Below are 121,896 nucleotides of genomic sequence, written 5' to 3'. Positions count from 1 at the left end.
CTCTAAAAACTGACAGATGAGAGAAACTGACTGTAGGGTCATGTAGAGTGAGATGTTGACGTAGTGGTAATGCCATTGGACTAGTAATCCAGAGGCCCAAGTCCTATCTAGTTCATTACTGTCTTAATGGCCACATTAGCAAGCCACTCAGTTCAAAGGCAATTAGGGATGAGCAAGAAATGCTGGCCTTGTCAATGACACTTGCATCTCATGAAACAAAGTCCACAAGAAAGGATTTGTACATTTGAAAAACAAATAGAAAAACACTGCAATCCAGTTTAATTGGCAAATTAAGTACTGTGCATTGCTACAGAGGTGTGAATTAATGCACAGTAACTGAGGAAGTACAAATGGAATAACAAGAAAAAACCTTTCACAATAAAGCAAAAAAAAAACCCAAATTAGTCATTGTAATGGTTGAAAACCAGCTCAGAAGAATCTTCCCAATTCGTTATTGGCAACTGATAATCAAAGCAATTAGTCTTAAAAGTATCTTCATTATACACTGCTTTAAAACTAGCTACCCAAGGTTTTTTAAGCTTTTAACTGGAGGTGAAGTAAAATATCACATGATGAAACATGAGATTTGCTTTCAAATTGGTTTTATTTTCAATTAATGATTATGCGGTGCACTTGAAAGCCAGCTTGTAAAATGGAAAATAGTCCGCAAAGTCTGTAAATGCTCAAAAAGCCCTCAGACCCTTTTGTTAAATGGTTGAACAATATAAAAACCGTAGAAAAATCATACAATATCAATACATGCAGAAGTGGCTAATGCTGCCTAGAAAACAGCAATACAGTTATTTAGTCTACAAGATATTGTACAAGTAAAATGAAATACACAAAGCTGTTTATTATTTGTGGCAAAAAGCTAATAAAAATGTGAAACAGTAAAAAAATGTGAAACAGTCAAGTAGGAACATATTAAAAGATCACACCAGCTCAAGTTAAAAAACAGTGTATCTCAAATGTTATTATAGGTACAGAAAAGTGCAACTTTTCAGCTTCCAAGTGCTTACCTGTAATTTACATAAAGAAACCAGACTGTAAAAAAAGGTGCACAATTTGTATTTCAGAATTCTGGGAGTAGGCTGTTTAGCATTGAAAGTTGTTTGGCAGTGCACTTAGGAGAGGACATTCAAGGATCAAACTTTCGGTTTTATGGTTTTATTTGAAGTCATGCTAATGACAAACACTTAGTGCAAGCAATTAATTTATAATTTTAAATTAAAAGCTACAATTCCACTGAGAAATTTTTATAAAAACAAGCTGTGTTCAACATATCACAATGAAAACAAGTTGGTATTTTTAAAAAATCATTTATATTTGGTCCAAAAGTACATCATTAAAAACAGAAATAATTCCAGTTAAGTCAGACACATCCCTGAAATTTATGAAAACTAGTGTGATCTTATGGAATTTGTTAACCATTTTTTTTTAAAACAATCACATTGCTGGGAAGACAACAGGAGAAAAAGAAACATCAGCACTCATGTGCTCCTATCTCTAGGCATTCTCAGCAACATTCTCAACACCAGACATAAGAATTGTGTCATCTGCAAGGCCATACAAATAAAATACTGAACAGATTTCCCTAATCCTCAGCCATTTAAAATACAGAAAGTGAAAATCTCAGAGAGAAAAATACCTTTGCATAATTTTAGGATTCATTGATGAACTATAACTGATAACATGTTATGAATAATGTTACTGCAATACTGTCACTTGAACGGATGCTGGTTCTCATCATTACGTGGCAAAAAGGTACTTTGTGACCAATTATACCTGGGACGACTGGTTGCTATTAATCTAAAATGCACATTCCAGTGCACCTTACGAAATGAATAGAAGGTCAAAATTAATATTATTTATACGGAGGTAGCCATCACAATACCAATACTATTCTGTGTCAATGTTGTCCAATCGGATTCCAATGCTTGCAAAACTTCCGGTAATCAGGGCAACATATCTACCACATGACGCAAAACACAATTAATAAAACAAAAGCACAATCTTTTGAAAATAGACTCAAGATTTCAAACAATCAGAAAGCAACGCTGACACTCACTGACAGGATCAGGAGGACAAGTAACTTCAATCTTTCACAAAGTTGAACATTGTCCAAAATGGTGACAACAATCTGCTAAATAAAAAACTGCCCCATCTTTGACTGCTCCAGCTTATTTAAAAAAAACTTCAAGAGTAAACTTTCTCTATTTCATCAGAAAACTTAGGAAAGATCTCCACGCATTGGTCTCTATGTAGACTTGTCTTGCTTAGGTTCTGTTACCTGCCATTTCTAACACTGTTTGGCCATTTAATAGAACCCTGGCCTTTTGTAATCTCTCCTGTTACCTCAATAACTCCCCATGTCTTTCAAAAGTTTTACTGAAATGAACCAAGACAAGACAGAGCACTTTGGATCTTGACAGTCTCAGCTTGCCTAATCTGACCATTTCAAACGTTATTGGCGCTGTACGTTGCTCATGCGCCTCAACTGGTTTTATTTAGTAGTTTGGCTTTTGGGAAAAAAAGTTTTCCAATCATCCCCCATGTCACCAGATTCAATAAAGAGTCTTTCTGAAGGCAAGCACTGCTTTTACAGCACTTCAGAGTAGTTCCACAGATTCACCATTCAGACTGAACAGGGACAGAGAAGGTAACAAAAGGCAGGCTATTTTTGTTGTTTCATTAAGTGGCTTCTCAGTTTCCACATAGCTACAAATCCAACTGAATCATATTCTGATAAACGTAAGTGACCCCTGTCTAACAATATGGTTGATTCTTCCTTGCTCAATTAGAGACAGATGACAGAGTAGTCTAGTGAGTCACACACATTCCTACCCACTGCAGCAACTTTTAATGTCATTCAGTTTTGAACAATTCTATAAATGAACAGCTTCAACTTACTCCACATGTTGAGTGGCAAACATATTGGACAAGTGCTCTAAATGAATGGTGGTGCAGGAGCTGTTAACACAGCTTTCATAATGTTGACCAACTTTCTATGCAGAGCTCATTGAATTTTGGGTTGCCCTAATCCTTTAAATTTAAGAGCCTGAAATGATAAATCAATATTTAAATATTACAGTTTGTGTTCACTGAAAATCTGGACATTTATTGTAGACCAAAATTCAACAAAGCACACAGCTTTTTACACCTTCACATGTTTGAGCAAGTACATTTTTATAGCTTGAATTCAACAAAGTATTCCAATTACAAGCTGTTATTTTCATAAAAGGTTTTCATAGGTAATTTCACAAGTTTGTGATTATATTTGCTATAGATCACTCCAAATTGATCAGGCTTCCAAATCCAGTAACTGGTGTCATTCTACTGATGAGCTGCACACACTGCCAGATTTTAGCATCCAAAAAAGTGGCTATAAACTGCTCTGTCCATACAATATTCATAATCTAAACCTTTTGTCTTTCCTTCCTATTAGCCAGAGTTATAGAATGGTCTGGAAATGGGGAATGGAGAAAAAGGATAAAGATTCTTCCAAATTTAAAATTTGTTTTTCAAGTGGCTGACATCCCATGAGATGCAAATCCTATATATTTGTCCACCAGTTGCACATAACATTCACATTCTAAAATTTATTGCAAGTTGAATTTGGAATTATACATAACCCAATTAACAGTAATAGAACTGGGGATCTGGGATGCAACATTGATACTGAACAGTACTAAGGAACTACAATGGTGTTCACCTTGCTTCTTTTCCGATGGAGGAAAAGCATATCTCCTTGGTAAAACAGTTAAAGATCAATTCTTCTAAACATTATACGTTCCTTGAATTACCACTTTTATGGAAAATTTACATTTTATAAATGGTCCACAATCTGTTCATAGTACTACAATGGTCACCAGCCACTAATAGTTTTATCTGTTCAATTATCTATTGGTATGGCCATGCAGTAAACAGCAAGAGCCAAGGAGAATTTTAATTAAGGCATTCAGCATCACAGCTCAATAGCTCGTTTACATTAAAGCAGCTATTCAGCATTCTTGTCATTTAAGAGGTATACCAACACACCACCCTTTAATTCTTCTGTACACACACCAAACTACATTATACATGTCATTGAGTTTAAAATTTTGAGTTTTCACTCCTCAGTTCTGCTAGATTGAACTGGAATAGGGCTTACTACTGATCTAAATGCAGACTTTTCTGGGTGAAGCTCAACAAAGTGCTTCAAGTCAACCGAAAAACTGGTAATGCATATAATAAAGGAAGTCAGTCTCATTCCTGCAAGATGGCCAGTTGAGAGTCATACTGAAAAAAGTCATCTCTAAAATTGACCTTAGCCAAATTTAAGCACTTTTAGAACTGTATCCCGATTAAGACAGCAGGGAGAGAGAGAGAGAGAGACGTGAACAAGCCCTGTAGACAATTTTGGAATGTTTGAACTTGATCCTGTGTACTTGAAATGTGAGGAACATCTCAATGACAGTGTTTTAAAAAAACACCCTTGATATATATTTATACATACACATGCCATAATAGATTGAAACACAGGTATGCTAGCTTTTACATAAAACGCCCATCATGGAAATCAATCACTGAAGGATTAACTTTTCAGTGTCTGCCTCATAACCACTGTCATTATTACGAATCAGATCATGCAATTATTTTCAATGTATGCAATGCATGTTCACAGTAGTAATTAAGATATACATCTTTCATCTTCCAAGCAATTTCATATTTAATGATGCTAGTAAGAGTCTGCATGCATTCTACTACATTGAGTACCAATGTACAACTGCCAGGATACAATATACATCCAGACCATTGACAATCATTAAAAAAAAGCAAATCTATAGCTTACACACTGATTTCCTATTATATATTAGTATCCCTGTATTTTCATATACATGATCCAAAAATGTCAAATCTTTTCATTCTCTTAAGACAACAAAACTATATACTGACTACTTACAATTTTCCCTCAGATGATGTACTGGTACCCTATCCTTTATGGGGCAGGTGGTGGTCAGTTTCCAGTACTTGCATGAGGTATTTTATTTCACTATGAGCCTTTTAACACAAGGCTTTGCTGAAAAATGCTATACTTTTAGTACATCAGTGGCTAAAAAAATTGACTACAGTTACAAATAAATATGGAGTGAAAGATGTTAAATTGCAGATATAACAGTTTAAGTTTTTTTTGTGGTGCAGCTGTAGAAATGCTGGTGGAAGTGTTTTGCATTTTGTTGTATTACCCCTCCTCCATTATATGGTTGCTAAATAAAAGGCCAAGAGCTGGTTAACTCACTTTGCTTTCAGATGTTTGTGCAAGCAAGAACACAAGCACTTGTACAATGCAAAATATTTAACAGACACAGTTGAAGAGGTCTGTTTTACTGGGACACCCTGAGCAGCAGTGGAAGCCTCTTAGCAGACCTGTTTTAACAAAAGCGACAATGTAAAGCCAAAGCTTTGCTGAGATTAATGCAACTTCACCACAGATGCAGCCCAAGTTGTGTTAGAAAGTACATTTTTGACTAGGTGTTTGGAAATAAAATGCAATTTTAACATAAATGCTACATTCGGTTTCTAAAGAACATAACATATTGGGCATTTTCATTAGATCGAAAAAATGGCACAACTGGCATTATTTTGTAATCATGAATTAGATTTGCTAGGGTTACAAGGTATGTATTTTCCTGAATGTGATTAATTTCTCAATATTAAAAAGAATGCAATGTACAACACCCTCCCTCTCCTGGCACACGCACTCATACACACACACACACAAAAAAAAAGCTATTTGGCATTTTTACTGCTTTCTCCTGAATATTCAAGGCCCTGAGATTTGAATGTTATGCTCTTGGGACCATGGAACTACAACAAACCATAGTGCATTATCATTTCCTTAAAATCATACCAAAGCTCCAGCCTCAGAAACTAGGTTTGCTTCTTAAGACATGGACCCTCCAGCTTTTCAAAACATCAAATATTTTGTTTCACTATACTCTATAATACATATTTATTCTCTAGATATTTGTCAATGGAAGCATGCCTTGTAACAGAGGTAAGCCCCAGCTGCAAAAGCAGTGACCACACATACATTAAACACAAATGGTTTCCAATGCAACCATGAATTTTTCTCCTCCACCACCTCTTCAACCTCTTCACTTCTTGCTGAATTAATCTGTTCACTTGTCTGCGTGGGCACAGATCCACTCTCTCCAATATGCCTTTTCCGAAGTTCTGATTCTGAACTAAAAAGGACAGAAAAAAGGACAAAAGGACAAAGCAGAAAAATATTGAGAAGTATGCATGTTTTGTAATACTGGCTGATGGTTACTTCATCTGATATATTGTATATTTCAGATTTGGATAAAAATGGCACAATTAACACTGATACAACAGGATATGCAGATATCCGAAGGTTCTTAATTAGTTGTCAACACAACATCTAATTGCCATTTTACGGCTTCTTCTTGAATATTTAATGCCTTGAAATCTGATTATATTTTTGGGACTGCAGCACAATAAACCCCCAGTAAAAATCATCATTGTCTGTGTGGAGTTTGCAACTTCTCCGTGTCTGCGTGGGTTTCCTCAGAGTGCTCCGGTTTCCTCCCACAGTCCAAAGATGTGTGGGTTAGGTTGATTGGCCATGCTAAATTGCCCCTTAGTGTCCCGAGATGCATAGCTTAGAGGGATTAGCAGGTAAATGTGTAGGGATATGGGAAGGGGGGCCTGGGTGGTATTATGTTTGGTGCAGACTTGATGGGCCAAATGGCCTGTTTCTGCACTGTGTAGGGTTTCTATGATTCTATGACATCCCTACAATCCCACTGGAAACTACATCACCTGATCATAGAATCAGCACTGCAGAAGGACGCCACTTGGCCTATCGAGCCTGCACCGACAATAATCCCATCCAGGTCCTGTCCTATCCCTGTAACTCCACAAATTTACCTTCCTAATTTCCCTGACATTAAGGGGCCCGTTTATCCTGGCCAAAATCAACCTAACCTACACATTTTTGGATTGTAACCCTACAATCCAGCTTCAGAAACTACAGACATAGGACCTGCAGCTTTGCAGTTATCAAATAGCTGATATGAATTATTGTATTGTACAATAATGCATCCTATAAATTAATGTTCCCAAGATGTTAATTATAGAAGTGATATACATGTTTTGCCAGTCAACACATTACAATGTGATCTACCATTGAGCTTTACTGGCCAGGGAGACATTTTACCAGGTTTTTCAGTTATGGTTCCAAACTAGATCACCATAGTTAAAAATTGGTTCATCTTCTCCAAAAACTCAGCTTGCAATATCAGCTATGAATTTGAATAGAATGCAAATATTTGGCTACTAAACAATAGAATGCCATGTTAACAAATACATTTTGTACATATCCACTGATCATTCCACCAAAATCAGCTGACAGAAGATTGAACCTGGGCCTGCCTTAGTCAGCCTGACTCATGTATTCACAACATCAAACCGTTGGACAAGCATGTTGAAATATTCTGAATAACACTAAGTAAACTTTCACTTGGGAAAAAGAGAGAGATCGTGACTGAAGAGATTCTTAGATAAGCAAAAATTTTGTTTTTTTTAAAAACTTTGTTTCAAATTGCTGCTAAATCATCAACCCAATAGGATTTCCTACAATTTATCTATGAAACAACATTGCAAAAGGAAGTGATTATTTGGTACAATCATACCTATCTCAGCTTAAGGCAACTGTAGCCCAAGTAAATTCCCCAGACAATTAAGATTCCACTGTTAATCATATAAAAAAGGTGGATTATTTTCTCAGGTGGAAAATTAAGTATGATGTTTGATTTACAAGAGAACAGTAAATAAGTCAAACTATTTCCCATTAAATGACTACTATTGAATGCATCAACGTTATTTTGGACTTTAATACCATAGTTTGACTGACTCAGTCTAATTGCCCACACCTTAACCCAGGAGCAGAGGCTTTCAACAATGCTGTTGCAATGCAGAGCTATTGACTCACAGCTAAATTCAGAAAAGGTCAGTTAGCATCCTCAAAGCAGCTTTTAGGTTTGTTTCTTTATTTAGCGTAAAATTATGCACAAGTTTAGACTTCTTTCCCCTGTGAACACCCGCTTTCAAATTTGAATGCAATGTCAAAATGTCCTTAGAACATATACTGACTCGTTTAAAGGGAAAAACACATCTAATTGCACAATTGCTTTGTACAGGCTAGGGTAGCTTGGTCTTTATAAATACCTTTCTACTCTTGGCCTGGTAAGTTGGTTCTTCATGCCATCGTGGATTTCTTCCATGCTTTCTTTACACGTTCTCTCATCTGGGTCTGTAAAGCATATTCTATGATCTGGCGTTTTTCCATTGGGTGTCTCAGTTGCTCTTTTTGGAGGCCGCGGTGGTGGAGGGCTATGCTCTGGGGGTGGATCAAGGTCTTCATTGGATAGCTCTTTCCACTGTTCCTTAAATTAAGGAGACATGTGTTTTAAAAGGTAGTAAAAGTTGGTTGACCAATTATTTTCTCCCTCTACCTTCCTCTTTAGTAAGATTCCATTATAAAAGACAGCTATCCATCAAGCTTGAACATAAGCACATGGCATCAAGAGAATGGGGACAGTAATGTTCAGCCTAATCCAGTTCTACCCAGATGTCCACAGACATGGATTTTGCAGCTGAACAAGATGATTTACATTGTTTCTGTACCCGATTCCAGTTGATATTTCTCTTCAACACAGCTCAAAACAAAACTAATTTTAGTGTTCCATTAATAGCTCAGATGAGAACAGCTAACTGCACATTCACCCAAACCTTCCTGGTCTGCAAGCACCAGTTAATGAACCCATCCAGCCATCTAGTTTTCAGTCACTCACTTGTTTTGTAGTTTTGAAATAGAATACTGACAGTGCCATATCAGTGCAGCCCCAGGCACAGATCTGTATCCTCTACAAAACCAAAATGAATTTTCCATTTCCTACGCCAACCGCTGCTGTGCCTGAAGCGAGACTGTTAAATTAGATCCATTTCATGTTAATATTTGGACAGCTTTATGCTTTGCAAAGCTATTTAAGAAAACGGTTGAGACTGTTCAAATTCATTTCTCTTAATAACTGAAGATAGGGAGAGCGAATGAGATAAGAGAAAAACATAGGACTTTAGGCCCTTTGTGCTTGCTCTACCATTTAACAAGATCATGGCAGAGTTGATGCGATCTCAACTACACTTTCCTGTCGATCCTCAATTTCTTTATCAAAAATCTATTCAACTGAACCTTGAATAAATTTAATGACCTACCCGCCACTATTTTGAGGAAGAGAACTCCAGAGACTACTGACCTTTGAAGAAATTTCTTCTCATCTCGAAAGGGAGATATCTTATTTTTAAAACTGTGTTCCTTAGTTCTAGTCTCTTCCACAAGAGAGGGAGGGTGATGACAGAGGGCTGCTTTAGTGACTGGAAGCCAGGGTCCAGTGGTGTATCACAAGGATCTGTGTTAGGCCCTGATTATGTCATTTATATAAATGACATTGATGACTATGTGAGGGTAGGATTAATAAGTTTGTGATTATGTAAAAATTGACTGGGTGGTTAACAGGGAGGTGGAGTGTCTTGGGCTACAAGATGATACAGACAGAATGGTCAAATGGGTAGATAGAATTTAACCCTGAAAAGTGTGAGGTGGTACACTTTGGAAGGAGTAATTTGAAAGGAAATACTCAATGAATGGTAGGACGCTAGGAAGTTCTGCGGAATAAAGGGAACTTAGTATGTTTGCCCATTGATTTCTGAAGGTGGAGGGGCATGTTAGGAGGGTTGTGAAAAAGGCATAGGAGACACTTGCTTTTACTAAACGAGGCACAGATCACAAAAGCAGGGAAATCATGATGGAGTTGTATAGAACTTTGGTGAGGCCACAGCTGGAGAACTGTGTGCAGTTCTACTCATCACATTATACGAAGGATGTGATTGCACTGGAGAGGGTGCAGAAGAGATTCACCAGGATGCCGCCTGGGATGGAACATTAAAGTTATGAAGAGACATTGCGTAGGCTTAGGTTGTTTTCATTGTAAGAACTCTCACAACACCAGGTTAAAGTCCATCAGGTTTATTTGGTAGCAAAAGCCACTAGCTTTCAGAGTGCTGCCCCTTTGTCAGCTAAGTGGGAGTTCCGTTCACAAAACAGGGCATATAAAGACAAACTCAATTTACAAAATAATGGTTGGAATGCGAGTCTTTACAGGTAATCAAGTCTTAAAGGTACAGACAATATGAATGGAGAAAGGGTTAAGCAACAGGTTAAAGAAATGTGTATTGTCTCCAGATAGGACAGTTAGTGAGATCTTACAAGCCTAGGCAAGTCGTGGGGATTACAGATGGTGTGACATGAACTCTAGATCCTGGATGAGGTCGTCCTCATGTGTGTGGAACTTGGCTATCAGTCTCTGCTCAGCGACTCTGCATTGTCATGTGTTGTGAAGGCCACCTTAAGAGGGGTGGAAATGTAGGGAATTGTATGTACGCCAGATTAAGGGAGATCCAATTAAGGGACAATTTACTGATGCCAATCAGCCTAAAAAGCACGTTTTTGGGATGTGGGAGGAAACCTGAGTACCCGGAGAAAACCCACGCAAGCACGGGGAGAACGCGCAAACTCCCACAGACATTGATCCAAGCCGGACATCCGACCCAGGTCCCTGTACTGTACAGCATAAGAACATAAGAAATAGGAGCAGGAGTAGGCCATCTAGCCCTTCGAGCCTGCCCCGCCATTCAATAAGATCATGGCTGATCTGTTGTGGCTCAGTTCCACTTTCCCGCCCTCTCCCCATAACCCTTAATCCCCTCTCTTATCAAGAACCCATCAACCCGCTTCTTAAAAATATTTAGCGAGGCAGCCTCCACCACTTCAATGGGCAGAGAATTCCAGAGATTCACCACCCTTTGAGTGAAGAAGTTCCTCCTCAACTCCGTTCTAAACCGCCTCCCCTTTATCTTGAGGCTGTGCCCCCTAGTCCTACTGTCTTTTTTGAGCGGGAAGAGTCTCTCCACCTCTATCCTATCCATCCCATTCATCATCTTATACGTCTCAATGAGATCTCCCCTCATTCTTCTAAACTCTAACGAGTACAAGCCCAGTTTATTCAGCCTCTCCTCATAGCTCAATCCCCTCAACTCCGGTATCAGCCTAGTAAACCTCCTCTGCACTCCCTCCAGGGCCAAAATATCCTTGCGCAGGTGCGGCGCCCAAAACTGCACACAGTACTCCAGCTGCGGCCTCACCAATGCCCTATACAGCTGCAGCAAGACCTCCCTACTTTTATATTCAATCCCCCTCGCTATGAAGGCCAGCATCCCATTCGCCTTCCTGACCACCTGCTGCACCTGCAAGCTGGGTTTTTGCAACTCATGCACAAGGACCCCGAGGTCCCTCTGCACTGTCGCCTGCTGCAGTTTTTCGCCACGTAAGTAATAGTCCTTCCTACCATTCTTCCTACCAAAGTGGACCACCTCACACTTGCCAACATTAAATTCCATTTGCCATTTCCTGGCCCATTCGCCCAGCCTATCTAGATCCTTCTGCAGACTCTCCACACCCTCCGCACAATTTGCCTTTCCCCCAATCTTGGGTGTCATCAGCAAATTTCGACACCCTGCACTCGGTTCCCTCCTCCAGATCATCTATATAAATGGTAAATAGCTGAGGCCCCAGCACCGACCCCTGGGGCACCCCACTAGTCACCAACCGCCAATCCGAATAGCACCCATTGACCCCCACTCTCTGCCTCCTATTTGACAACCAATCCTCTATCCACGCTAACACCCTACCCCCAACTCCATGTCCCCTGACCTTCTGCAATAACCTCTTGAGGTACCTTGTCAAACGCCTTCTGAAAATCCAGAAAGACCACATCCACCGGCTCTCCTCTATCCACTGCCCTAGACACATCCTCATAGAACTCCAGTAAATTTGTCAGACACGACTTCCCTTTAATGAAGCAGACAGTGATAGTCACTGAGCTGACATGTTGCCCGTCAATTGGTCCAGAGTAAGCGTACACTAACGGACATGAAACACTAGGCAACTCTCGAAGCAACATCCAAGAGCAACCCTCGCACGACCCACCGCGTGTATGCAACTTGATGGACTGAATTGCCTGTGCACGTAAAAGGAGACATCAATAAACATAAACAGACATACAGACAATGGAGTCCTCCATACAAGTTCATATGGCCTCCTGGCGGGCTGTGAACCCTACAGTCTGACAAGTGACAAGCTTGTCTTGCGGTGTAGGTAATCTATCATCTGTCGCTGAAGATCCCCAATAGCTCCAACGTAAGTGACAAGGTGAGCCTTGAAATTTGTTGGACGGCTGATAGGAATCTATTAATTCCCAGGAACACATGAGGCTCTTGATCTTCAACTAGAACAGTCGTTTGTATCCCTCCATTTCCAGTCTGTTCATGTGACTATCCAGGTAACTCTTAAACAATGCTAGCGTGTCTGCCTCCAGCACCCTACTTGGCAGTGCATTCCAGGCCCCCACCACCCTGTGTAAAAAACGTCCCTCCGACATCCGAGTTATACCTCGCCCCCTCACCTTGAGCCCGTGACCTCTCGTGATCGTTCCTCCCACCTGGGAATAAGCTTCCCACTGTTCACCCTATCTATACCCTTCATAATTTTGTACACCTCTATCAGGTCTCCCCTCATTCTCTGTCTTTCCAGGAGAAACAACCCCCGTTTACCTAATCTCTCCTCATAGCTAACAGACAATACGCATCTCTTTAACCTGTGCTTAACGCTCTCTCCACACCTTTAAGACTTGATTACCAGTAAAGACTCGCATTCCAACCATTATTTTGTAACCTGAGTTTGTGTCTTTATATGCCCTGTTTGTGAGCAGAACTCCCTCTTATCTGACAAAGGGGCAGTGCTCCGAAAGCTAGTGGCTTTTGCTACCAAATAAACCTGTTGGGCTTTAACCTGGTGTTGTGAAACTTCTTACTGTGTTTACCTCAGTCTAACGCCGGCATCTCCACATCATGTTTTCGCTGAGCAGAGAAAACTAAGGGGCAACCGGATTACGATGTACAAGATTATGAGGGGCACGGACAGAGTGGATAAGGAGCAGCTGGTCTCCTTGGTTGAATGATCAATCACAAGGGGACACTGATTCAAGCTGAGGTGCAGGAGATTGTGTTTTGGAGGGGGTGGTGGGTTGATGGTCTGGAATGTGCTACCTGGATGGGTATTAGAGGCAGGTTGCCTCACATCCTTTAAAAAGTACCTGGATGAGCACATGGCACAACATTCAGGGCTATGGGCTAAATGCTGGCAGAAGGCGTTAGGAGAGAGTTCAGGTGTTTCTAATGTGTCAATACAGACTTAATAGGCTGAACGGCTACTTCTGCACTGTATGATTCTGAACTGCCTGTTCAGGTGCATGTAAAACATCCCAAACGGCACCACATAAAGACCTCTCTCAACCAACACCAGTAAAGACCATAAGACATAGAAGCAGAATTAGGCCACTTGGCCCATCAAGTCTGCTCTGCCATTCAATCACGGCTAATATTTTTCTCATCCCCATTCTCTTGCCTTTTCCCTATAACCCCTGATCCCCTTGTTGATCAAGAACCTATGTCTTAAAGACACTCAATGACTTGGCTTTCATAGCCTTCTGCTGCAAGAGTTCCATAGATTCAGCATGCTGGCAGAAGAAATTCCTCCTCATCTGTTTTAAGGATCATCCCTTTAGTTTGAGGTTGTGCCCTCTGGTTCTATTTTTTCCTACTAGTGGAACCATCCTCTCCACATCCACTCTATCCAGGCCTCGAAGTATAAGTCTCAGTAAGATTCCCCCCTCATCCTCCTAAACTCCAACAAGTGAAAACCCAACAGTCCTCAAATGACAAGCTCTTCATTCCAGGGATCATTCTTGTGACCCTCCTCTGGACCCTTCCCAAGGTCAATACATCCTCTCTTAGGTACAGAGCAATACTGAGAGTATTGCTCAGAATACTCCAAATACGGTCTGACCAGAGATTTATATAGCCTCAGAAGTACGTTCTTGTTCTTATGTTCTAGTCCCCTCGACATGAATGCTAACGTTGCATTTGCCTTCCTAACTGCCAAATGAACCTGCATGTTAAGATTCTCGTGTTTGAGAATCTTGAACAAGGACTCAAGTCCCTTTGTGTTTCTGTTTTCCTAAGCATTTCTCCATTTACGTAGACTATGCCCCCAATCCTCCTTCCAAAGTGCATAACCTCACACTTACCCACACTGTATTCCATCTGCCACTTCTTTGCCCATTCTAACTTGTCTAAGTCCTTCTGCAGTCCCCCTGCTTCCTCAAAACCACCTGTCCCTCTACGTATCTTTGTATCATCTGCAAACTTAGCAACAGTTCCTTTCTCCAAATCGTTAACACATTGTGAAAAGTTGTGGTCCCAGCACCGACTCTTGAAACACATTACTAATCACCAGCTGCCATCCTGAAAAAGACCCCTTCATCCCCATTTTGCCAGTCAGCCAGTCCTCTATCCCTGCCAGGATTTTGCCCTTAACACCATGGGCTCTTAATTTATTTAAGTTTCCTTATGCGGCACCGCATCAAAGGTTTTTTGAAAATCTAAATAAATCACGTCCACCGGTTCTCCTTTATCTAACTTCCTTGTTATCTTCTCAAAGAACTCTATTTGATTTGTCAGACATGACTTCCCTTTGACAAAACCATGCCGAGTCAGTCCTATTTTATCACACGCTTCCAAGTACTCTGCGATCTCATCTTTATAATAGTAAAATAAAAGCAAAATAATCAATGATCTTATTTGCTTTTTGTGGCGTCTTAACGTGTATTAACTGGCTTTAGTATTGCGTTGGGTGTGAAGTGTTTTGACCTATCCTGTGTAAAATGCTATATAAAACAGCAGTTTCATTATTTGCTGTTAACAGTCAAATTAATAAACAAAATTGAAATACTTACTTGTACAGAAGAGTCTCCCATAATGAATTTTGCCCCTTCGATAATAGCCATATAAGAGAAACGCATTTGATCAGCTGTTTGAATGAGGCCCATACGATATTTCCTCATTTCTAATAAAACTTGTTTAATGTTCACGGACAAAGGATCTTTCCGCTTGTCCATCTGCGGACGAGTGAAAAATTGGCATTAGATCAAGAAAATCACAGCCGAGTCACAATTCCAGTCATTCTTGCTGGACTCTTGGGACACCAAAATATCTTTACTGCTTGTTAAGTTTCTTTGCATAATAAGTGCATATGCACATGTTTTAGTGTACATGAGAGCATGTGTGTGGGGCAGTGAGTAAGTGAAGAGAATTAACTAGTTGAATGCAAAATGTTATATAATCAATCGGTCAATGCTCTAGAAAAAGAGTATTTGAAAATTTGCATTCAGTATTTCTCTGGGTGTCAGGGTTCTAAATTAGTCACTATACCTATATATTTAGATTAAATGTGGCACTCCAGGTAGTAACTGGATGAAGAGCAAGTCATGGCTATTTGTCTGGAATCTGCAGCATAGCTGCAATGCACAGCTGTAAAGGAGCTGTTGCTTTAAGATTGCAAGGATATCCTGTGGGAATCAAGTCATTTTAGTTCTGAATTCCTGAGGCAAATTAGAGGGCATTAAAACGTTTGTAAATTTGACTGTTCATCAACTACTAGTAACAAAAACTGATAGCTGGATTGACCATCTATTTGCAGGAATAAATATTTGGTCGTCAAAATATTGCGCTTGCAGCAATATTTTCTGCAGAAATAATTGAGAAAGCAAAACAAATGTATTTCCTTAGTAAAGATGGATTCTCAAACAGAAGTGATTCTTTTAAGCAGCTGTTGCTCAGTTGTTTATCGCCTTATTTTCTCTTGGGTTTCTTGAGACCTTTTCCTGGCTGATAATTATATCCAGTACTTTTTCTGAGAATTAAGTACAACGTGCTGCTAGGAAGTTTGCAGTTTGTGCCAATTACATCCAGAAAAAGAACTAGATACATTTCCTTGTGTGTGGCAGTCATAATCATGACATTTTTAAGATCATGCCCAGAAATCAGTTAAAAAAAATCAAGTACAGAATCCACTTACCAGAAGGAGACAAGTATCAACCAGAGAAAAAGTACCAGATCGTCCGATCCCCGCACTGCAATGAACCATAATAGGTCCATGCTCTGGATTCAGTGAGCCAGATTCCCTCACTTTGAAAAGGAAGTTAAGGAAAGAAGCAGGAGATTCTGGAACTCCAAAATCAGGCCATGTGGTATAATGAAAATGCAAAATTTCCCTGGTTTCTTTGGTCTAAATAGACAAGATAATAATGGAGGAATAAGTGTTAATTATACCCTTGCACTTGAAATGCTTTCTATTTAAAGCTTTTAAGCCTTCAACATGTACATCTTCCAAAATACAAACTTCTGGAAATATCCAAACTATGTCCACTGAAGGAACTAGGGAGGCTGCAAGTTAACTAAACATTAACAGATCATAGTACCTAATAAAAACTATGTACACCTCTCTTAAGCAATGCTCAATATATAAACAATGTGCATCAAGAACATTTGCTTTAATATTTCAATTATATTGATCACTCACATTGGACATAAGAAAAATCACTCAACTGCAACTCAACTAAACAGACCAGATATTCAGACTCACCAGCAACAACATCCGATTCAAAATGTGTTTTAATTTTATTTCAATACTAAAAGCAGAAATATTAGTTTAACAAAATTAATCATTAATATTTGCTAAATTACAGTGCTCAGGGATCCATGATTCCATTCATGCTCTACAAGGATGTATGGGCTTGAAACATTAACTGTTTCTCAGATGTTGCCACAGCTGCTCCGTTAACCAGCATTTTGTTTTTATTTCAGATTTCCAGCACCTGGAGTAATTTTTTTTAAATTTTACATTAGTTGGGACAATGCAACTTGTTTTAGCCAGCTAGTTAAAGGAGAAAAAAAGTCAGGAATAACTAATATCTTGTATTGGAAAATGAATGCGTATGGAGGCCAACTGAGGGTGAGGTTAGACTCGGCCATGGTTTCTTTCATAGTTAAATAGTTTCCCAACAGTCATCGTGTCAGTTTTGTCTCAGTTAGTAGCTGCCTGGAATCTGAGAGAAGGTCGTGGGTTCAATTTTTACACTGGAGACTTGAGCACAAAAATCTAAATTGATACTCTTATTGAGTGGGTGCTGCACTCTGAGTTGTCACTTTTTTCAGAAGTTAAACAGAGCTGAACGCAAAATATCTAAATGGCACAATTTCAAGTACAGACATGTTCCTAGTATCACAGTGACTATTTATCCCTCAAATCAATATCACAAAAAAATTAAACTGTCATCATCATAGTGGTTTGCGGGACCTTGCTGTCCACAAACTGGCTGCTATATTTGTTACATTAAAACAATTCAAAGTACTTCATTGGTTTGTGCAAGTAGTATGCCACTCATGGACATATACCACGTGACAATTGGCATCTTCTGGAGAGATTCCATTCCTTACGGTAGTCAGAGCTGATTCTGACAATCAGATCATAAACATCCAGGAAGAATGCCTCTTACTCTACACTTGATCATTCCAAAGCATTCCTAGTGACTGTCCATACTGTATTCACTAGAGGTCACCCAAAACTCTGCTGCCTGTGCCTTAATTCAGAACAAACCCATTAGCCCCATCAACCTTGAACTTAAACTGGCTTCAGGAAAGCAGATAGATTTTAGAAATCTCATTCTTGTTTTCAAATCCTCCAGTGAAATTTCCCTTCCTAAACTCTAGTTTCACTCCATCTTAAAACCTTTCAAGACATGTGTTCATCTAATTCTGGCTTCAAGTCTCCCAGTATTAAATACTTCACAACAGGAGGCTGTGTTTTCAGCTTCCTCAGCCACAAGCTTTAGAATTCCCTTCTTAAAGCTCTGTCTTTCCTCCTCAGGAAAGTTCAACTGGCACTACACAAGTGCCAGACAATGACCATCTCCTGCAAGAGAGAATCCAACCCTCTCCCCTCTGACATTTAACAGCACAACCGTCACTGATAACATATCTTAATTGGACCAGCCAAATAAATACTGTAACAACGAGAGCATGTTCTGAGGCTGACAATTAGTTGGGGAATAACAAATCATCTGACTCCTCAAATGATGTCAATTCACCATCTACAGAGCAGAAGTCAGGAACATGATGGAAAACACTCCACTTGCTTGGATGAGTGCAGCTCCAACAACACGAAGCTTGACACCATCCAAAGCAAAGTCATCCTCATGATTCTAACCCCATCAACATCGTTAAGCATTCATTCCGTCCATTGCGGGTGTACATAGACAGCAGTGTATAACATCTACAACGTGCACTGCAGTAACTGGCCAAGGGTCCTTCGACAGCACTTCCCAAACCCACAATCACTGATCTAGAAGGACAAAGGGCAGCAAGTGCATGGGAATGCCATCTGCGTGTTCTCTTGCGAGTTACACTTCATCCTGATTTGGAGACCAAATTGTTGCTGGGTCAAAATTCTGGAACTCCCTCCCTAACAGCATTGTGGACTGCAGTGGTTGTTCAAGATGGCAGTTCATCACCACCTTCTCAAGCATGTTTAGGAATGGGAGAATAAATGTTGGCCATTGTCAGTTAAGCTTACATCCAAGGAAGGATTACTTTAAAAAAATCATTTGTTTTGAAGTGCAATCACTTCTGTAGGCAACTAGTTCGTGGACAAACAAGTACCATAAATAATTAGATGAGATGACTAGCTGCCCAGGGTAAATACTGGCTAAAATAAAGAACCTCCAGTTTGCCGTGGGATATTTTGTATCACATGAAGTTACAGACAGGACTTCCGTTTAATACTTCATTCATTATACAGCAAAAATGTGACAATGGAACATTTGTCGGCGCTGCACTGAATTGCCAACTATGTGATGTGCTCGACTTCGTCATGGGGATTGCACCTATATCCTTGAATCAGGAGAGTGCTACCAGCTAAGCCATTATTTCAGCATGAGCTAACAAATTGAAAAAGATTCCAATTTAATTTCTGCTGTTCTGCAAAACCATTTTCTTCTAGCTTGGATCAATGGAAAAAACATGATATTAACCCATAGCAATTTCAATTTCTTCATACAAAGAACTTGCCTTTGCACAGATGGCATGAAAAATGATAAAAGAGTTACAGTGCAGAGACAGCAGTATGGATTGTTGCTTCCTTTCAAGTTTGCCATTCTTGCATAGAGTGCAAATCAAAAAATTGCAACAGCATCTCTTTTTCAGCAATTCAGGTTCTGTGCTACTATTTAAAATAAGGGATCTTCTGCGTCATTACCAAATAACCTAAATTTCAGAATTAATTTAGATACTCAGAATAATGTTTTTTTACAGAGTAAAGTTTTTATAGGGCCTTTGCGTGAATGCATTTCTAAAGTAACTGGATGTATGTAAAGTGATTTAAGAATGCTTTAAGGTTATGAAAGACTCAATATAAATTCAACTTATTTACAGATTAGTTCTGATTGAAGAAATTAGGTGATTGATTGTATAAAAAAAATTGCGCACACTTCCTTTCGTGGTTCTTTCACATCTCTTCCTCCATCCACATACATGAGAAATTCTCTTAATTTTGTAGTTTTGAGAGCAAAACTATAATGAAAATTTGTGTACCCTAAAGTACCATACAAGTGTGTCTAATATAAATACTTCACTAATATTTCATCTAATTTTGGTCATAGAAATTTTGCAGTGGAAATTAACTATTACCCATGGGGAGTTGTACACAATGGAAAGAGCTATATTTCAAAAGCTAAAATTTCCAAATTTAACATCTGCAGATTCACTTACTGCAAGGTTTTCCACTTCCAATTGCCGTACTGTATAGTATGATTTTACATCTTCAGAAATCAACGTTAGTTTGAATTTTGTGTCTGCAAATATCATGTCCACTTCTTCTTTACTTGGCCAATACCGTGCACATTTGACCTAGAATTGAAAGAAAATTTTGTGAAAGTTGGCTTTATCTTAATACTTTCTGCAATTACAAGTGATTGTTATTCTCATTATTTTAATATTCTGCCAAAGGTTTGTTAAACTAGCTAATATTTAATGAACAGTTTTCTGGCTTGATAATACGTTTGAGGATTAATGGAAATAAATAACTATGTAGAAAACATGGAACTATTTTAAGTACGTAAAAATCTTAGCACCACCAAAAAACGCAGCCTCATGAATTTGGAATGTAATATTTTGCTTTCTAATAATTTGAAAAATATTTCATTTTATTCAAATTAAGTTTTTGAGATGGAGTAAATTCAGAAAGGATAGATTGAAGAAAAACTATGGCTGATTACAGATTAGGGAAACAGAGCACTTGTGTTAGCTTTCTCAGAAGAATAAGATACTGGACACGCAAGTTGGCAAGAATGGCAGATGACCAACTGTACTGGACAACTAAAAGTAACAGAAAATGAGGGGCAAATCCTGTTGGAATTCAAGTAGAAAAGACATTGGGCCCTGATGGTACACTTCCTAGATTGTCGAGAGAAATCGAAGGGGAAGACAGACACTCTGACCATAATCATTCAAATATGTTGATTACAAAGTAACTTCACATGATTGAATGTTGCCAATATAGCACAACTATTCATGAAGGGGAAAATAATACACTAGGTAGCTATCGGCAGGTCAGCCTAATATCAGTTAATGAGTAAGCTTTAAGCTTCTACAGACCCATAACATGGGTTGAAAGTAATACTCAGTTTGGGAGGAATAATTTAATTAAATACATCAAACACTGACATGCAAATAACTTCAGCATTTGTAAATCTGGCCAGACGTATCAGTGTTACCTCAACAAGCAATTTTATTATGAGGAGGCAGAAAGTAGGAAACCAAAGACTAGTTAGTTTAACACCTGTTGGGAAATTGTTAGACTCTATTAATAGAGAAGTAATAACAGGAATTTGGAATGTCAAATCACAATCAGTATGGCTTTATGAAGGATAAATCATGTTTGAGTAATTTGCTCCAATAATCCAAATGGATAATGGGGATCCTGCAGATGTCGTATACTTAAGCTTCAGGAAGGGACTTGATAAGGTATCGCACAGAAGGTTACTCCAAAGGTTAGGATCACATAGGATTAAGGGTAATCGATTAGTTTGGAGAGAAGACTGGGTAACTGGCAAAAGGCAGAGTCTGGATAAATGGGACCTTTTCTGGTTAGCAAGATGCAACTTTTGGGGTGCCACAGGGCCCTATTTTATCATTTTGATTTTAAGTGCTTGGCGGATTTGAAACGGAGTGTTTGAGATCTGACTTTTAGACTTGTTCTCAGGCATACATACAGCCTGCAAAAATATCAATGATTTTGAATCAGGCTGTACGTGGGGCTTAATGCGTCCGAAATCCTGCAGCTCCGATCGGCCTCCAACTGCACATGCGCAGAATGAAGTTAGAATGCTGCTCCCTTGCCACATCCTCCTGGGCTGAATAGTGCCTCCCCCTGGTCTCCACAGACATGATCTACCCCTAGAACATTACTGACCCCTCATCTCCCAAACTCCCAGATCGCAGGTCTCCCCCACCCCCTCCCCAAATCACAGAGTGGCAGCGGACTTCCCTCCCCCATTGATCTTGAGCAAAGAGTCACTGAACACTAGGCACCTACCTCCTCACTAATTCAAGCACCCAAATCTCACTTATATGAAGCATGTCTGTTTTGTGCCGATTCTGGCTGGGCGAATGCGTTGGTAAGGGAGAAGTGCTAATAAAGTTGGGCATGCAGATCATTAAATGAATTTGCATACATTCAAATTGATCTAAAGGGCTGTCGTGCCCGTTTCGGGTGCAGTCCTGATCGTGGCCATTTTCGGACCTTCGTAGAGGAGGAACTGGCAGAGGTGGGTGCGGAACATGCTACTTGCCTCATGCCCAACTTTACCCAGGTTTTTACACCTAAAAACAGGCACAATGCAATGGCAAAATTGGGCCCAGAGGGTTTGATCCTCAGGTCCCAACTATTTATACTAATGACTTGGGAACAGGGACAGAAAGTACGATAGCCAATTTTGCAAATGACACTACAATCAGTGGAACAGCACATTGTGAGCAAATCATAAATTTACAATGGATAGTGATAGGTTAGGTAAGTTGACCAAACGTGGCAGATGGAGTTTAATGTGAATAAATGCGGGCTTACCCATTTTGGTTGGAAAAGGGGAAGTTTAAATGGAGAGAGATTTCATGGTGCTCCAACGCAGAGATCTAGGAGATTTCATTAATTAGTTATAGAAAATTGGTATACTGGTAATAAGGAAAGCAAATGGAATTTGGTTACAGCTAAAGGAATAGAGTATAAAAGTAAAGAAATGTTGCTGCAACAAACAAGGCATTGGCTAGATTGCAACTGGAGTACTGTGTACAGTTTTGGTCCCCTTACCAGAGGAAAGATGTTGTGGCATTAGAAGCAGTTCAGAGGAGGTTCACTAACTGATTCTAAAGATGAGAGATTTGTCTTATGAAGAGACATTGAATAGTTTAGGCCTTTACGTTCCAGAGCTTAGAAGAATGAAAAGGGATCTAACTGAGGCATATAGATGCTAAGTGTACTGGCGAAGTAAATGTAAAGCGGATGTTCCCTCTTGTGGGACAATGTAGATCAAAAGGTCATAGATTTAGGATAAAGGGTAGCGGGTTTAAAACAGACGAGGAGAAACTACTTCTCTCAAGAGTCATGAATTTGTGGAATTCACTATCCCAGAGTGTGTTGAATGCTGGGACACAAGATAAACAGATTTTTAATTAGCAATGGTTAAAGGGCTATGGAGAACGGACAAGAAAGGAATCCATGGCCTAGATGAGATCAGCCATGATTGTATTGAATAGTGGAGCAGGCTCGAGGGGCTGAATTGCCTACTTCTGCCGAGTCCAAAATGAATCTTAACAACCCAAGAAAGAAAAAACGTATTTCTTACTGCTTGGGCTGCTGGCAACGAAAGGCCGTCAGTTCTGTAAGTACAACAGGTGAACAAGGTGATTAAGGGGAGAACTGAGAGGGTTGAGGAATATGACGGATTTGGTTAAGGCAAGCTATTGTAAAGCTGATGTTAAAATATTAGGAGACACAGATTCTGGACCCCATAAAGTTTCATGCCATCAGATCAAACATGGGCAAAGAAACCTATGGTCTCTCTCAACTATGAATTAGTACTCCATGCTGAAAACCACTGAGAAAGAACTGAGGGTGGCAAGGGCATAGAATGTACTCTGGGTGGGGGTCTTTATTGTCCAACACCAAGTGATTATACCACAACAGACCAAGGTGGAAGTCCTAAAGGACACAGTAGTCTGTGGTAGGTGGTGAGGGAACTGATAAGAGGGTAAAACCTATTTTATCTTGATTCGCCAATCTACCTGTTGTAGATTTGTCTGAATGACAGCATTGGTAGGTGGGACCACCACAGTCTTGTGGAGACAGTCTCACCTTCACATTTCATTGTGTTGTGTGGCACAATCACCATGCTAATTGGAAGAGATTTAGCAATTTAGGACTGGGCAATCATGAGGCATGGTGAGCCGTTGGAAGCAACACAATTGTATAAAACCACAAACTGATAATCTAATGCACCAGCACACCCCCCTCCTTCACTTCTCCAGTTTCTTCCTACCTCTATCAATGCAGACACTGGGAGAACGTGCAAACTCCAGAGTCACCCCAAGGCTAGAATTGAACTTGAGACCATGCAGCAGTCCTAACCACTGCCCCTCACTGCCACCCAGTTCTGTCTGACTGCACACCTTCATACATTTAAGAATGTTTTACTTCATTCATTTCATTCTAAGAAAAAGTATTGTTATGAACTGATATGGGTTCCAGGTACACCTACCTTTTCATAGGAGAGGTGGAATATTCTGTCCGATTCCTGTTTGGATCTACTGCCTCTTTAAATGCAAGGATGATTATTTGCCATTTCCCACTCTTACCCCAAATAGCAAAATTTCATCAACTCACTTGACCTCATCCTCACAAGCTAACTGTTGCAGATACACTGACAAGGGGTTAGTGATTTTAACCTCTGGCAATCAGACATTATGAGTGGCACTGTTTAAAAACACTGGTTAAAAACATGGAGGGTTTGCTTTTAAATGATGTGCTGAGACTATTCGTAAGGAGGAGGGGAGGAGGCGGAAGCAGACGAGAAATAAACTATATAGCTTTAATTTAAAAATGCATTTCCTGAAGCAACATTGCTGTACCCAAAATCATCTTGTGTTGAGAGAGAGCCAAGATAGATGCACGCATCATGGCCCATTAAATCTACTACATGCTTGAGTAAAATAGTCCATTTCTTTACGCACAATGTCATTCTAAGCTCAAACACTGGTGGAGCCAGTAACTCTTACTGATTGAAAAGTAATTAGGATTGTGGATTAATTTAATTAAGTTATTGGTTCCATATGATTCTTGACAACTTTTGTGCATGGGCTTACTCAATGAACAGGATTAAATTCAGCTACTTACTGATCCCTTTTCAATTAATCTGTTGAGCATGACAACGCCCCTAGACTTCTGCTCCCAAACCATTTCCCAGAAATGACCGCAAGTATTTGGAAGAGGACCCTGTAAAAGCAATACAAAAATTAATTGATACATGCTGCCATTCTGGGAGATTAAGAACTGTAGAACAATTTTGTTACCAAAATCAGTTAACAACTCCTTTTGGAACTTAGTAGGATCTGAGATTTGAAAGCTTCAGCTGACAATGAAAATTAAATAGGAAACGTATTCATTTAAGCAATTAAGATTAAAAACCTACAGACAACCCCCATTAAAATGGCAGACATTCTGCAGCAAATCACTAAAAACAAACTTAGGCAGCAAATGAGTTCCATAGCTTAAATTTCTAGTTATTTTCATTAGTACAATGTTGCCATAGAGTATCATAAAATTTCCATTACAGGCAGTTTGAAGGATGAGGTAGGGCTTAATTGATATCAACAGGCAAGTCCCTTTAGTGATTCTTTCCACATCTCTAATTGATAGCAAGCATTTTTAAAACAAGGATCAATAAATTCTAGTTGTCAATCTTAGACCAGTGTAAGCCCCGTCACCTTTCAGGATGTTTGTGGGTCAAAGCCTGGTCCAGTGCTCAAGAGTGATTTACTGCAGGACATGTCATTGTTCAGATAAGCCATTTAACTAAGATTTTGCTTTCTTTAAAGTGACACAAAAGGTCTCCTGGTACTATCTGAATACGAAGGGGGGAACTCTTCCAGTGTCCTGACCAATATTTATCCTCAAGTTAATATCACTATCAATTTACTTGCGTGCAACTGACTTGTTACCCCATGTTACAGTGGCTACTCTTAAAGAAGTACTTAATTAGTTGCAAAGTGCTTCAGGATGTTGAGGTTGCAAAAGGCACCACATAAATTCAAGTCCTTTCTCTTAAAAGATGCTTAGAATAATGTCAGATCATTCTGAAATACTATGATTAGTCATGCAGCAAAGTACATCTGTAAATGTAGTTCTTTTCCTAGTGGGAAGCTAATAGAATATCATTGACCACATCCTTAATTAGGAATTAAATGCTTAACCAGAACACTTTCCTACTTTGGTGACTATATTTCAGAAGTATTCACTTGGCTGTAAAAAGCTGTGAAAGGTGCTATGTAAATAAGTATTTTTAAAACTATAAAATGTAATCAAACGTCACAGACCCATTGAAGGGTTTTGCTGGTTATTATAAAATGAATAAACCCAACAGCTTCAGAATATCCAATGTAATAGATATACATTAATCCAGCTGACTAGCAGATGTATAAGCACTTTTTTTAATGGTTGGGTTCTGGGACAGTGGAGAGGATTATTGCTTGGAACTGAACTTATGGTGAGGCTCAACAATATTATTAAGTAAGCTAGTGGAATGCTGGCCTTTATAGCTAGAAGACTGGAGTACAAAGATGCAAAAGTTATGCTGCAGCTATCCAAAACCCTGGTTAGACCCCTTCGAATTCTGTGAGCACTACGCTTTAGAAAGGATATACTGATCTTGGAGGGAGTGCAGCATTGGCTTACAAGAATGATATCTGCAATTCAGGGGTTAAACTATGAGGAGGAGATTACACAAATTAGCTCTGTTTTCTTGAGAAAAGAGGTTATGGAGTGGTTGGGTTGAAGTTTAAGATATTAACAGGAAAATACAGAGCAGATAAAAACATAAGCTTTTCCACTGGTTGCACATCCTAGAACTTGGGTGCATTGCCTAAAAAAATAAGGCCAGATGTTCAGGAGAGATGTTAGGAAGCACTTCACACAAAAGGTGGCAGGGGGTGGAACGCTTCCACGAATGGCAGTCGATGCTAGATCTACGCTAATTCTAAATCCAAGATAGATACCTTAAGGGATTTGGGCCAAAGGCAGATATATGGAGTTAGGCCATAAATCAGCCACGATCTCACTGACTGGCAAAACATGCTCGACAGGCTGAATGGCCTACTCCTGTTCCTGTGCTCCTGAGTGTTGATGGCCAACACTAGGTCTCTTGTTAATTTGGCAATGGATGCACATGTAAATCATGAATAAAGTTTGTACTTCTTGGCAGCTGCGCTGCTTTCCTTCCAAATAGATTACATGGAAATTTTGTAGTGTAGACGAGGAGTTTGAAACATAAGTTGAAGCATTTAAAAAAAATCAAATTTCCAATTTGTGCCTTCACAATGCGAAAATCAGTGCCGCTTAATGCAATATGAATTTCAAATTTGAATATCAGACACAGGATAAATGCATATGTTAAATGCAAGGCATGTTAAAATTTTAGATTTGACAGTAAGAAATACAGAACAGTTCCCCGTGCATAATGTCACGTCTAATAAAAATACACCATGGGCAGAATGCTACAGTTACCGGCTGGGCAGGATTGTAGCCAGAAAGGGGGGAAGGGGTTTCAAAATTCCAGATGGCTTTTCCACCTACACCAACCTGTTCACAATTTTATGTAGACGGGCAAGGCCTAGGCCAGCCTGCTGTCTCTGCTCTGATCAAGGATCTTGAGAGAGAAATTCTGGTATGGAGGGGAGGTCCTATGAGGAGAGACTGAGGGATTTGGGGTTGTTTTCGCTAGAAAGAAGGCAGCTAAGAGGGGATCTTATTGAAACATATAAGATGATTAGAGGTTTAGATAGGGTGGATAGTGATAGCCTTTTTCCTCGGATGGAGAAAGCTAGCACGAGGGGGCGTGGCTTTAAATTAAGGGGGGGTAGTTATAGGACGGATGTCAGGGGTAGGTTCTTTACCCAGAGGGTGGTGAGGGATTGGAATGCCCTGCCTGCTGCAGTTGTAAATGCGCCTAGTTTGGGGGCGTTTAAGAGATCCGTGGATAGGTTTATGGACAAAAAGGGATTGGTTTAGGTTAGTGGGTCATTGTTTTTTAACTGGTCGGCGCAACATCGTGGGCCGAAGGGCCTGTTCTGCGCTGTAGTGTTCTATGTTCTAAATTAATGGCACTCAAGGCATTGATTCCTGATGAGAAGTCCAACAAATGATCCATTTCAAGCCTTGGTTAGAATGGGGTTAGTGCCTGCCTCCCTTCTACATCGAGAATCTCTCTCCCACAAGGTCTGCCAACCATTCCCCTATTGCATGCTCCCTCACCCATCTAGCTTCTCCATCCAGACCCTATCCTCGTCACAGGACTACCTGCACTTATCTGATCCTGGACTCTGGGACACTGAAGCTAGGGGCTGCTTGTAATCCCAAATCCTGGTCATGCTGTTACTGTAATCAGATTAGCCAACATCTCTCCAAGGCAGAACTTCCTGCCGAATAAGAGGCATTAAATAGCTGTGGGATAGCCAGAAGGGTGGGAAATCCTGTTCCATGAGTTTAGCCACTGCTACATTTGACAAATGAATTTGCATACTTTGCCAGATTTAGATGCATTCAGAAAAGGAAACAATTCTAATTACATGGAGGCAAAAGACCAGAACATCTTTCTTCTAAATCCTACCTGCTGGAGAAAGGTGTCAAATTAAATTAATTTGGATAACGTTGGAGCTGAAGTCATCATATTGTGTATAAAAACATAGTATTTGACGTTTTCACTTGTGCCAAATGCTCAACATGATACTTCAGAAATTAATTGATGTCTTAACGCAAAGTGATTTGTCAAGGTATTTTGCTCTATGTGTAACTTTTAAAATTGCTCACCTGAGTCAGAATGTAGCTCCTTTGAGCCTCTTCCATCTTAATCAAGCTTGCATTGACATAGTCGTTATCACCTTGCTGCAACTTAATTCGACTGTGGTCAACTTTATGTTTAAGAAGAAAAGTCAGTGATGAGCATTATATTTCAGCTATATTTTTGACAATGCACTTATGCACCTAGGAGGTGCCAATTAAGCTACCAGTAACATACAGGAACATTAAATATTTGAATGATTTTTTAAAAACTTATCTATGGCAAGTGCAAGCTGCATTCTTCAGAGCCAAACATTTTGCCCAGAATAAACAAAAAATACTTTTAAGACTGCGGCAGTCAAGCTTAAAAATTGTCTGAATATGAAATTGGCTTGATCCAATGTCATAAAATGAAACTAAGAACAGCTTTAACCAACGGAACAGAGAAAGCCAAATCCTTCTGACATTTCTAAATCTTGGCAGTTTCATTATGTATACAAGTAGCAAAAGGAGGGAATTCAAGAAACACGCCTGTTTGGGTCACTGCATTAAAAATTAATTCCGCGTAAAATAATGAAACGTGTACACTTCTCTTTTAAAGCCTGTGGGAATGGGTCTTCTGGAAATTGAAGTTCAATAAATTATGAATAAAGATAAATAAGGGAAGGGATATTCAGTATCACATTAGAGCTTCCTTTACAAAGTATAACCCAAATTTTGAAATTTGGTCCGTTACAATTGAGGGGTTCTCACCTCCATCTCAAACCTTCAAACTACTCTAATCAAAAAAAAGGTGAAAATCTGGATCTTGTCAATTGTCACTACCATTGAGAGAGAGAAAAAAAAAATCACATACGGTTTAAATTTCTCTAGGAGGTGAAATTTCATTTTAAGTGGACCTCTCTGTTTCATCATGTAAGGTCTTTTGTTATAAAGAAATTCAAAACGCTAAGGATAAAATTAAGGGGGGAATCATGTGACCTGTTCTGAAGTCTGTTTTAAAGCAAGCCTGGTGGTTAAGGAGGCCCAGATTATTTTACTTGGAGAAAGGTGTTTACACTTGGCGAAAAAGCAGCAAATTCCCAGAAAGTGTGGAGTTGTAAACAGTCGTGCTTTAAACTGTCCATTTACTTTCAAGATTTAGTTGGGGTTTCAAGTTTTTGCTGGCTAGCATTTCAATCTAGATACAAAGTCCACGTGATTCATGCTACCATGGAGATGGAAATGTCTTAAGATATCCCTGAAACACTCAGACAAGGTCAGTTCAGGATCCAGTGAGGGAGAGCGGCTAAAGGTAGCATGAAGCAAGAATTTGGGTGGGAAGCTTGCACACTGAGAAGACCAAATTGAGTTAAAATGAGGCTGGAAGATTCATGTAACTTGCAGTATAGGAAGAATTTCTAGGGAAATAAAATTTTACTGTGAAAGACAGTTTGGAAATTAAACATGTCCAGGCTGAAAAAAGAAAAGAACAAATGTAAACCCTTGGAATCACCTTGGATTGATTCCAGGAATATTAAATGGTTACTTAAGGATGGTGTAAAGCAGCTTGTCCAAAGTGAGACCCACAAACAGGATGTGATCCATAAGGCATTTTTTAGTGGCCCATAAGTTTTCTGTGCGTAGGTTTGGTTCAACTTCAGAATTTCTTGGAAAGAATTTCAAGAAATGCTCAGTGCCTGCTCAGTTAATCACAGGTTGGTTTCTCCATGCAGTGCATCCATCTGCAGCCATTATAGAGTGAAGCCAGCCTGTGACTGGATGAGCCAGTCATCAGTTGCTGGATAGGTTTTTAATATTCTTGATTCTGGCTGGGACCATGTGGAAAGATGGACATAGAGTTGGGGGTGGGGGTGGGGGAACAGATGGCCTTTTTTTGAGTTCAGAGCTGAGGGATGCTCAGATCTCTCATGGTCTTAATTTTTTTCAAGAAGATGAGAGAGTGAGATCACCTCTGGATCAAGGTGGTGTGTGTGGAGTGCAGAGAAAGTGAGTATGTGGCAATGAGTGTGCGCCTGATGCCAGTCAAGTTTTCTCACACTTGCCACCACACACCAGCTTATAAGCAGATTCACACACCCATATACAATGGCTGTCTCAGTGGATTTTTATTGCATTAAAAACTTCATCTACTGTTATGCTCTTGCTGAGCAACTGCTTTTCTTAACCCTTTAGCTTTTTTTTTTAAATTTTGAAATTCCATTCATTGTACCAAACAATATCATTCTGAAATTTGTTCATCAGCCCTTGAGAATTAGAATTTCTTTTAATTAATTGTACAGGTCGTAACACTAAAACTTTATTCCATTTGACCCTGCACTTTACGTGCCATCATCTTCGGTGACCTGGACTTAAAACTAGAAGGCAATCAGTTAGGTCTGTGGGCTGCCTGAAAAGAAAAGCATGTCTAAATAAACTGGAGAAAATGGTTGGATTGCCTTAGATTTTTCTTATATAAATCTAATTGTTGTTATTACTTTCCTATTATTCTTTACATCACCCCAGTGAATCTTACCAGGAGATGCAGAATCTCTTAAAAACTGTTCAATTTTCACTTAGTACCACAAGTAAATATGAAATATTAGATAATGTTCATGACATAGGCCCTCAAACGTTCTGCATGCTGGTCAGAGAGGTTGGTTTTTAATTATATACTTTTTAATGACTACTTCCTCTTCTATTCAGACCATCTATCCAACTGGCATTCCTTCCTCAATCTCTCATTTATATATTAGTCTTAATGCTATAAATTTAGGTCCATCATTTAAAATAGAGATTTATATTACAGTACAGTTTCAACATATTGCACATTTGCCCTTCAGACTAGTCTAAAACCCATAAACTATCAGGAGATTTTTTTAAAACTTCCCAGGCTCTAATGTATATGGAAAAGTGCTATTTTTTGTATTAATTGGAGAGTACTTTCCTCCCTAATTTTATTTCTCCATGACAGAAAATGAATTAGCTAAATTGCAGATTACTCTTCATTATATATTCTACTAGAGTATCTTAATTTTTAATGTTTTTGATATTTAACTCTTAGCATTTAAATTGAAAAGAAATGGACCCACATGCATTACTTCACAACTCAAATTAGAAAAACTTAAAACTTTGGAACTACGACAGACTCATCCTATTGTCTTTTGCACACTGGTAGAACCATTTTTAATCTCGCATGTAATGTGCAATACTTCTATGACGAGAACATCCATTAACTGCCTCTAGGAAAGTAGTTTTTAAACTGCTTATTATCCTCTTTCAGGTGCATTGCAATCTGTCTAATAAATGAGTTCCTGCTCACTCAATTCCCTCCAAATTTTTTTCTGCCTCCATGATAGCTGACATTAATGGTTCCCTACACTCAAACTATTTCAAAACTATTATCCTAAAAAAAAATCAAGCTCTCCAACACTGCCTCCAACTGTCACATTTTCACCTTTCTTGCTCAAATGTCCTTATACATATTGTTGCTAGTGGTCATTCCAATCTCTCCCAATATTCCATCAATTCTCTCCAGTCTGGTTGCTGTATGTTTAAATGGTTTAACCAAAATCACAAAAGTCATTCTCTTTGTTGCCATGACTTTGATGCATTGTCCTTTTGTGTTCTTAACCACTTATAATCGAGCAACTCACTACATCATCCTTCCCCACTTCTCTCCTATTACAGAGCATAGTACCCACATTCACTCCGTTACTCCTGCAGTCTTTGAAGGATCTATTCCGATCCCAAAGTTCTACCCCTCTGGGGTATCGGTGAGCTTCCATATCTGGTTTAATGGTTCTTTTGGCCCATCACCACCAATGACAGAAATTAAACACAAATAAATCATTTGGTCTAATCAGTATGTAGGTGCTTAGCCTCCAAGTGAGTAGTATTCCCAATGACAGATGCCTCCTCTATCCCATACTTCTTTTGTTACCTTTCCTTCTATCTATCCTATTTTTAAATTACATAATCTCTAGAACATAACACAGGGCTTAGGAGAAAGAATAGGCCATTCAGTCCATCAGGCAAAAAATCTAACTCAGCCTTAAATAAATCCAATTGCCCAGTCTCCACTGCTTTCTGGGAAAGAGAAAAAAAAAATTGATGGAAGAAATCCACACATCAATGACCCTCAGAAAAGGTTTCTCCTCTTATTCTTAAATTGCGTACCCTAGTTCTAGTCCATCCCACAAGGGGAAACATTCTCCTGGTATCCAGCCTATCAAAGTCTCCTCAATATGTTGTGTTTTGAAAAACTTTCACATTCTTCTAAACTCTATTGGGTATAGGCCCAACTTTTCTTAAGAGCCTCATCTCCAGAACAAGTGAAGTGAACCTCCTCTGAACTTCTACCAGCTATTAATATGACTTGGGTAATACCTGTGCAAAAATAGTCTTTGCCCTAAATCTCAACTGTTACAGCTGTCTCCTCCAGATATGGCAGTCTGTTTCTATCTACTATACTACATATTTTTAAAATCTCCATCAAATTAATTTTGCCTGTTCTAACAAAAGTAGCCAACACTCTCCAAGTCTATTTTGTATTTTATATTCCCACGCTAGCAGATACTAGTGAATCTGTGTCTTACCATCTACAATTAATGTCCATCCCGCTCAAAAAAGACAAAAGGGTGGTGAATCTCTGGAATTCTCTGCCCGTTGAAGTGGTGGAGGCTGCCTTGCTAAATATTTTTAAGACGCGGGTTGATGGGTTTTTGATAGGAGAGGGGATTAAGGGTTATGGGGAGAGGGCAGGAAAGTGGAACTGAGCAGCGACAGATCAGCCATGATCTTATTGAATGGCGGGGCAGGCTCGAAGGGCTGGATGGCCTACTCCTGCTCCTATTTCTTATGTTCTTATTATGTTTTAGCACCCACAACTGCATAGTCTACTTTGTTATAATTATCCAGATATGTCTTAACATGTAGATTACTGCTTGCCACATAATAGGGCTTTGGTGCGTCAGCCCTGTTTGTCTATGCATGTGAAAGTTGGTGTGTATTTTATTATTTTACCTAAATTGGTACAAGTACAATGAAACAGCTCATTCCTTTGTTAAGCTCAAGAAAAACTTATCGGTTTGGCCCTTTTATGATCAGTGTGTAAACAGTTAAGCACTCAAATAATTGGCATGCATATCCTTTCAAATGAAATACCCTGTTACGATCAGAGTGGAAAGAAGGGAATCATTTCATCCCTCGTCAGCTGGTTGTAACACGTAAACTCAGTTGTTGCTGCAATATTTGTTGAGATTTTCTTGTATTTGCTTTCCTTAGATTGTTCTCAGTTTTAAAAACCATAGCTTTAGGCTTGCCTGACAACCAGCATCAGATCAAAGTCACCATTATAAACCACATTACCACACCTATCTTGAGCAGCCAGACTAACTCCATTGAACTTTAAATCCCACACCTAAAATTCCTCCCAAGCCACTTTCCTTCATTGCTGTTACACTGCCTGCTTCCATCACAACTCAGACCATCCCTGAAGAGTACATGTAGCTTTCTTTTAACCTCTTTAGCTTAATTACATCAATATTTTCTCTACAGACATCCTATTTTCTACCCTCCAAAAATTTACAACTTGTCCAAAACTTGACTGCATCCATCTGGTTTTGTCAGCTCATCACTTCATCCTAGGTTAGCTCCTATTTGCCAATTTCCTAAACTGAATGTCATTCTAAATCTCTCCACCTCTTTTTAAAAAACTTTCTCCAAACCCATCTTTTTGGTCAAACTTTTGTTCATTCCTCCAAATCCATCCCTGTTTATGCATCTGTTCACCATATGCCCATTTACAAGTGGCTTGGGACATTTCCTGTTTAAAAATTTAGAACAATGTAACATGGTGCAAGCAATTTGTGCCAAATGTATTAGAGTCTGAGCCCTCTGATTTGAAGAAGCAAAGCTGGTGACTGTCTTCACTTCCACATAAGGGTAGTGGAGAAGTCAAAATTATGGACATAACTTCAAGTAACTTTTCACAAAATCATAGACTACATTCAAAACACTTAAACATCACAATATTTATAAAAAGATTTTGATCAAATTAACTAACTGTAAACTAGTGCCCCTGATTATCACTTGGGTTCTGGGTATTAAGACTGTTAAACAGTTGCAGTATATTCAGTGATTCAGTGCAGACTATTTTGCTCCCAAAATATATACTGGTTAAAAAAAACTGAAGTTCAAAGGCGACCCGTTTACTTCACATCCATCAGTTACAGGGCAACTGGCAGTTTAAAGGAAGTGCAACGGATAAAATAATTTTCTCCTCAACATACTTTTGAATAGTAACAAACGTCAACCATCTAGCCTCAAAACATAAATGCAGCCAATAAATGCACAGCTTTAAGTGCTGCACTTACTGGTATTTATTAGTATGCACCACAGTTCTAGCGCTACTTTTCAATTAAAATTAAAATTGTTGGAATGGTTCACATTGAGTAAATTCCAAACCAGCAGGAAATCATAATATATCACATGTACACCTTTTGCAGCAATTAAGAGCTTTTCCCTTGTACTTACATGGGCTGACATCTCTATATCTGTTCCGATTTCTGTTTTCTGGAAGCTTGGCTACTTTACAAGGGAAGTCACTGGCTTGATGTCGGATATCCTGGAATTGCAAAATGGGAATTATTGTAAAAAAAAGAGGCATGAACACTTCAAGGCAACTGCATTCTAACAGTATAACCAGATTGCACAATTATATTAAGAAAACAGAAGAAAACTGAAAAACCACTCACTATCCAAGGCAATGACTTAATTAAAACAGTAATGTAAACAGTTCAGATCATCCCTGAAAGAATAATAGTCAACAACTTTCCTTCAAAAATCCAAATTCTTTCATCACAATGGTAATGGCACTTCAAATAAATTGCAGCAGACAAAGATACTCTTCCTTTAATTTGAAGTACTTTGGCCAAAGCTGATATGACTTTGGAACCTAGGATTTTCAAATATAAAAATGAAAATGAAGCTGCACTTGGGTATCAACAACAATGCATTTCAAATATTAGGCAAAGATAAGCAATACTGCTGTTAAAAGAGCAAGTAGTTTTGTTTAATTGCTAGTTAATTTTGAACTAATGGAAAATAACTTGTATGGCACGAATGCCCTTCCCCAGCAGTCCTTTTTAACTCCTGAGCCCAGAGGTATTTATCTTCCATTCTCCTCACCCTGGTCAGAGGCACACCTTGCTGTTTGACTTTTCTGCCACTTTCCTTGAAATCCAACTGCTCATGTTTTGTGGAGACAAGATCCTGATATTTCAAAACACTCCCTCGGGAGGAATTTTCATTCACAGCATGCAGAGTTGGATTTCCAAGTAAAGCAGCAGCTGCATAAAAAAGCAATTTTCCTGGGAGAGGGGGGAAATGACTGCAGGGAACTTGGAATTGTCTTATAAATGAGAGTTTGTGCAATGTATAATGAATGATTTTATGTAAAATTGAAATTACCAAGTTGACCTGTCCTGTTAATAAGTTAAGACTTTTATGGTGCTGTTATTTCTAAAACTTGATTTCAGTTTGATAACACCTTTCTCACCAAGTTATGTAGACATATTTACAAGAGAATCCCAAAATGATGAATAAAAAGGCCAACTTAAATTGTCCTCTCCAAGAAAGACTGTATATAGCCTTCTATGGAAATCAGACTTACTTTCAGTTTCACAAGATCTGTGATTTGCAGCATGGTGAGAAGCTTAAAGTAACAGATCTAAAAATATGCATGTGCTAGCAGCTGGTGTTAAATTTCAATTCTGCCTTTCTCCAGAATTAATCGCTGGAATAGACTCACCTTCACTTTTGCTCACAAATGTGTTCAGTTCATTGCAGGACTTTCAAAAGACTATTGGCTACAATGTTCATTGAAGCAGCACTCTGTACTAGGGAAAGGAAGAAAAATGCCAGCACCCCAATCTCTCTCATGATTACTGGGTTTGACTGAAACTCTTCACTGTTGGATATCATGCCAAAGGTCACATGAATAGTAGCAGTCAATGGAACAAAAATGAAGCAATTTTAGGGGAAGTCAGGATTTTTAAGTCATACGCCATCCTTCAAAATCATTGATTCCACTGAAATTTTGATCCAGAATATAAAGCATGAAATTAGCAAGATTAAACACTATTACTACATTACGTAACTATTGTTGCACCCAGCAACTTGGAGTTACAGCACCTGATAGCTGAGTAAAGTCTCCTAATATACCTAGTCCCAGTGGGACGCATTGAAGGCTGCAAAGAGAAACAACAGTAGAAATTGAAGGTTCTGACCTCAATCAACCCCAGTCCAAAGATGTGCAGATTAGGTGGATTGGCCAAAGTATGTAAGGTTACAGTGTTAGAGTAGAAGAGGGGGGTCTGGATAAGATACTCTGTCAGAGCTGGTGCAACCTTGATGGGCTGAACGACCTCTTCTGTACTGCACGGAATCTACGAGCTCCCAAACTTTTAGATACAGATGGTGTTGAGACTTCTTCCTGTGCTTAGTCCAGTCCAAATTAGAGGGGAGGTCCCAGAGGATTGGAGAACAGCCAGTGCTGTTCCATTATTCAAGTTAGCAAGAATAATCCAGATATTTACAGGCCAGTGAGCCTGATGTCAGTGGTAAGAAAATTACTGGAGAGGATTCTTCAAGGCAGAATTTACTCCCACTTGGAAATAAGTGGAAGTATTAGCGAGAGGCAACATGGGTTTTGTGAAGCGAAGGTCACGTCTCACTAACTTGATCAAGTTTTGAGGAAATGAAGAAGATGATTGATGAGGTTAGGGCAACGAATGTTGTCTACATGGATTTCAATAAGGCTGACAAGATCCTTCATGGCAGACTGGTGCAGAAAATGAAGTCACATGGGATCAGAGGTGAGCTGACAAGGCGGATACAGAACTGTCTGTGCTTTATATGCTCTGTCTGAGGCCAGAACTCTCCATTCACCTGACGAAGAGGGAAACCTCGAAAGCTTGTGAGTCTATTATCAAATAAATCGGTTGGATTAAAACCTGGCGTTGTCAGACTTTTTACTCGGTCATAGAAGGCAGTGGAAGGGTGCGTTTCTGAATGGAAGACAGTGACAAGTCAGAGGTTATAGATCGGCTGGAGACTTGGGTGGAGAGATGGCAGATGGAGTTTAATCCAGACAAATGTGAGGTAACGCATTTTGAAAGATCTAATACAATAGGAAATATACAATAAATGGTAGAACCCTTAAGAAGATTGATAGGTAGAGGGATCTGAGTGTACAGGTATGCGGATAGAGTAGATAGTTAAGAAGGCATATGTCTTGCTTGCCTTCATCGGCTGGGCATTGAGTTAAAAATTGGCAAGTCATGTCGCAGTTTTATAGAAACTTAGTTCGGCCACTCTTGCAATATAGTGTTCAATTCTGGTCGCCACACTACCAGAATGGAGGCGGCTTTGGAGAGGGTACAGAAAATATTTACCAGGATGTTGCCTGGTGTGGAGGGCGTTAGCTATGGAGAAGAGTTTGGGGAAACTTGATTTGTTCTCGCTGAAACAATGGAAGTTGAGGGGCAACCCGATAGAGATTATGAGGGGCATGGACAGAGTGGACTATCAGAAGCTTTTTCCCCAGGGTGGAAGAGTCAATTACTAGGGGGCATTGGTTTAAAGTGAGAGGGTCAAGATTTAAAGAGACGTACGAGGCAAGCTTTTCTTTTTAAAAAAAAGAGAATGGTGGGTGCTTGGAACTTGCTGCCGAGAGAGGAAGTGGAAGCAGATATGATAGTGATTTTTAAAAGGGTGTCTTGACAAATATGTAAATAGGATGAGAATAAAGGGATGTGGTCCCTGGAAGGGTAAGGGGCTTTAATTTAGTTGGGCAGTGTGGTCATTGTAGGCTTGGCAGTCCAAAGGGCCTGATCTTGTGATATAATTTTCTTTGTTCTTTATGGGGAGGCAATGGCCTAGTAATATTGTTGCTAGACTCTTAATCCAGGAACTCAGCTAATATTCTGGCGACACACATTCTGACATCATGGAAGATACTGGATAAATGCAAGCATGGGGCTCTGGAGTAGACTGCCATTCAAAAACATAAAGGATTTGGTCAAGTAAATAGAGGAAAAAGTGTTTCCTGTGGAGGAAGGACAAAGATCTAGGTTGAAATATAAAGAATTAAAAATCAAAGCATGTTTCTGACCTAGAGTTTGCTACCTGAAAGCGTGTTGGAAGCCAATTCAATGACATTCAAGAGAGATTTAGATAAACATTTGAACACAGAAAAAAATCCCTACAGGGAAAGAGGAGAGTGAGACTAATTAGATATCAATTAAACAAAGCAAAGAATGAGCCTTCATTTCACATTGTATTTGAGTATCGTTATCATTCACAGTTTTCCTGGCATATCAATAAGCAGCAGTACCATATTCTGAGAATATTTTACGAAAGATTTACTGAACACTTGATTGGTAGAACAGAATTAGAGTGTGTATGGGACATAAAAAAAATGTATATAAAACTAGGTTTTCAGCTCATTAGAGTTGTACAAAATAAATGGGATAAATCTGTATCAGCAGGATTGATAACCTGAGCAACTGGTAGTAGCACTCCATTTTCCCTTGACAAATGCAGATTACTCATTGCACTTCTTAAACATTTTCTGCGTTTAACTTTCAGTGCTTGCATTTATTTATTCTGCTCACTTTGATAATCTAAAGTTGCTGCTTTGGTTGAACACTGCTCCAATTCACTACTGTATTTCTGGTCAAAGATACAAGATATTGTTTCCAGATCTACATAGTTGAGTTTTAAAACTCTTTGGTAACTGGGATTTAAATGGTTCATTTAATGTCCATTTAAAGAACCACTGCACTCAAAAGTCAATATTCTAAAACTGGCTGAACAACGAGTAAGACTGCCACAATGACTTTGCAATTCTGTTATAGTAATATTAAGAGAATTTTTAGTTCTGCAGACATGAAAGTTAACTGCAGAAAATGGGATGAATGCAACTAAAGCAGTTTGAAGACTACACACAAAGCTGTAGCCATGTTGACTTAAATGGGTTAACAGCTATAAAAGCAAAACCATAAAACAACAGGTGGAATTATTTAACTAGAGAATTGAAGACCAGGTTTCTACATTGCTTGCAAAGAAATGCAGCCCACAGTTGTTCTGGGAGTTATAGCAACAATTAATTTAAAGCAGTGATCTCTGGCAGGCTATACTGTAATAGGGGTGATGGGGCTTAAGAAATTTCTAGGGTTTCAATTTATCTGTGTGTTTGCAGCAGAAAAAAAAAGGAGCTGTCGTTAACAGGCTCCAGGAAACAAAATGAATTGCTGTGTAGTTGGAGCTCAGAAGTCCCAAGTCTCAGTTGATAGTTTTGTAATGTTAGAATTCCTGGGGAGCAGAGAATATGACAGATGGTCACTGGCTCCATGTTGGAAAGGTTTAGAACCAGGAGTTCCATTTGTAGTTTGGAGAAATTGGAGCTTGGTGAAATCCAGGGAAGTGTTAGCGCAGCGAAACTAGCTGGCCATCGAAGGGCAGAAATTGGGCAGTGGAGGCAGGAGTGCAGACACACAAATGTAGGGAAAGTGTGTCCTGGGAAAGGAGACTGAAATCCTGGAGGTGTGCAGTCATTGAGGCAGTGCAGGTCGGAGTGGCTCGATCTTTGAAAGTGAAAGTTGGTCCCGAGCAAGAATCAATGACATTGTTTGAGTGCTTACTGATGTCTGGGTGGGTTGCTGAGAAATCCACGGGACGTGTCTTGGTCACATTTGCTATTATTGTACAGTAGCAAAAATTGCTCATTAATATGCAACTCATTAGTCCTGAATGCTAGAGTACAAGATAATTGTATTTTTTTTGTCTGCTTAAAACGTGCAGAATCTTGTGGCTTCATTCTAAGAATCTTGAATTTCAATTTTTACATTTTAAACTAAATGCTACGGCCCCTAAATTATTGTATCAAACATTTGGGGGTCTGCTCCTGGATAATAACATTATATGCACGGTCACAATTCCTTAAAGTAAAGTTACAAAAATGGTGACATGGTCCTGCAGCAGCTGGAATGAACATTATTTCTGCCAACTCCTTGCACACTACATCACTTACCTGTTGGCTTGTGTTGGAAAAGTCTAAGCAGAGGAAAGCACTCTTTCTGAAGTGAGTCAAAACTAAAATGGAGGAATGTCACCCAGTTATTACCACAAATTCACTTGCAACAGTTTGAACAGAACTTCTGCCCTCACATGAGATCATGCAGGACTTGGGAGACCCACAAGAGAAGGATGTTAATTGTAAAGCAATGCCTTTGTGATCTTTAGATGAGAAAATTAGTTTTTCAGGTCAACAGAGAAGACTCTGCTTTACCCAAGTAATTAATTTGGTAGCTGCAACAAGGAGATTTAGTAATTCTTTGATACGCATAAAGCCCTGATCAAGTTAGATACTCTGGGCTGAAAGTTGTGTTAAAGTCTTCAAGTTCACAATTAACCACCAGAACAAGAAAATACAAGTTCCAAGGCATTGCTGTGTCACATCCTGTAGATTGCTGCCAGGATAGCCTTTGTTTTAATCTCTCGTAGAATCCTTTCTGAGAAAACACATGACAGCTCCTACCAGAAATGTGGTTAACAAGAGCTACCAAACATCACTGCTACAGTTAACAGATCAAGTTGCAATTGCACAAAGCTGATAAAGTCCAAGACAACTTGCAGTATAAAAACATCAGAACCCCAATAGCTGATCTAGGGAACAGATGTTTGACTGCAGGCCTATGGGTATTTAGTTTCCTTATTTGCATTGTTTCATGTAAACCGTTAACTTCAAGTTTTAGTATCCTACACTGAATGTATATATGCAAGCTTCTAATACCACAAGGTATGTCAGCTTTTGCAAGATTTCAAGAAAGCTTTGAAGGCAACAGCAATTTGCAAATTTTGTACATCTTAGATTGAGAATATACAATCAAGTACAATTTTTGCCAAGAAGCATCAGTTCTCAAGTAGCTATATGTTTCTAGCACTAAAGTTTTCATCTTCTGTTCTAAGTGCAAGTGGCAGACAGTAAGATTTCTGCAATGCATCATATGCAATACATTTACTTGAAATAACTTTGATTTAACATCCTTAATCTTTTGGATTTTAATCGTACTGTCTCACTATTGTGCAGAACAAAATCAAATGTTCACCCCCAAACGTTTCGACGAGAAGGTATTATCTGCTGCAGAGTTTTTGTTTACAAACCTGTACTTGGTAAACTACTCTGACCAAAATGATACAAGTTTGTAAAACTGAACACATTCCAGTGGATGGCAGAGTGGTTAGCACTGTTGCCTCACAGCTCTAAGAACCTGGATTCAATTCCTGGCTTGGGTCACTGTCTGTGTGGAGTTTGCATATTTTCCCTGCGCTTGTGTGGGTTTCCTCTGGGTGCTCTGGTTTCCTCCTGCGCTCCAAGGATGTGCGGGTTAGGTTGATTGGCTATGGTAAATTACCCTTTAGTGTCCTGGAATGTGTAGGTTAGAGGGATTAGTGGGCTAAATGTATGGGGTTGTGGGGATAAGGCCTAGGTGGGATTGTTGTCAGTGCAGACTCAATGGGCCAAATGGCCTCCTTCTGAACTGTGGGGTTTCTATGATTCTATGCTGTTCAAGCATTATTTTATAAATTTGGGAATATTAAGTATTAATTTGGAATTGATACTTGTTTGATAACATTAAACCTAAATTTCAGTTTAGGAAGGTGCTGCAGAATGATCAATAGACCATGTCCATTTTCAAGGCATGACTTCCTTCCATTTCTATCTTCCCCCTCATCACAACCACTCAAAAGTATACCTCTTCTTCTGATGCAAAAATCTGATTTGGAGATCGAGAAGTCTAGAATACAAGAACATGATTGTAATTGTGAGGCTGTATAAGGCTCTGGTCAGGCCCCATTTGGAGTACTGTGAGCAGTTTTGGGCCCCATATCCAAGGGGAGACGTGCTGGCCTTGGAAAGGGTCCAGCAGAGGTTCACAAGAACGAACCCTAGAATGAAGAGCTTGTCCTCTGATGAACAGTTGAGGACTCTGGGTCTGTACTCGTTGGAGGGGCGGGGAGGGGTGACCTTATCTTGGATACTCTGAGGCCTGGATAGAGTGGACGTGCAAAGGATGTTTCCAGTAGTTGGAAAAACTAGAAACAGAAGGCACAACCTCAGGCTGAAGGAAGGATCTTTTAAAAGAGAGAAGGAGGAATTTTTTCAGCCACAGTGTGCTAAATCTGTGGAACTCTTTGCTGCAGAAGGCTGTGGAGGCCAGGTCATTGAGTGTCTTTAAGACAAAGATAGATAGGTTCTTCATTAAGAAGCGGATCAGGGGTAATGGGAAAAAGCAGGAGAATGGGGATGAGAAAAATATCAGCCACAGTTGAATGACAGAGCAGACTCGATGGGCCGAGTGGCCTAATTCTGCTCCTATGTCTTATGGCAGAGAATGTAAAATCTGGTCGGAAGGGGAGCTGTGCTTTTGAAAATAAAAGATACCTACATAACTACAAGCGCTTTAAATCTACATTTATGCTTGCTGCATGAAACATCTGATCTACGACAAGCAATGATGTTATGGATATCATTCAAACTGCAGGGGTTATGTTGCTTAGCATGAAGTTCAATGTTGCAAACACATCAGAACCCTCATTGACGTAAACCACAAGGTAGTAATTCAGTCATCTGGTACCTTAGGCTAAAAACAATAAGGGCAATGACATGGAAAACACTGGTCACAAATAACTGAACTATTCCTGTACATTACTGACACATCCAGGAATGTGCAAAATGCCTATAGTACAAGATGGGGGTATTCATTCATCGTCTAGTTCAAGAAAATTTGACCATCCTCAAGAGTTCCATTGTACTGCAGGTCAATACATACATTTGGAATAAAAATTCATTGTAGTTTAAAAATGGAGGAATTTTCTTGTTTGAAAAATGCAATGTAATTTCATAATGATAGGTGACAAGATGAAGTCCCCATATGTTAATTTTTAGTGGATGAAAAAATACCTATACAAAATATAGAAATTAAGGAAGTACACTGATCTGCAATTATCTCTACACAATGGCCACTTGGGGCAGCATGGTGGCATAGTGGTTATCACTGCTGCCTCACAGCGCCAGGGACCGAGGTTCAATTCCCAGCTTGGGTCATTGCGCAAACTCCACACAGACATTCTCCCAGTGTCAGCATGGGTTTCCTCCAGGTGCTCCAGTCCTGTCCCGTTCCCCCCGCCATAGTCCAAAGATGTGCTGGTTAGGTGAACTGGCCATGCTAAATTCTCCCTCAGTGTACCTGAACAGGCAGTGTTGTTTCAAATTTTCTTCACTTCTCTCATAAAATATGAGAAGCTGGCTAAAACAATCTCTAATACGTGCCAACTTGCAAAGTGACAGAATATCAGGTAAGCTGCTACTTCTACACAATGCTAACTAGTGTACAACATGTTTTATATTGAAGCAATTTTAAATGCTGGTAGTGAAAGTTGTTTCAATTTTAGATTTCAAATCAATTCTATATATAAGCAATACAGTGACGGTGTTAAGATTCACAAAGAGATCTTAGCAAGGAAGAGACAATGAAGGGGTTTAAAGAGAACAGCAATAAGCTAAGGGTCACCAGACAACGTGAAACAAAATCAAAATGAATACACAATTCAGGTGATTTAAATTGGAACAAAAACAGATGAACAATGTTCACATCCTATGCAAAAAAAGTTGGCTCTAAGGACCAAGTTATTGTGAAAGGTGCAATTTAATAAAATTGCTTTGATACAAAGTTTATTTGACAACAGTTCACAAATATAGACAAGCATAACATAATAGTTTGAACAGCTATTTTGCGATGCATTAGACAGTTTGGAATTGAACAAGTCAAGCAAACTTAAAAGTATTAACCATCCAAACTGAACACTGCACCAGATTTGATCAAATATCAGAGCTGTACGCTGGAATACTAACAGACTCAAACCTGACAATACACATAGATGCAATCTTATTCTCTCTCCCCTTTGCTGAGCTGAATTTCAGACCCCTTTACCACAAGGCCAACCATTCCAGCTTCACAACATATTTGGCCAACACTCAATAACAGTCACCTCCTGGCTCAAGTTCTCCTATAATCTTAAAGATTAAAAAATTTAAGAGTGTCACAAGTAGACTTACATTAACACTGCAATAATGTTACTGTAAAAATCCCGTAGTTGCCACACTCCGGCACTGGTTTGGGTACACCGAGGGAGAATTTAGCATAGTCAACGAACCTAACCAGCATGTTTGTCAGGCTGTGGGAAGAAACCGGAGTACCTGGAAAAAACCCACAGATACACGGAGAATGTGCAGACTCCATACAGATAGTGACCTGAGGTGGGAATTGAAATTGGGTCCCTGGCGCTGAGAGGTAGCAGTGCTGGCCACTGTGCCAGCTTTTTCTCCAAGAAAAAGAGGCATTGTTGACCTACAGAAAGCCATGTTAGCAAACAAGGTGCAAATCACATTGAACTAAAGACAAATATCCTTTAATTTTCAGATTGTGAATTAAAAAATCATTTTTGTTGGGGAAATTTGACATTATTTACTGCTAAAACATTTGCTAAAAGTATGCTGTTAAAAATCCAATTATATCTCATTTAAAAGGTTTTCAAAGCATGAGATTATTAGCACAAGAGTGGGGTTTTCTGGATTTTGACTCGTGTGGACTCTAGACGTTGTTGACTTTTGTGGAGCAATGAAAGACTGCTTAGTTTTCCACTGTTGACTGTTTTCATCACTTAATAGTTTTCCTGTATCCACAGTATTTTGCTTTGGTATTGGTGGAGTCATCACTTCTGAACTGTGATTGCTCTTGCCCTTCAAACAAACCCATGAATAACCACATGGAAAGCAAATCTGTGCCCACAACCAAATGTTTGATCACAAGAATCAAACTGCTAGAATCAACATGGTTTTATGAAAGTGAAATAATGTTCAACAAATTTATTAGTGTTCCAAAAAGCATTCTATAAGATACCATATCATCCTTACAGTGCAGAAAGAAGCCATTCATTCAGTCTATGCAGACTCACCAACAGAGCATCTCATCCAGACTCTTTGTAAACCCACATATTTAGCCTGCTAATCCCCCTAATTTACACATCTTGGGACAATGAGGGGCAAGTTAGCATGGCCAATCCAGCTAACTTGCACATCTTTGGATTGTGGAAGTAAGTGTAAAGAAACCAGAGCAGCCACAGGAAACCTATGCAGACATGGAGAACGTGCAAATTTCACCAAGACAGTCACCCAAGGTCAGAATTGAACCCAGGTTCCTGGTGCTGAAAAACAGCAATGTTAACCACCATGCCATTTCTAAAGGTTACTACAGAAGGTAGCGTGGGTATGTTATTTTAGCATGGATGGAAGATTGGCTAATTGGAAACAGAGCCAGGATAAAAGCGGGCTATTTTCAAATCGGCAAATTAACTAGCAAGTGCCACAGGCATCAATGCTGCGGCATCAACTATTTATGACATACGTAAATAACTTGATTGATGAGACAAAGTGTAATACAGCCAAATTTGATGAAACAAAGATAGATGGGAAAGCAATTGTGGAGGATGGTGCTGAATCTGCAAAGGGCATAACTAGGTTACATAACTGGGTAAACATTTAGCAAATGGAATATAATGTGGAAAAATTGGCCATTTTCACATCCTTTGTTTTAATATTTTTCATTTCCTCATTGAAATGAGAATCACACTTCCTCTATCAATTTCAATCAATGGCTTCCCTCAATTTCTTTCATCGTGCAGGGCCTGTTTATTTGAATGCAAGGTACCATTTGCAAAGTACAATAAGGGGGCAACTTGAGCAGCTTGCACAGGGAGTTGCTAATAACTTACAGGGAATGCTCAATGCTCTAATTCTAGCTCTTCAATAAAATCTATTCAACTAAGTTTCTCTCTCACTGTTGATCAGTCCTACTCTAATGAAACCGCTGTGCATTTGCAACAGTAAGAACAGTGGAGTTTTGCTCTACCTGCTTCTATTAGCGTAGGCCCTGTACACAAAGCTAAATAACTCCAGCTACAAAATCTTCCACTTGTGCTGAAACTCTAAATGGTACAATCAGGACAGTAGCAGCATACAGGTCTTCAATATAATATTACTGACAATATTAACCTGTAATTTACAAAACATTTCTAAATTTACAGACAGCATCATATAGGGGTGAGGAGAAAACAGTCAACACTGAGGAGGACTGTAACTTAAGCACAAGATGTTTCGGTAAAAACAAGTACAATCTGAAAACACAGCACTGAAATCAAACACATCCCCAACCACCCACACTTTAGTCCAAATATGGACAAAACAGCAGAACTGAGGAGGAGAGATGAGCAACTGTGTGTAGCTGAGTGTGAAGACTGGCATCAAGGAACCCTGATAAAAATGGACTCCAGTGGTTGGAGTCATACTTGGCACAAACGAAGATGGTTGTGGTCAATTGTCTCAGTCCAGAACATCACTGAAGGAATTCCTCAGGGTACTGCCCTCGGCCAAATCAACTTTACTTGCTTCAATTACTTTCCCTCCAGAAGGTCAGAAGAGAGGATATTCAGTACCATTTGGGATTCATACTGAAACAGTCATGTCCAGATGCAAGACCTGAATAACATTCAGGCTTGGATTGGCAAGTGGTAAGTAACAGTTGCAGCTCAAAAATGCCACTCAATGTTCATGTCCAATGAGAGAATTTAACCATCACCCCATGGCATTCAATGGCATTACCAGTGTGGAAAGCTAACATCCTGAGGGGTTAAGACTGACCAGAAACTGAACTGGACATATACTGTAGATACAAGAATAGGCTGGGAACTCTGGGGTCATCACCTGATTCCCCAAAGCATATCCATCATTTACAAGGCACAAGTCAGGGGTGTGATGCAATACTCTGCCTGGAGGAGTGCAGCGACTACAATACTCAAGTAGTTCAATGGGCCAAAGTGGCCCACTTGATTGGCACCCCACCCATAACTGGTGTACACCAACTACAAGATGCATTGTAGCAACTGCTGCAACTGTACAAGGCACTGGTGAGGCTGCAACTGGAGTAGTGTGTGCAGTTTTGGTCCCCTTATTTGCAAAAGGATATATTGGCCTTGGAGGGAGTACAGAGAAGGTTCACCAGGTTGATACCGGAGATGAGGCAGTTAGCTTATGAGGAGAGACTGAGTAGATTGGGCCTGTACTCGGAGTTTAGAAGGCCGAGGGGTGATCTTATAGAGACATAAGATTAATGAAGGGGCTAGATAGGGTAGAGGTAGAGAGATTCTTTCTGCTTAGAAAGGAAACCAGAACTAGAGGGCACAGCCTCAAATAAGGCGGGGGGGGGGGGGGGGGGGGGTGCAGTTTAGAACAGAGTTGAGGAGGAACTTCTTCACTCAGATGAATCTCTGGAATTCTCTGCCTATTGAAATGGTGGAGGCCACCTCGTTGAATATATTTAAGTCACAGGTAGATAGATTTCTGATAGGCAAGGGAATTAAGGATTATGGGGAGGTGGGAAAGTGGAACTGATCCACTTCAGATCAGCCATGATCTTATTGAATGGCGGAGTAGGCTCAAAGGGCTAGATGGCCTACTCCTGCTCCTATTTCTTATGTTCATTGCAGCAACCTTCCAAGGCTCCTCCAACAGCACCAACCAAACCCATGATTGGCAATACCTAGAAGGACAAGGGCAACATATACATGGGAACACCACCATCTTTAGGCTACTGTCCAAGCCACACCATCCTGACTTGAAACTAATCGCTGCTCATTCACTGTCTCTGGGTCAAAATCCTGGAATATCCTTCCTAGTAGCATTTACACCACATAGGCTGCAGTAGTTCAAGGCAACAGCTTATCATTGCTTTAAGGGAAATACAAATGCTGCCTTTGCATTGTTGATCTCTAACTTTTTAGAATGACAAAGGGTTCTCAGTCTGAAATGTTAAGAAATATCATGGGAGAAGGTAGTAATATGGACATTGAGAGAATGGCATAAAGACAGGAGGGTGGAAGGACCTTGGCATGGAATAGAAGTGGAATAATTATGGGAGGAGATAAATAACCACAGTCAGAAATGCTGGTGACAGTAGCTATACTATTAGATGATAATTAATCATTAAATTTATCCTTCATAAAGACTCATCAAATCAACTTAGCAAAAAGTAATTCAAGGGACAAGTTCATGGAATGATTTCTACAGTTTCACAGAACATTATAGAAGCAAATAGCAAGATATTATTTCAGATCTTTTATAATTAGTAGCTCCATATCAATGGATCATCGAGGAAAATGCAATCAATATGAAGGTTAATACATTGGTGAATTATATAGATACATAAAGCTAGAGTATTGAATTTAAGTTCAAAACTAATTAGAGGTATGAAGGGCAAATGGGCTTAGATTAACAGTGTGGCTGTAGATAAGGAATGGTGAACGTTTAAAATAATATTTCATAATTAGCAATGAATCTGCATTCTGTCAAGAAATCAAAAGTCCACAAAAACAAATCCACCTGTGAGTAATTAGAGGTTAAAGATAATTAGACTAAACAGTTTTTAATACTGCCAAAACCAGTAAACCCAAGGATTGGGAGAGTTTCATATACTAGTAAAAGGATGACCAAAAAATTAACAGATAGTAAACAGAAAGACTAAACTTGTCAGATCTATAAACGTATTGCAAGGGCTTCTAAATGTACACAAAATGAGATAAGTTATAATGGGAAATAGGGATCACCATCTCAGATCTTCCAAAATTTCCCAGATTGAACAAACCTTGGCTGGGTTGGACAGTAGCAAATATAATACTGCCATAAAGAGAGAAGCAAAAGTGAAAAAAGGGAACTATGGACCAGTCAGCCTGATATCAATCAGGAATATGCTGGAATTCAATATGGAATTAGAATCCCTACAAGGTAGAAAGAGACCATTTGGCCCATCCAGCTTGCATTGACAACAATCCCACTCAGGCCCTATCCCCATAATCCCATGTATTTACCCTGGTAATCCGCCTGACACTAAGGAGCAATTTACCATGTCCAATCAACCTAACCTGCACATCTGAGTGTGGGAGGAAACCGAAGCACCCAGAGGAAACCCATGCAGGCGTGGAAAGAAACTCCACACAGTAAAAAGTCTGACAACACCAGGTTTAAGTCCAACCGATTTATTTGATAGTAAACTCACTAGCTTGAGGTTACCCCCTTCGTCAGGTGAATGGAGAGAGGCCAGAACTCTCCATTCACCTGATGAAGGTGGTAACCTCGAAAGCTAGTGAGTTTACTATCAAATAAATCGGTTGGACTTAAACCTGGTGTTGTTAGACTTTTTACTGTGTTTACCCCAGTCCAACACCGGCATATCCACATCATGACAAACTCCACACAGACAGTGAGTCATAGAGATTGCAGCATAGAAATAGGTCCTTTGGCCCAATTTGTTCATGCTGTCACCAGAGGCCAGATTTGAACCGGTCCCTGACACTGAGGCAACAGTGCTAACCTCTGTGCCATAATTAATATGGAGGTGGTAACATGACACTTTGAAAATCATGATTTGAAGCAGTTACGTTGCCCACAAGTTCTGTCTCCCCCTCTTGCTGCTCCTGAAGTTGTAGAGCATGAGAAAAGTATCTGCTATTGGAGGAACTGCAGCAGAGAGCATGGGAGAGAGATTCTGTGATTGGAGTAGTCCCTCACAGGTTTGGTTTCAATGTATTGGAATTTCGTTGCTCCCCCCCATCATTGCTTCTTTTTCTTTGCAGGCTTTTTAGGGCTGCCCACGCATTTTGAACACTGCAAACCACTAAAAGAAGTCGAAGAATAAAGCTGGATGGACAGACCATCTTTCATTGATCTCAACACCAGAAACAACAAAAACTTAATTTATCAGTCACAAGTAGGCTTACATTAACATGCAACGAAGTTACTGTGAAATTCCTCTAGTCGCCATACTTCGCGCCTGTCTGGGTAAATGCAGACACTGGAGCACCCAGAGAAAACCCACTCAGACACTTGGGGGGGGGGGGGGGGGGGGGGGGGGGGAGGGGGAGGAGGAGGAGGAGGAGGAGGAGGAGGAGGAGGAGGAGGAGGAGGAGGAGGAGGAGGAGGAGGAGGAGGAGGAGGAGGAGGAGGAGGAGGAAAGAGGGAGGGAGGGAGGGAGGGAGGGAGGGAGGAGCAGCAGCAGCAGGAGGAGGAGCAGTGCAAACACCACACCGTGACCCAAGCTGGGAATCAAACCCAGGTCTGGGCGCTGTGAAGCAGCAATGCTAACCACTGCGCCACCAAAAGATATACAACTGAGTTGACCTTGAATTGTCCTATAGTCAAGTAATAGTTTGAACAAATCTTGGCTGGGATTGGACAGTAGCAAATATGATACTGCCATAAAGAAAAAGGAGGGAAAGTGAAAAAAGGGAACTACAGGCCCGTTAGCCTGACATCAAATCAGGGAAATGCTGGGTTTCAAATGGAATCAGAATCCCTACAATGTGGAGAGACCATTTTTGTGAATAACATTTAGTCAACGCCCCAAGCTCCATCACTATGTGCCTTGTCCCAGTGACAGCAGTAGAGAATTGGGTATAGTGATCCTTGGAGTCATCATCAACTACGAACCCTACAAATAGATCAAACATGGACACGGAAATGACTCAATTACAATATATGTCACCTTCCTTTAACTGTATACCACTTGCAAGAAACAGTGAGGGTAGCAAGGGATGTTGTATAGCTACAACACCACATTGAACAGAGGTGAAAATTTCCCAGGCATGCCCGGTCTACAAAATCCAATCTGGTCATTACCGCACCAGTCTCAATCAGCAGCAAAGTAATGGAATGACAGTATTATCAAGCTGCACTTACTCAGTACCAGTTAGCTCACTGATGTTCAGTTTGCATTCTGCCAGTCAACTCCTGACCTCATTACAGCCATGGTACAGGCATGTGCAAAAAAAACTGAAATCCAGGAGGTAAGATGGGTGATGCCCTCAACACCAAGGCTGCATTTGATCAAATGTGAAAAATCAAGAAACCCTCGCAAAATTGAAGTTCAGGAGAAAACTTAGTTGGAGTCATACCTAGGACAAAGGAAGGTGGTTGTTGGAGCTGAATTGCCTTAAGCCCCAGGACATCCTCAGTGTAGCAGCCTATGCTCAATCATCTTCAGCTGCTTTAATCACCTTTCCTTCATCACAAGGTCATAAATAGTAATGATTGCAACACTTCAAACAATGAAACCATTCGTGTCCACAAGCAAGACCGAAACAACATTCAGGTTTAGGCCAATAAGCAGTAGGTAACAGTTGTGAAGTGCCAGGCAATGCCCAGCCCAAAAGAGAATCTAACCATCATCCTTAAGCAAGCAGTATTATCACTAAATCACCCTTCAACATCATCCTGGAGAGGCCATTGGCCAGAAACTTAATGTGACTATAACAGCAGGCCCAAGATGGGAATTCAGTAGCAATTAATACTCCTCCTGATTCCAAGTCAGATCATAAGGTGCAAGTTATGAATATGATTAACACCCCCCTCTTGTCTGGGGAAGTACAGTTCCACACTCATGCTCAACACCATAAAGTGAATCCTTCATCAGCACTCTAGCCACATCTGTTATACCATGGCTGCAGTGTTTACCATCTGCAAGATGCACTGCAGCAAATCACTAAGGCTCCTTCAACAATAACTTCCAACTGTAGTCAAATGGGGTTTCTGCTGGCAGCAAGCAAATGGGGACACCATTACATGCAATTTCTCCAATTTACATACCATCTTACCTTGAATATATTCATGTTCCATGAGTGGCATTGGGTCAAAATTCTGGAGCTCCCTTACCAACAGCTGTATGCTGTAGGTGTACCTATACCACATGGAACTCAGTGGTTCAAAATTACAGTTCACAATCATCTTTAAGGGCAATTAGGGATGATCAATAAACACTAGCTTTGTCAGCAGTGCCCATATCCTATGGACTAATAAATAAATCTAATTTTAATTGCTCCACCTCTGGAGCATCATTGCCTCTTCTCTATTCCTCAAAACCAGATAGTGATTTGCCTTTTTAAATAACCTTTCCCATCTGAATGATTTATCTAGAGTTTAATGCAAATAATTCTCCAATGTATTGAGAATGTTCAAAGTTTATGTCCATTCCATCTTTTCCCAGAATACATCACTCCACATCTAACTATTTAGAATTCCACTGGTCAAACATCTAGTTATTTGTTTAACTGGTGTACATTTTGTAACTATCAGCAATAAAATTAATTTTGAACTACATGAGAAGTTTTCTTATAGAACGTACAAATGTGGTATGCCTCACCGCATGCAAGTATTGTAGTTGTCAAGTCTTATGCCTTTGTATTTATAATCCCCATTTATAGAATATGATCCAACTAACAGTATAAAATTATTTCTCCGAAATATCCATGTTCAATTGTTTTTTGTATTTCTCATCCTATGATTTTCCTGGAAAGATAGACAGGGTGGCTGCCAGTAATTCAGTTTATTGGACAGAGAAAGTACAAACTGCCAGAGATAAAGTGTAAGGGCTGACGTGCTTTGGGCAGAAGAAACAAAATCTATTTTAATGGTTTAAAGATATTTGTTAGTGGGAACAGGACAACAGTTCAAGTTATCATAAATTAAAAAGTTTCCAAATTGATATCTTCCTCAGATAAGGAGTACCCAACGTGAAACTAATATAGGATTTACTGATAAGGACATGACCCTCATTTCCTACCTCACCATGGTCTCTGGTTTTATTGAGGGTAAATAAGCTTTTAGAAACTTACAAAATGCAACTGGTTGTACACCTTTGTTTTTCTACTTAAAGGCTAATTTTTGTGCAATAAACCTAATCACCGGAAACTATGCAACGACTACATTCTAACTGCAATACTGAGTGCATTCGTAAATGAGTAACTAGAAGACAACATTGTTCCCCTCACTAGTTTCCAAAATGTTGCTAGATAATTCATGCAATTTACATAGTTAATAGATATATCAGTCCTAATGAGCTATGTCCAAAATGGTAAAAGTCCCTTCCAAGACAACTGGCAACATAATGACTTTGAAATTCAGATCGGAGTACTAACCCCATTCCATATCTGGATGGGAAGGACCAAATCCAACTTTCAACATGACTACAATCTCACTCAGAGCAATGCTGGTCTCAGAATTGTAAAATTCAAACTGGTGCGAAGAGTGAAACAGTGGGATCAATTTTGATTGACTATGAATATCAGGTAGCTATCTGGTCATCTTGCTGGGTGGTCTGAACTATTTGACATTAAAATGACTCTGACCAATGCTGGTTATCACCACAACTTGCACAATCTACTTGCTTGTTTACCCATTGGGATGGCAGGATAACAGCCAGAATCGCAGCAATTTAAAGGCTGTACAAACCTCTTCAGAAAAGTGCACTTTTCTACCGTTTGTGATGAAATAACGGTTGCACAATTAGAACAGATTGCAGGTCAGGCCGTCAGGTTTGATATTTCATGCCAGGGAGGTAGGGGATGGGAATACAGAAGGGAAGCTGTATTCCCATGTGATCGTTGCCAGGTACCGTGGTACATTTCTTAGCAGAAGTGAACAGAGGTGGGAACTGGTGAATAACCCCAGCATAATACCTGCACATGACAACAATGTCATTAGAAATTGAACAACCCAAAGACTAAGGAAAGAATTTCATTTACATCTCTACAACACACCAGCACTAAAACAAAAATTCCCTTGCTGTTGATAAAAAACACAAACAATGTACTTCGCTGCTGCTCCTACCTCAATGTCCTCACATCAAATCTTTTGTTTTTCCAAGTTCAAAAGATGGGGAGACTTCCAGAAGAGGCACTATTATTCACTCATCCCCTTACAAGTACCAGTTAAAAATTGATGCTTGGGTATCTCCTTCCCACTGGCAGATATATAGTCAGGAGGAAGTTGCCATGGCAGTCCTCAAGAGACTCTGGACCCCATGGAAGTCTCAGGTGTCATGTCAAATATGGCCAAGGAAGCCTCCTGATCACCACCTCCATGGATTTCCTCCAGATGCTCCGGTTTCCTCCCTCTGTCGCAGCAGTTAACCACCAATTCAAACAGCACAGTGGCAAGAAAATAGAATGCAGAGGTTGAGGCACTTCAATGTCCATTATCAAGTAGTGTTCGGTGTTTAGGTGGCACACAGTGGTTCGCACTGCTGCCTCACAGCACCTAATGAGTTCGATTCCTGGGCTTGGTTCACTGTCTTGTGTGGAGTTTGCACACTCTCCAATATCTGCACAGGTTTCCTCTGGGTGCTCTAGTTTCCTCCCACAGTCCAAAGATATGTGGGTTACCTGGATTTGCCATGCTAAATTGTCCATTAGTGTTTGGGGGTTAGTAGGGTAATACGTGGGATTATGGGGATAAGGTCTGGGTGGGATTGTTGTCAGTGCAGCATCGATGGGTCAATTGGCCTCCTTTTGTACAGTACAGATTCTTTGATCACCAATGACCAAGTTGGCAACATCCTGCAGGTCATAGCTGACAGACTGGTTCCCTCACCATTTGCTGCAGGCCAAACCAGAAAAAATACTTACTTGTCCTCAGCCCATCACAGAAGCAACTGTCCATGTCAGGATTTACAGGAGTAACCATTGCACTGTCCTTGCGATGACAAAGTCCTTTATATTGCTGATCATTCATTATGTTGTGTGGCATGATCACCATGCTGAATGGGATAGATTTGAACAGATCCAGCAACTCAAAACTGAGTATGAGGCACTGAGTCAGCAGCAGCAGAAACCATAACCTTATGGCCCAGCATATCCCCAACTCTACAACTACCACCATCAAACCAGAGGATTGACTCTGATTTAATCAAGATAGTAGGAGGGTATGCCAGGAGCAGCACCTAAAAGTGAGGCTATAACTCAGGACTATTTGCATGCCAAGCAGTGAAGTAGCATGCAATAGAAAGTGCCAAGAGACCCCACAAACCACTGGAGATGGCAGCTCCATAAGTAGTCCATCCTAATGATGGAGGATGTCCAGAACACTAGTGCAAAAGTCAAGGCTGAAGTATTTGCAAACATCTTCAGCTAGAGGTGCTGAGTGTATAATCCATCTCTGCCTCCTCCAAAGGTCCCCAACATCACAAATGCCAGCTTTCAGCCAATTTGATTCACTCCATGCGATATTAAGTGGCTGAAATCACTGGATACTGCAAACCTATGGGCTCTAACAATTTTCTGGCAATAACATGGAAGACTTGTGCCCCAGAACTGGCTACATCCCTAGCCAAGCTGCTCCATTACAGCTAGATGCATAATATCTACCTGGCAACGTAGAAAATTGCCCAGGTATGTGCCGTACATAAAAAGCTGATCTGGCCAAATACCGTCCCATCAGGTGAGGCAACTGTGACTACCCTCAACATCAAAGGCACCACTTGACTAAGCATGCCATCAACGAGCCCTGGCAAAACTAGAATCAACTGGAATCAGGAGAAAAGTTCACCACTGACGGAGTCATACTGCACAAAGGAAAATGGTTGCGGTTTTTTGCAAGTCAGTCAATCATCTCAGTCCCAAGACATCGTTGCAGGAATTCTTCAGGATAGTTGTAGGCCCATCCACCTTCAACTGCTTCATCAATGACTGTCCCTCCATTATAATGGACGAAGTGGGGATGTTCACTCATGACTGCATAACATTCAGTGTCGTTTGTCATTCCTCAGATACTAAAGCAGTCTGTGCCCATGTGCAGCAAGACCTGGCAACATTCAGACTGGGGTTGATAACTGTCAAGCAAGATTCTCACCACACAAGTGCCAGGCAACAATCATCTCCGGCAAAGGTATTTAGACAGTACCTTCCAAGCCCATGACTACTTCCATCTAGAATGACAAGGGTAGCAGGTGCATGGGAACTTGCAGGTGGTGTTCCCATCCAAGCCACTCAGCATCCCGACTTGGAGAGATATATCATCGTTGCTGGGCCAAAATCCTGGAATTTCCGCCCTCACGGCATTGTGGGTCAACTCAAAGCATGTAGACTGCAGCAATTCAAGATGACAGGCAGCTCACCACCACCTTCAAGGGCAACTAGGGATGGGCAATAAATGCCAGTAATACCCAGGTCCCACAAATGGAGAAAAGAGAATCTAACCACCTTGATATTCAATGACATTGTCATTGTTGAATTCTCCCACTAACATCCTGGCGGTTATCATTGATCAGAAACTGAACAGGAGCAGCCATATAAATACAATGGCTACAAAGAGGGGACCAGGAATTCTGCAGTAACAGACCTCATGATTACCCGAAGTCTGTCCGCCATCTACAAGTCAGGAATGTGATGGAATACTCTCCCCTTGATTGAACAGGTACAGCTCCAACAATATTCAAGCAGCACAACACCAACCAGGACAATGTAGCATGCTTGAATGGTATGCCATCCACCACCTTCCACTTTCACTGCCAGTACCTTGGTAGTGAACATTGATTGAACACTGATGAAGCAACTGAAGGTGGAAGAGCCTACAACTATCCTGAGGAATTCCTGCAATGTCCTGGGACTGAGATGATGGACTTCCAAAAATCACAACCATTTTCCTTTGTGCAGTATGAATCCAATCAATCAATGGAGAACTTTTCTCCTGGTTACCCTTGACTCCAGTTTTGCCAGGGCTCATTGACACAGCAGTTATGGAATATCTAGCCAGGTCAGTTGACAAGTGCAACCAGGCCTTCCATGCAAATATCTCTGGCACAATCTGCAGCATCTCTAAAAGATGCTCATACTAACTTCACACATTCAAAAAACAGGATTATTTAACAAATAAACACTTTCACTGTAAATATTATACAATCATCAAAAAGAATCCCTATAGCGCAAGAGGCCATTTGGCCCATAGAGTTGGTGCAGACTCAGAGCATCTTTTCCCAAGCCTGCCCCCTTGCGTTATTCCCAAAACCCCACAAGTTTACTCTGCTAATCTCTGTAACCTACATCTTGGGAATCAAGTGACAATTTAGTATGGCCAATCCACCTAACCTGCACATCTCTGGACAGTGGGAGGAAACCTGAGCACCTGGAGAAAACCTACAGGGAGAATGTGCAAACTCCACACAGGAACCCAGGTTCCTGACACTGAGGCAGCAGTGCTAACCACTGTGCACAGTGGTTTGCAAAATAGGTTTGATCTATAGCTCTAGCTGTAAAGGTTTAGGTATATTTGGAGCATCAACAGAAAGCACTTTCCGCAGGCTATTTCTAGGAAAGTATTCAGCACTTGCATTTCCAAAACATTTGGAAGTATATTGTTACAACTTTTTATTTCTGAGAAATGTTTATTGCAATCATCAGTGGGACAGTTTGACAATTATGGCACCAATTTCCTGAAACAGGAAAGACTGGTTAAACAGCATTTTTTTTTAGGTCATATGTAAACAGATATTTTTGTATCATTGTAACCCTTTTCTTAAAATTAGAACGTTATATCCTTAAGAAATCTGGTTTGCACATCCATTTGTCATTGGCACTATGCATCTATTATTCCATATATATTTTGAATCCTCAATATTCATTATTTCATCTAATTACATTGCACACAGAGTAGAAACCAATTGACAAATTGCTCCCAGAATGCATCAGATACAGCCAGTTATGCTGTGTTGAGGTCAGACCCAAATTTGAGACATTTTCACAAACTGAAAGATTAGATCCCTTTTAATCTGTGTATCCATGGTGCAATGATGACTGGAATGGAACACCTTCCAGCATATTGAGAGGTGTGCTATTGCTAAGAAATGAGTATTTTTAAAACTAATTGATGATTTCTGCAGCAGCTGGGAACTTGTTTGGTGCCTTTTGGTTTTACTTTGTAAATTGACTTTAATTGACTGTTAGTGACAACTGGTCAGATAATTAATACATTTCCGGTGCATTTAAAAATCTAGGGGGCTATTTGATTTTATTCTGCGTAGATTAAGCTGTTACTGGGTTGAGATAATCACAAGAATCATTGAGTCATTTATGGCACAAGAGGAAATTCCAGTCCATTAAATTCTAACATCACTGTTCAAATAACAAATTGATTGCAGGCATTATTCAGCATGCTATTGTCTGGTAAAAATTGCAATCAGAAAAAAATTCTTTTACCTTATATACCTTAAGATCAGCAGTCAATACATTCACTTGCTTCAAACGCATAGTTGTTGCCAAGTCTTTCAGAGTCTAACAGGATAAGACAAAGCTTCCATGCGCCGAATGTCAGGTTCTGAAAACACTTGGGTGCCTCCAATCACAATCCGATCTTTGGCAGCCACCTCAAGCCTAGATATATATATATATATACACCCAGTGCATTGCTCAATTCTATACTCAGCAACCCCCCACATTTTCCTAAACTGATTTAATTTTCACTCTAATATCTTTTTGGTGACTTTTCCCTCAGCCTTTGTCCCCCTCCTTTGGGCCACAGTCCCTTAATATCTCAGTATTACAGTGCGAGCAACCCTGATACTACCTCTGGCGACCCTCTTCAAACAAACACTCTCCACAGGTCTTTTTTAAAATTTTACATCCATTTGATATTCAAACCCTCAAAACACTGAAGTGTATACACAATAACCACTGGAGGAAGAAACAAGGTTACTTAGTAGACATGGCAGCATGGGTGGAGAGAAAAGGGGTCAACATTTCAGGTCAGATCAGAACAGTTGATTAATGGATATTACTGTCCAAATGGCTTTTAACTTGATAAACAGTGCATCAAGTGTGAATCCCGACATTTTATTTTACAAAGTTGAAAAGTGGAATAGAAATCAACATTTATCACAGTATCAAAGAAGGGTAGCACTGAAAATCTGAAATAGAAACAAAGTACTGGAAACACTCAGCAGTCAGGCAACACCTGTGTGAAGAGAAACAGTTAACTGTTTACAAATTCAATTCACACTTACTGCACAGTTCATCAAGTTAATACAACTGGACAGAAATGCCCATTAATGTGATAGCAGAAAAATACCTTGCCAATTTCAGCCCAGCGCACTATTATAAACCAAGACCTTGCTGAATTACTATCACTTCAAAGTCCTCTGTGAACACAAATAGGTGTTTTTAAGCAATCTTACCTCTTTTCTCCTGTTAATTGACTTTACATACAGGGCTAAAACATTTGAACAGGAGAGACCAACAACTTGGAATCGGCTTGAAGATAACTCAACTACAATATTCCCAAGCTTAAGCACTAAAAACATGTCCTAGGCCATTTTTGTTTGATCTTGACTTTTAAGATATAAAGCAATGGTCTGTGGTTATTCACATGTTACTGCTCCATCTTTTCCCCCTCTACCCATGATTGGATGCCTTCCCATGTTTCATGATAGGTCAGAAGATTGCTTGAACTGTAATCAGCAACAAACTGGATAAGTAAGCTTTCCATCACAATCTTTCACCCATACTCTTCACTTCCCCACGTGTCCTCACTATACTTTGTGCAGTGCAATACTTACCGCCAATTTATGGACCAAACATTTCCTCTAATAAAGTGTATATGAAGGCAGAGGGAATAGATGATTACAATGTCAGACTTATAAGAAAGATGATGGGAGGAAGCTTGCATGTAGAATAAACTTTGGCATGGGACTGGCAATAGCTATTATAGTTGTTTGCGGGTGGTCACCATCTCAACATTTAAACGGATTCTTAATTCACAAGGGAGTCAAGGGCTGTTGGGAGCTTAAGGCCGTAATCAGATCAGCCACAATCTTATTGAATGGAGGTGCAGATTTACTTCTATAGAACCACAAAAAAGTTACAGCAAAGGAGGAGGCCATTCAGCCCATCTTGTCCGTGCCAATCTGAGGACACCCAGGTGTCCAATTCCACTTTCCTGCATCCCAACCATAGCCCTGCAGCTTACATTACTTAATAGGCATATCCAGATACTTTCTAAAAAGAGTTGAGTCTCTGCCTCCACTATCAACTTGGGCACCAAATTCCAGATACCAGCCACCCTTCGCGTAAAAAAAGTTCTTCCTCGAGTCCCCTCTACAACTACTGCCACTTATCTTGAATTTATGAATTAAACTGAATTATGTTCTTGTAAATTGGTACAAACTTTCTAAATTATCACTTGTAGATATAACTCAAGAACTTTAAGTTAGGAATAGTACAATAATCAAACACTGCCATTACAAAATTCATGATTCACTAACATGCTATGTAACCTACAAATTTCTACCTATTGAATATCAAGTCAAGTTTTAAAATAATTACCAAAACTCGACTCCCATGACCTGGTCATTCTCAATTGCAAACATAAATGTATTCCTAAATTTCAGCATTGGTCAAGGTTTCAAAATAAATGAAAGTTATCTTCAGTTGTTATCTTTATGTCAATTTCCAGTAAAACTTATGTTGGCTCTGTCAGGACGTACATAACTGAGTTTAGACAGGGAATCCGCTGGCTGAGGGAAAAAGATCCGACTATACCCTTTTTAAACCAAACGTCCAATCAAGCCCAAGATGGGTCGCAATGTTTTACCTTGTCAGCTTGGACCTTGTTTGTCTTCCTGGTGGGGACCATGAGTTAGATTGAACTAGAATTTGAATATTGTTTATGCAGCAAGGAATAGAATTAGGTCTTCCCGGTCCACCCTGAGCATTGGCTTTAAGAATGAAGTAATTTTTTTTTAAATTCAGTTTATGACCAGGAGTTAAACTGAAGCTAATAATTGAACATTAATCTTCAAAGTAAGGGAAGGAATTTACCTTTCCTTGCTGCTCATCTCCTTTTTTAAAAAATGTTTCAAGAGCTTAGGAAAGGGGCAAAAAAAGCCCTTGAATTACAGCTGGTTGTTAGAACTGATCTCCTCATAGCATTGCTCAGTACTAGTTACATGTAGGCAGCAGCGCTTGAATAAAAGAAAACAAACAAAGAAAAACATTCTCCTTGTGGTAGGCTTGCAAATCCATAAAAATTTAGGCGAAAAATGCTCGGCGCTTGCTTCAAAGAGAAGAGGGGGAAGAGGATGGAAACGATGACAGCGAAAGAAGTAGAGAGAGGAGGGCCAGGCAGAGGTGAGACCACCATTTCAGTCATCTCCAGCATAATACAAAACCACTTTGCCAGCCATTTCAGCATTCCAAAGGGTCTGTTCCTCTAATAGCACCCCTATTGTTTTTCAAATCATTAACAGCTCCTGGTTTTGAACCGGGGACCGTTTGCGTGTGAGGCGAATGTGATAACCACTACACTACAGAAACAGATTCCCTTCTACTGTTGCACGCAAAAACAGATGCATAATCTGCACTTTCAACTCCTCTCTGCCCAAGGTCCCAATCATTCCTTCCAGGTGAGACTGCAGCTTAGATGTACTACTTTCAATTTGGTACACTACTTACTGTTCACAGCATAATTCAACACTGGGGAAATCAAACGCAGATCAGTAGCTGTTTTGTGAACATGTTTGTTCATTCTGCAAGCTTGACTCAGCATTCTGCTGGAATGGATGGACAGATGAAGTTCAATGTGGAGAAATGCAAAATGATTCAGAAAGGGTGTCTTGGGTTATTACAAACCAGGCACGAGAGTGTCCAGCATTAGCAGTAAACAGGACCTGAATCTGGGTTACTGATTGGCTAAAATGATAGTCTGAGTAGAATCTGGGTGGCACGATGGTTAACACAGCAGCAGGTACCCAGGTTCTATTCCCAGCTTGGGTCACTGTCTGTGTGGAGTTTGCATGTTTTCCGTGTCTGCTCTGCCCAAGACAGCAAGGAACTACAAAGGTCATGATTGTAGCCCAATCCATCACACAAGCCAGCCTGCCACCCAATGACTGTCTACATTTCCCACAGTCTCAGCCAGCATAATTAAGGACTCCATGCACCCAGGACAGGAAAAAGATACAAAAGTCTGAGGTCATGTACCAACCAACCCAAGAACACTTCATTCCCTGCCACCAAACTTTTGAATGGACCTACCTTGCATTAAGTTGACCTTCCTCTACACCCTAGCTACGACTACACTACATTCTGCACTCAATTCCTTCTTTTTGAACGGTATGTTTTGTCTGTATAGCGTGCAAGAAACAACACTTTTCACCGTATGCTAATACATGTGACAATAATCAATCAAATCAGTCCAAAGATGTGCGGTTTAGGTTGATTGAGGCAATTTAGCATGGCCAATGTCAGGGAGATTAGCTAGGGTAAATGCGTGGGGTAATGGCGATGGGGCCTGGATGGGATCGTGGTAGGTCCAGACTTGATAGGCCAAATAGAATCCTACAGTGCAGAAGGAGGCCATGAAAAAGTCAAGGTTCACTTGTTCAAGGGAAGCCACTGTTCCCAATATAAAATATTTTGGAAAAGTTATTGGTTATATTTACATAGAAGCTCAGACTTGGGCAAACTGTTGCAAAAGTTGCCTCAAAAAAGTACATTAAAATTAGGGACAGCTTTGGGTTCTTTGCATCTGGCAAGAGGTACAATCTCAAGAGACTTACTAAAAAAATGCTCTTGCCAGGCATGAATTGGGGATTAGTAGTTGTGCCAGTCAACAGACAACATTTCAAATTTTGCCACAAGAAACCCAAAAGGTGACTATAGGCTAAGGATTGCCACAGGAATCCAGAAGGCAAGGAATTTGCTACAAGACATCCAAGGTATCAATGTCAGATCAGTATTAGAATTCAGAAGTAAGTTTAGAGGTAATTATTTCAAGAAAGAGAAAGCCAGTAGTCAGCATCATTGTAGACTAGGAGAGATGAGCAGAGGAGCATTTAATGAAGGTAAAACCTTTAAGGCTTGAGTCATGAGACCATGTCTTAAGGATCATGAGAAGACCCCAGAAGTGCTGGGATCCAGAGGAAAGGCAGTATATCATGCCATGCCTCAACTAGTAAATCTTTCCTGTCCAATAAACCCTGTTTATATTCTTAGTGATTATCCTTTTTGCAATGAGGTTATACTCCAAGAGTTTTAGGGTTCAGTACAGAGTTCAAATCTCAATATTAAGTCACTGAAGGTGAAAGGGCAGGTAATAAACTGGATAAAGCAGAAAGAACAAGGAGGCTATGTTGAATTGGTAGGTAAAATTTTAGAATCCGTCATTAAGGAGGAAATTGCGAGGCATCTTGAAGGGAATTGCTTGATACAGCAGACGCAGCACGGTTTCATTAAAGGGAAGTCGTGTCTGACAAATTTACTGGAGTTCTATGAGGATGTGTCTAGGGCGGTGGATAGAGGAGAGCCGGTGGATGTGGTCTTTCTGGATTTTCAGAAAGCGTTTGACAAAGTACCTCACAAGAGGTTATTGCAGAAGGTCGAGGGACATGGAGTTGGGGGTAGGGTGTTAGCGTGGATAGAGGATTGGTTGTCAAATAGGAGGCAGAGAGTGGGGGTCAATGGGTGCTATTCGGATTGGCGGATGGTGAATAGTGGAGTGCCCCAGGGGTCGGTGCTGGGGCCTCAGCTTTTTACCATTTATATAGATGATCTGGAGGAGGGAACCGAGTGTAGGGTGTCGAAATTTGCTGATGACACCAAGATTGGGGGAATGGCAAATTGCGCGGAAGGTGTGGAGAGTCTGCAGAAGGATCTAGATAGGCTGGGCGAATGGGCCAGGAAATGGCAAATGGAATTTAATGTTGGCAAGTGCGAGGTGGTCCACTTTGGTAGGAAGAGCGGTAGGAAGGACTATTACTTACGTGGCGAAAAACTGCAGCAGGCGACGGTGCAGAGGGACCTCGGGGTCCTTGTGCATGAGTCGCAAAAACCCAGCTTGCAGGTGGTCAGGAAGGCGAATGGGATGCTGGCCTTCATAGCGAGGGGGATTGAATATAAAAGTAGGGAGGTCTTGCTGCAGCTGTATAGGGCATTGGTGAGGCCGCAGCTGGAGTACTGTGTGCAGTTTTGGGCGCCGCACCTGCGCAAAGATATTTTGGCCTTGGAGGGAGTGCAGAGGAGGTTTACTAGGCTGATACCGGAGTTGAGGGGGTTGAGCTATGAGGAGAGGCTGAATAAACTAGGCTTGTACGCGTTAGAGTTTAGAAGAATGAGGGGAGATCTCATTGAGACGTATAAGATGATGAATGGGATGGATAGGATAGAGGTGGAGAGACTCTTCCCTCTCAAAAAAAGACAGTAGGACTAGGGGGCACAGCCTCAAGATAAAGGGGGGGGGCGGTTTAGAACGGAGTTGAGGAGGAACTTCTTCACTCAAAGGGTGGTGAATCTCTGGAATTCTCTGCCCGTTGAAGTGGTGGAGGCTGCCTCACTAAATATTTTTAAGACGTGGGTTGATGGGTTTTTGATAAGAGAGGGGATTAAGGGTTATGGAGAGAGGGCGGGAAAGTGGAACTGAGCCACGACAGATCAGCCATGATCTTATTGAATGGCGGGGCAGGCTCGAAGAGCTAGATGGCCTACTCCTGCTCCTATTACTTATGTTCTTATGAATTTGTGTAAGACAGCATTTCAGCCCTTGGCCGTGGCACTGTCAAATTTTTAGGATGCGAAGCGTTGGTGAGTGCAGAAAAGACTCAAGAATAGTCCCAAGGATGGAGGAACTTAAATTATGAAGATAAATTGGAGAAATTAGGGCTGTGTTCTTTGGAGAAAATAAGGCTGAGAGATTTGGTAAAGCTATTCAAAATTGAGGGGTCAGGACAAAATTGATAGGAAGAAACAAAGGTTTGAGAACAAGGTGGCACAGATTATAAGCAATTGGTAAAAACAAAAGCAATAGGAGATTAAATTTGCTGCGCGAAAATGTTTTAAGTCTGGAATACACTCACTGGAAGAGTGTGATGGAGGTTCAAATGCAGCATTCAAAAAAAAAAATTATACTTATCTGAAAATACATAGTGTCTTTCTCCTGTCTTCTCTCCATAGCCCTAAGTGAATTCTTCATTCAGGGAGTCAGTGCAGACACAATGAGTTTCTGATCACTCATCTTAATTCTCCACTTAATTTCCACACTGACCTCTTGTCCATAGTCCTTGCAGTGGTCCAAAGAATCATGTTGGTGCAGAGGTTAGCACTGCTGCCTCAATAGCAGGGTTGCAGGTCAATTCCCGGCTTGGGTTACTGTGCAGAATCTGCATGAGTTTCCTCTGGGTGCTTTGGTTTCTTCAGTCTGAAAGGTGTGCTGGTTAGGTATGTTGGCCGTGCTGAATTCTCCCTCAGTACACCCGAACAGGTGCCACAGCGTAGTGACTAAGGGATTTTCACAGTAACTTCATTGCAGTGTTAATGTGAGTCTACTTGTAACACCAATAAATAAACTTTAAACAAATATCAACACAAGTTCAAGGAACAGCACCCCACTTTTGAATAGGTACTCTGTTGCCTTCTGGACTCACCATTAAGTTCAACAATTTCATGCTGTAATTTCTATCCTCATTTGACTTCCTCTATCTTGTGGTTTTCTGTTTAACTCTTATTTGTTCTTGCTTTCAGATGTCAGCTAGCTGTCCACCACTCTGTCATTCATACCACCTCTCGATATTTACTTTGTTTCTCTTCTTGTCCCTTTGGGCCCTGCGCCACCAACTGTTACTTAATCTTCACCCTTCTGGTTTGTTCTTTTCCACCCTCTTTCACTTGCTCAAAACCCATCACATTTCTAACTTTCCCCATTCTTACAAATGGCATTGATTCGAAATGTTAACACTCTCAAAAAGATACATTAAACATGTACAAACTAGGATTGAGTGACCAGGGAAAGGAGAAAATGAGATGCGACTGGAGTAAAATTTTCAAGTATTTTTTGTAATACGATTTTTATTCCTGCCACATACCCACAACTTTCATCCTGACCAGTTAAGGACGATATGGTACCTGTTGGCAGGTTTGAGTCAATGCTGCTCCAAGCTAGCCACTTCCAAAGTCTGTCCAACATTAGCCCCTCAAAATGCAGCATAATTTCCACTTGCTGCATCGCAAGGTAGTATTACTGGAGTTCAAAAAGGCACCCTCCAACCCAAAAATGTGCTCATTCCCAAAAAGGCAGCTTGTAAAATCAAACAAAGTCTTAACTTCTATATCAAGACATTTAGTTTAAAAACAAATTAAGTACTTGATGGAAGGAACACAAGTCTGTTTATGAAGATAGCAAAATGGATAATTTCTTTTCAATTAGAAGTTAGAGCTCTGGTCAGACAATGGCTGCTATTTCCACTAAAGGCATGTTGTGCTCTTAACACTAATTGTGTTAAGCATAAAACTCTTAAACAGTCAGATCTTTCAAAAAACAAATGTTAAAAAGGCGAGGGTTAAGTGAATTTTTTGCAACTGTCAAATTTTGGGGAAGTTTCTAATTAAATAACTATGGATGGAATGCCTCCTTGAATAGAGACACCAAAATGAAATTCATCTGTGGAACTTGTCAAAAACACAAAATTAATGGAGTTCCTGACTCCAAATGCCAAATACAAAAGCAACTGCAGAGGAGCCAGATCATAAGTACAAATAACTCTCCAATTATTCTCCATTTGTATAGGAATGGTTTCCAACTTCTACTGTCCACTAGAATGGTTTGAAGTTTTGATCAGGGTGGTTGTAGAGAGCTGTTTTTCAAACTGGAGGCCTGGGACCAGCAGCGTGCCTCAGGGATCAGTGCTGGGTCAACTGTTATTTGTCGTTTATACTAATGATTTGGATGAGAATATACGAGGCACAGTTAGTAAGTTTGCATATGACACTAAGATTGGTGGCATAGTGGACAGTGAAGAAAGTTATCTCCAATTGCAAAGGGATCTTGATCAATTGGACCAGTGGGCTGACGACTGGCAGATATAGTTTAATTTAGGCAAATGCAAGGTGGTGCATTTTGGTAGACTGAACCAGGGCAGGACTTACTCAGCTAATGGTAGGGCGTTGGGGAGAGTTACAGAACAAAGAGATCTAGGGGTATATGTTCATAGCTCTTTGATAGTGGAGTCATAGGTGGAGAGTGGTAAAGGCGGCATTCGGCATGCTTGGTTTTATCAGTCAGAATATTGAATGCAGGAGTTGGAACGTCTTGTTGAAGTTGTACAAGACATTGACAAGGCCAACTTGGAATACTGTGTGTCATTCTGGTCACATTATAGAAAGGATATTATTAAAACTAGAAGGAGTGCTGAAAAGATTTACTAGGATGCTACCAGGGCTTGATAGTTTGAGTTGTAACAGGATGCTAGACAAACTGGGACTTTCTTCTCTAGAGTGTAGGAGGCTGAGAAATGATCTTAGCGGTCTATAAAATAACGAGGGGCACAGATCAGCTAGATAGTCAATATCTTTTCCCGAAGATAGGGAAATCTAAAACTAGAGGGCATATGTTCAAGATGAGAGGGGAGAGGTACAAAAGTGTCCAGAGGGGCAATTTTTTCACAAAGACTGGTATCTGGAACAAGCTGCCAGAGGTAGTAGTAGAGGTGGGTACAATTTTTTCTTTTTAAAAATACATTTAGATAGTTATATGGGTACAATAGGTATAAAGGGATATGGGCAAAATGCAAACAATTGAGATTAGCTTAGGGGTTTTAAAAAAAAGGGCAGCACGGACAAGTTGGGCCAAAGGGCCTGTTTCCACATTGTGAACTTCGTTGAGTCTATATGACAGAAATTGTATTCTGATAATGAATCCTATTACCTCAAGGATCAGGGAGAAACCACAGTCTGCTGTAATCGCCATAGCTACTGTTTGCAGAATGTCCATTAAAAAAAACAGAATTTAATATATTAAGTCTCCAAGCTTGCACTTTTTCAAGTCAGCCAGTATTAAACACCTGACCTCCTGATAAGGCTACAAGTACCTAACATTGTTACTTAGTGTAGATACATCTCCAAGGAAATCTTGCAATGTTTCTATAAGGTCTTTGGCTACTGAATCCATCTAGACTATCCACCAATAGTGAAATGCCTTCTTTGCTTAGCCTACAACTTGTGCTCTTAAAAGAAGTGAATTTCAAACTATCTTTTGTGGCTTGTAAAAGTGCGCTACTCTCTAACTAGACAGTAGCTTTCCCCAGCAGGTCAGTGAGTGAGTGTGAGTGACTTAGTGGTGAGATGCTCGGGATGAACATGTGAACAATTAATTTTATTTAAAACCATGAAAAGCATGTTGCTTGTAACAAACATACATCTTTTTCAAATACACAAACCGATTACAGACAAGGGAAAGGAACAGGAAATTTCAGTTCTCTCATCCTGTTGAAAGAATGACCAATAAAAATTTTGTGGCAGCATGTTTATTGTCAACCAACAAGCAGCTGATACACCAGAGGTCACTGCCTGCTGTCAAAGCCAGGGAGTTTTGATTCCAGTGACATATTGGAAATTGGTTACTTTAATTTTGAGAATTATCGTGCTCATGTTGTAGGGGAAATTTTAACAGATAATGTCTCAGTGAGTGGTCTGTTCACCCGCCAAGTCTACATTAAATATCCACTTTCCAGTTTGTACCCAAGCACATATACTGACTTGGTTATAAAACAGATAACAGGTGGGAAAAAATTCTGCCAATTCAAGTGGAGTTCGTTAGCCAAATTATACTGATAAGACTATGTATGCAACTGAACATCCCCAAGGATATCCAAGATAGGTGTCATGAACATGCAGTTTTATTCATTGATACTGGCAGGAAAGACTTCAAACGACTACAATTTTATTAACTGCTTTGCTTTATGGAACAAAGACTCATTTAACTTAACATATTATAAATGTTATGAACCATATAAGGGGGAACTGTAAAAAGTCACGTGCAGCAGAGATGGTAACAGCATAGCTCTCCAGCCACAAGAGAGCTGAGGTTAGTAGTCATCGGGGGTTAGAACAAGGCTTTCATGAAAATACCCTTGATCTAAGAAACCGGTCAACCAAGTGTGTTTTTGTTTCAAACTCAGCTCAGATGCTGGGAGAGCTGGTTAGTCATTTCAGCCTTGCAAGTGGCAAGTAAAGTTAATGGACTTTTGTTTACTTAAGTTCCCCTGGGATTTCTGGTTAATGATTGATAGGGTCATGATGTGCTTGTGCAGTGCTAGATCTGTAGTAGAAAGAAGATGCTTTTGCAGTTTAACATTGTCTTCAAATAATTCCCAGCTTGAACCGCAGAGGTTTACGCAAGCTGCTCTGAAATTCATATTCTTTTTGAAAGCTTAAGACAGTTCACACTGATTACAGCAAGATATTTATGGCTGATAACTATTTAAAGGGGCATTTGAGTGTTGCTGCTTATTTGGAACTGAAATAGTGCTAAATTAGTAGTTAAAAGATTTTTTTTCCCCTAAATGTTTAAATATTGTTCAATTATTAACTAAAGTCTGTTTTACTATAAAAGATGTCTAATTTGTCACTGGAATCACTCCTAGAGTGAAGTATCCTATCCTCACATTTATGCCAAAATAGAAAAATTGTTGAGATCTAGTCTGGCTTGCTAACGAAACTTCGGGTTCTAGTCCAGGCCTCTAACACAAGTACCAGTAACTTTTGTTTCCAGTAAGGAAAGGGGCCTTTATACTCTGGTAGCCTCTGATTTACCTATCAAGTCCACTTACAACTGTTTGACTTCAAAAGCCATCATAGCTGCTACACTCCTTTGGACAGAAGGAATTAAAAATGGACCTGCAATGATTTCTCAAAGATGTGATTGCAAATCAGTCTCCAAATATCTCTTCTTTTTTTAAAAAGATATGCATTTTACTTAAGTAAAAGTGATAACATTATTAACTTCTAGTTGTACTTTTGTAATAAACTAACCTTTCTGATGATTAAGAATCACATTATACTATTGTGTTAATTTTAATTTGCGCCACTCAAATTAAAAGGTGGCCACATACACACAAATCTTTTGCGCTCAGACCACTTAAGAAATGCCTTTTACATGATTGGAACATTCCCACATGCACATGACCCACTGATTCAGAATGGTCAGAGAGCTATTAAAAAGGAGCTGCTAGAAATGCAACAAAATCTACTGTTTGCACCACAGCAAGTAGGACAAAAATAACTTCTCAAATATGCAAATATAAAAGGAAATGGCACCTGCAAAACTGTTACTACCCCAACTTAAAAAAAATACTTCTGCTATCATGTGAAAGTAAAAGAGCAGCAGCAGTCTCGCAAGGTTCTGTTCTTTATATCAATTTTGAAGCACAAATGCATCTAGTTCACTTAATGCCCAGTTTTGAAGAATCATATTGTGCTTGAAACATTAAGTGTTTCTTGCTCCACAGGTGCTGCCAAATCACAGAATCATAGAAACCCTACACAGCAGAAAGAGGCCATTTGGCCATTGAGTCTGCACCAACCACAATTGCACCCAGGCCCTACCCCAATATCCCTACATATTTACTCGCTAATCCCTCTAACCTATGCATCTCAGGACTCCACAGGGCAATTTTTAGCATGGTCAATCAACCTAACCCACGCATCTTTGGACTGTTGGAGGAAACCGGAGCACCCAGAGGAAACCCACACAGACATCAGGAGAGAATGTGCAAACTCTACACTGACAGTGACCCAAGCCGGGAATTGAACCCAGGTCCCTGGAGCTGTGAAGCAGCAGCGCTAACCACTGTGGCACCATGTCACCCAAATCTGCTGTGTTTTTCCAGCACTTTGTCTTCATTACAAGTAAATGCCTGTTTTGCAATACAGAACAACCCATTGTCATTCAGGAAATGACCAAGGGTGGCTTTCAGCTCAGTTGTGACCTAAAAATTCATCAGTACTGGACAGAAAGGCATCAATTACAGGAAAAAGTATTTAATATTCAAAATTAACATCCACCGAAGGATGTCTGGATACATGTTGGCGTGTCCATGGTGTCCATGACTATGCAGGAAATTCCTTGAAGTTTTCACCCCCCCGCCCCCAAGAATCAGCATCTGTGTATGAAAAGTAAATACACATGTAGTGCATTACTCAAACACATCCCCGTATCTATTTCAAACCATATTACTATATATAAATTATTATATTCATAGTTTGCACAATTTCAGGTGGAAGACCCAATGTTACTTAAAAACTTATTCATGGGTCGTGGGCATTGTTGGCTGGGCCATCATCTATTGCTCTTAAGATAGTGGTGAGCTACCTTTCTGAACCACTGCCATCCAAGTGGTGTAGATACATTTAGGGAGGGAGTTCCAGGATTCTGATCCATTCAGTAAAGCAATGACAATATATTTCCAAGTCAGGATAATGCTTGGCTTGGAGGGGAACTCTTGTCCTTCTAGATGATAGCAGTCTGTGGATTTGGAGGGTGTCAATGCAGAAAATCTTCTACATTGCACACACTGCTGCCACTCCTCCAGTGGAAGAAGTGAATGTTTGTGGATGAGATGCCAGTCTAGTGGGCTGCTTTGTCCTGGATGGCATCAGGCTTCTTGTGTTATTGGAGACATATCCATTCAGTTAAAAAGGATAGTGTCCCATCGCACTTCTGACTTGTGCCTTGTAGATTGTGGTTAGGACAAGCTTTGGGGAGTCAGGAAGACAGTTATTCACGGCAGGATTCTGAGCCTCTGACTTTTCTTTAATCCATTCAACGAATTGCCGGATCCTAATTTCCCTCGAGAAAGTGGTGGTGAGCTGTCTTCTCAAACTGCTGCAGTCCTTGTGGTGAAGGTACACACACTGTGCTGTTAGAGAGACTAATGCTTGCAGTCACTGTATTTATATGACTAGTCCAGTTCAGTTTCTGGTCAATGGTAACCCCAGGAAGTTGATAATGAGGTAATGCCATTGAATGTCAAGGAACATTGGCTAGATTCTTTGTTGGAGATGGTCATTGCCTGGCATTTGTGCGGTGCAAATTTTACTTGTTAGCCCAAGGGTAGATCTTGTCCAGGTCTTGCTGTATTTGGACATGAACTACTTCAGTATGAGTCATTGCAAATGGTCAACAAAATCACCAGTAAACATTCCCACTACTGACCTTAAGCTGAAAGGAAGATCATTGATGAGCAGCTGAAGTTGGTCCAGCTTAGGATACTACAGCAAGGACAGAACCAGGCAGCTGTCATTGTAAATGTTTATGGTTTCAGGAGGGACTAAAGTTGACCATAACGTTACAAGACGTCTAAAAACTGGATTTTTTTTCCCCTAGCTACCATCACCTGACTTTCTCTCATTTTTATTCTGACTGTGCAACTGGGAAATTCCTTGCCACTGCTCAGTCCAGCACCACTTTGTTGGCATTGAGCAGGAACTCCATTTACACATGGAAACAGAACTCCTACCATACTTCTGGCAAAGGAGCGGTGATGGTTTCAAAACAGCTCTAAAGAATTTCCTGGCTTATCTCCAGCATTGCCTATTTCTTTCAAAACTTCCCTTTGCAATCCTTACTTGAAAAACCCAAAAACTGGCAAGATCCAAAACTCTCAAGGTTGCCACATTTAGGGATCTGTATGGTACATGGGTATCAGAATAACATGCTTTCATTCAAAATAATGACATCTATGAGTGATGACTTTTCCTTCAACAGAAGTTTGATTCTAGATAAAGACCAAATGACTAGCATTGCAATATTTTGAGCGGCAGGCTACATTTGGTAATCCCTCAGGATTGAGAAGGACTTGCCTCCACTCTGCTTCGATGGGTTCTGAGATGGCTATTAAGTCAATACACGATCTGCAGACTCTCCCACATGATGCTTGAAGGCAAGGCAAGAGTTGCTCTCTTCAAGGAAGTTTTAGGACACCCCTAATTTCATTTGCACTGTCCTGATGGGACTTCAAAGTTTCAAAAATAGCAACTGCTTCAGGAGGCTGGTGTCATACATTCAAATGACACTTCCCACCTATGGAGTTAGTTTGTGTGATTAACTCCTCAATGCTGGGTATGTTGCTTACGAGAGGACCATACTATTGAACTGCCACTGGATTTAGAATATTTCTCCAGTGCTTTGAGCTGTTTTCTATAGATTAACAAAGTATATAAGTGCAAGGATCACTGCTGCCTGGCAAACCATGACCTTAATCTCTGGTTTGAGATCCTGGTCCTCAAAATACTCATCAGTTGAAGATTGTGAGCTAGCACATTGGAAGCAATGAGGAAGTTTGTTGTTCAGGTTTGCCTTAAAGGGGAGGCTCCCAACATAAAAATTTTTCAGGCTTTCACTTATCAGCAACACAATGCAGGTGGGAAGAGATCGGGGTGAGAAAATCAACCAGGGATAAAACAAATCAAAATGCTTAGGGATAGGGTACCTTGTCTTCTCAAGAGAGTAATTAAATTGCCTATCCAAAAAGGTACAGGGAAGGCAGCTTGAAGCAATAAAACTAATGCAAATATGATTAGCAAAACCATGTCAGTCACCATTAATTTCAATGAAGTAGCAAAGACCTCCAATGTAAACACAATGGACCACAGCCCTATACAAAACAGAACAGTAGCCTGCACAATATACAGCACCCAAATGAATATTTTTTATCAAATGAGTGCATGCAAAGTATGGGCTCTTAATCAAGATATGTAAAAGGAAAAAAGAGAGCATCGTCTTGGTGGTCAATTCACAAAGCGTGGGATTAGATTAGCACTGACTTTTAAATTACTGGGACCTGAACTGAATCCAGCCTAGACAGGCAGGATGAAGGATTGTTCTGTTTATTGGTTAAAATTCTCTGACCATTGTAAAAGGGTTAAGGATAATGTCTTTGCAAAAATGTTATTAAAAAAAATCAATATTTGTATATTACAACCAGCTATATCTAGCTTTTGCTCAGTAAATAGGGAAATACAAGTCAATTTAAAACATCCAGCTGTTTGGCCAGGGTTGACCCTGCAGCAGTGGTCCATCTCAGGACAAGGTAACAGAAGACTGATAGCTAATACATTGAAACCAGTGCATGCAATCAGTTTGGGAGAAGTTAGTACCTGAGAAGAAGAAATGCCTCATCTTTTTATTTGGTTCTAAATGACAAAGAAGCAGAAACAGATTTATAATTAAGGGTTTCATTTGGTAAAATATGAATCAAATGGAATTAGAGTAAAATGATTAATAAGATAAAGTAAGAAGTCATCCCAACAGAAAAGTTTAAGAAAAATAAAATAACTGATGAGAATCAATTTAATTCTCCTATGGAATTGTACCTCAGCGTATGCAAGTAGAATTGTGCCAAAAGAAATAACAGAACAGCTTACAAATTGGCAGTTTGTAAGACACTAAACTCAGAACTGTTGCAACTAAATCCCTAAACCATTAGGTTTAGTTCCAAGGACTGCCTTGTTCTACAGTGCCTGAATCCTTAGCATATAAAAACACTTCAATGTTTAAAAACCTCAAACATAAGAACCACCAAGCCTCAAACAGAGTTTAGGAAGTATTTATCAGCATGTGCCACTAGCACAACTGCTCCTTATTAAGCATAAATTAGCAAGATAAGACTATACAAAATGGGAATTGGTAATCATCATACAGGAACAGCAATTTCTTTTTAGAACTATGCCATAGGATGTTTGACATTAACCCAAGGAACAAGAAGAGGCCTTAGTTTTCAAACTTCTTATCTGCAAGCAGTATAGGCCATGTGCTGAACAAAAAGAAACAGAAAACTGAAAACATCCAGCTGGTCAGTCAACATCTATAGGCAGAAAAGTAGGATTACCATTTGATGGAAGGACATCTACCCGAAATATTAACTCTACATTTCTCTCACCATAGATGCTGCTTGCATTAGCAAATGTTTAATGTAGGTTATTTCACGGAATTAATATAATCCTTACAGGAGACCATTCAGTTCATCAAGTCCGCACTGACTTCTGAAACAGAGGCTGCACCCCCGCCGCCCCCCCCCCCCCCCCCCCCCCCGGAGGAGGAAACAGGAGCATCCAGGAGGAAACCCTTACAGACATGGGGAGAACTCGCACCCAAGGCCAGAATTGAACTGCAACCCTGGCGCTGTGAGGTAGCAGTGCTAATCACTTACCACACCGTCCACTAACTCAAATTTCCAGCACCTGTAGTAGTGCTCAAGGTTTTGACGTGGTACATATATTCAGCCTCAAGGCTGAAATGCATTGCAGGGTGACAGTGGTTAGTACTGCTGCCTCAGTGCCAGGGACATGGGTTCGATTCTCAGCTTGGGTCACTGTCTAAGCGGAATCTGCACATTCTCCATGTCTGCGCAGGCTTTGGATGAGTGTTCCAGGTTCCTCCAACAGTTTGAAAGACATGCTGGTTAGGTGCATTGTCCATGCTAAATTCTCCCTCAGTGTACCCAAACTGGCACTGGAGTGTGATGACTAGGGGATTTTCACAGTAACTTAATTGTAGTGTTAATGCAAGCCTATGTGGCATTAATAAATAAACTTTAAATTTGTATCACAAAATTATTAAAAGGCCAAGTAATCAGATTAAATTATGCCAACATGTAACTAGTTTACAATAACGAACAAATTCCGGAGGTAACAGCCAAGTATTCAATGGAATTAAAAAAGGGTAAAATTAAAATATTACAAATCAACATGTCATGCTTTAACTATAGGCACTAAAGTACATATAGATCTCAATTTAAGTACTTTATTGAGGATCCAAACTACACAAAGATTGCATTACAACAACATCTTTCAGGGTTGAATTTGCTGCCTCAATTATTCTGGGTGTAGTGGGGGGTGCAACCAGTTTGAAACTGTGTAGATTGCACAAGGGATTTCTCAAACTCAAGCACAAATATTAATTCTTTTTAGTTGTAGTTTCAAGCCTCATGACATGAGGGCATTGACATGCAGCTTGTACTGAAGGCCAAACGTGAATCTCAATAACAATCTGACTCAGAAGCAATGGTGATGATCACTAAGCCAAAAGTCTATCATCTGATATGTTTATATATATTCATTTTATACTGACAATACCATCATTTGTTTAGTCACAAAGCTGATATTGCTTGACTAGTGGAGAACATTACATCAGTCTTTTAGAAAAAAGATTGAATCATTGACTGACATTAAGTAACATTTCCCAATACATGTATATCCTTCGTCAATTTATTTTTTCTCATTGTTGAATGATGGATGTTAATTTTAGTCAACTGCACAAGAAACGTCAATTGATAATAAATGTACAATTAAAAACAGCACGTATAGAAGACATACAAACAGTCTGGATTTAATTTTCTCCTTCCCTTGCTTCTTATTAGATGAGCTGAACAATATATATATTAGATATAGAAGGGGAAATTATAGAACGTTTCTGAATTTTTACATGTAATCAGGCAAATGATGAAACTAAAACATTGCATGTTTTCAAAGTGCATACTACCCATTCACACCGAACACAGCACTTACAAGCAGAATTCTGCTCACACATCCAAGTATTTAGGGCTGTATGACTCCTCCACACCTGAATTGGGTACACTGACAGCAGCTTCGAGACGAGTGTGCCACTACAACCTGATTTTAGATAATCCACAATAAAAATATTTGAAGAAAATGCAAAATATTTGTCAGACACGTAGGTTACAACGAAATGGGACATCTGATAAAAATATCTCTAGATGAGGTTTGTTCCCTAACATGTATAGTTTTACTATAGACGAAGTAATCTGTACCCTCAGATCACTCCATGATGTAACTTGATTCCTGTCAATTAGCTTAGACTTCCACTGTTTACTTCTTTAGTCTCATTAATTTTGCATTTGACAATATTAAAATGCATTTGTCATTCACTCACCCACCCACCTGCCCTTCAAATCTGTCCAGACCACTTGGTATTTGATTTTGCCTGTACCTTGTTGGAGAGGCACAGAATTACAGGGTGTCTAATAAATTGCTTCTGCTTCTTTGTAGTTTTATTTCCCCAATTAACTCAGCCCTGATGGACTGTTCAGTGTAACAAAATATACCACCTTAAAAGCTGCAAAATAGAAAAACCAATCAAATATTGAATGCATAGTCGGGGGGGGGGGGGGGGGTAGAGCACAAATCCTAAGTGATTAAAAAAGGGGGCAATTTTACACTATTACACAATGGGTGATAATAGACTAGTCATCCATTTCACATCTATGTTTTGTACAAGTAGCAGTGCAACTAAAGTTAGAAATAAAAATTGGGAAATATTGCCCCACTGAGTAAAATTGAGGTTGCCATTCTACAGCAAGAATATCCAGAAACTGAATGCCGTGTAGAAAATGGCAATAGAACTGATATATAGCTTTAGGCCTCTCTCTAGATCAGTTTATTAGTCACAAGTAGGCTTACATTAACACTGCAATGAAGTTGCTGTGAAAATCCCCCAACTGCCACACTCTAGCACCTGTTCGAGTAACGGAGAGAAAACTTAGCACAGCCATTGAACCTAACCAGCATGTCCTTCGAATTGTGGGAGAAACTGAAGCACCCGGGGGAAACCCACGCAGACAAGGGGAGAATGTGCAAACTCTGCACAGGCAGTGACCTAAGTCGAGAATTGAACCTGGGTCTTCGTGAAGCAGCAATGCTAACTGCACCACCATAGAGGAGATCAAGGAGCCTGGGGTCATTCACTCGGACAAAAAACAGAAAAATTATTCAATAGCAAGCGCTGGAAATACTCAGGAGGAATGGCAGCATCCATGGAAAGCAAAAGACAAACATTTCAAACTGACTCAAGACTTAAAAGAGTAATATTTGATTGATTAATTGCTTCTCTCTCTCCAGGAGGTGCTGTCTGTTTTAATTTCAGACTCCCAGCATCTGTGCAATTTGCTTTATTCAAGATATTACTCAAGATTTATAAAGGAACAAGTTATTCAAATAACAGTAAAAGTTTCAGGTAGCTTCAAACTCTACAACGGAGGAGTTGGGCTCAGATTTAGAAGAGACAAAATGCAGAGAGTTAATTTAACTGCAGACAGTGGCGAACATAAGGAAGCTAATGTAGAGAGTTTACAAGTGATTTTAATTGTTATTTGAGGGTGTGGACATTTGAGCATTGATCCCTGGAAAGTCAAGATGATTTAGAGCCTTTTGCAAATTATCTTCCCAATCCTGTATTAGCTCTGCACAAAAATTTTGGTTATAGATTATACAGTAGAGCAAAGATAAATTGAAATGGTTATTTGGTGAAAAGGTGAAAATTGGCAAAAGGGATGCTGCACTCATAAGTTACACCTGTTTGAAGGTATGTTTTCAGTATACCATTTGGTCCTAATTGCTGTTTACTATAATGTAAACTTGCCTGGAGGTGATAAAAAGCACCTGCAGGTTTAGCACTCCAGTGTTAATAAGACACAATTTTCATTGAGCAGTGTGTTGGCTCCAAGCATTATTTCCATGCTGATTGGCACACAGCAGCAAGCATTAGGATTGCTCAAGGAGAGAGATGGTGCATTAGCCCTCTCATGTGGCAACTGAGGTCCTGTCCAGTGGGAGTGAGGTGATAGTGTGAAGGAGTTAATAGCCAGAATATAAATTCATTGACAAAAGGATTAGAGTGAAGTTGAGGGAAAATGGTTGGAACACTCTGCCTGAAGTAAGTGGCAGAGGCAGAAACCTTCATTGTTTAAAAAAAATACAGATATGCACTTGAAGTAGCTACAGGGTCACGAACCTAAAGCTGAAATTAGAATTAAGCCAACAAGTTTTGGCTGGCAAAGTACAATGGGCCAAACACTTCCTTCCCTGCCACAGATTTTTTCATTTCTATCTGACTACAGTCACAAGTCACTTAGGAACTTTAAAAAGGTTAGACGATGGCAGCCCTTAAAACCACCAACTAAAATGATAAAACTTTATTCGCAAAATTGTTTTCGGAAAATATCACATAATACACACGTATGCAACTAAAAGAAAGGGAAGAAAGTTATCAAATTTTCAGTTCAGTTCTTTTTCCAAAGATCTTTTCTAAGTCACTGCAATAAGAACATCTCATTTTTACTACCCAACTGCCACAGAGTTTGCTTCGGCTGACGACCAAAGTGCTTTTTCTCATGTAGCAACTAGTCTCAAATCCTCTCCCAGCAAGCAAATAAATACACCCTCCAGGGAGGTGGAGCATGAATTGTTGGTTTTTCCACGAGTTCATGTTGTATCTTTAACATTTGATCAGCACTACAGATCACAGCAACAAAATCATGAATTGGTTTTGCACCCAAGATACAGAAACAACAGCAGAAACTAGTGTATATATTGGCCTGGTTAAAATTGCACTGAAAAACATTCCATAATGGATCCCAAAGTCAGTTGCATTTTCTAAAAATGGATTTGATTTATTTTCACTCAAGACCAATACATGTGACAAGTATTATTTCTTGTGCACTATACAGACAAAGCAATCCGTACACAGGGAAGGAATGGAAAGTGCACAGAATGTAGTGTTATGGTCATAACTAAGATGCAGACAAAGATCAAGATCAACTTCATACGAGGTGGGTCCAAAGTTCTGATGGCAGCAAAGAAGCAATTTTTTGAGTTGGTTGGTACACAATCTCAGACTTTGGTATCTTTGTTCCCAACAGAAGCAGGTGGAAGAGAGTATGTTTAGGGTGCATAGAGTCCTTGATTATTCTGGCTGCTTTTCTGGAAGCAGCAGGAAGTGTAGACAGTGTCAATGGATGGGAGGCTGATTTGAGTAATGGACAGGGCTTCATTAAACCCTTAATTTCTTGCGGTCTTACACACAGGAGATTACCAAGCTTTGGCTTAACTGGAAAGAATGCTTTCTATGGTGCATCTGTAGAAATTGTAGTGGGAATGCCAAATTTCCTTAGTCTCCTGAGAAAGTAGAGGCGTTGGTGGGCTTTCTTAACTATGACTTCTGCATGGAGGGACCAGGATAGGTTGTTGTGACCTGGACACCCAAAAACTTGAAGCTCTCAATCATTTCTACTTTGTCCCCATTGATGTAGACACAAAAATGTCTTCCACTATGCTACTTGAAGTCAAAGACTATCTCTGTTGTTTTGTTGACAGCGAGAGACAGATTGTCATTGTGCCAGTTCACCACATTCTCTATCTTCTCATTGTTTGAGATCTGACCCAGTACTGTGGTGTCATCCGCAAATTTGAGGGGAATTTCATCAGTCATAGGTATATAAGGAGTATGGTAAGGGGCTGATATAACCGTGGAACACCAGTGTTGAGGATGATCATGGAGGTGTTGTCACCTACCCTGACTAGGAAGTCTAGGATCCAGTTGCAGAGGGAGGAACTGAGCCCCAAGCCATGGAGTTTGGAGATGAGTATTGTGGAAATAATAAGTGTTAAAGACTGAGCTGTCATCTACGAATAGGAGTCTGACATAGGTGTTCCAGGAGTGCTGAGCCAGGGAGGTGGAGCCTGCTGTGGTCCTGTTGCAGTGATAGGCAAACTGTAGTGGATCCAGGCAGTCCAGGAAACAGGAATTGATTTGCGTGGGCAGCACGGTAGCACAGTGGTTAGCACGGCCACTTCACAACTCCAGGGACCTGGGTTCGATTCCCGGCTTGGGTCACTGTGGAGTTTGCACACTGTGTCTGTGTGGGTTTCCTCCGGGTGCTCCAGTTTCCTCCCACAGTCCAAAGATGTGCAGGTTAGAGGGATTAGTGGGTAAATAAGTAGAGATATGGGGATAGGGCCTGGGTGGTTGGTGCAGACTCAATGGGCCAAATGGCCTCTTTCTGTACTGTAGGGTTTCTATGATTCTATGATTTCTAACTTTGAAGCACTTCATAATGATGGCTGTCATCATGATGGATGAGAGGTGACCTGGTAGAGGGGTATAAGATGTTAAGAGGCATTGATCGAGTAGATTCTCAGAGGCTTTTTCCCAAGGCTGAAATGGCTGCCACAACAGGACACAGGTTTAGGGTGCTGGGGAGTAGGTACAGAGGAAACGTCAGGGGTAAGTTTTTCACTCAGAGGATGGCGGAATCGGCTGCTGACGGTGGTGGAGGAGGCAGATTCAACAGGGTCTTTTAAGAGACTTTTGGATGAGTACATGGGACTTAATAAGATAGAGGGTTATAGGTAAGCCTAATAAGCAGGGAAAAGTTTGGCTCAACTTGTGGACCGAAGGGCCTGTTTGTGCTATAGTTTTTCTATGTTCTAATGTGTTGAGCTCATCAGGGTGGGATGCATTGGAGCTGGCAACTTTGCCTGCCTTCATCTTGTCACCTGTTATGTCTTACAGACCTTGCCATAGTCGGTGGGAGTCTGTGTGGCTAGCCTGGGATTCTACCTTGGTCTGGTACTGTCTTTTGGCATTTTGATGGATCTCTGTAGATCACGTCTGGCTCTCTTGTACAGGTTGGGGTTGCCCAACTTGGAATACCTCAAACCTAGACTTTAGCAGGCAGTGGACATTCCTCTACATCCATGATTTCCAGTTGGGAAACATGTGAATTTGTTTGGCATACAGTCTTCTACACACTTACTAATGAAGACAATTACATAGTGGTGTACTCGCTCATGCTGGTTGCAGAATTTTTCAATACTGACCCATTTACTCTAAGCAACTCCTATAGGAGATCACCCAATTCCTCAGACCAACATTGCATGCATTTCTGATGGATTTCCCCATTTCAGTGTTTGCTTGTAAGCCGGGAGCAAGAGCACTCGTTATCTTATTTACCAAGTGTGGGCGGGCAATAGAGCATTAGGCATTTTTGATAATTGTGTAGCAGTGGCCCAGGATGTTTGGGCCTCTGGTGAAACAGAAGACTTGTTGGTCGTATTTTGGTAGAAGGTGAAACACCTGCCAATTTTGCCTTCTGACCTATCATTAAATAACCATCATGGTCTTAAGCTAGCCCAAATGTGAAGGTACTCCAAGGAAATGACTGAAGCACAGGTTGATCATTCAGAGCACTGATTGAAAAACAGACTGATCATTCATCTTAATAGATGAATGCACATGATTGCAATTTCAAACTTGCGCATGACAAATTAACAGAAGCTGATCACTTGCTTCAATTCATCCAACCTGCCCCAGGTGTTAATAGAATAGGATTATTCACTAGAATTAACAGAAGTTCTTCAATTAGCTTCAATCTAATATCACAGCTTCAGGTGATAAGATTGTGCTGCGACTTAAACACTTTCTCAGCCATAAAATTACACACGTCTCTGAACAGCTTTGTATTCTCAACGAAGTACTTTTGAAACAGCCCAAATGATGATCACAATATTGCAAAAACTTACAATACTTATAGTTGGAGCTTTTTAAAAAGTGCAGCTTCAGCAACCTTAGCACACTATCATTTTAACTATACTTGTATTATGTGGGGCGAGGGAAAAGGGACAAAAGCTGCAGCCATTGTACATTTTTGGATACAGTGTACAATATTGAGTGGTGACACATCACAAGTTTAAAAATTACTTAACTGTTGGCACATATCCTTAGCAATGAGCTTCTTTCCTCACCCTCACTACAAGTTTGCAACGTGCTGGGTTCAGTTATAAAGATATGATGGATTACTTTTTAATCTTGGGGTCCCTGCTGTATGTGGGAACTTCACAAAGAATTGGGGTACATGTTCAATATAATGAAAATTACTCTTACCAAAAATGACAGTAAGGATTAACTAGGAAACTCATGTAACAAAGAGGGTGACAGAAGATATCACACCTTTTGCAACTTTAGGATATCCTCGATTGCTTCAAAAGCAATTGCTCTTGGCATGTTGTCAGTGCTGTAACATATACATTTAGTACAAAGTCCAACTAACACTAATTAAACAAAATATACATTTTTTAAAAAGCTTGGTTGAGAAATATTGGCTTGATAAATAAATAGGACTCTGTCAGTGCTCTTATTTGACCAACATACACTCAATGGCAGAGACCACAGAATCTCAGCCCACAGAGTCGGAGGCAAAGTCCTATTACTGACTCAAGGCTGACAAGACAGACGGAAAGCTTAGTCACTTCTGCTCGTCAACAGTTACGCAATCTAACCTGCCCCAAAATTTCCACATATGTTGCTGCTTCCCTGAAGTAAGCACAAACCCTATAAATTATACCTTTCATATTGAACAAGATGGCAGCATCTGACCCAGTTCTTTATACAAAGTTTCCAACATGCAGCAGGGGTAATTCAGCAGGGACCCTGAGATTTAAAAAAGTGATCCGCACTACTTTTTTTATATAACTGAACACAGAGCATTGCAAACTTGGAGTTAAATCATCAAATCTGCTAAGTGCGCAAGGAAATAAGATCGTTGCTGAGGGTACAGGCCAACAATTAAAGTAATTTTTGAATTTGTGAAAATACATAAAAGTGTGTCACTACCCAATATCGTACACTGTATCTAGAGATGTACAACGGCTGCAGCTTTTGCTTCTTCCCTCATCCCACATAATACAAGTCATTGTTAAAATGACAATGTTTGAATGCTTCTGAAGCTGCACTTCAAAAATTAATTTCAAGCCCCAAATGCAAGTATTGTAAATTTCTAAAAAAGTGCTGTAATACTCCACGCTGGTTCTTGTCACTTCATCGACTTCCCCAGGTGCTATCCAAGGTTCAACGTCCTTCCTCACTCCTGAACCATGATCTTTTCGTTTAAAATAGCGCCTGCTGGATTTTTAGTTGCATAGATAGACCTCCAGCTGTACCATGGCCTGCAAATGGAATAGTAAGTACCTCCAGTGACAGAAGATGCGGCTGTAACATCAGAGCACAAAGGTGACTATAGTGTCTCCATCAACAGCTCACATTCTTGCTCCATTTTACTTATGGTAATGATAGTTAATGATATTGGCACAGGAGTGAGCACGGCCACAGCTATTACTAGTGTTATTTTGGCAAGCGTGGATTTGGATTCTGCTGATATATTTTAATGGATATAGGGAAATGGGAACCAAATGTTGTATTGTTGGTGCCAGAACTCCAAGATATCACTCTGCCCATATCCTCAACTTCCACTGGATTCAACTGAAATCCTTGCTTTTTAATTTGTTACATCTCACCTGCCTAACCTCCAACAGCCAACTAATACATTTCACAGACAGTTCTTCCACTCTACCATTACCATGTCTTCTCCTTCTGTTAAAATAGCCTTTCACTCAAAACATCTTAAAAATAAAGTCTAGGAGTAAAAAGTGGATGACATCAGTACACAAAATATTGCTTGCCATTAGCTAAAGAAATACAGTAGAAAAAAAACTGCATTCTGACAACCACTATAGACATCAACTCCATCCACCACAGCGCACAGTTCCAGCAGTGTGTGCCATCTACAAGGCTCATTGCAATAACTCACCAAGGCTCCTTCAAGAGCACCTTCCAAACTGATGACCTCTGCCTAGAAGGGCAAAGGCAGCCGGCACATGGGAACGCCACTGCATTAGATTCCCCTCCAAGCTCCATACAAACTAAACCTAAGTTGGAAATATTCTGTTCCTTGATTAAAAACTTGGAACGCCCTCACCAACACCACATGGCCCGCACTGGTTCAAGATAGTAACTCACCACCACCTGCAAGGGCAATTAAGAATGACAATAAATGCTGCCTTAATAGCAATGCTCACATCTCAAACAAATTAAAACTAAGAAAACAAGGATAAGACAGGAGTATCTCATTACTGTTTTGATTACCACATGCTGTAAATCTTGATCACCTAGATTTCAGGCAACAGTAACAGTGCACCATTTCAGGTTATAATCTGGTTCAGATTATAAATTAACAAATATTGTGAAACAGAACACACAGAAGGAATATCCAACATATGAATATATAAAATTGCCAGGCAGGAAAAAAAAAAAAGAGTTAATCTAGTAAGCTAGACTCACAACATGACAACCATGCCATTATGATTCCAGGCTTCCTCAAGTCCAATGCCAAATCTGTTCCTTTGTGAACAGAAAATACCAATATGACTCTTCACCAATACGCTTTGTATTACCCCAGAGTTTGAAGCCCAGTGATAACTATATGCAAAGGCTGTTGTCCATTAAAGAAATCATAGAACCCCTAAAGTGCAGAATTTAACTATTTGACCATTATACAATCCCACCCTATCTCCATATTTACCCTGCTCATTGGCCTGACACCAAGGGCAATTCAGCTTGGCCAATCAACCTAACCTGCACACCTTTGGAGTGTGGGAGGAAACCCAGCACCTAGAGGAAATCCACGTAGACACAGGGAAAAGGTGCAAACTCCACACAGACAGTGACTTGAGGCTGGAATTGAATGTGGGTCCCCAGTACTAACTACTGTGCTACCCATGGTTCAAATGATGCAGACCCAAATCAAAACACACAAATCAGGAATAAAGCAATGCCTGTCAAAACAAATAAGTTTCCAAATATATGTAAAATTCTAAAGCATGAGAAAAAAATGAAACAGATGATTATTTCTTGAAGTGTCAGCAGATTTCATCTGTTTTCAGCACAACTAAGTTGGACCTGTAAAAGACAGTGTGCTTTTATTTAAATTGGGAAAGTGGTTTGCATTCAGAATTGGTATATATGATTGTTTTTTGACCAAGCATGTCAAGGAAATAATGACAAGTAGTTTTGAACTCTCATGGTTTTTTTTTAATGAGCTGGAATGTGCTAGGTGTGGAAATATCAGCATACTGGGTCAACTATAAAAGGATAAAGTTTAACATGCTCTGGGAGTCAGAAATCCAAGATTAGGAGTCAGATCTAGAACTTCAAAGCACTTAATCTAATTAAAAGAAAGGAAGATGTGTTTTCCAACAGCCCCTTCATAGAAACCAAATGGAACAATGATGAAATGCATTCAGCTGGATAGCTGTAAGAAAATGCATAAACACGTTAAAAGCATCATCTGAAAAGCCGTGAGTTGGAAGAAGTTACAGCAAGTCAGTGAGCACAGCAATAAAACTCACCTCAAAAGAGATGAAAATCCACCAACTGGATTGAAAACAAAGATAAGATAGAAATGACAAGTGAATCTTTCCTCCAGACTTTCACAAGGGAAGAGATGAGTGACAGGTCTTCCGGTTAGGGGTATTTTAAATAAAATGAATGACTTCCATTATAAATTAGATAGAAAGTTTAAACATGTCAAATGAGCTCAAAACAATAAATGCGCAGTGAAAATTGGTATTTCTCTCATTGTGTTGAGATAGTCGGTTGGCGAGACGCTTGTTATGATTGTATCAATAATGGCTACTGAGCAGGTCGATTTGTGGCACATTCAAAAATGGTGAAACAGAATTACTGATCCATTAGATTTTCTTCCATTATGAAAAATCAATCATGAAGTAAAATTGACTGGGTGTGTAATAATAGTTAAAAGCAGTCAGCATGAACTCAAAAGGTTGTGTCTTACCAAACGTAGCTTTTAAGAAAAAGGACTGTAGTAAATGATACGCCATATCTTGACTTCTAAAGACTGCTGATAAAGTTCCACATGAAAGGCTATTAATTAAACTAAAAGCTGCAATGATTCTGGGTGAAACCAAAGGATGAATAAGAAACAAAAAATTGGTACAAAAGGAGTAGTCGTCTGGAGAAATAAATGAAATTACACTGGCACTGAGACGACTACTGATGATTTACAAAATGACCTGACCTCAAACTCAATGTAATTATGAAATTACATAGGCTAGAGCTGGTGGTGGCAATCTGTGGTTCTTCAACATCTCATTTGTGGCTCCCAACCTCAGTTGGATCACATTAACATGAAAAGAAACCTAAAAACATTATTTCAAATGATTTTAATAAAAAAATTAATTATATAAACCTGTTTGAGATGGTGCAACTAAGCATGGTTATAGATGATGTCTTTGCCCATTACTGTTTGTAATAGAGTTGATGAAAAATTGTGCTGAATGCGCTAGTAAAAGCTTTCTTTAAAAAAATTTAGAAAATAGCCAGAAAAAAAGTCTTAATTCTACACATTTGAACTGAAAGAAATTTTTGCTCCCTAAAGCTAATGTCTGAAAACTCAAATCGAGGCTGTGCTGCATTTTAGAATTTGTCGGATTTTAAGTCATCAGTTCAGCTCAAGCTGCACCGCATGGATTCAAGGGTCAGAGCGCAGGAATAGATAAAGAACAATACAGTACAGCAATAGGCCCTTCAGCCCACCAAGTCTGTGTCGATATAGATGCCTTTCTAATCTAATATTTCCTTGCCTCTTCAAGGCCTGTTAGAGGAATTCAAAATACCCTGGGACTAAAGCACAAAGATTATTAGAACAGAGTGGGTTAACTTAGGATAAGAATCACAGACTGCCTTACACATATATTTTACAGGAGGTACTATCTGCAATGGAAGAACAACCACAGTTAGAGAATTTAAACATGTTATTTCTGAAAGAGTGTTATTGAAAAAACAACATACACCCTGGCCAATGACAGATTTCTAAGCACCATGGGAAGTAGTTAAGTAAAAAGTGAAACAAATTCTTGATAACAATACACGCTCACAGAAGTACAGCTCTTATCGGCATGGGCTCTAGACTGCCCTCATGAATAGAACATTCATCAGCCAAGGACAAAGCTAGTGATCCCATGGAGTTTAATGAATAGACAAAGCGTTAAACCAGATGAGGATCTGGGGCAAGAAACAAATGGCCATGGGAAAGACTGTCAGAAATCATTCATAGCCACTGCTCCCATGCTGTCAGAGAATAAATGCAATTGACAAGGTATGTGCCATTTACTAATAATTGATTGACTTGCACTGATGATAATTGATTCACGTCCAGCTGGAAGGAGCCAGGGGAGAGGTAAAATGACTTTTGGAAATTGTATAATTATATTGCCAATGTAATATAACTTCAGAGAAGTGTTGGAATACCCAGCACATTTCTCCCAGCATATGTTGGTCAATAAAGAATGTCTTTCACCAGGATACTGTCATTGAGAATCTTTGTATTAGCTAAAGTTCAGCTCAATACTTAAATCTCTGAAAAAACCCCCATAGTCCATATCCCTCTATTCCCTGCCTAGTCATGCATCTATCCAGATGCCTATTGAACGCCGTTATAGAATCTGCTTCCATCTCCTCCATCAGCGTGTCCCATGCATCCCCCACCCTGTGTGAAAAACTTGCCCCTTACATAAGAACATAAGAAATAGGAGCAGGAGTAGGCCATCCAGCCCTTCAAGCCTGCCCCGCCATTCAATAAGATCATGGCTGATCTGTCGCTGCTCAGTTCCACTTTCCCGCCCTCTCCCCATAACCCTTAATCCCCTCTCCTGTCAAAAACCCATCAACCCGCGTCTTAAAAATATTTAGCGAGGCAGCCTCCACCACTTCAACGGGCAGAGAATTCCAGAGATTCACCACCCTTTGAGTGAAGAAGTTCCTCCTCAACTCCGTTCTAAACCGCCCCCCTTTTATCTTGAGGCTGTGCCCCCTAGTCCTATTGTCTTTTTTGAGAGGGAAGAGTCTTTCCACCTCTATCCTATCCATCCCATTCATCATCTTATACGTCTCAATGAGATCTCCTCTCATTCTTCTAAACTCTAACGAGTACAAGCCCAGTTTATTCAGCCTCTCCTCATAGCTCAACCCCCTCAACTCCGGTATCAGCCTAGTAAACCTCCTCTGCACTCCCTCCAAGGCCAAAATATCTTTGCGCAGGTGCGGCGCCCAAAAATGCACACAGTACTCCAGTTGCGGCCTCACCAATGCCCTATACAGCTGCAGCAAGACCTCCCTACTTTTATATTCAATCCCCTTCGCTATGAAGCCCAGCATCCCATTCGCCTTCCTGACCACCTGCTGCACCTGCAAGCTGGGTTTTTGCGACTCATGCACAAGGACCCCGAGGTCCCTCTGCACCGTCGCCTGCTGCAGTTTTTCACCTCGTAAGTAATAGTCCTTCCTACCATTTTTCCTACCAAAGTGGACCACCTCACACTTGCCAACATTAAATTCCATTTGCCATTTCCTGGCCCATTCGCCCAGCCTATCTAGATCCTTCTGTAGACTCTCCACACCCTCCGCACAATTTGCCGTTCCCCCAATCTTGGTGTCATCAGCAAATTTCGACACTCTACACTCGGTTCCCTCCTCCAGATCATCTATATAAATGGTAAAAAGCTGAGGTCCCAGCACCGACCCCTGGGGCACTCCACTAGTCACCATCCACCAATCCGAATAGCACCCGTTGACCCCCACTCTCTGCCTCCTATTTGACAACCAATCCTCTATCCACGCTAACACCCTACCCCCAACTCCATGTCCCTCGACCTTCTGCAATAACCTCTTGTGAGGTACTTTGTCAAACGCTTTCTGAAAATCTAGAAAGACCACATCCACCGGCTCTCCTCTATCCACCGCCCTAGACACATCCTCATAGAACTCCAGTAAATTTGTCAGACACGACTTCCCTTTAATGAAACCGTGCTGCGTCTGCTCTATCAAGCAATTCCCTTCAAGATGCCTCGCAATTTCCTCCTTAATGACAGATTCTAACATTTTACCTACCACAGATGTTAAACTAACCGGCCTATAATTCCCCGCCTTTTACCTGGCACCCTTCTTAAACAATGGCGTAACATTAGCCGTTTTCCAATCATCCGGCACTTCCCCGGAATCCAGCGACGTTTGGAAAATAACCACCAAGGCATCCACTATCACCTCCGCCATTTCTTTCAGAACCCTCGGATGCATTCCATCCGGTCCTGGGGACTTGTCCACAATCAGCCCCTCTAGTCTGTCGAGCACCGCCTTTCTAGTAACAGTAATGTCATTAAGACCCTCCAGTCCTACCACCTTTCTATCGCTAACACCCGGCAAATTATTCACGTCCTCCTCCGTGAAGACAGAAACAAAAAAGTTATTCAATACCTTAGCCATATCCACATCCCCTACCACTAGGTCCCCTTTCTTATCCTCTAAAGGACCAACATTCACCCTAGCCAGCCTCTTCCTTTTTTAAACATCTCTTTTAAACATTCCCCCTCTCACTTTCAACCCATGCCCCCAAGTAATTGGCCCTTGCACCCTGGAAAAAAGACTGACTATCCACTATATCCAAGCCCATCAATCAGATCTCCCCTCATCCTCTGACATGCCAGTGAAAACAATCCAAGTTTGTTCAACCTTTTTCTTTCTTATCCTCCAAATCAGGCAACATCCTGGTAAATCTATTCTGCACTCTTTCCAATACATCAACATCCTTCCAGTAATGTGGCAACCAGAATTGTACACAGTACTCCAAATGCAGCCCAACCAAAGTCTTATACAGCGACAACATGATTTTCCAATTCCTATACTCAATGGTCCAACTGAAGGCCAGCATACCACATGCCTTCTTGACCACCTTGGCCACCTGAGTTGCCTCCTTCAGGGAACTGTGAATCTGCATGCTTAGAGCCCTCTGTATACTAATATTTCTAAGAGCATTACCATTTACTGCGTATTTTCCTTTTGCAGTAGACCTTCCAAATTGCATCACCTCATGTTTGTCCAACTTAAATTCCATCTGCCATTTTCGGTCCAGGACTCCAGCTTTTTTTTTATCTCCTGCTGTATTCTCTATTCCCCCAATTTTTGTATCATTTGCAATTTTACCAATCAGGCCACCTAATTTTCCTCCAAATCATATAGGCCCCAGCACTGATTCTTGTGGAACACTACTTCTCATAGACCTCCAGTTAAAAAAGTAGAATCTATAGAATCAAGACAGAGCAGAAGGCAGCCACTTGGCACATTGAGTCTACACTGACAATCACATCCAGGCTGTATCCCTGTAACCCCATCCTGCTGGTCCCCCTGACATCAAGGGGCAATTTATCAGGGCCAATCCACCTAACCCACAGATCTTTGGAGTGTGGGAGGAAACTAGAGCACCCAGAGGAATGCACGCAGACACAGGAAAGAGTACAGACTCTGAAAGACAGTGACCCAAGGCTGGAATTAAACCTGGATCCCTGGTGCTGAGGCAGCAGCGCTAACCACTGCACCATCTTCATCCTTCCATTGCTTTCTATGCCCAAGCCAGTTTTGTATCCATCTTACCAGCTCAACTTGGATCCCATGTGACTCCATCTTCTGTATCAGCCTGCCATAAGGAACTTAACAAAGGCTTTAAAGTCCATGTACACAACATCCACTGCCCTGTCCTGATTAATTTTTCTTGTCACTTCCTCAAAGAACTCAATCAAGTTTGAGACATGACCTCTCCTTCACAGAACCATGTTGCTTATAGCTAATAAGCTTATTCTCTTCCAAGCACCAGTACATCCTATCCCCGAGAATCTTCTCCAATAATTTCCCCACCATCGATGCAAGGCTCACAGGCCTGTAATTTCTCAGATTCTCTCTTTTGTCCTACTTAAACAGAAGAACAATGTTAATTACTCTTCAATCTTCTGGTATCTCACCCATGGCTGAAGAGCATACAAAGATTTTGACCAAGGTCTCAGCAATTTCTTCCCTCGCCTCTCTGTATTCTAGTAAAGACCCTATCTGCCCGTGGAGACTTGTCCACTTTTTTTTTTAAAGCCTCCAATACCTGCCCTTTTATCTCAACATGTCCTAGAATGTCAACATCCTTCTTTCTGCACTCACTATCCACCACATCATCCTTCTTTGTGAATACAGATGCAAAGTACTCACCAATCTCATCTGGTTCCACACACAAATTCCCTCCATTGTCCTCGAGTGGATCCACCCTTTCCATAACTACCCTCTTCCTCCTCACACACATACAAAAAGCTTTGGGATTCTCCTTAATCCTGCCTGCCAAAGACATTTTGTGGCACCTTTTAGCCTTAAGTCCCTGTTTTAAGCTCTTACCAGCAATTTTTGTATTCAAGAGCCTTATCCATTTTCAACTTCCTGAAATTTTCATTAAGCTCACAATCAGAAACCCTACAGTGCAGAAGGTGACCATTCAGCCCATCAAGCCTGCACAGGCAACAATCCCATCCAGGCCCTACGTCCATAATTCCATATATTTACCCCACTAATCTATGCATTCCAAGACACTAAGGGGCAATTTAGCATGGCCAATTCACCAAACCTGCACAACATACTTGTCCTGAATTGTTCACAACTGATTTTTAAAAGACTCCCACATATTGGATGTGGATTTATTCTCAAACAGCCGCTCCCAGTTTATATTCCCAAGCTCCTGCCTTATACTGTCATAGTCATCCCCCAGTTTAGTACTTTCACTCTAGGTCTACTTCTGTCCTTTCCTACAAATATATTGAAACTTATAGAATTGTGATCACTTTCCAAAATGGTCCCCCACTGAGACAATCATCTGTCCTTTCTACGTAGTGCCTCAAGCACTCTTAGACACTGAACAAACTTGCCCTGTCCAAGCCCCTGGTAGCAAAGGAATCCAAGTATATATTGGGGAAGTTAAAATTGCCCATCACAACAACCCTGTTGTTCATACATCTTCCCGTAATCTGATGACAAATCAGTTCCTCCAGTGGCTGTTGGGAGGTCTGTAGTACAACCCCACTGCTCCTGTTCCAGAGCTCTATCCAAATGGCCTCACTGCATGATCCCATTAAGGTGTTCCTCCCCTGTATAGCTGTGACATTTTCTCTAATCATTAAGCAACATCCCCACCTGTTTTGTCACCTTTTCTATCTCACCTGAAGCATCTAAATCCTGAAATGCTAAGATGCCAGTCCTGCCTTTCTTTCATCTAAGTCTCCTTAATTGCTACATCATAATTCTATGTAGTAATCCAAGCCTGAAGTTCATCCGCCTTACCTTGTCATACTCCTTGCATTAAAGCAAACACATGGGCTTTGACAAAGGGTCATCTGGACTCAAATGTCAGCTCTTTTCTTGCCATACAGATGCTGCCAGGCCTGTTGAGATTTTTCAGCATTTTCTCATTTGGTTACACCTCAGACCATTTGTACACTGTTTTATTTCTCTTGGCTTTACTGGGCCCATTTACTGAGTTCTTCAATCTCTGTACTCTGGCCTACTGCTGTGGATCTCATCCCTGCCTTATTAGTTTAAAATCAGGTGTGAAAGTGGCAAAGCAGACAACTACCCAGGTGCCACAGTGCATCAATACAGCACTCAACTGAATTTCCCAAGATTCTGTTTATTCAGTTAACATTGATGCCTAAAGACGTTCTATTTTCAGACAGATTTGAGTCATTATTGTAACAGATATATTCAACACATGCATTTTATTACAAATTATACTAGAGGCATTTAACACCTTGTCAAATTTTCACCTGGCAGTTTCCAATAGTTTTTATCTTACGTAAATTTTAAATGATTTTTAAATACAGTTCCTCTGGTAAAAAGTTGTTGACCTTCCGTGCTAACCAGAGGAAGCAAGACCGGAAATTTCAAAAAGTGGGCATAACAATGGCAGAGGGATTTTATGGAGACAACTGCTTCAGATTGGTACAGTGAAATTGATGAACTAGACCCAGGGCTAAGTCCCCCAATTTCATGTTCTCTCAGATGCTAAGATTGCTACTTGTATCCCCATAACACCCATCTCCAGGTACTTCCCATCACTCCATCTGATGCAGAAAACAACCTCTAAACTTTCATTACCTTCAGAGTAGACTACTACAATGCTGTAGCATCCCACTTTTGACCCTGAAATTGGAGTTCACCTAAAACTATGCTACCCCAGAACTCAATGCCCAGCAATGCTTCAAACATACTATGCTCATTTGTATTCAAACCCCTTCATAGCCTCACCTTCTCCAACTCCATGTTCACAGCCCTCAAAACTCTTACTCCAATTCTGACCTTACGTACCCCCAACTTCCTTAACCACCACAGCTGGGCAATCATCTATCAAGGCCCTGAGTTTTGAAATTTCCTTGGAAAACCTTTCCACCTTTAATATCTACCACTTCTGACCAAACTTGTCTTCTTTTGCTTGGCATCAACTCTTTAGCTAATTACAATGCTAAGAAGCGGCTTTTGATTTTCTAAAACCACACAGATGCTTGAGAATATTCAGCCAGACAGCTGAATCAAGAATACAAGTGAGGGGAAGTATAAGCAAAATTTATAGCACTCTGGTTAGAGTTATTAATTCTGGGCACACATTCCGAGATTGGTCTTCTGATCTTTGCTTGTCATTTGCAAACATTAGTGCATTTATTTTATGAAACTTGTGGTGGGCGGGTGGGTGTGTTGTCGTCATTAGTTTGCTGGATGGTTGGTTCATGATGCAGAACGGCACAGGTTCAATTCCCATACTGGCTGGGGTTATCCATGTAGACCCTGCCTTCTTAACTCTGCCCCTCACCTGAGATGTTGTGAATCTCAGCTTAAATCACCATTGGTTAGTATGCTGTCTACGTGAAAAGGGGGAGAGCAACCAATGGTTCTCTGGCACTTTGCAGCAAGACAAAGACTTCTATCTCCAAACATAATTGACTTTTGCCCTTTACTGTTTATAATTGAAACACCATCACACGGACTGAATATTTCAAATGTAGCTTGTTCACACTAAAGTACCTGCAAAAGGTTCAGAGTTTCACCTTAATATTAAATGGTAAGCAAATCTAAAGAAATGCATATATCTGTACAACAAAAGAAAAGAAACAGGATTCAAAATGTATTCTGTTTTAAAATTTGTTTAAATCAGTGTTTCGTCATTGCCTAAACGTATTTTGTGAATCTAGATCTGGATGTCTGAAGTAGATCGAAAAAATGACATTCCTCATGTTGTCTTTGTAACTGAATTATCATTGAGGGCCAACTTTGTAGCTATCAGAAAATTATTCAATGATGACCAAACTGACTGCAATTAAGAATAAAAGCAAAAACCAACATCTGTTTGCATATATTATTATCATGAAATTCAAACTGTTTGCTTAAGAGAAGCTGGTTTTAATCCCTAAGAGGCCATCAACAATGCTGTAGAATGCTACACATCCCAAAGAAATTCATGAGTTACTTCCCCCACCACCCTGTAATCCAAAGCATACAAATAATCAACTAGTGACCAAAGCAATAATTCTAGATAATTTAACAAGATGCTAACAGAAAACCAAACCTACAATGTAAGAATAAATTAATTTGTTTCTACTACATGGTTACAATTTGAAAGCAGCCAAATTTTGGTGAGCCAAAAACAATATTAATTTTTGATCATTAAAACCTCTGGCTAAGACCAGAGACACTGCTACAACATTCTGACTGTATATAGTAAGCAATTAAAATGAAACACAAGTGGCCAGCTTTCTGAACATCACCAAATTGAGTTCCCTGCAGCTAACATGACTGTAGGCATTAAGGTGCTTCAACTTGCTATAGGTGAACAATGAATGAATGGATATTTTTGTTACCAAGCATCTTTCCTTGCATACTTAGCAGATTTGATGATTAAACTCCAAGTTTGCAACACTCTGGAACGTGACTTAAGTCAAAGCAGTTCTGGACAAGCTCACTTGCAAAATTCCGTTCAGACAAGTACCTGCTGTAAGCAGCCAGCAAAGCATTTTTTGTTATTTACATCAGTTTTACTGGTGACTGACTGTATGTGTGTTACAAGATGAGCAACCTCATAGGTTTTATTGCAGAAATTAAGCCACTTTTTTGATTGACTTTTGAGAAAAACAAAACACATTTTCTAGTGCTACACAGCCATAAGCAATGTTACCATTGCAAGTTCGCTCTTGGGTAGTATCAGGTTGCTCCTGAACAAGTTATATACTATTGTTTTTGTGGGAACTTGCTAAATGTAAATCGACTGACAATTCCCTATATTACATCGGTTCTTCCTCTTCCTTAATTTATTTGCATGCACGAGAATCAATTTTCCATCCATTCAAAAGTCACATTTCAAATCAAAACGGTAATGTTCTCTCCCTTGGGATTGAGGATGTCTTATTTTCAATCTGGCATGATAGGTTGAGATGGCTACAAGTCTAATGTGTGATCTGCTGACCCTCCCATATGTGGAACTGGTGATACTTGGAAGGGTTTTGTAGCTAGGTTGTTTGGAGATTGGTGCACTTCCTTCAACACCTCAACTTTATTGCTACATGTCCCTGACAAAGTCACTCAATGTGTTGGTGTTTTCCTGAATGAACCTTCTTTTTGGTCAGTCACAGGCCAGGGACCCACGAGTTGGCAGGGATTCCTCTTTAGGAATGCTTTGCGGACACCCATAAAGCATTTCCACTGTCATCTGGGGCCCCCTTGCCCATGACCAAGTTTCAAGTAGACCAGTTGTTTCAGGAGGCTTGTGTAAGATACATAACTAACATGGCTGGTTTAGTGATTAAAATGAATAATTGGTATATTTTTCCCCAGGGTAGAAATGTAAATTACTAGGGAACAGCGTGGGCAGCACATTGGCACAATGGTTAGCGCCGGGGCCTGGGTTCAATTCGCAACATGTCTATGCGGAGTTTGCACATTCTCCCCATGTCTGAGCAGGTTTTGTCCAGGTGCTCTGGTTTCCTCCCACTGTCCAAAGGCGTACAAGATAGTCCAACAGCAGTACGTATTGGCTATGCCAAATTGCCCCTTAGCGTCAGAGAGACTAGCTAGGGTAAACACATAGGGTTAGGGCCTGGGTGGGATTATGGTCGGTGCAGTCTCAGTAGGCCAAATGGCCTCCTTCTGCACTGTAGGATTCTATGTTTCTAAGTTTAAGGTAAAGGGGGAAAAGTTTAAAGGAGATACGAAAGGCAAGTTTTTTCAGAGGATAGTTAGGTGCTTGGAATGCACTGCCAGAGGAGGCGGTAGACGCAGCTACAAGAGCAATGTTTAAGAGGCATCTTGACAGATACATGAATACACAGGGAATGGAGGGATACTGATCATGTAGAGTTAAAAAGGACTTTGGTTTAGCTAGAGGTCATCTGTCAGTGCAGACTTGATGTTTCTGTGCCAAATTGTTCTTCATTATTAGCATCTCAATGCTGGGCAAATTGGCTTGGGAAAGAAGACTGCTCTTGGACTATCTTTCTTACCAGCAGATATAGAAATCTTGTGAAGGCTTTGTAACTGGTATTTCTCCTATGCTTTGAGGCGCCTGCTGCACATCATCCAAATCTCCAAAGTATACAGGAGTCTGGGGATTACCAGCGTCCCCAGTAAACAATGACCATATTCTCAGGTTTGATGTCCTGGTCCTCAGATACTCTGTAGGATTTATAATTCACCCTTAAGTCAAGGAATTGCAGTTCCTTGATCAACAGAACAAAAATTTTTTTTTGCTGCAGAAGTGAATTTCTCCAAATTAAAATTCCCAAGTTTATGATGAAAATATACCAACAGTACAAAAAGAAATTTCACACTGAACACTAAAATATACCAGATCCAAAATTTGATGGGTGACAGGAATTTCAGTTGAACTCTTAGATCTAAAACACATCAAAATTCAACAGACATGCAAGAAACAATTAATTACAGAAACATCACTCCGAAAGAACACAAGATAAAACGATTTTGCTTTTTGCAAAGTGATGTGTCAACAGATCATTTTTAAGAAACCTCACAGCTAAATTATCAGTTGGTCATCACTATGTCTAGGATGGTGGGACTTCCTGTAGGGAGACAACACTTAATAAAACATACAAAATTCTTACAGGTCTTGACAAGGTAAATGCAGTAAGGAATTCTTTGGGCATAAGTCACTGAAAGCTAGCATGCAGGTGCAATAAACTATTAGGAAGGCTAATGGAATGGAATTAAAGCAAAGATATATTTCTGATTAACAATAATGTAAAGAGTTATGGAGACAGTGTGTGTGAAAGGCACTGAAGTATTCAATCAGCCAAGATCATATTAAATGGGGCTGAACAGCCTACTTCTGTTCTGATTTCTTATGTTCCCCAGTGAAATCAGAGATATTATTCAGGGCATTCTGCATGCAATCTGAATTATGACATTGCTGGTCCACAGTCATCTTAACTCACTGCAAACTACTTGGAAGCACAATTATGTATACAATTGTGCATACTGTGATCTCTGGTTCTGGACACACCCACCATCAGGAACATCCCTCATATCTACCCTGTCTAGTCCTATTAGAATTATATAATTCTGAAATCCCCCCTCGTTCCTCTGAACTCCAGCGAAAACAATCCAAACCTAGTCAATTTCTCCTCGTACATCAGTCCCACCATCCCTAGAATCAGCCAGATAAACCTATGTTGCACTCCCTCAAAAGCAAGAACATCCTTCCTCAGAAAAGGAGACAAAACTGAGCACAATATTCTAGGTGTGTTCAAGTGATTGCGACCAGCATATACTAGAATGCAAAAATTACTTAAAATAGGTGGCATCCAAATACTAAGTCAGATTTAGGGACTTGAAATTATGGTAAATACTATCCAGCATAGATAAGAGTACACTAATATCAAAACAAGGAACAAAACCAGGATAACAGAACATAGAACACTACAGCACAAACAGGCCCTTCGGCCCATAAGTTGCGCCAATCATATCCATACCTACCAGGCCTATCTATAACTCTCAATCCTATTAAATCCCATTAAATCCACGTACTCATCCAGAAGTCTCTTAAAAGACGCCAGCGAGTTCACCTCTACCACCACCGACAGCAGCCGATTCCACTCACTCACCAACCTCTGAGTGAAAAACTTAACCCTGACATCTCCTCTGTACCTGCTCCCCAGCACCTGAAACTTGTGTCCTCTCGTAGCGACCATTTCAGCCCTGGGAAATAGCCTCCGAGAATCCACCCTATCTATACCTCTCAACATTTTGTAAACCTCTATCAGGTCACCTCTCAATCTTCGTCTCTCTAGGGAGAAGAGACCTAGCTCCCTCAACCTATTCTCATAAGGCATGCCTCCCAATCCAGGCAACATCCTTGTAAATCTCCTCTGCACCCTCTCAATAGCTTCCACATCCTTCTTGTAGTGAGGCAACCAGAACTGCGCACAGTACTCCAAGTGGGGTTGACAAGGGTCTTATAAGTATGTTTGGAACAGTTACTTCTTGTGTTCATTAAGGACAGGATCTACTAAATGGATTGCTGGACTATAGTAAGCAAAAAACAAATATGCCAAGTGGTTTAGATCAAATACATACAAAATCAAGAGGCTGGTTTGTTATATGAAACACTGCAGCAAATACCAAGCACCTTGCTCCCACAGCACAGTTAGCAGCTAGTTGTGAAGATATTATGTATGAACCATTATAGACAAAAGTGAACAGAGATAGACCAAAACTATAAGTAAAGAGTCAAGAATTGGACATTTTTTGTAAAAAAGGAAATATGACTAATTTGAAGTTTAAGACCCTACAGTGAGTTGACATTCTTAATCCAGGCAAATTGTTTACTGTGGTAAAGGCTTCACGCACTAAGGAATTGAAGTTTGAAAGTTTAGAAGTTGGAAGTATAAATGGAAGTTCGGCACAACTTTTACATGGCAAAGGAACAATTCTTTCAAATATGCATATCTGGCATAATTGTACAATTTCCTGGGATAAACTGCAGTGATCAGCAGAAGTGGTCTAAGGGTCAAACAGATTCAGTCTGGGTATGGGATGGAACTGAGCAACGGCAAATTGAGGGGCTGAAACAGGGACAGGTTTCTTAGCCACTATGGTTTTACCATAGAAATGCTAAACTTCTCCACAGCTCAACAAACTCCCAAGCTCCACCTAATACGAACTTTGTTATGAAACTTCCTGCCCTAATCCTAAAGCAAAATATTGCAGATGTTGGAATCTTAAACAAAATATGACATGGGATGAGGGCAACAAAAACAGAAAATGCTGGAAAATCTCAGCATGTCTGACAGCATCTATGGGGAGAGAATAGAACCAATGTTGAGTCTAAATGACATAGGTGCTGTCAGACCTGCTGAGATTTTCCAGCATTTTGTTTCTGTTGTCTTCATCCCATGCCATATTCATTCCTACTCAGCTATTGCTTCCTTCCTCAACAATACTCACCATTCCATCTCAGTGATTTTTAAAATCTTGTATACAAATCCTTTTTACTTTTCCCCACATCTCCTTAACTCAGTATTTGGCTGGTCAGATCTTTTCACTCCCCTCTGCAAAGCAGTTTGGAAGGTTTCTGCTATATTAAATGCACTCTTAAATTAAAGCCGTTATGAATGCCTCAAAGTCGCCACACATTTTCCCTGCAACAAACCCACAATCTTATATCTGTTGACCCTTTACTAAAACTAAGGTAGAAATGCCAAACCTCAAATCACTCCCAAACAGATTTCCCAAACTATCCCTCAAAAGCTTTATCAGACTCACTTCAGTTTCCACAGCCATATGACCTAGCTCTGTCCACAATGAAAGTGTTTACGGATTGAAAGATTCACTTGCTACAGATAAAATAATGAAAGTGAACTATTCTAAGGCCTTGCACATTTTACTAGGACCAAACCTTTTTTAAAAAAGATACTTACCCAAGCTTACAGTTTAAAAAAACTCTATTCTTTGGATACATGCGACCAAGTGAATTTTTACATCCCTACATAAGCGTCAAAACCTTTCCGAATTTGCAATATTACGTCCACGAATTAAGAGTCAGCCTCATGTACAGGAAAACGAATCGTTGAGAGCATGTGGTAGACAACCATTAATGTTGTAGGATTGATATTTGATCGAGATCATTTCCAAACGCAATCTTAATTTATGCACCAATAATCAACGTTAAATACTCGTCATTGAAAGAAAAATAGAAGCTGTATGTTGTTTAACAACTGACATTTGACGATGATGAATTCAGGGAACAATGTTTTCCATGATCAAGTATGCCCTACGCCAAGGGTAAAATAATCTCAGAAAGCCAGAGAGGGTCAACATGCCACCAGAGCATATTGTTTGGTTTGAACGCTGGTACAGTAATTTGTTGGAGTGGCTGTTAACAGCACTAATTAACAGGACAGCCCCCCCCAGCCACAATCCGCGAGCGGCTCCCACACCGACTGCGTACACACAGGAGCTGCCGGTATACGGGATCCAGGTACATCCTCACCACCAAACACTTCCTCCCAGTCAGTCAGCCAGCCTCGACCGCCGGGGCTGGGGCTGACCGGTGGGGGGGAGGGGGGAAAAGGACGAGGAAGGGGAAAAAGACAAGGCTACCAAATGCCCCGGGCCGCGCTCCGAAACTCCCGGACACTTCGCACCGCCCTCACCTGGTACAGCGTCGGCCAGTTCCCGTTTTTGTCGATCTCCGCGAACTCCTGCTCCATGGCTGGATCTCAACACTTTGGGCCACGCCGGGGGCCCTCACCAACGCTGCCAAATTCTACCCCCCACCCCACTTCGTCTCTACCGCTTCATCGCTCCGCTCCTTCACACCAAGGAGACGGGGCTCCGACAGCACACCGGAAATGCACCTCCCCCACCTGATTGACAGCCACCTCCGCCCAATGAGGAGGCGCCGGAGGTACCTGCTGGGACTTGTAGTTCCCCCGCCTCAGGAAGTGACGTCGCAGACCCCCCAGGCGGCATTTCGGGATAATGGCCGACAGAAAGCACCAATCCTCAGGTGCTGTAGAACCGGATTTTCCCTTTGCTGGGAGGATCGAATTATTTATACTGGGAGTCAAGTGGAATCTGGGAGAAATTCGCCTCCTCTGTGTTTACATTGTCATCTTGGGAGTTTCGCAGTGTCTTCTGGGAGATGTAGTTTCCCCTGGGCCCTGCTGCTGGTGGAAGTTTCTGGAAGGTGGGGTGGGCGGTGGATAGGAGAGACGTTTGATTACATCCCTTAATGGGTGAGACTCACTCCTCCCTTCAAAACTTGCCCCTAGACTAGATGGGGAGGGCAGTGGTGTAATGATATTGTCAGTAGACTAGTAATCCAGCGACCCAGCTATAGTGCTCTGGGAGTTGTAGTTCCCCCTCCCCCGGCCCTGCTGCTGGAAGTTTCTGAAAGTGGAGTGGAGTGGGGTGGGGTGGGGTGGGGGTGGAGAGACACTTTATCACATCTCTCGATGGGTCAGACTCACTCCTAGCGTCAAAACTTGCCCCTAGTCTAGATGGGGGAGGCAGCGGTGTGATGGTATTGTCACTAGACTGGTAAACACAGTAAGAAGTCTCATAGCATCAGGTTAAAGTCCAACAGGTTTATTCGGTAGCAAACACCACCAGCTTTAGGAGTGCTGCTCTTTCGTCAGGCCCCCACTCACCTGACAAAGGAGCAGTGCTCTGAAAGCTAGTGGCATTTGCTACCAAATAAACCTGTTGGACTTTAACCTGGTGTTGTGAGACTTCTGACTGTGTTTACCCCAGTCCAATGCCAGCACCTCTGCATCATGACTAGACTAGTAATCCAGAGACTCAGCATAATGCTCTAGGGGATGTAGTTTTCCCCCCTCCCCAAGCTGTGCTGCTGGTGGAAGTTTCTGGAAGGTTTGGGGTTGGGGGGGGGGGGGGAGATGGTGGGGTAGGAGAGACTCTTGATCACATCTCAATGAGTCAGACTCACCCCTCCATTCAAAACCTGCCCCTAGCCTAGATTGGAGGGAGGGCGGTGGGGCAGTGATGTAATGGTATTATCCCTAGACTGACAATCCAGAGACCCAGTTATAATACTCTGGGAGTTGTAGTTCCCCCCCCTCCACCTGGTGGAAGTTTCTGGAAGTGGGGGAGAGACACTTCATCACATCTCTCAATGGGTCAGACTCACTCCTAGCTTCAAAACCTGCCCCTAGTCTAGATGGGGAAGGCAGTGGTGTAATGGTATTGTCACTAGACTGGTAATCCAGAGACCCAGCATAATGCTCTGGGAGGTTAGGTTTGCAATCCCACCTGAGCAGATGATGAAATTTGAATTCAGTAAGAATCTGGAATTAAATTTGACCAAGAAGCTATTGTCTGAAAAACACATCTGGTTCACTTAATGCTGTTTAGGGAAGGAAATTTGCTGTCCTTACCTGGTCTGGCCTACATGTGACTTCCAGAGCCACAGCAATGTGGTTGACTTTCAACTGACCTCTGAAAAAGAGGGTAATAAATGCTAAGCTAGCAGTGTTCACGTACCGTAAAATGAATTTTTTAATAATCCAATAGTTAACAATAGGTGAAGCCTAGAGGCTGACAGTTGGGTCAGAGACAGTAACCAACACAACCCAAGTTAACCTGCTAATGAAAGACATAATTTATAGCTCTTACGAAGGATCATCGAGACTCAACACTGGCTCTATTCTCTCTCCACAGATGCTGTCAGACCTGCTGAGGATTCTCCAGCATTTTCTGTCTTTATAACAACTTAAAGTATGATTCATTTGCCTTTTTTGAAAGGGAACCCGTACCCAAAAATGATATCTCTAGCTTACTGTCTACTGCTGTGTTCCAGTGAAGCTCAACTGTTACTGAGGAGAGATGTGGCATAATGTTTCCCTTTTTCAACAAGATGTATGTTTTGGGGAGTGTTTTACCCCTTTGAATGCTGTGAATTTTAAGAGGAGTCACAAAAAGCAGGCTTTCTGGTAAGCTTAAAAGAAAGGATCAGCATTCATCTCACGACACCCAAACATGTATGCAACAAACTCCAAGCCCTCATTCACACAGATACAAACACATAAAGAATGATTACAAAATTGGTAGTATGCACTGATATCTCTAAAAAGAGTTTGAAAATATCAGAAATATTTTAGACCTTCAAGATCAGCATTTGGGAAGGGGGGCCCAGTGGTTAGCACTGCTGCCTCATAGTGCCAGAGATCCAGGTTTGATTCCCAGACAGGTCACTGTCTGGGTGAAGTCTGATGTCCTCCCCATGTCTCCGTGGGTTTCCTCTGGACGTTCTGATTTCCTCCCACAGTCCAAAGATGTGCAGGTTAGGTGGATTGGCCATGATAAATTGTCACTTAATGTCAGGAGAACTAGCTAGGGTAAGTACATGGGCCTCTGGGAAAGGGCCTGGGTGGGATAGTGGTTGGTGCAGACGCGATGGGCCGAATGGCCGCCTTCTGCTCTGTAGATTTTATGATTGTGGTTGAGAACTTTGCAGGCCTGATATTTTCTTTCAGTTCACTGAAGAAGAGAAAATGAAGGTTTGACGTTTTTGTTGTATTTTTAGTCGAAGTTGTGGTTGAACTTCTGTAGTGAAGAAATATAATCTAGGTAAAATGAATTAAACACATTTCTGCCAATGATAGATTTTCCTGGCAGGGTCTTCTCTTATGTTGGACAAAAGTGACAATCTTATGGTCTTTGTATCACAGATTGACTTACCATGGCCTGTCCTTGTGGATTTAATAATGTATTTCTGACCTTTCTTGTCACAATGTGGAGATGCTGGCGTTGGACTGGGGTAAACACAGCAAGAAGTCTGACAACACCAGGTTTTAGTCCAACCAATTTATTTGATAGTAAACTCACAAGCTTTTGAGGTTCCCCTCTTCGTCAGGTGAATGAAGGGTTCTTGCCTCAGACAGAGCATATAAAGCACAGACAGCTTACAGATTACTGATTAGAATGCAAATCTTTACACCTAACCTGCTATTCAATTCTTAAAGTGGCTAACAATGTGAGCGGAAGGAGCATTGAGCACAGGTTAAAGAGATGTGTACTGTCTCCAGACAGTACAGTAAGTGAGGTTTTGCAAATCCAGGCAAGTCATCGGGGTTACAGATAGTGCAACATGAACCCAAGATCCCTGTTGAGACTGTCCTCGTGTGCGGAACTTGGCTATCAGTCTCTGCAGACCAATGAATAAAACAGCACAAACAATGCAATGCCACACTCGGGTGTTGAGATTTGTTAGTTGAGTATCTCAATCTCACCAGTTGAACTGCACTTTATAGTGAATGCAGGTCAAAACAAGCCTTTCATGTCACAGCTGTTAAAGTGAGACATTAGCTGTTTTTCCAAGCTAAAAGTTCAGCCTAAACTTCTGGGATGTTTCCAATTTAACTCTGAGTGCAGTTTTGTGTAGAACACCATTCCAAATCAAGACTTCTGCTACCAAGGATACTTTGATCCAAATAATTTCTGAGTACCGACCATGAAAACAACACAAAAGGCTAGCCAAATCTTGTTGATCTGGTCAGTTTCGGTTCCTGGCCACACTCAAACTAAAGGCACCTGGTCCCTGAAATTCCTAGGATTTTTTATCGCAAAGAAAATTTTTTTAGTATGTTTTATCATAGCATTTGTTTGTACAAGCCACATTCTGGGTGAAATGTTTTTGGCTTTTCAGATCCATAAAAGGCGCAGCAAGAATACTACAGTAATTTGAACCTTCAGCGAAATCTTAGTAAAATAAGGTCATTCTTAATCCTAAAACATGCAACCCAAAATGTCCATCATAAAGGGAATTGCCTGAGTATAATCTTAAGTGTACAGTAATCGGTGTGAGAGAAATAGTATTTAGATCTCCTAAATTGTAGCACCTTACATTTACACCCAGACCACATTCCCAAAAGCCACCTCTCAAAATATTGTCAAGTCTCATACCTCTTCTTAGCTGAGTGTTTCAAACTGAGTTTTTCAACCTTCAGTGCTACTACAGCCCAACTTCACTGAATGCTTCCAAGTTATAATTCTTAGTCTTCCACATATGCCAGAGAGTCTTGAAGTTAGTACCTTGCATGCCCCAACACAAAGGCCAATTTCCTTGAGTTGATTTGATTTATTGTTGTCACATGTATTAGTATATAGTGAAAAGTATTGTTTCTTGTATGCTATACAGACGAAGCATACTTCATACATAGGGAAGAAAAGAGAGTGCAGAATGTAGTGTTACAGTCATAGCTAGGATGTAGAGGAAGATCAACTTAATGCAAGGTAGGTTCATTCAAAAGTCTGATGGCAACAGGAAAGAAACTGTCCTTGAGTTGGTTGATACGTGACCTCAGACTTTTGTATCTTTTTCCCGATGGAAGAAGGTGGAAGAGAGAATGTCTGGGGTGCGTGGGACCTTAATTATGCTGGCTGCTTTGCCAAGGTAGTGGGAAGTGTAGACAGAGTCAGTGGATGGGAGGCTGGTTTGTGTTATGGATTGGGTTACATTCACAACTTTTTGTAATTTCTTGCAGTCTTGGGCAGAGCAGGAGCCATACTAAGCTGTGATACAACCAGAAAGAATGCTTTCTATAGTGCATCTGTAAAAGTTGGTGGGAGTTATAACGGACGTGCCAAATTTCCTTAGTCTTCTGAGAAAGTAGAGGCATTGGTGGGCTTTCTTAACTATAATGTTGGCATGGGGGGAGCAAGGACAGGTTGCTCCCAATTCCTTTTGAATTTAATAACTTGTTTTATTCTGCAATGATTGCAGTAAAAATTGTAAATGTTTTCATTTTGCTTCATTATTCACTAAGTTTTTGACTAAAATGTTTTAATTTGTATGGCCCAGTAACTTATTGTTATCATGGTCTAATTTCACTGTTGGAGAATGGACATCTGGATAAGTCGAGTGCAACGAATGCGTGTAGAATTTCAGCCCTATCTTTAGCAAAGGGAAAAGGGAGGGAAATCTTTGGGTGAGGAAAGAAAAACTTCAGGTTTTGCTTTCTGGGAAAAATTGCTAAGAGTGGGCGAATCAGTACCACAGGAGTCTCCTTTAGTTACTGAAAATGACATCTGAGGAGCATCCTGGAAATAAAGCAGTTTAACAATTTTCTTGTTTTATGTTTTTGAAATACTTGATAGGCAGAACCTTAAGATTAAAATTAATCAGCAAGTGCATTTCAGTTTGCTTTAAATGCAGTTCACTTGTCTGTTTTTCCTAACCAATGTTACCTGCAGTATGCAGAAGCTATGGCTCCCAAATATAGGCCGGAATTTCACTGTCCCGCCCACCACGGGAATCAGAGCAGGCGAGAGGGGACCATGGAAAGATCCATTGACCCTGGGCAGTATTTTACGGTTTCGGGACGAGCAAGACCATTAAAATTCCGCCCATATGCTTTCAAATATATTCTGTCTTGTACTTTTGTACAGAGGCTGTTCCATAAAATGTTGCCGAGCCTCGGTAAATTGTAAAAACAGAAGTAATATTTTCCTACAGATCAAATCTTTCAAACTTGCTGACACTTTAACCCAGTTGTCCTGTAACATAATATTTATGATATGCCAGTTTCCCATTAAGAAGTCTGACAACACCAGGTTTAAGTCCAACCGATTTATTTGATAGTAAACTCACAAGCTTTCGCGGTTCCCCTCTTCGTCAGGTGAATGGAGAGTTCTGGCCTCAGACAGTACATGTAACAGCACAGACAGTTTACAGATCACTGATTAGAATGCGAATCTGTACACCTAACCTGCTATTCAAGTCTTAAAGTGGCTAACAATGTGAGTGGAAGGAGCACTGAGCACAGGTTAAAGAGATGTGTATTGTCTCCAGACAGTACAGTAAGTGAGGTTTTGCTAACCCAGGCAAGTCATGGGGGTTACAGATAGTGCAACATGAACCTCACTTACTGTACTGTCTGGAGACAATACACACCTCTTTAACCAGTGCTCCTTCCACTCACATTGTTAGCCACTTTAAGACTTGAATAGTAGGTTAGGTGTAAAGATTCGCATTCTAACCAGTAATCTGTAAACTGTCTGTGCTGTTATATGTACTGTCTGAGGCCGGAACTCTCCATTCACCTGACGAAGAGGGGGACCTCGAAAGCTTGTGAGCTTACTATCAAATAAATCGGTTGGACTTAAACCCGGTGTTGTCAGACTTTTTACTGTGTTTACCCCAGTCCAACGCTGGCATCTCCACATCATGACTACTGTCAGTTTCAAGTTTTTTCACTCAAATTTTCTACAGTAGATATATCTGGCAAGTTTCTGCAGAAAAATGCAACTTGCTTAAATGCAAAATTCTGCAGATGTTGAAATCTGAAACAAAAACAGAAAATGCTATTTTTGAATACAACTTGCTCACAAGCTTAAGTTTTTTTTGCCACCTTACAGTATTTGTGTGTGTGATTTGTTCATTGGTATAATGAGAAACCATTAGGGCACAGTGGTTAGCACTGTTGCCTCACTGTGCCAGAGACGCAGGTTTGATTCCGGCCTCCTCTGTGTGAAGCTTGCATGTTGTCCCAGTGTCTGCGTGGTTTTCCTCTAGGTGCTTCCTCCCCCAATCCAGAGTTGTGCAGGTTAGGTGGATTGGCTATGCTAAATTGCCCCTTTAGTGTCCCAAATTGTGTAGATTAGGGAGATTAGCTGGGTTATGGGAATAGGGACAGGGGTAAGCTTGGATAAGGTGCTCTATCAGAAAATCAGTGCAGATCTGATGGGCTAAATAGCCTCCACCTGCACTTTAGGGATTGTATGGATTTCAGCTCCAATAGCGTTGTTCTGCTTCTTTTCAATGTAAATGTATAAATCATATACGAGGATTGGCGAAATAATTATGTGGTTTCTTTATTTGAAGATAAGATGGATTTACTAGGAGAGTACAGTACATCTGATCAACCTTCTGCTGTAGACTGACTACATGTTATAGGATTAATATGTCACATCCCATCAAGGTTAGTGATGATTGGTGTAATTTAAGAGAGAGTCCTTAAAGCTATATGCACATCATATCACAACAAATAGTGTACAGCGACTGATCATGTCATCTTTCTTTTTAGTGCATAGATTCTGGGATCTTCTGAAATTATTACTTCATTTCTGTCCATTTTATCATGAAATATGCCAATGAGTGAAATTGATCATTGTTTATGGTATTTGAGAGTTGCCAAATAACCCTTTAAATTATGTCTTATATCTTATAAGATAATATATCTTATGTCTTATATCTTATATAGTTATCTTATATCTTATAAAATAATATATCTTAATAAAATAAGATAATATCTTATATAATTATCTGTGATAATTATGGGGGATTTTAATCTGCATATTAATTGAATGACCCAAGTTGGACGCGGTGGGCTTGAGGAAGAGTTCTTGGAATGCTGTCGGAATAGTTTCCTTGAACAGTATGTGACGGAACCTACGAGGGAGTGAGCTATCTTTGATCTGGTGTTGTGTAACAAGGCAGATAGAATTAGGGATCTTCTTGAGGTATCCTCTTGGGATGAATGATCATAGTATGGTTGAATTTCTGATGCAAATGGAGGATGAGAAAGTAGGGTCCCGAACCTGTGTCCTCTGTTTGAACAGAGGGGAGTATGATAGGATGAGAGGAGAATTGGCGAATGTAGATTGGGGGCGCAGATTGGTTGGTAGGACAGCTGAGGAACAGTGGAGGATTTTTTAAGGAGATCTTTTTCGGTACTCAGCAGAAATATATTCCGATGGTAAAGAAGGACGGTAGGAGAAGGGATAACCAGCCGTGGTTATCAAAGGAAATAAAGGAGAGTATTAAAAGCTGATGCGTTCAGAGTGGCTAAAAATAGTGGGCGATTAGAAGATTGGGAAAGATTTAAAAATCAACAAAGAATGACTAAGAAGGTGATAGAGAAAGGAAAGATAGAGTATGAAACTAAACTTGCACTAAATATAAAAAAAGACAGTAAAAGTTTTTACAAACATATAAAGAGGAGGAGGCTGGCTAGAGTGAATGTTGGACCCTTGGAAGATGAGAGGGGAGATTTAACAGTGGGCGATGAGGTAATGGCTGAGGCTTTAAGTAAGTTTTTTGCCTTAGTCTTCACGGAGGAGGACACGAATAGTTTGCTGGATATTAAAAATAGAAGGATGGTAGGAGTTGAGGGCCTGAATGCGATTACTATCACTAGAGAGGTAGTGCTTGATAGTCTAACGGGACTGAAGGTGGATAAGTCCCCAGGACTGGATGGAATGCATCCCAGAGTTCTGAAAGAAATGGCAGGGGTGATAGTGGATGCCTTAGTAATTATTTATCAAAATTCGCTGGACTCTGGGGAAGTGCCGGAAGATTGGAAAACGGCTAATGTTACACCGCTGTTTAAAAAAGGTAGCAGACAAAAGGCAGGGAATTATAGGCCGGTTAGTTTAACATCTGTTGTTGGAAAAATGCTATAATCTGTCATCAAAGAAGAAATAGCGAGGCACCTAGAAAGGAATGGTTTGATTAAGCAGACGCAGCATGGATCTGTTAAGAGGAAGTCGTGTTTGACGAATTTATTGGATTTCTATGAGGATGTGACTAGTGCGGTAGACAGAGGTGAACTGGTGGATGGGGCGTTTTTAGATTTCCAAAAGGCATTTGATAAGGTGCCTCACAAAAGGTTGCTACAGAAGGTTAGGATGCACGGAGTTGGGGGTAAGGTGTTAGCGTGGATAGAGGATTGGCTGTCTAATAGGAAGCAGAGAGTTGGTATCATTGGGTGCTATTCTGGTTGGCGGTTGGTGACTAGTGGAGTGCCGCAGGAATCGGTGCTGGGGCCTCAACTGTTTACCATTTATACAGATGTTCTGGAGGAGGGGGCTGAGTGTGGGGTGATGAAATTTGCTGATGACACGAAGATGAGTGGAAAAGCAAATTGTGTGGAGGGTGTGGAAAGTCTGCAGAGAGACCTGGATAGGCTGAGCGAGTGGGCGAGGACCTGGCAGATGGAGTATAATGTTAGCAAGTGTGAGGTTATCCACTTTGGTAGAAATAATAGTAGGAGGAGTTATTATTTAAAAGGCAAAAAGCTGCAACATGCTACGGTGCAGAGGGACCTGCGGGTCCTTGTGCACGAGTTGCAAAAACCCAGTCAGCAGGTGATCAAGAAGGTGAATGGAATGTTGGCCTTTATAGCGAGGGGGATAGAATATAAAAGTAGGGAGGTCTTGCTGCAACTGTACAGGGTACTGGGGAGGCCGCAGCTGGAGTACTGTGTGCAGTTTTGGTCCGCCGCCCTTGCGCAAGGATATATTAGCCTTGGAGGGAGTGCAGCGGAGGTTCACTAGGCTGATACTGGAGATGAGGGGGTTGGCCTATGAAGAGAGACTAAATAGACTGGGTCTGTACTCGTTGGAGTTTAGAAGGATGATGGGGGGATCTTATAGAGACATATAAGACAATGAAGGGGTTGGATAGGGTAGAGGTAGAGAGATTCTTCCCGCTTAGAAAGTATAGCAGGGCTAGAGGGCACAGCCTCAAGATAAGGGGGGGGTGCAGTTTAGATCAGAGTTGAGGAGGAACTTGTTCACTTAAAGGGTGGTGAATCTCTGGAATTCTCTGCCCGTTGAAGTGGTGGAGGCTACCTCGCTAAATATATTTAAGTCACGGGGAGATAGGTTTCTGATAGACAGGGGAATTAAGAGTTATGGGGAGGAAGTGGGAAAGTGGAACTGATCCACTTCAGATCAGCCACGATCTTATTGAATGGCGGGGCAGGCTCGAAGGGCTAGATGGCCTACTCGTGCTCTTATTTCTTATGTCTTATTGTTGCATTAGATAATTGCCTGTTTGAAAAGGAAACACAGAATGCATATTTTTGCATAACCTGACAGGATTAAATGTGGAGGAACAGATTCTGTTCTGTTACGTAATTAAGTTTGCTTAGCAATGCTGAATGAAAAAGATGATTTCACAGTTCATTTAGATAAAATTGCAGTGTGAAAATAACTCAAATGGAGGTGGAGATGAATGGTCTCTGTGTCAGTAACACTCTTGAAAGACAACTCCCAAGTTATTTATAAAATTAATTTCCTACTTGATTTACTCACAAGAACCTCATTTCCTAATGGCTGCATGATTTAATTAGCAGTGATTTATGTCAGGTCTTGCAATTCAATCAGCTTCATCCAACCACAAATTCCAAATGGTTGATCTAGGTTTTGGCTGGAACTCATTTGGCTGCATTTTCTCCACTGCCAGTGTTTTCTCTACCCTCAAGTTGACCAGCTGATTAGAATGAATGAGTTTTATTTGAATCTTTCTAATTTGCTCTCCTACAGTTGCTCAGTCAGGCTGAGCCATTTTCTATAAGTAGCAATTGTCCTCAGACACTTTATCATTCATCATGTCAACAAATGTTTATATGTATTTTTCACCTTGGAAGCATTCTTTGTTTTTGCCTCAGATCTATACACACAACCCTTCTGGCACCAATCACTGAACAGCATTCAAAAGAAAGACTTTACTCCTTCCCCTTTTCAGGGACAGCGTGGCAAACTTTAGAACTCTGCTATTCCAACTGAAGTGGCTTTTGTACTGCCTTTCTCACTGTGCCACCAGCTTTTGATGCAGGAGTCTTGCGCAGCCAGTGGTCCATACCAAATAACTGTTGCCAGATGCTCTGAAACTGGTAAAAACTGGGTCTTCTGCATGGCCTTACTAAACGTGCCCATTTCATTTTGATAATGCCATTGATTTCATGAGACTTGCATATCAGGTGTAAGTGATATTTAAACAGCACTCAGTGCAATTCAAAAGTGGCACAGTGCAAATCAGACCTAGGAACTTCAGGTACTCATTGCTTCGTTTCATATTAGGCAACACATTTACCAAATAAATACTGTAAGAGATAAATACAAAGATGACCTGTGATTGAATTTTACATTCGTAGAATCATAGAAACACTACCGTGCAAAAAGAAGCCATTGGGCCCATTGAGCCTGCACCAATCACAATCCCACCCAGGCCCTACCCACACATCCCTACATATTTACCCACTAATGCCTCTAGGCTACGAATCTTAGGACACTAAGGAGAAATTTTAGCATGGCCAATCAATCTAACCTGCACATCTTTGGACTATGAGAAGAAACTGAACCACTGGAGGAAATCCATGCAGACATGAGGAGAATGTGCAAACTCCACACAGACAATGACCCAAGCCGGGAATCAAACTCAGGTTCCTGGAGCTGTGAAGCAGCAGTGCTAACCATTGTGCTACCGTGTCGCCCACTCTCCTCTCTCAAACTGAGTTTATTGGAAATTCAGTTTGAGAGAGGAGAGTGGGTCCCAGACTATTATTCTAAACTTAAATAAGAATAATTATGAGAACATGAAAGCAGAGCTAGCTAAAGTGAACTAGCAAACAAGGTTAAGGGATAGGTCAACAGAGTTGCAGTGGCAGACTTTTAAAGGGATTTTTCAAAATGCACAGGATAGTTAAATTTTAATGGAAAAGTAAACTTCCAAGGGGAGGACACACTATGCTTGGTTAACTGAGAAGTTAAAGGTGGCATCAGACTTAAAGAAAAAGCCTATAATTGCATAAATATGGGTAGCAGGTCAGCAGATTGGACAGAATGGAAACAATAGCAAAGAATAACAAAGATTAATAAGGAGGGAAAAACTAGAATGAGAGGAAAATGGCTAAAATTATAAATACCAATGGTAAGAATTTCTACTGATATATTTAATTAATAAAAGAGTTTAAAATATTATTGTTGGTCCTACAGAAAGTGAATTTGAGGAATTAATAATGGCTAGTATGGAGATGGCAGATGAATTGAACAGATATTTTTCCTCAGTCTTTATCATAGTAAAATCCTTGAAGTAGCTGTAAATTAGGAAATGGAAGGAAGGGAGGAACTCAGGAAAATTACATCATCAGAGAAATGTTCTTGAGCAAATTGTTCGGGTTCCATACTGACAAATCCCCAGGTCCTGAGGGTCTTCACTCTAAGGTATTGAATGGAAATGGCTGGTGAGATAGTTGATACATTGGTTTTAATTTTTCAAAACTCCCTAGATTTGAGGAAAGTTCCACCTTATTGGAAAATAGTAAATGTAACTCATTTACTCAAAAAGCATGGGAGACAGAAAGCAGATTGCTGCAGACCAGTTAGCTTAACATCTGTCATAGGGAAAATATTAGAAGCAAATATTAAAGATGTTATAGCAGGCCACTGGAAAAATTTAAGGCAACCAGGTAGAGTCAACATGGTTTTGTGAAAGGGAAGTCATGTTTAACCAATTTATTGGAGTTCTTTAAGGAGACACACGTGTTGTGGATAAAGCGAACCTGTGGATGTAATGTACTTAGATTTCCAGAATGCATTTGATAAGGTTCAAAGATTATTGTGAAGATAAAAGCTCATGGTGTAGGGTGTAATATATTGGCATGTATAGAAGCTTGGCTAGCTATAGGCAACAGAGGGTAGCCATAAATGGGTCTTTTCTGATTAGTAGGATGTAATGAGTGGTGTGCCACAGGGATCAGTGCTGGAGCCTCAACTCTTTACAATTTATATAAATGACTTAGATAAAGGCACTGAAGGTATGGATGCAATATTTACTGATTTAAAGATAAGAAAGTAAGGTTAGGCTTGTTCAACGGAGTATGAACGGTCTTGATCAAAACCGTTAAGATTCTGAGAAGTCTTGATAGAGTGGATATAGCAAAAACTCAGTCTGCAGGTGCAGCAGGTGATCAAGAAGGCGAATGTTGGTCTTCATCGCGAGGGGGATAGAATATAAAAGCAGAGAGGTCTTGCTGCAACTGTACAGGGCACTGGTGAGGCCGCAACTGGAGTACTGTCTGCAATTTTGGACCCCTTACTTGCGAAAGGATATATTGGCCCTGGAGGGAGTACAGAGAACATTCACCAGGTTGATACTGGAGATGAGCGGGTTAGCTAATGAGGGCCTGTACTCGTTGGAGTTTAGAAGGCTGAGGGGTGATCTTATACAGACATATAAGATAATGAAGGGGCTAGATAGGGTAGAGGTAGAGAGATTCTTTCCACTTAGAAAGGAAACCAGAAGTAGAGGGCACAGCCTCAAAATGAGGGGGCGTCAGTTTAGAACAAAGTCGAGGAGGAACTTCTCTCAGAGGGTAGTGAATCTCTGGAATTCTCTGCCCATTGAAGTGGTGGAGGCTACCACGTTGAATCTGTTTAAGTCACGGGTAGATAGATTTCTGATTGATAAGGGAATTAAGGGTTATGGGGAGCAGGCGGGTAAGTGGAACTGATCCACTTCAGATCAGCCATGATCTTATTGAATGGCGCGGCAAGCTCGAGGGGCTAGATGGCCTACTCCTACTCCTATTTCTTATGTTCTTATGTGGATGTGGAGAGGAGAATCTAGAGCTAAGGGTCATGGTTTAAAAATAAAGGGGTCACCCATTTAAGACAGAAATTAAATTTTTTTTCCCTCCCAGAAGATTGCGAGTCTTTTCTCTCTTCCTTAAAATGCAGTGGAAGCAGAAGCTTTGAATATTTTTAAGGCAGAGCTAGATAGATTATTGATTAACAAATGGGTGAGAGGTTATCGAGGTTAAGCAGGAATGTGGTGTTGAGGTTACAATCAGAACAATTTGTGATATGGCTGAGCAGGCTTGATGCTCCTGCTCCCAGTTTGTATGTTCATATGTGATAGATATTCCTGGAGAAGATGAAATGTTAAATTGTGGCCCCTCTCTCTTTTAGGTGGAAATAAAAGATCCCACAGCAGTATCTGAAGAACAGCAGGGACATTCTTCCTAGTATCTTGGCCAATATTTATTGTTTATCTGGTTATTATTACATTGTTGTTTGTGGAACCTTGCTGTGTATGTAAATTAGCTCTTATATTTTTGACATTGCACCTATTACTGCACTTCAAAAGTACTTCATTGTCTCTAAAGTTTTTTGGATGTCCTGAAATTGCGCTGTAGAAATGTAACTGTTTCTTTATCATAGCTGCAGTTGGCAGATATTTGCAGTCCACGCCCTCGCAAAGGATTTGATAGGGATTAATTGTGTTGTCAAGGGAACCAGTATGTTAATAGATTGGAAATGTAATTCAATTGATTTCTCGATGCGGACGCCATCAAATTTGTTTTGAGCATATACTGCCATCTAGTGGCTGTATATAACGTATAATTCTCACCTATAAACAAAAATAAAGCCAATTTGCAAGTTTTACATTAAAGCCTCTATGCTCTCACAGGTACAGGCAAGCCGATGCAGTGAAAGATAGAGTAGTTGAATTACTGTTTCTGGAATAGACAATTCACAGTTCTGCTTCGATTTAAGGAGAGATGATGAAAATTAAAGCAATCAATAGAAGCCTTGTGGTCACAAGGGAGCAAAATAGGCAAATAGATAATTAAAGCACTCAAGAAAGTAAAAAATAAGAAATAGTTTATAAAAGATGCTGGACTCTGTAGTAGTTGCAGTTTTTAAAAATCAAGACACAGGAAGAATCTGATGTCTTGTTTCTCCTGAGCACTCATAAAATCATTCTATTACAAAAGATAGAAGATAATTTCCTGTATTATGTTACAGCAAAAGAATGTCCAATATTTTGTCAAAATGACAGTGACTGGGATGAAAAGTGTTTGCAGTGTAAAGTTTATGTGCTCCCATAACTGATGCCCAACTATTGCAGTGCCTTTAGTGTTTTCCGAATAAACTGAGTGTTGGAGAATAGTGTCAGCATACAGTGCGTTCTCTTGTGATCTTTCTCTAGTCTTATGCAGTTTATCTTAGGCTTCTGTGAAGTCCCTAGGGTTGTGTTTCTATGTTGAAGAAAAGGAATACAAGTCATTGTCAAAAATTTTGAAATTGAAATCAGCTGAATAAATTTTTGATTCTTAAAACTTTTGATGAAATTGCACCTAAGTTGGCAAGGGGACAACTGTACTTATTCTTTGCATAGTTTGAAAAAGATGTGATTAACAAGTGAGGGAATACATGGATTAATTTACTTTAACATATTGTTTTTCATCCTCTCTTGCTCTGCCAGAATCAATTAACAAACACATTCACCTTCCAATCAAGAACGCAGTTGGCATACTTTCTCTATCACTCCACTAATGTTCCACAGTAAAGAAATCTCAAAGCCGCCACTTCAGTTTTACTTCTATTATTTACTGCCTTTCTATTTGCATCTTTTTGCATATTTTGTTATATCTGATGTTCCTTTTTTGATTTTATTGCTTACTGATGTCCCTTTTCTATGTTTCCTATACTCTTAAGTAATGGTTTGCCTCAATTGATCCTTTTAATAGTTTTATCTATGTGTTGCTTACATCTCACCCAGTCATAACAATTTATATTTCAGCTATTGTTTAAAATTCATTACTGCCTGATTGACAAACAACAATTACCCCTCCCCCCTTAAAATATTTGCAGGACCCTAAAATCCCAACTCAGGAATAACAAACCACAAATCTCCTTCCCAATGCCCTCAGGGCATTGCTCTGCTGATGCTGGTAAATCTAGAAACTCTATTTGGCATACAACCCCAATTCTCATAATACCTACAAATTCCAGTGAGCACGAGATCTGTGTATGGTACACATCTCCAGTCCGCAAAGTCGTCTTCATGCAATACTTTATGTGAACATCACAATGTAAACATATAGAAACATTTTGAATGAGATTCTGCATGTACGTAATTTAAAATGAAGATTCGTATATGAACATTTTATCATCATGGTTTGTTGATAAACCAATTGAATTACTTAATGGCCCAAAACGTCTGATCAGAAATGGCATCAATGCATCCACACAATATTACCCACTCAGCTGCATATATTGATAACGTTCTGAATTCTACATCTCCATGATGCAGAAGAACTCCCTCAGCACAGGAATCCTTACAGAGAACAGCAAGGAAGCTAAGCCCCTTTTTACAGCACTAGCTGCCATAAGATAAATTTAAATGTTCAGTGTGAATGTTAGTGAATGGGTGAGTGGATGAATGAGTGAATGGGCAGGTGGGTGAAGTAAGTGTGTAGGCTGTCACATGAATGAGGTGGGCAGGCTGGCAGGTAGGTGAGATAGTAATGTAGCAGGCAGGTGAGGTGGGTATAAAGAGTTGGGTCAGGGGGATAGGTTGCATCAGGAAAGGTTATCTGTTCGGGGGCTAATCAAATTGATTTGCAGTTGGGGTGTCAGCTGGTGGGGGGGTGGTTATCAGGTTGGGTTGGTGGGAGAACTTGGGGATCAGGGTGTTATGGGAGGCAGGACTAGTCAGGCTAGGGTTTGGGCACTCTGGTGGTCGGGGGAGTTGTTAAGGGTCAGGCTGGTCATATGGCAGGTTCTAGTCTTGTTTAGTGGGGGGGGGGGGGGGGGGCGGGTGGTGTGGTTCAGAGGGGTTAGGTGGGGTTCAGTGGATAATCGGGTGGTTGATGAGAGTTTGGGAGAGTGGATCAGTTGTATAATTACCCAGGAATTGTACAGTCTCATGTTTACTGCATCATTATGTTTCCTGGAAAACAAATAGTTTTGTAGTTTGCCCTCGGTAATTGAATTTTCTAATGTCAAAACAAAGATTGTAATCAGAGTAGAAATTCATATTTTACATCGTTCTTACCAATATGATTAAATAGCATGAAGGAGGTAGTTGGAGACAGCTTAAATTTTTGAATTTGGCAAGAGAGAGAATTCAGTACACTGAGGAAGATGGTGCTGTTCTGATCTTCACAAAAGGAAATGGTCCAGAAGAGGAAACCAGAGACAAAGGCTGAAAGTATTAATTAGAAATGCAGGTCAATGATTTATGTTTTTTATCCCCTTCTCAACTGGGGCAGTTGTTTATAACGCTATTAAGGAAATGTAAGTATCATATTAAATGTATAGCATAAATAGTTAAACTCTACAATGTAACTATGAATAATTATTGAGTAATATTCTAAACTTGAAATCTAATTAAGTTAATTAACAATGAGAGGTGGTGACATCTTGGCAATATTAATAGACTTGTAATTCAGAGACCCAGGATAATCTCACCATGGCAGCTGGTGGAATTTAAATTTAATTAATAAATCTGGAATTAAAAGCTGGCTATGAAACAATTGCCGATTGTTGCAGAACCCATCTGACTCACAAGTGCCCAAAGGGAAGGAAATCTGTTATCCTTACCTGGTCTGTCCTACATATGACTCCACACTGACAGTCAAAAAGGATTGACTCTTTAATGGTCTCTCAGGTGGCCCAGCTAATCACTCAGTTGTACCAAATTGCTAAAAGTCAAAAAGGAATGAAACTAAATGGACCACCCATTATCAACCTCAGCACGGAAACCAATAGCACACCAACCCTGTTGACCTAAAAAGTCCTCTTTATTAACATTTGGAAGCTTTTGCTAAAATTGGGAGAGCTGTCCCATAGGCTAGTCAAGCAACAGCCAGATGTAGTCATACTCTCACTGAATCTTACCTTACAGAATCACAAACAATGTCACATGTCCTGTCTCATTGATAGAATAGAAGCACACAAATCTAAACCAGGCAATTACTATCCCACCAGTCTACATATGATCATCAGCAAAGTGATGGAAATTGTTATCAACACTGGTATCAAACAGCATTTACACAACAACAACCTGCTCACTGATGCTCAGTTTGATTTTATAGGTGCACTCAGTTCTTGACCACATTACAACCATGGTCCAAAAATGGACAAGACAGCTGAACTCCAGGATCTAGCAAAACTGGTCATTGACAACCAGCAGAAAACTCTCTACTGGTTAGAATCATGCCTAGCACAAAGTTGTTGTTGGAGGTCAATCTCAGGACATTGTTGCAGGAGTTCCTCAGGGTAGTGTCCTGAGCCCAACCATCTTCAGCCACTTCAGCAATGACTTTTCCTCCATCGTAGGTTAGAAGTGGGAATGTTCCCTATTGATTACACGATCCCTCCCTCCCCTCCACCTCACTATTAACACTCTGGGAAGGTTATCATTGACCAGAAACTGAACTGTACCAGCCATAAAAAACATGGTGCAACACCAGGTCAGAGGCTGGGAATTCTGCAGTGAGTAAATTATCTCCATACTCCCCAAAACCTGAGTCCACCATCTACTCAAGGCATAAGTCAGAGTGTGATGGAATACTCTCCACATTCAGAGGATGGCCTCTGCAATTGGGAGAGTGTCAACATTTAGAGTGGTGGTCTGTGAAATCATGGAATCACTACAGTGCAGAAGGAGGCCATTTGGCCCACTGAATCTGTACTGACTTGTTGACAGAATTTTTTTTTATCCAGGTCCTCTTCCCCGCCCCATCCTCCACAAATGAAGGCGATATTCATTGACTTCAGGAAATGTACAGGAGGGCATGCCCCTGTCTACATCAATGGGGATGAAGTGAAAATACTCAAGAGCTTCAAGTTTCTCGGTGTCCAGATCAACAACCTGTCGTGGTCCCTCCATGCTGACACTACAGTTAAGAAAGCCTATCAATGCTTCTCCTTCCTCAGAAGGCTAAGGAAAGTTGGAATGTCTGCTATGACTCTTGCCAGCAAACATACACTCTTTCTGTTTGTATCACAGCTTAGTATGGCTGCTGTTCTGTCCAAGACTGCAAAAAACTACAAAGGGTCATGAACGAAGTCCAGTTCATCATGCAAACCAGCCTTCTACCCACTGACTGTCTATATTTCCTGCTGCTCTGGAAAAGCAGCCAGAATAATCAAGGACCCCACACACCCTGGACTCTCCCACCTTCTTCTGTCAGGAAAAAGATATAAAAGTCTGAGGACACATACCGACCCACTCAAGAACAGCTTTTTCTCTGCTGCCATCAGACTTTCGAATGGATCTGCTTCATATTAAGTCGATCTTTCGCTACTTCCTGGCTATGACTGTAACACTACATTCTGAACTCCCTCCTTTCCTTCCCTACGTATGGTATGTTTTGTATAGCATGCAAGAAACAATACTTTTTGGTGTATGTTAATATATGTGACTACAATAGATCAAATCATTTGCGATGGCTAAGCCAACTAACCAACACATCTTGGGATACTGAGGGGCAATTTACCATGGCCAATGCTCTTAACCTGCACATCTTTGGACGCGGAGGAAAGCTACATAGACACAGGAAGAATATGCAAACTCCATACAGACAGTCACCCAAGGCTGGAATTGAACCTGGGTTCCTGGTGCTGTGAGGCAACAGTGCTACCACTGTGCCACCATGCTGCCCTTGAGATGGGACAAGAATGAGGTTTCAGGAGAGCAATTGATAAAGCGAAGAGAATGGGCCTGGGAATTTTGGAATTTAGTGGGGATGATGGAGGATATTGGGATGGGCATAACCATTCTCTGCAGAGCCAGGAACTGCAGCAAACGTGTGTGAGGTTAAAATAAAGCTGGTTATTTATTTTCACACACTTAGTTTGAATTAACTCAAAGTTACACACTCAGTTTCACATACACACACAAAGACTGGATATAGATAAAGATTGTGGACTATTATAAATTACGGTTGATTCACTCTCTGATTTATGATTTCTGGTCTCCCTTATGGCTGGCTTGAGGTTCTTGAATAGATTTGATTATTTAAATTTGAAATGAGGGTCTTGTAATGCAAAAGGTCCACAGCTATTTGTGATGCTTCTAGTAGTTGAATATCTAGGCAGTTCTTTCTTGGTTGAACTTCGAAACTGAAACAGGTTAAGTACTTTGGCTGCTTGATGGCGTTCAGCTAGTTTCAGAGTTTGATTCTGACTAATTGTTCTGATGGATTTGCTGTGTCTGGCTAATAAAGGTGCCATCCCTGAAATTAGTTTTGATCACAAGATTGCTGGGCTAGCACTTCTGAGCCCCGCTCAGAATAGCTTGGATGAAGGAAGTGATCATGGAAAGTTTCAATTTTCCTTTTGGTCTAGAATGGAACATAGAGACAAACAGTTTGGAATCTCCATAACCTTTAGGCAATTTAAGCAATGAGATGTGTGTGTTCAAAAATGGTTGTGAAGTACCATCGCCTATATCCATATTTAATTATTTGCCAGAGACTTGATACTGATTGTGTCCAAATGCCAAAAGTCACATGATTTGAGGCAGCCATCTTTACACCATGTTTGTGTTCAATTTTAAAAATATTGAGTGAAAGTTCATAATATGACATGCCTTTACTGGGTATGACACAATAGCTTATTATTGTAAGTTTCAATACGCTATTCAACACACTATAGGCTTTATTTATTGCTACTTTGCCATGTTTATTGCCTATTAAAGTTCCTTTGTCTCCCTAAATTTCATCTTTAGTTTAAATTTAAAGTTATTGATTGTACAGGAAAATTTAAATTAACAAACATTCTGAATTAAACAAATGAAATCAAATAGTTTTGGATGCTCTTTCGGTCCAAGTCAAATTTGAATTATTCTATAACTGTTCACTGC

At 40.5% G+C, this 121,896-nt stretch overlaps 1 protein-coding gene and 1 long non-coding RNA gene across 3 annotated transcripts; one reads left to right on the top strand and one right to left on the bottom strand.

The window, feature by feature from the left end:
* Window positions 1–313: 313 nt before the first annotated feature.
* On the bottom strand, window positions 314–101,320 carry LOC145353955 (tyrosine-protein phosphatase non-receptor type 1-like). Its single transcript, XM_080204978.1, has 9 exons — window positions 101,141–101,320; window positions 34,697–34,787; window positions 28,211–28,311; window positions 24,524–24,622; window positions 19,846–19,983; window positions 16,097–16,306; window positions 14,976–15,137; window positions 8,233–8,450; window positions 314–6,227 (listed from the first exon to the last, which is right to left on the bottom strand). The coding sequence occupies exons 1-9, from the start codon at window positions 101,195–101,197 to the stop codon at window positions 6,011–6,013; spliced, it is 1,293 nt and encodes a 430-aa protein (XP_080061104.1). The 5' UTR covers window positions 101,198–101,320; the 3' UTR covers window positions 314–6,010.
* A 333-nt stretch (window positions 101,321–101,653) lies between these two features.
* LOC145353954 (uncharacterized) lies at window positions 101,654–117,288 on the top strand. Of its 2 annotated transcripts, XR_013888781.1 has the most exons (4): window positions 101,654–101,725; window positions 103,170–103,441; window positions 108,334–108,430; window positions 115,206–117,288. It is a non-coding gene; the product is annotated as an uncharacterized LOC145353954 (long non-coding RNA). The 2 variants fall into 2 exon arrangements; XR_013888782.1 differs by lacking the exon at window positions 108,334–108,430.
* Window positions 117,289–121,896: the final 4,608 nt, after the last annotated feature.

The sequence above is a fragment of the Carcharhinus amblyrhynchos genome, chromosome 16, assembly GCF_965287045.1.
Source record: "Carcharhinus amblyrhynchos chromosome 16, sCarAmb.v2.hapA, whole genome shotgun sequence".
Taxonomy (NCBI): domain Eukaryota; kingdom Metazoa; phylum Chordata; class Chondrichthyes; order Carcharhiniformes; family Carcharhinidae; genus Carcharhinus; species Carcharhinus amblyrhynchos.
Note: the sequence above shows the minus strand (reverse complement) of the source record. Positions and strands in the feature narration are given on the sequence as shown.

Bases quoted from the DNA above. Each gene is read 5' to 3' on its own strand.
- LOC145353955 (XM_080204978.1), bottom strand. From the start codon at position 101,197: ATGGAGCAGGAGTTCGCGGAGATCGACAAAAACGGGAACTGGCCGACG. The intron at 24,623-28,210 runs GTGAGCAATTTT...TTGCTTTTACAG, and splicing joins GGAGCTACATTCTGACTCAG to GGTCCTCTTCCAAATACTTG. The intron at 19,984-24,523 runs GTAAGTAGCTGA...TTTCAATTCTAG, and splicing joins GATTAATTGAAAAGGGATCA to GTCAAATGTGCACGGTATTG.